Genomic DNA, 122,320 nt, shown 5'->3' with positions numbered 1-122,320 from the left:
GACACATGGCTTGTTCTCAAGCAGTTGAAAAGTCATCCTGAGTTAACTAAGAAGTGAGCAACTCTGTTCCATGGGCTACCAGCTCATTTCCCACCCACCGACCCCCGCTCTCAGACTTCGCCAGCAGAAATAAATGATTTACTTATCGTAGATGTTCCAGCGGCCATTTTAAATACCCTAGTCATTTTTGTCAAAAAGGGTGAATATTCTAATTATTTTGGATGTCTTTTAAAAAAAAATCTAATCCTCCCCCCCCCCAAGAAAAAAATAAAGTAGAGTATTCTGTCTCTACCTTTGGGGTAACAATACACCTGCACTGTTCTTCCTATGGGAACAAGCAAAAGAGCGGTTGAAAAAAGCACCCGGTTGGTCAAATCTGTGTGTTGGGTTTTTTTTCTTTAACCAGTAGGACTGTCTCATCTCTGAATAGACAACTCAGTGTTTTTTAATAGACAACCATTGTTTTGCATTCACACCTTGCAGAGAATGTCTAAAAATGCCTTGATCCTGACCGGGTCAATGTGGCCCCTGCAAACTGCAATTAACCATGGCTCCCATTGTGATCAGCTGCCTTGCTCTTGCACACCGGTACCTCTGACTCCAGTTGAGGTTCCCATGCTCCTCTGCCCACAGTAATTGCACCCTGAAAGAACCGCCATGCTGATCACAAAGCTTTGATGGCTTTTGTTCCTGATGCAATAGGTAACTCATAAGTACTTGCTGCCTTTTGAAAAGGAGAACACACACACACAGAGAGAGAGAGAGAGAGACACAGAGAGAGAGAGAGACAGAGACACAGACAATCTTGTCCCAGCAAAGTCTTAAGAACTCTCACAACATCTGTTTTAATGTGATTGGAAAGCGTCCCTGAAACTTCTTCTAGCGTTTGCTCAGTGCAATAAGCAGGAAATAGGCAACTTCTAACTCGCTCACTTAGTAGAGGCATTTTCATCATCATCATCATCATTATTCAAATGACTATCATAGTCTAATCAACTGGATGTTGATTCCAACAAGTCATGGAAGTCTAAAAGTCATGGAAGTCTTGCTGTAAAATATATGCTGTGCCATATACTTTGACTTTTACAAAATCAAATTTTAAAATTTCTACATATTGTATTTTTCTTTTTCTTTTGAGGGACATTGCACCAAAGACTGGGTGTGTGTGTGTTTTTTTCTCTTGATAATCTCAATTTGTAAATCATAATATTTGGCTTTTTTCTCTAGTTATTCTTCATCAACTTGGCTCTCTCTAGATATTGACATGTCAATGAACCCCATCTTATTTTTGGTAATAGTTATGCTTATATAAAATTATTATTGTTTTAATTGTTATTGGTTTTTATTCATCAAGAGAATAACACAGTACAAAGAAAAAACAAAAAAGAATCAGATCTTTCATTGGTGTTGTTTAATATAAGTCTCTTCTCTTTTGGCACCCTGCAGAGTTCTGCATGTTCCAACACATCTGGAGAAGGTTCTTCTAAAGAATTCTCATATTCTTTCATAAGCACACACAAAAAAAGAGTCAATAAAAACAAAGAAAAAGAAATATGGAAGAAACCAATGTGGACACTTCTTCTAGGGCTCCTAGGATGAAGCTTTATCAGAATAGTAAAAAAAAAATCCTGCTTGATCAGGCCCACAGTCCAAGTCATCAAGCATTCTGTGTCCCACATAGCAGATTTAAAAAGGAAGTTCACAAATATGGAAGGACATTGATTGATGGACTGAGTGAATGATCAATTACCTGGATGTTAATTCTTAATAACCATAGACAACTTTTCGATGCTCTGTCCCAATCTGGCCTTCAGTCTTCCACCACTGCTCTAATCAAGTCCATCCTTGTTGCAGCTAATCATCATCTTTCTTCCCTTCCATTTTCCCAGCATTGTGGGTTTCTTCAGGGACCTGGAACTTGCATGATGAGTCCAAAACAGGATAATTTGAGCCTATTCATTTATGCCTCAGGTGAGAACTCTGATTGATTTCCTCTTTTATCTCCTCCAACACAGCTTTCAGAAGCTTCAATAATACTCTTCCTAACCTGCTTCTTTCGGATCCAGGTGCAAGGTCCTGCCATCTTCAGCTGCTTCCAAGCTTCTCTGATTTAAGGATGGTTCTATCTTCTTCAGAGGGCAGGAAAAATCAGAGATGAATAGAAAAGGAATGGAAGTTATTTCAGAGAGAGAGATTTTAATCAGGAAAATCTGAGCATTGAACAGACCACTTTAGAACTTAGCAGATGGTCTTTCATGGGAGAAATTTTAAGTTATTGGATGATCATCTGTCAGAGCTACTGAATGATCGTCTGCGCAGTTGCAAGATTTCTGCACAGTGGCTGAGGGTAGATTAATGTGTTGGGATATTTTATATTTATATTTATATTTATTAAATTTTTATACCGCCCTTCTCCCGAAGGACTCAGGGCGGTGTACAGGGCAATAAATACTAAAAGACAAAGTACAAAAGTTAAAAAAACAATTAAATATTATGCCCGATATATACAATAATTAAAAAGCATGTTAAAACCCCAACCCCCAAACCCATCAAACCAGGCCGGATTGCTCAAATAAGTAAGTTTTTAGATCCCGCCGGAAAGAGCGAAGGTCGGGGGCCATCCGGAGCTCGACCGGCAAGCGGTTCCACAGGTCTGGCGCGCCCACAGAGAACGCCCTCCCCCTGGGGGCCACCAGTCGACATTCTTTGATCGGAGGCACCCTGAGGAGGCCCTCTCTTTTACTTGTGAAGCTGACCGGAGTGACCTAGAAATTAATGAAATAATAAATAAGTAGATCAATAAAGGCCCCTGAGACCTTTTTCTTCTTCAAAAATTATGATTTGATATAATTGAAAAGAAAATGTCTTGCATGCAGAGGGCAATTTTTCCTTTGTTCCTGTGCCCAAGATGGATGATATGGAAAGGCTGGTCTGCCAAGGAGCATGGATCAACCTTACAGTTGAGTCCCTCCGTCTCCAGGCTGGGAGACACTCTATCCATAAATCTACGGGCAGTGATTCCACCCTGACTGTGTCTACGCTTTTGATTTACTCAGCAATTAAAGGGAAGAAAAGGCATAATTGGGTGGTGACATGATCTTGCCTTTGACCCACAGCAGAATGACACAATGGGGGCTAATGAATCTGATCAGAGAAAGACAAATAAATCAAGTCAGCCTCCAACTGGTGGGGAAAACAAAATTATTACTTCTAGCACAGGCACGGACAAGCCCTTCATCCCTGGGGGATTTTAGTTCACAATAAAGATCAAGTGAGGAAGGCATGTTTGCAGTGGCCAAAGCTCTAAGTGGGTAAAGCTAGTGTTTTATTTATTTCTTGTTCCTCTTTCCTGTGGAGGGAACACCTAACCATTAAAAAAAAATCTGAATGGTTAACTTGAAGGACCAAGGATGCGGGACCCCTACTCCTCTCTTTGTGTGTGTGTGTTTTTTTAAAAAAAAGCTGAGTAATATGGTGTGATTCCAGGGAAAGAAGACCATCTCCATCCATAACCTTCAGATATATTGGACAGATAGTCCCACCATTTTCCAGCTGGTGGCTATTAGCTTCTTGTCTTGGAGAGCAGCAGGCATGCCAGGGTAGGAAATATTTCTGTTGAGCAATTGCTCTTGAGTAATCTGCTTAAAGTATTTGATAGTCTTCTGTTCTTGCAAATGCAAACATTGGCTGGGAGAAGGAGAATGGGTGAAGGCGTGAAAGTGAAGGAGATGGAGAAAGAGAATTGAGAAGGAAGTTATTTCCATGATTGTTGGATGTGTTGGTTCAGTAATATCTGGAGGGCTGTGAGTTTTGCACCGCTGACCTCAACAGTGCTCACTTTCAGCCTTCCATAAACACTTCACAAAACAGGGAAGTCCAAATTTGCAGTTTCAAAAACAATCATTGTTGACATGAAAAGCCATGTGTTGTGCATTCTCCCTCCTGTTTTTGAAGTTCTTCAAACAGAAAATTATCTGTGTATGTATGTATGTGACTTATATTCTGCCTTTCATTCAGGAGCTTAAGGTGGCATATGTAGCTTTCCTTCTTCCTATGTTCTCCCACAATGATCCTAACTGGCAAGTTGAGCTGAGAGAAAATCACTAGCTTAAAATTGCCCAGTAAGCTAATGTGGCTGAAGGTAGATTGAATCTGAGTCTCCTAATTCTTAACCCAACATCTTAACCCCTGGCTCACACAGACTCCACAAAATCCAAGGGTTTTTATAGAGAGGAATCCCCACATGGTTTGACTTTTAGGGCTGCCCCCATGTGGCAACCTGACTTTATTACTAGATTGACATCACCATCAGCTCCCGCTTTCTTTTCTGTGAAGCAACCAATCAGAAATAAATTCTGGTTTCCATGTATCCCATTTACATTATTATTATCATCAGCACATAGCCTTTCTGAAGTCAAGGAGTGTCCCTTATCTCATTGGCTGGACTCTGGTCACGAAGCCTAGAAAACTGAGACGTTGACTCCCAAGGTCTCACCTAGGAGCCAGGAATGAGGTAGATCAAGATCAAGACTGGGAAGATCAAGTCAACCAAGGTAGGAGGGAATACATATTATATGTAAGAGAAGGAGGCCGACTTTGCCCAGGAATGTAGGCAACAGATTCCCCTAACCAACATCTCTGTCCATGGAAGGTCAAGGTCCAAAAGTTATATTCTTCTGCTCCATGCTTGCAGCTTATTTAATTGGAAGGACTTCTTGGAGTTGTAAGGTGATAAAAATAATGATGAGTGCCCTGTAAAAGTGATTGAAGCAGAACCAGCCTTGGGGCTGGAATCACTGGGCATATACCCTGGTCATATTTCTCCAGGAATGTCAAATTCTAATAATCAAAGCCTCCTAATCTTAATTGCAGATCCTTGCTTCTCCTATTTGTTCACTCTTGACTTGAACTTTGTCTGTGGTTTGTTGTGTATCAAGTCTGGAAGAAAAGGGCAGTTGAGAAAGCTAGGACATGGACAAGAAAAAAAAATCAAATAAAGGAGAATATTTTTAACTTGTGGTTGAAATGAGGGGTCCTTAATGCTCTCTGAGCTTGCTTGTTTTTCTTGCAGACAAGAAAAAAACATGTAATTTTGTCAAAAGATTATGAGAGTTATTATTCAACTCAGCTGGGAGAAACAAGGCTGGATATACTAAATGAATAGCTGATGGAACCAACCATAACCGGCAAGCAAGTCATCACTTTCATTGTCCTAATCTGTTATGCTTCTAATGCTCCCTTTTCATTAGGACATTGCACTTTTTTTTAATGAAAGGTGACCTAACAATGAGTTGGAACTTATCAATTATTCACATAAAATTGTTTTACCCTTCCTTCACTATTTCAAAGAACCACTCCTATTGAGAAGTCATTGATAGATATCTGAATGAACTGCATCCGTTCTTCACTAACCAGTTTTTTTAAAAGAAAAAAAAAAGAAAAAAAAGGCAAATAGCACTCAAATAGCATTAACGGAGAAGTGCGACTAAAGAATTTGCAACTGATTGTAAAACCCATGTTCTTTTGTTCTCTCTTCTATGTTGGTCAAAACTCTGCTGGATCCTACTTAAGTCATCGCCCATTTCTCTCGCACAGACACTATGCTGAGAGCATTTTGAAACGCTTTTTAATGTAAAAACTGCTTTTTTAACACGGTAAAGGATTTATGCAAATTCGCATACCTTTAAGAGAATCCTTGTAGCCTTTCAAATATTCATTGTAGGGCTCCACATTAGATCTTTTTTTTTTTGTAGAGATATTAGATAAAATGTACCCTCTCTTTCCCGCCTATCCTGAAATTGAAAAGGTTCTTTCCCGCCTATCCTGAAATTGAAAAGATCAGAAGCCGCACTTAGTTAAGGAAAGTAGGGGAGGGCTGATGGGTGTTTTCTTTACACCCACTTTTTTTTTTGTTGTTGCACGAATTTAGCTAGCAATCTTTGTGCAGGATTAATGCCACTGTAATGAAAAGAGCGAAATCACTCCTATTATTGTACGGAAATGAATATCAATTGGGCTGTTGTTGTTTTTTCGACTTACCAACTGTAAATTATCAACCTACTATTTATGCAGAAAAATGCACAACAAATATTTACATGTGTCGCTGTGCACACATTTCAAATATAAGAATTTTTGTATTCTGTTTTCATAGCATGCCATTTGGGACATTTTTCCCTGCAGGAAAAAAAAATGCTGATATCTTTGGGTCTGTAATTCTTGAAAACCTGCAACTTTTTCCTTAAGAATGACTGGGATGGGATACTTGCAAGGTCATGCAACAATACCATAAGTTTATTAAGGTGCCTTAATAGGTGACTATTGCTTTGGCTGAAATAAATTAACTTAGCAAATATTTTTTTGCATGTGCAGATCTAGCAATGCATCCAGTTTTGGTTACCACAATACTGATAAAGAGTGCAGAGAAGAGCAACAAAGATGATTAGGGGACTGGAGGCTAAAATATATGAAGAAAGGTTGCAGGAATTTGGCATGTGTAGTTTAATGAAAGAAGGACTAGACATGACACAATAGCAGTGTTCCAATATTTGAGGGGGTCCACTTATTCTCCAAAGCACCTGAAGGCAGGACAAGAAGCAACGGATGAAAACTAATCAAGGGGAGAAGCAACCTAGAACTAAGGAGAAATTTCCTGGCAGTAAAAAAATTAATCAGTGGAACAACCTGCCTCCAGAAGTTGTGGGTCCTCCAACACTGGAGGTTTTTAAGAAGAGATTGGATAGTCCCTTTTCTGGAATGGTATAGGGTTTCCTGCTTGAGCAGGAGGTTGGACTAGATGACCTCTAAGGTCCCTTCCAACTCTTCAATGTGAACAAAAGTGTGCATTTGCAACTCTCATCCCAAAATGTTTAAAAAGCAATGTCATTCAGGTGCATTTATATTCTGCATATATTTTGGCAGGTTTGAAATTGGTATGTTGTTCTAAAATTTCCTGATAAACCAGATTTCTTATCCAGCACTAACCTGTATGCACTCAAAGATGGATTCTGCTATATATGCTCTGTTTGCTAGAAACTGGTCATTTTTTCCTTGTTTAAAATGATCAGAGGGGAAGGTAACCATGCTTTTTTAAAAAGAGATTTCTAATGCCCTTTATTCTTGCTTTACTTTCCAGATTGCAAGATGTCCCGAATGTGGCTTCTGGAGATACTGCTTGTCATGTTCTGTAAGTACAGTCTTCACGGATGATAAATATTTTTGAGGAAAAAGTAAGCTAGTTCCTCAAAATCATGGCTGATTTATGTACAGGTGATCCAAACTTAATGACCACTTGTTCAACCATCGTTCAAACTCGTGACAGTGCTGAATGAGTGATACTTCCAAAGGGTTTTTAGAGTTCCAGCTGTCACAGCATTCCCATGAGCCCAAGAGCTGTGGGGGCACAGTGGTTAGAATGCAGTATTGCAGGCTAACTCTGCCCACTGTCAGGAGTTTGATCCTCACCGGCTTGAGGTTGACTCAGCCTTCCATCCTTCCAAGGTCGGTAAAATGAGGACCCAGATTGTTGGGGACAAGAGGCTGACTCTGTAAACTGCTTAGAGAGGGCTGTAAAGCACTGCAAACTGGTATATAAGTCTAAGTGCTATTGCTGTTGCTATCATGTAGTCATCCTTAGCTGGAAATCCATGGGGAAGCCAGCAGGATGTCACAAAAGATAACCATATAACATCCTCGCTTAATGACAGCGTGGGATTTGCTTAACAGCAGCAACTGAGAGTGTCTGAATTGCTGCTGCTAAGCAGTATGTTTAGGTAAGATCATGCTTTTTGACCGTGTCACTTACTGATAGAAATTCCACTCCCAACTGCTGTTGTTAACTGAGGACTACTACTAAGTATTCATGGAAAACAAGGCAGGCAAGATGCGTGGTTTGTACAACAGACCATGGGTAAGCAAACCATAGTATATTATGGGTCACATACAACTATTCATTTAGTGTTACAATGGTCCTGAAAAAAGTGACTTATGACCGTTTTTCACTCTTACAACCCTTGCAGCTACCCCGATGGTCTCGTGTTCAAAACTCAGACGCTTGGCAACTGGCGTGTATTTAGGACCGTTGCAGTGTCTCGGGTTCATATGATCACCTTCTGACAAGCAGAGTTGGTTTGTACATTGGGGGAAGCCAGATTCACTTAACCATGTCACTAATTTAAAAAATGGAAGTGATTCACTTAACAACTCTGGCAAGAAAGGTCATACAACGGGGGTAAGGCCCACTTTATACCTTGCTTAGCAATGGAAATTTTAGGCTCAGTCGTGGCCATGAATCAAGAACCCCCTGCGTTCTGCCCAAGATTGCATCCCACAATCACAACCAATCACTGTTTGTTTAAATGCCCATCAACTATTGACAGCATTTGATGCCATTAGCCATGTTATCCTTCTGGATGACCTGCAAAGGTAGGATATTGAGCACGTCAATTGGCATTGATTCTATTCCTCCCTAAGCAAGCAGTCAACGTGTGTTTATACATATCCATGGATGATCCAATGCAGGACATCACATCAATTTGGGATGATATATGCCAATAATACTCACCCGTATAGTGCCAGAACAGGCTGGATCAGGAATGCTGTTGAATTCCACACCCAGTGGCTGAAGGCTGTCAGTCTCTAGATCAGGAGTATCCAACCTTGAATGGGATGCAAAAGTTGATTGGTAATCAGTGTAGCCACTGTAGCCGGCATGCCCAACCTTGGCAATTCCCAGAATTCCCCAGCCAACATGGACATCCCTGCTAGAGTGGCTACACTGATCAACTTCTGCATCCCATTCAAAATGCTATCCCAAAGGTGGTTTCTCAGGAGGCAACTGGACTTCCTTGTTTTTTCTTTGAAGATGTTTCACTTCTCATCCAAGAAGCTTCTTCAGCTCTGACTAGATGGTGGGGAGTGGAAGGATGGAGACCATCTACTCAGAGCTGAAGAAGCTTCTTGGATGAGAAGCGAAACGTCTTCAAAGGAAAAAAAAACAAGAAAGTCCAGTTTCCTCCTGAAAAAGCACCTTTGGGACCACCCTGGTCTGGATGACTGAGAATCTCCATAGACATTCAAAGTAGCCTTCAGACCACTGGTTCAGGGGTTTCCAACCTTGACCATTTCCAGGTAGATGGACTTCAGCTCCCAAAATCCAATAGCCAGTATAGCCATTGCTGAGAATTCTGGGAATGGAAGTCCACTCACCTTCCATTTGCCAAGGTTGGGAAACCCTGCTGCACTTGGTATGAGGGAGGAGGGAAAATGAAGACATGGACATTTACCAACTTAAGGCACCCAGCAACCAGAGGTTTATTTTATGGAGTCCATGCAAATAGCATGGAAAGCACCAAATATTTGTTCCTTAATGTATTCCAGCAATTCAGTAAATCAAAAAATTGCAGCTCTATCCAGAATGCAAATAGGTTTTGTCCTGGTGATGAATATTGTTTTTTCTTATAAGGTTGCCTGCTCCACCACCTGGCAGAGCAGATCCTTTTTTCCACCGCTCCGTATAATGGAGGCCGTATAAGGGGAATGAAATAACATGTTAATTCAGAATTATTTAATTCAGAATCATTTTAATTTGCTTTTCAGTCTGAATTAGATATAAACAGGGTTCACTCTCCTCCTCGCCATCCCTTTTTTTTTTTAACATCACACAAATTACATCCGTACTGATTTCTGCCGAGGGCATTAGCATTTTAATCAGCCATGCCGTACTGTATCAGGCAGGCCAACTACAACTCAAGGTGTATTGATTTTTTTTAAAAAAAAAAAATCACGTCCTCCATGAACGTAAACGATGAATGTTTTTCTGAAAATTGCAGTTCTGTGTAGCAGCCCGATGACATCTCTTTACACGTTGAAACTTCCAGAGTATTTCTATCCTGGCAGCGTGGAGTTTCTTCCCCCCCCCATATATCATCTGTAATTTGTTTCTTTTCTAGCCATGCTGCCCCAGATGAGGTCTCTTCCTGATCCGTGCCATGAGGTCAATTGTGAGAAAGGATATGTTTGCCGAGCTATTCACAATCAGGCAGAGTGTTTTCCAGAACCCCAATCCTGCAATTCTGTCCAATGCCAAGAAGGGACCCTCTGTGCAATAGTCGATGGCTTTCCCAGATGTGTTCCTTACCCGCCCTCTTGTCATCAGGTCCAATGTAAAGAAGGGACAGTCTGCAGCCTGACAGATGGCTTTCCCAAATGCGTTCCCGTGCCGCAATCCTGTGCCTCCGTTCAGTGCAAAGAAGGCACCATCTGTGCCATTGTTAACAGTTGGCCTCAGTGCATTTCAAGGCCCGCGTCCTGCCAAAACATCCCGTGCAACCCAGGAATGGTGTGTGAACTCATTAATGGCTGGCCGCAGTGTGTGCCTCACCCGCCTTCCTGTCACAGCGTCCGTTGCAAAGATGGGACCGAATGTCAGATCGTTCACGGGCAGGCTCAGTGCGTTCCAACCACTGCCTCATGCAGTGAGGTCCTGTGTGAGAAAGGAACCACGTGTGAGATGGTCCATGGCCGAGCCAGGTGCGTTCGATTGCCACCGTCCTGCCTCCATATTGAATGCAGGCAAGGGACCATGTGTGATTTGGTTGATGGGTGGCCAAAATGTGTCCCAAGTCCAACTTGCAAAGATTTAAATTGCGAAGCTGGTACTGAATGCAAGATGATGAACCACCTGCCCAGATGCTTGCCCAGTGCACTCTCCTGTGACCAAATTCACTGCAGGCCTGGGTCTGTATGTCAGCTGACAGATGGTCAGCCCTTATGTGTGCCCATCCCACCCTCTTGCAACAGGATCCATTGTGAAGAAGGAACAATTTGTGAGATCCTTGACGGTGTCCCCAGATGTGTGCCTGCCGTCACCTCCTGTAACAATGTACAGTGCCCGATAGGAACCATCTGTGAAATGATCGACAATTGGCCCACCTGTAGGCCTCACCCACACTCCTGTGAGAGCATTGTGTGCAAGAATGGAACGGTCTGTGACATCACCAATGGTTGGCCAACTTGTATTCCGGTTATGCCAACAACTTGTGCAGCCATTGTTTGCAGAGAGCAATCTGTGTGTGAAATGGTGAACGGCGCACCAACCTGCACACCCATCCCACTGTCTTGTGACAGATATAAGTGCAGACAGGGAACTGTTTGTGAAGTTGTGCATGGATGGCCCAGGTGCATACCTTTGGCATCTTCATGTGAGAAAATAGAGTGTGCACAGGGCTCCGTTTGTAACATAATTGATGGCTGGCCTAAATGTGTCACTGCCCCACTCACTTGTGGCCAGCTTCGATGTAAAGTAGGAACCATCTGTGAAAAAGTAAATGGCCAGCTTGCGTGTGTTCCAGTGCCTCCCTCTTGTGAGCACATCTATTGTCAACAAGGGACAGTTTGTGAAATCGTGGAAGGATGGCCGAGATGTGTTCCAATCCCCGCATCCTGTGACAAAATCCACTGCAAACCAGGGACCACTTGCAAAATAATTGATCACTGGCCTCAGTGTGTCCCCATCCCACCTACCTGTGACAAACTACGTTGCAAAGATGGCAGCATTTGTGAAATTGTTGATGATTGGCCCATGTGCATACCTACTCCAGCTTCCTGTGATAAAATCGAGTGCGAAGAAGGAACTATTTGTGAAATGGTTGATGATTGGCCCAGATGTAGCCGAATCTTGAACTCTTGTGAAAAAGTCCACTGCCAGGCAGGGACCAAATGTGAAATATATGATGGGTTGCCAAAATGCATTTCTGTATCTCTTTCCTGCAACAATTACCGTTGCCAAGAAGGGTTTGTTTGTCAGATCCATAATGACTGGCCAACATGTGTTCCTGGTCTTTCTCCTTGTGAAAAACTCAACTGCAGTGCAGGAATGATATGTCAGACACTTCACGGGCAGCCCAGATGTGTCCCCATCACCACCTCCTGTTCTAATGTCATCTGCAAGGAAGGAACCATTTGTGAAATCAACCACGGTTGGCCCAAATGTGTTCACATCTCTTGTGCAAACTTCAAATGCAGAGAAGGGACTGTGTGTGAAATATATGATGGGCATCCGAAATGTCTCCCCATCGCACCTTCTTGTAACCATTTTCAGTGCAGCGCTGGAACAGTTTGTCTAATCAGCCATGGTTGGCCCAAATGTGTTCCTAACTCAATCTCTTGTGAGAACGTCAAATGCAATGAAGGAACTGTGTGCAAGATATACGAAGGAGAGCCAAAATGCCTTCCTAGATCCACCTCTTGCCATCAATTCCACTGTAAGAGTGGAATGGTGTGTCAAATAAACAATGGCTGGCCACAGTGTGTTCTGATTCCCCCTTCTTGTGGAAATGCCAGTTGCAGCATTGGGACCACATGCCAAATGGTTTCTGGCTTGCCCCAGTGTGTTCCTACATCACTGTCATGCGATCAATTCACCTGCCATGAAGGAAGTGTTTGTAAAATGGTTGATAACTGGCCAAGATGCCTTCCTATCCCATCCTCATGTGATAGGTCAAACTGCCAGGAAGGTACCGTTTGTGAGCTTGTTAATGGATTGCCAACTTGCATCCCAATTCCATCTTCCTGTGACAAAACCATCTGTAAGCAAGGGATGATATGCCAGATCGTGAACGGTTGGCCAACATGTGTTCCAGCATCGTCGACGCTGTGTGCTTCTATGCATTGTCAAGCAGGAACTGTGTGTCAGCTCATTGGTGGAAGCCCACAATGCGTGTCCAGCACACCTTCCTGTAGCCAGTTTCAGTGTCCTGCTGGGACTATCTGTGACATGGCCAGTGGATGGCCCAAATGCATTCCTATACCAACCTCCTGTGAAAACACCCATTGCCAAAGTGGGACTATTTGTCAAGTTATAAATGGTTGGCCCAAATGTGTGGCCCCTGCACATTCATGCCAGACAACTCAATGCTGGGAAGGGACTGTTTGTAGAATGGTGGAAGGTTCACCTAGATGTTTTCCTGCTGTATCTTCCTATGCAATGTGTTGGGCCTCTGGTCAGCCCCATTATCACACGTTTGATGGACGCAGCTTTGATTTCCAAGGAAGTTGCACTTATACGGTGCTTAAGACCTGCAGAACCAGCTCCAAGCTTCCAGTCTTCCATATCTTCACCAAGAGTCAGATGAGTTCCCCTTTTTCTTTCATCAATCATGTCACCGTCACCATCTACAACTCCAGCATCACCATGGTCAAGCACGAGTATGGCCTTGTCAGAGTAAGAACCATCTTTGTACCATTTCATTATTTATTTTTTACTTATTTACATTTCACATTTCTTAACCACACATCTCCTTCATTTAAACATTGAGAAAGTACTGATGGCTTAACCTCAGCTGCACCAAGTAAAATTCAGCTTATGAGAGACGAAAGAAAGCAGGCAAAAAACATTTCTTCTGGTAAGCCAGCATTGAAAGTTGATAATCTAATAGTTATAGAGGCTTATGAATCTTCCTTATGCCAGAACAGACAACAGGCCATTACACTAAGCCATTAAGAAGTGCATGACTTATAAGGAGGATGTCCCATCTAAAGTTGTCACTGGCAACTTTAAGACTTATGGACTTCAACTCCCAGAATTCCTCAGCCAGCCATTCTGGGAATTGAAGTCCACAGGTTTTAAAGTTGCCAAGATTGGACACACCTGGTTGGCTTTCTTCTGTTTTAGTAGGGACGCAGTGGCTCAGTGGGTTAGGACACTGAGCTTGTCGATCAGATGGTTGGCAGTTTGACGGGTCGAATCCCAAGTGCCGCATAACAGAGTGAGCACCTGTTACTCATCCCAGTTTCTGCCAACCTAGCAGTTCGAAAGCATGTAAAAATGCAAGTAGAAAAATAGGGCCACTACGGTGGGAAGATAACAGCGTTCCGTGCGCCTTTGGTGTCTAGTCATGCCGGCCACATGACCACGGAGATGTCCTTGGACAAGCGCTGGCTCTTCGGCTTTGAAACAGAGATGAGCACCGGCCCCTGGAGTCGGAAACGACTAGCACGCATGTGTGGGGGAACCTTTACCTTTACCTTTTACTCTGTTTTAGTATTTAGGCAACTATATCTTCTTGTATTGCCTTCCTATCCTATGTGTCCCTTGCTGTACTTTTTTTGCTACCATGTGATACAGAATGAACACTGGATTATATGGCTCTTTAGTTACTCTTAATGTTCTTAAATTATAACTAAAACAAACCATGGGAGCACATTCACATACTGGCTCAGTAGAGTAGGTTTTGACCAGTTCTAGCCCTCCAGGCACCTAATGAGAAGGAAGGACTCACTGGAGAAGAGCCTAATGCTGGGAAAGATTGAGGGCAAGAGAAGAAGGGGACGACAGAGAATGAGGTGGCTGGATGGAGTCACTGAAGCAGGAGGCATGAGCTTAAATGGACTCCAGAAGATGGTAGAGGACAGGAAGGCCTGGAGGAATGTTGTCCATGGGGTTGTGATGGGTCGGACATGACTTCGCAACTAACAACAAGAAGCCCTCCAGGATCTCACCCATTGATTAGTAACTTGAGCTCCCTTTTAACCTGAAGATAGTAGAATTGGGAAAATGTTCTGCTTCCATAGCATGGCAGACTTAACTACCTATGTAAGTTATCTGCTTTCATAGGACTGGAAGGAGGAGTATGTTCATAAATAAACCTACCTTACTGATTAAAAAAAATGGGTCAGCCTATTACAGAAGATGTTTTTCTGGGATGCCTATAGGCATCTAGTGTTTCTCTATGGGAACAAGAAGTTAGGCAAGAAGGACCATTTTGAGGTTTAACTCTCAAAATGCCCATCTTCTCTTCCATTTTAAAATTTCTATTAATGCAATCCAATCCATTATCTTTTTTAATTTAATGCTTCTGAAAATGAAATTGCAATGCACTAGCTGCTTTGGCGTCTTGTTGAAATCCAATTCATCTGTCAAATATGTAATCTTAAAAACAAACGATAATCACTGGCCTCTGTCTCTTCTAGATCAACCAGATACGCTCTCGTCTGCCTGTAAGTTTATACAATGGGATGGTCTCCATATACCATCGAGGAAGCCAACTAGTTATCGAAACACAGTTTGGCCTGAAGGTTTACTATGACTGGAACTATTACCTAGTGGTGAAGGTCACTGCAGCTTTTCAGAGTCAGATCTGTGGCCTTTGTGGCAACTATAATGGAGATCCCAATGATGACTTTGCTACCCCTTCGGGAAGCCTGGCTGCCAACGCTGTGGAATTGGGCAAGAGCTGGAAAGTAGAAGATGGAGATCTGGCTTGCAGACACAGCTGCCATGACAGATGCCTGCGGTGTTCTGAAGAGTTAGCAGCCAGATACAACACAGAAAGTTTGTGTGGCATGATTGTTCAACACAGGAGTGGTCCTTTCCATCGCTGCCATTCCTTGATTGATCCCAAGCCATATTTGAATGACTGCGTAATTGATTTATGTGCTTTTGAGGGCTACAAGCAGATTTTGTGTCAAGCCCTGAAGACTTATGCTGATGCTTGTCAGAGAGAAGGGATGGTAATATCTGCCTGGAGGAAGCACGCCGGCTGCCGTGAGTAAAGCCTGGGATTTATGGCGATAGGGCTCCCACTAGTTTATAGTGACAGGCAGTCGTAGAAGGGGACTGTCATTCCAGAATGGAATGGGTGTGATAAATCAGTGTTGCATATATGTATAGCCAGACAGATGTTGCAGGTAAATGGGATAGAGATTGACTACAACATTACATTTAAAAGGAAACAGTTCTCAGAAGAGGTGAGTTGATGGGCTGCTGAAAATAATCAGAAAATAAGAACACTGATTTTATTAAGATGGATGGAGAAGAGGAGTGATGGAAAGAGAGCCAAAGAGCCAGCCAATCTATATAAGAATGGGTGACTTGGCCAATAAAAAGCCCTTTCTTTGGTTGCTTAGTTAAGTGTTCATAAACAGATAGAGGCATGGTACTCCACAATTGCCTTACCTGCATTACAGCCACTGTATTCCACACCAAATGTAATTTCTGAATGTTCAAGAGTAGCTGCATGCAGAGGAGAGCACTCATACAAGGTGAGTGACTGGGAAAAGGAATTTCTGGTTTGGAAAGGATGCATTTGGGGCAACTGATAAATTTGTGTAAGAGCTTTGCTGGTCACGGCTGCCACGGCTCCCAAGGCCCTCCACAAACCTGAAATCTTATCAGTTTCATTGCATTTTATTATATAGCAAAGATGAGATCTCGTACAAGAACATCTATAACTAACTATGTTTGTTCCTCCTTCTACAGCCTTGATCTGCCCTGACCACAGCCAGCACATGGCCTGTGGCACAGCGTGTCCTGCCACTTGTAGCAATCCTGATGCGCCAAAGAAATGCCACCTGCCCTGCATGGAGATCTGTCAGTGCAAGCCAGGTTATGTGCTTGATGGTGGCAAATGCATTCCCAAAGAGCAATGTGGCTGCATCTATCATGGTCAGATCTATGCTCCCAATGAGCAGTTCTGGGGTGATCAGCAGTGTCATCAGCAGTGTGTATGCAACCCACAAGACAGGAAAGTGGTCTGCCACAGCTCGGCTTGCAGGGAAGGAGAAGGGTGCCATGTGATTAATGGCATAAGAAAGTGTCACCCAACTTTCTATGGGACCTGCACTACTCTGGGCCAGCTGCATTATATCACCTTTGATGGACTGCAGTTTGACTTCCACGGAACTTGCATTTATCGTTTGGCTGAGCTCTGCTACAAGATAGCAAACCTCACTCAATTCCAAATCCTGGTTCAGCACCAAGGACAGGGATCTGAGACGCCAGCTGCCACCAAAGTACTTGAGGTCCACGTTTATGGGATGGCAATCCTTATCAGCCATAGCAAAGTCTTGGTGAGTACAGTGCAGGCTGTTAATCAACCTATGACCACAATTGAGCAAGGTAGTTGTTAAGCGAGCTTTCTCACGTTTCATGACCTTTCCTGACACTGTTGTTTAAGGGAGTCCCTGCAAGTCAGTCAGTTCAGGCAGACCTCGACTTATGAAATGTTGAGCCCAAAATTGATGTTGCTAGGCGAAACACTTGTTAAGCGGGCTTTTCTCCATTTTACAACGTTTCTTGCCACAGTTGTTAAGTGAATCACTCCAGTTAGGTTAGCAACATGGTTTGTTAAATGAACCTGGTTTCCCCGTTGAGTTTGCTTGTCAGAGAGTTTCAAAAGGGGATCACATGATCCCCCCAGGACTCTGCAACCGTCATAAATATGAGTCATGTGCCAAGCATCTGAATTTTGATAACGTCACCGCAGGGATAGTCCCAGATGCCGTAAGTGTGAAAAAACAGTCATAAGTCACTTTCTTCATTGCTGTTGTCACTTTGAATGGTCACTAAATGAATGGTTGAAAGTCGAGGACTACCTGTAACATAGTTGTTACGAGCACCTGGCTTCTCCACTGACTTTTTTTGCCAGAGGTTTCCAAAAACTGGTCACATGACGCCAGCACGCTGCAACTGTCATAAATACGAGCCAGTTGCCAAGCATTTGAACTTTGACCACTTGACCATGGGGGTGCCGTGTAACAGTTGTAAGTGTGAAAAAGTGCCATAGGTCACTTTTCTCAATGTCATTGCAACTTCAGACGGTCACCAGGCCAATGGTTATAAATGGAGGACTACCTAGCATCTTCTACCCTTCTCCTGTTTATACTTGTGTGATTATTTGAGTTGATTTGAGTTGATTCATTGATTTCTGGAGGGTTTATTATCCTCCTCCGAAGAGAACGAGCAATCAAAATAGGATGATTGGGAAATTGTTAATAATTGATCAGAAATTACACACCTCTTTCATCTGCACATCACTCTTTTAGGCAAAGGCAAATAACCTGCTATTCTCCGGATGTTACCTAAAGTACCCCTTCCAACATTCCTCATTTTTGGCTGTAATTCCCAGGGATGTTGGGAATTATAGCATATCAGCAGCTGGGGTGTCCTATTCCTGTTCTAAGGAAAAATCAACCATGCAAATTTGCAGCAGTAGAGATAACAAATGCCTGCCCCCACTGCTCAAATTAAAAAAAGGAAATCGAGGGACCCCCGGCCTCCAATTAAGGAACTCTTTCCCAAGAAAAGAACAGCTCCCCCCCCCTGCAATCTTGTTTTAAACAATAATTGAAGGCATGCTTGTTCACTCAGGCATATTTAAGATAATTGGCTCGAGCGAGAAGGTTTTGATTTATTTCAATGAGGTACTTTATGCTGTAAAAGCAACTTGAGTGGCCTTATCAGGGTGAAGAGGCAACGTGATTTAACTCAATGAGCTGCTTTTCATCACTTTGCACTCCCCTCTTAGCCTCCTCTTAGTTGCAAAATCCAGAAGAGAGGTTTGTAAAGGTACTTGGCATACCCAGAAACCTGTCTACTACACCAGAGGTCCCCAACCGGTTCTGTGGAGAGAGGTTTTTTTTGCTGCGGACCGGAAGGGGTGTGGTTTTGTGTGCTGGCTTGTGTGGGGCTTTGCTTGTTTGTGCGGACCAGTTGCTGGCATGCTGCAGCCTGGTACTGGTCCACGGACTGGGGGTTGGGGACCCCTGTACTACACAACTGTGCAGCTGTTACTGAGGCAGGAAAAGTAAAAAGGCAGTCAGCTCTTGGGAAACCACCCAACCCTGTTAACTTATGAAGCAGCTTCAGGTGCTTATTTTGCTCCGTCATCAAAGTGGAATCCCCTTCTGAAGTTCCATGTGGTTCTTGAGCAAAGGTGGGCCATTATGGCCCCTTTATGACCTATTATTAACTTTAAAGTGTTCCATTTTACTGTCACTTGTCTTTCCCCACGGGGCTCTGGGAAAGCATTCAGTAACAGTCCACTTTCTATCACACTTGTTCACAGAGCTATAAATAAGCTTTTTAGCAGAGCTGCAAGGGGCTGGGCCAAATTCTAGCAATCCACATTTTGAGTCAGGGTTCAAGAGATGAAACCATAGGTAAAGGTAAAGGTTCCCCCGCACATGCGTGCTAGTCGTTTCCAACTCTAGGGGCCGGTGCTCATCTCCGTTTCATAGCCGAAGAGCCAGCGTTTGTCCGAGGACATCTCCGTGGTCATGTGGCCGGCATGACTAGACGCCAAAGGCGCACGGAACGCTGTTACCTTCCCACCGTAGTGGTCCCTATTTTTCTACTTGCATTTTTATGTGCTTTCGAACTGCTAGGTTGGCAGAAGCTGGGACGAGTAACAGGCGCTCACTCTGTTACGCGGCAACCTTCAGATAGACAAGCTCAGCGTCCTAACCCACTGAGCCACCGCGTCACTGATGAAACCATAGCATAGAGTAAAAAAAAACCCTGATTAATTACAATAAACAGAGAATGCCACAAGGCTGAACTGTTGCGTTCTTACTGCCTTGAGAGTTTGCTACTCTTGCTGCAGATGTTTTGCTACCAGGCTAAGTAGCAGCATTAGTCCATGGTGGAATGTCATTTTCTGGCTGTTTATATATACTGTACTGACGTGTCCTTTTAGCCTTGCTTCCTTTGTCACTCTTTGAATATTTTCTTTCTTTCTTGATTGTTCCTGTTTATCTGGTGCTAATCCTGTTCTCTTAAGTCCTAGGTAAAGGAATTCACCCTGGCAGATATAAAGATATGCTGCTTCAAAGTAAAACTGACCCCAAAGTGATTCTAGCTAGAAACCTGCTTTCTGAGTGAATTTTTAATACTCAAGCCTTCTGCACTCCCCAGCCAAGCAGAGATGAAGCTAAGAAGCTTTGAGTTGGCTAGAATTTGATTACACAGAGCTTTTAAGTTTCCCCTGCCCATGGTCATTCTTTCACCTTCTGCTTCTCCAGCTTTTTTTTCTCAACCTATATTTTCAATGCTGTGGGTAGTCTTGTCTCCTGATCAGAGTCTTTGGGAATAAGTGCAAGTACTGGGGCTTCTTCTGGTACATCTGCAAAATTGGGTATCAATAAAAGAGAATAGCTCAGGGTTGAAATAATGGCTCCTTGGTGCTCTCTGGACTTGGTTGTTTTCTTGCAGACGTTTCATGACTCATACTAGGTAGCTACCAGACAAGCCCAGCCAAAGAACCCCCAAGGCCAGCCTCCACCAACAGCGAAGGGCAAGCCAGGAGAATATAAACGGAGAGCAAACCTCACTCCTTGCTAGCCTTGATGATGTTAGCTAGTTTGGGTAATGAACTTTTCTGCAAGAAAACAACCAGGCTCAGAGATCACCGAGGACCCCTCAAAATTGGGTATATCAGCTCAGTCTTCCTCTAGGGAAGAAAACACATCTGGCTGAGCCCTAATCACATCTGTATTTACTGGTGGGAAATTGCATGAATGGAGAATGCCAGGAAAGAAAAAAAAGAGGTATCAAGCAAAAGAGGAAATAGCCCCTTTAAAGTGTAGGCTGAAAGAAACCTCTGAAAAGGCCTGATGTATTTTCAAGGTGGGTATCTTTATGCTTTTCCAAGATCGAGACCTGAATGCTTCTTCCATCTGGATTTAGCCTATGTATATTGTTTAATAGAGGGACGCGGTGGCTCAGTGGGTTAGGACGCTGAGCTTGTCGATCAGAAGGTCGGCAGTTTGGCGGGTCGAATCCTGAGTGCCGCGTAGCAGAGTGAGCGCCTGTTACTCCTCCCAGCTTCTGCCAACCTAGCAGTTCGAAAGCACGTAAAAATGCAAGTAGAAAAATAGGGACCACTCCGGTGGGAAGGTAACAGCGTTCCATGCGCCTTTGGCGTCTAGTCATGCCGGCCACATGACCACGGAGACGTCCTCGGACAAGTGCTGGCTCTTCGGCTTTGAAACGGAAATGAGCACCGGCCCCTAGAGTTGGAATCGGGGGAACCTTTACCTTTACCACCCATGTGCGGGGGAACCTTTACCTTTACCTTTTATATTGTTTAATGTTTAATATATATTGTGAAATGTTCTCTCTATCCCCCCGTCCTTGCTTTTCAGCTGAACGGCTTACTGATCAACCTGCCTTACAATGTTGACTATAACAAAATTTCCCTCTACCGCCTGGGATGGGATATTGAGATGAGGACCGATTTTGGTTTAATGATCACCTTTGACATGAAGAATAATATTCGTATCTCAGTGCCAGGAAGCTACAGGGGAAGAACGTGCGGTCTCTGTGGCAATTTCAATGGGAAAGTAGAAGATGACATGATACAACAAAGTGGAATGCCAACAACAGATCCTGCAGAGCTGGCCAGAAGCTGGAAGATCCGGGATATCCCAGGATGCCATGAGAAGGAAAGAGAGTCCTGTGTGGACATGGCGCATTTGGAGTACACGCAGAGAATGAGTAAGGAGTGTGGTCTCCTACTAGACGTACATGGCCCATTCAAGAGCTGCCATAGCAAGGTGCCACCTCACTCGTACTTCCAAAACTGTGTCTTTGATTACTGTTCCAATAAGGGCAACAAGAATGTCATCTGTCACATTATCTCCTCCTATGCTGCGGCTTGCCAAACATTAGGGATCAAGATTTCCAAGTGGAGGTCTGTCCACTTTTGCAGTAAGTAAGGATGGGCAAACATATATTGCTTTCTACAGGAAGTTCTCAACTTATGAGCACAGTTGGGGCCAGAACTTCTATTGCTAAGCAAGGCAGGTTTTATCTGAGTCATGCCTGATTTTACAACCTTGGTTATTAAGTCTATCACTGCAATGTTGTGAATCACATGGTCATTAAATGAATCCAGCTTCCCCCATTAATTTTGCTTGTTGGAAATACAGTGTTTCCCTCAAAATAAGACCAGGCTTTATATTAATTTTTGCTCCAAAAGATACATTAGGGCTTATTTTCAAGTTAGGGCTTATATTCGGGGAAATACGGTACTAAATGCCTCCGTCTGGCTGACCATCTTAACTGGAGCTTATTTTGGGAGTGGGGTTTATATTATGAGCATCCTGAAAAATCATGCTAGGACTTATCTTCTGCTTGGGTCTTATTTTTGGGGAAACAAGGTAGGCTGGCAGGGAGCTTGCAAATGGTGATCACGTGCCCCTGGGACCCTGCAATTGTTGTAAATAAATGCTGGTTGCCAAGCACCCAAATTTTGATTATGGGGGCGCTGCCACGGTCATAAGTGAGAGGGCTGATTGCAAGTCACTTTTTTCAAGGCTATTATAATTCTGCATGGTCGCTAAATGGAGGGTTGCAAGTTGAGGATTGCCTGTATCGTGTTCCCAGTTTGTCTGTGCAAGTTTTATATCCACCCACTTCTGTAACTTTGACAAATGTTTTCATGCAAGCGAAACAATTTTGTACAAATTGGGCAAAATGTATAGTTTTGGGTCAAAGCCACTCTACATAGAGATCTGATTAGTTTTATACATTTCCTTAATGTCCATAATTTTATGTACTGGGGAACAGCATCAGATGAGGTAAGGAAAGGATACATGCTTCAGTCTTATGGAAACAGATCAGAAATATGAATTAGGTCAGTTCCTACTGAAATTGGTGATGAACGAATTATATTCACATCCATAGCAGACTATTTATGGATAAGAAGCTTGTAGAAATTTCCTACCAAGAATGATGAGCAAAGCCACAAGCAAGCCACTTTTTTCTGAGTGAAAAAGATATGAATTATTCATTTTAATGAGAAAGTGGCTAGGGAGATAACATTCTTGCTCACCCAGACTAGAAGCTGGGTCAGCCAAAAACGCTGTGCTTAATCATTATGAAAAACTGAATGTTAAACTAGATCAAGGTAGGGAAACGTACAGTCATCCAGATGTTCTTCTAACTACAGATCCCAGCAACACTAGCTTTCATGTCCAATGGCAACGGTTTGGGGGAATAGTAATTTATTGATATTTGGATGGGCAACCCTTGGATCGACTTTTGTTCTAATAAGCAGATCTACCTTCATATCTTTGTCTTCCTAGCTTCAGACTCAGAAGTACTATCTTGGTCTTCCTGGTTACCCAGCGAAAAACAATCTGGCTTAACATGGTACCATCAGGTGTCCTTGATTTAAACATTCCTAACTCAGATATTGAAAGGGCACCACCACATCTAGAGGGTACCTGGAGCAGTGCATTGAAACAATGTCTAAGATACTGTTTTGTAACCCTAAGATATTTGGACTTCAAGTCCCAGAATTCCCCAGCCAGCATTTCTTGGCTGAGAAATTCTGGGAGTTGAAGTCCACACATCTTAAAGTTGCCAAGGTTGAGAAACAATGATCTAAAAAGTCAGAAACTAATATTATCTTCTTTCTTTGATGATAAAATGAATCAGAAATTAAGAAAACTAAACCTAAAGCCATGATAAACAATCTGGGACTCTTCTGATGATCTAAATTTCAAATCCTCAATCTTTCATCATCAGCCATGCCATTCGCAACTTATTTCAGTTGTGAAGCCAAATCTTGGTGTGTGTGTATGTGTGTGTGTGTGTGTGTGTGTGTAGTTTCCAATCAAGATTCAAAGGGAAATTTAAGAAAATGTGATATAGCATGTCTTCTTGTGTTCCCCAGAACCTGACTGCCCCGCACATAGTAATTATAAAGTCTGTGCCAGCCACTGCCCTGTGACCTGTCACAGCCTCTTTAATCCAGTCCTCTGCACTGCTAATTGTCGAGAAGGATGTGAATGCAACCAAGGCTTTGTTCTGAGCGGAGATCAATGTGTCCCCATCTCACAATGTGGCTGTGTCCGCCAAGGTCTCTACTACAAGGCGGGTGAGTCTTTCTTTGTCAATGGATTTTGCAAGGAGCGATGCACTTGCCATGTCGGTGGTATCATGGAGTGCCACCTTTCCTCCTGTGCACCCCACGAAGAGTGCCGTGTGGTGGAAGGTATCCAGAAGTGCCACTCCGAGGCTCCCAAGAAGAGTGGGACCTGTCATGTAGCTGGAGACCCCCACTACATCACCTTTGATGGCTCCACCTTTGACCTTCAGAGCAACTGCACTTATACGCTGGCAAGGAGCTGTACACGCCAGCATTCCCTTCCATCTTTCTCAGTCAACGTACAGAATGAAAGGCGATCCAGGGGAAAAATCTCCGTAACAAAAGTTGTATCTGTCACAGCCTACCAAAACACCATTTCTCTCTTGCGAGAAAGGAGAGGCATTATCCTGGTAAGGAGATACAAATGGAAATATTATGAGTAGGGATGGGTGAGATTCCTTTTGTTGGGAGTTTCAATAGCAGATAAGTTAAAGAAGTCAATGGTTGTACCAGCCACAAGGCAATGCGAATGCTGAAGGTGTGCATGTTGAGGTGGCCATGTGAGTGTGGGTGGCGAATGGTTCTAGTTATATCAGCCATCAAAAGTCTAGAGGGAAAGTAGAATATGTTGTGGGTCCCATCAATTAGAGATATAAAGGAGGAGCCATGCTGGCATAGTGGTTAAAACCCGGTATTGAGGGCTAATTCGGAGAAGGGCGGGATATAAATGGAATTAAAATAAATAAATAAAATAAATAATTCAGCTCACTGCCAGGAGTTCAATCCTGACTGGCTCAAGTTGACTCAGCCTTCCGTCCTTCTGAGGTTGAAAAAAAGAGGACTCAGATGGTTGGGGGCAGTATGTGACTCTATAAACCACTTAGAGAGGATGAACCTGTATATAAGTCTAAGTGCTATTGTTATATCCGGTGGGATCATGAGAAAGACCCTTCTCAGTGGTGGCCTACTCTCCATGAAACATCATTCTCCCCCAAAGTATGGTTGGTCCCCATTCTGTTGCTTTTCCAAAAGGCCCTAAAAACGTGGTTTTTTTCAATGGGCCTGTGAACTCTGAATGGAGATGAAGCCAACCAAGTGGTTGTTTTAATTGTGCTGCTGCCATCATGTGTGTGGTTGTGTGTGTGTGTGTGTGTGTGTGTGTGTGTGTGTGTGTGTGTGTGTGTAGGTATGGGTTTTTATGTGGTGGATTTTTAAATAGAGCAGCTTCCCAGAGTCACTTATGTGTGAGTTGGGTGGCTGCATAAATTTGTTTAATAAATAAATTGACAAAGATGATATGGGTTTTTTAGACAAATCAGAGGTAACTGGTCTTCTTCAATTGTCTTCTTGTTTCACTCTCATCTCCTTACTGCCCACCACAGGTGAATGGTGCCCTGACCTACTTACCTTTCCGCCTTGAAAGCGATAATATGTGGGTCTTCTATCATGGAGACAACATTGTGCTTCGGACGGACTTTGGCTTGTTTGTCTCTTTTGACCAACTCTACCACCTGCTTGTCCAGGTGCCTGAGGCTTATCAGAGCCAGATGTGTGGTTTGTGTGGCAATTACAATGGGCACCCCCTTGATGACATCACTCTGCCCACTGGCCAGCCAGCCCTAAGCGTGCAAACCTTTTCAGCTGCATGGAAAGTAGCTGCTCTTTCTGCCACTTGTGCCGAAGATTGTGCCTCCGTTGTGTGTGGTGCATGTCAAGAGAGCCAGAAGGCCAGCTACATACACAGCACCCAGTGTGGCATTCTGCAGTCCCCCTATGGACCTTTCAGTGCTTGCTATTCCGTGATCAACCCTACAGACTTCTACAACAATTGTGTGCATGACCTCTGCAAGGCAAAGGGGAACCCAGTGATTCTCTGCCGAGCTATCCACAGCTATGTGGCTGCTTGTCAAGCAGCTGGTGTCCAGATCAAACCCTGGAGGACAGCAGACTTCTGTCGTAAGTGCGTCTAGGAAGGCAGTTTCTGTGAAGAGCAACTCCTATGGCAGAGTAGGGAGAATGGGAGGTGCAGGGCATAAAATGGGCAGAGCCAGACTGGGCACATCAGTTGTCTGTCTCTCTCAGAGTTGGAAGAAGTTTCTTTGATAGTAATTCAGCTTCAGGTGTACCAATTTCCCTCCCCTTCCATCACCCATCTGTTCTCCCTCTATTGTCACTGTTATTGTTTGTGGCAGCCAGATGTTTAGACTGGATTTGGCATTTTCATTCAGCTATCAAGTTCTTCCAAGGACCTGAGATAGGCAGATGTCATTTGATGGTAGTAAAGAGTATTTTATAATCACCCATTTGAGAAGCCCTGATCTAAGCACATTAGTTGACCTCATTCTAACATCCACAAGAAGAGAACTCACTCTGGCAGTAACGTTTTCTCCTCGCAGGAGGAAATCCATTGCGCATTATTTGAAGAAGAGCTGTGACTCAAATGGGGAAAAGTACATGCTTTGCCTGCAGGAGGTTATTAGTTCAAGCCCAAGCAGTGTCAGAAGAGGCTTCATTTTGGCTATCAAACTAGTCAATACAGAATTCTTGAGCAATCTTTGTTCTAGCACAGGGCTTTTCAACCTTTTCACCCATTGTACCACTTTTAGGATATGGCAACATCCGAGTACCACCAGTCGCCGAGCAAGGTGTCAAAAACGTGATGACCTCCCCCCACCAAAAAAAGAAAAAAAGAAAAAAGTGATGAAGTACAGGTTGTCCTCGACTTACAACAGTTCACTTAGTGACTGTTCAAAGTTACAATGGCACTGAAAAAAGTGCCCCCCCCAAGCCACAGCCGAGCAAGACACCTGCCTGTCCGCCCGGCGGCGCTCTTCCTCCTGTCCGAGGTTTTCATTGTTGTGAGCATTTCTGTTGAGGATTGACAGCGAGGGTGGGGTGGGGGGGTGTTTAGTTTTTATTTTCCCCCCCCGTCTCCTGGGTGGTTTCAGCAAGGTTTGTTCACTTCACATGACCCTGGGACAGTGTGACCGTTATAAATATGAATCAGTTGCCAAGCATCTGAATGTAAATCACAAGACCCTGAAGATGCTGCAACATTCCAGCTGATCGGCGCTTCTTCTGGGCTCAGCAAATGTGCCGGGATCAGCGCTGAGCTCCAGATGGAGCCCGGCACTGATCCTGGTGCTTCCGCTGAGCCGTGACAGCCCTGCAGCTCCAGCCATCTCTTGCTCAGGCTTGTGCGGTGCTGCCACCAGTTCAGCTCATTCCCCTCCTCTGCTACCACGTTTCTAGGATGGTCACCTACCACCTGCCAGGTGCCAATGTACCTCAGGTGGTACCCGTACCACTGGTTGGAAAGCCCTGTTCTAACATACAGCTTCTCGTATTGTTATGTGTCTACTGCCTACTTTCTCTTTTCTGGATAACCTAATCTTCTTTGTTTCTTCCAGCTATGAAGTGCCCAGTCAACAGTCACTATGAACTCTGCTCCCGGGCTTGTCCCAGCAGATGCAAAGAGGCAACTGCCATCACGAAGTGCCCCAACCACTGTGCTGAAGGCTGCCAGTGTAAAAGGGGCTTCTTTATGGCAGGGTACCACTGTGCCCCCATCAGTCAATGTCACTGCTTCCACAAAGGCATGTGGCTTAAGGCAAGTGAGAGCAGAAATTCTTATGCTGGTGAAGTTTTGCTTTTGTTTTTATTTAGCAGATTTTTCTATCCAGCTTTTCTTCTTCAGAGAGCAAAGGTAGGTCAGGTAGTTCTCGAATTACAACCGGTTGCTTAACAATCGTTTAAAAGTTACGACGGACCTGCCTAGAGATCCTTATGACCCAGTTCTTAACTATGGTTGTAAATCAAGGACTTCTTGTAGACATAACCTTCTATCTTCCTCCAGTTTTTCTCCTAACAACCCATGGAGTAGGCTGAGCTGAAAGGAAATAACTGATTGACTCAATAAAAGGACAGAGCAGGAGACATCTAGTCACTATTCAATTTTGGCTTTCTGCCTTTTCCGTTTCAATGATGCATGTTGAATGCTTCTGCAGGGTTGATGATTTAGGGAGTGGAATAGCCTCTGCTTAATGGCACTGTTGGTTCTCCAAAGTAGAAGAACTATAGCTGTACGAAAGGGATCTTATGGATGAACTGGTGTTGCCATCAAACAGAAACGTGTTGGCGTTCTCATTGCTGCATCCCAAAAGAGTAAAATATTAAAGGATAAGGTGGAATAAAACTTGGCTCAATAGCAGTAACTGTGAGAGGGATCTTGGAGTCCTAGTGGACAAACACTTAAATATGAGCCAGCAGTGTGCTGCAGCCGCTGAAAAAACCAATGCAATCCTAGGTTGCATTAACAGAGAGATAGACTCAAGATCACATGAAGTGTTCATACCACTTTATAATGCCTTGGTAAGACCACACTTAGAATACTGCATCTAGGTTTGGTCACCACAATATAAAAAAAGATGTTGAGACTCTGGAAAGAGTGCAGAGAAGAGCAAGGAAGATGATTAGGGGGCTGGAGACTAAAAGATATGAAGAAAGGTTGAAGGAATTGGGGATGTCTACTCTAGTGAAAAGAAGGACTAGGAATGATAGGGTAGCAATGTTCCAATATTTGAGAGGTTGCCACAAACAAGAAGGGGTCAACCTGTTTCACAAAGTGCCGGAAGACAAACAAGAAGCAATAGATGGAAACTAATCAAGGAGAGAAGCTACCAGGAACTAAGGAGAAAGTTCCTGGCAGAACAATTAACCAGTGGAATGACTTACCTTCAGAATTTGTGGGTGCTCCATCACTTGAGATTTTTAAGAAGAGATTGGACAATAGTAAAGGGCCTTCTGCTTGAGCAGGGAGCTGGACTAGAAGATCTCCAAGGTCCCTTCCAACTCTGTTATTCTGTATCCTATTCTGAATGAAAAGAAGAATGAAAATAAAAATGGGAATAACGATGGTGCCAGAGAGACAGTGGAGAAAGAGGGACAATCCAGATTAATAGAAATTAAGGAATCCATCTATCAATTCCAATAGAAGTATTGGAAGGTTGATAATTAGATATCAGATAAGAAGGTTCTGCAAATATGCCATTATCCCACAATAATTGTGACTATTATCTTATTAATGTAAGGTATAAGTACATCCTGCCATGGATGCTGGCCATTTTTTAGCTGTCACCTCTAAACCTGCCATATTTTTATTGCAGCCTGGAACTCCAATGATCACAGCCAATTGCATGGAGAGATGTACTTGTGAACGTCAAGGTCAACTGACATGCACTCCATTCCCATGTGCAGCTGGAGAAACTTGTGCACTGAATAATAACAAATGGGCCTGTGTCAGGAAGGAGGGACACTGCACCATTGCCCATGAACACATCTTCACCTCTTTTGATGGAGTATCTGGAAAGCTTCCAAGTGAGGGGTCCTTTGAGATCACAGCCCTTGTCAATGTTAAGTCAACATCTTGGTTCCGGGTGGTGGTGCAGGTGAAGAAATGTCCCCAGTGTGCGACACCCAGCGTGGTCTCTGTCACTGTCTATTTCCACAAGCTGATTGTGCTGGTGAATAAGGATAGCTCAGTTTCGGTAAGAAGCAACTGCTGGCAGATGATAACTCTCATGTTTTATTCACCTACTTTACTTATAGTACTTTATCTCTTTCTTTCTTCTTTCTTCTCCTTCTACATGCAAAATGTACAGGATTTCTAATCGCCTAATTGCCTTCCCTTCTCCCTTCCCTTTTCACCTAGTTGTCTCTGTCTGACCTAGACTGCCACAACTAATGAACAAATCAATGAGGTGTAAATTTTGTAATGAAAGGTACCAGTAGCAACTGAGATCCGGCTGCAATGAAGTTAGAGTCTTACAAGACTAGAAGGTAACACAGAAATCAAATGGAGGAAGGCGAATGTACGTGTCACAGGATAATGTTGCAGGATCCAATCTGGGTCAGTCACCGGGATCAGAGGTTTAGTCTTCTGAGCTTTTGGACTTGTATGGTAGCCCATCCTCAGGGAGCTTCTTTCGGGCAGAATGTGTGCTTTGGGTTATTCTGTGTGTAGTATTTATATGTTGCCTGTTGTGTGTGGTTTTTTAGTGGTTGATTGGGGTGTTGATGGCTGGCCATTAAGTTGTTGGCTGATGTTTCCTTGTGCTGCCTCACCTCCTAAGTACTTGATAAGCTGGTGTTAAATCAGCACTCCTGTTGACTGATGAGGGACCCAGGCTTCAAACATTTCCCTTGCTGTTTTTGTACCCACTCTTCCAACAATCCTAGTAGCTGCAAAATTTAATGTATACATCAGAGACCAAATGTGTATGAGTTGGTATGGCAATTCAGGGTGGAATAATTAGGTGCAGATTGATAAACTAGGAGGCTGAAACTGGTGAGACTTAGGAAGCAAATTCTGAAAGAATGTGAAGCAGAATCAAGAAGAGAGAGAAGTAGATTAATACATAGAAAAACTCAAGGATAGAGACACAGACTTCAGGAAAAATGCCAACGGTTCGTAGATTTATAACTAACTCTTGAAATTCAGGGTGAGTGGGCATCTAACTGTACATTACCACCCAACTGATCCATTTGATCTATGGGATCTCATTCTAGTTTTTTCTTATTCACTTTGTTTTTCTCACGTATCTTCCACAATTCAGTACACAATGTCTCCAGGCAATTTATGGATTTGCATTTTCTAGGTGAATGGACATCCCGTTCATCTCCCAGCTCAGCCTTCCAAGGAGGTATCAATAACCTTGATCCAAGATACGGTGATAGTGGCACATGAACCAGGTGTACGGGTTCTCTTTAGTTCTGGTGGTGACTTAACAGTGACAATCAGCGCAACCCTGGCCAACAAAGTGTCCAGATCCTGTGGGAACTTCAATGGTAATGGTGCAGATGACCTGAGACTTCCCCATGGTAAGAGGGCCCACACCATTACTGAGGTCATCAACTACTGGAGAGTCAGAACAGGAATACAACAGGGTATGTAAAGATGGAAACTTCTTTCTTTCTTTTTCTTAATATTTTTCTAGTTTTGCTCTCTAATTTAACTCCATATTTAAGACAAATACGAATGGAAACTAATCAAGGAGAGAAGCAACCTAGAACTAAGGAGAAATTTCCTGATAGAACAATTAATCAATGGAATGACTTGGCTCCAGGAGTTTTGGGTGCTCCATCACTAGAAAAGATTGGACAGCCATTTATCTGAAATGGTATAGGCTTTCCTACTTGAGCAGGGGGATGGACTAGAAGATCTCCAAAGTCCCTTCCAACTCTGTTATTCTGTTAAATTATGAAGTGAATATCATGTTCCCATCAGTGACTACAGATGCAAACATCTAAGTGTACCATAGCCTGGCACTTGACCCTTCACGTTTAAGGAAACATGTTGGTCTACTTAATGTTTGCTCCTCTTAACGTTGAAGTCTTTTCAAGCTCCATATGGAAGTGCTACACACACATTTATTGCTCTGAAGGGGGTGCATACCATTGTTTGAAATTCAAAATACTAAACACTTTTTTCCTTCCTTTTTTTTTTTAAGCTCATTTCAAAATCCACTCCTATACGGCACCTTGATTGAAAGACCAGTTTTCGTAACACCAACATTCACAGGAATGCAGTCTGGACTGTATCATGGATGGAGGGAAGAGAAAGTTCTTTTCTTATATGAACTCATTCAATCTGCATCTCTGAAAATCTGCATTTGACCATGTTTGGCAGCAGAATCTAAACTAAAATGGTAAAATTATACATATTAAAAATCCATAGAAGAATATTTGGAGAACAGAATCCACAAAGGTGTTGCATTAAGAAAAAGGGATGAGAAAGGGATTCCCCAATGTGTGCAAATTTTGTGTGAATTTTCATGTATTTTTTTTAAATGTATATTAAATACTGAATGCTGGGAAATTCAGCAAATTTGATAGATTCACCTTTTCCTACAAGCCAGAATATCTTCTAGTACAGGGTTTCCCAAATCTTAGTGACTTTAAGCCAACATCACTGGTTGGGGAATTCTGGGAATTGAAGTCCCTATGTCTTAAAATTGCCAAGGCCAGCTGTAGAATTCTAGGAATTGAAATCCCTGTGTCTTAAACTATCCAAGGTTCGGAAATCCTGTTCTAGAGTCCCAGATAGCCGGCAAATGGTCTTGTAAACAGAACATACAGCATCTTTTGTTCTATTGCCAACAGCTACCTCCCACCAACTGGATTCACATATCCTACAAACATAATTATTGGCTGAGATCACCCATCATAAGCCCTGGTTTGTTTCTAACACTGAGCAAAGCCAACATCAAACAAGCAACACTATAGCTTATGCTGATGTGTGAATGTAGGCATTGATTCACAAATGCTGAAGCCTCAGCAGTTGAGGAGATTATACTTAATTCAGATTCTAGCTAGGATTTACATTTTTTTAAAAAAAATCTACTTTGATATTTTAATATTAGTTTACCTACTAAACACACATTTCAAATGCAAAATCTGCTGAATTGGTATGGTTACCATATTTGAAGTGCAAAAGTTCAGTTAACCACAAGGTGACACTAGAGATTTGCACCTCTTTGCTGCTGTCTAGTGGTTATCCAGATACTTGCAATCTAGATGTGGTAGCTCTAAATATAAAATAGTAGCTGTTCACTGCAACATAAGGTTTAGATATATAGCTTTTTTGGGGGAGAGGGAGGTTGAATGTTTTGAATCATTTTGAACTAACGCTGTTGAAACTGTTAGAATCAATTAAAGCTTTTGATAAAAAGATTTTGCAGTTTTGTATGCTGTTCACATTGAACCTGTTACAGCTTTAACGGAAACATTTACACTGTATTCATACAGTTTTATACATACACCATTCCTAGAAGGAAGAATTTAGCAGGCTCTGTAGCCTAGTGAAAATAGGGAAAGGTGGACTTTAATTGGTCATGATGTCTTTGGATTTTAAATCTTTCTTGTACGCAGAAGCAACCAAATGCAGGCACACACACACAAATCCACCTAGAACTTTGCTAAAAGCTGTAGCCGTTTCATTGATTCAGCCCCGAAGATAAGTCAGAAGAATTCCGTAAGCATGTTCTCTCGTACAAATCTCATATCCATCACTTGTCTTTCATTCGAAGAACCCACTAGCCCACTTTAATAAACAATGATTCCCTCATTGCAGTCAAAGCTTCATGCTAGAAGCAAGAGGAGGGGGTTAAACTAAGATCTATCTGCCACGGGGAAAAATAGTAATCCAAACAATGAAGTTTTGAAGCCAGATCCTTTATTAAAATACCCTATAACAATGATCTCTGGACTGCCAGCCAAACTGACAGAGATATAGTGAGAAAGAAAATAGATTGAGAAAAGATTTTATAGGAGATGGAAAAGGTGCATTGGCAATCATTAAGTACACAAACAGAAAAAGCACCCAAATCTATATGGGCAGTGAGGTAGTTAGATTTGGCCTTGAAAATAGCACCCCAGTTTCCCTGTTCCTCCTTATTCTGCTTTTTTTTTTATTATGATGATGATCGGATGAGCCTTTTTCATCCTTCTCCACAAAATACAAGCCTGTGTCTCGTTATCCTCTTCTTGCTCCTTTCCACAGGATCAGTCTAAACTAAATTATTATGGCAAAGGGTCCTCATAGAGCGAATCAATTTTTAATTAAGAGAATCTACTTTTACAGAGTTTTAAATTCCGCATCGCTTAACTTCATTTGAGCAATGCCTATGGAAACTCAGACCTCCGAAATGTTGTGTTTCCCACGTCAACTTCCTTTGATGGTGAGGCTTGCTGAAGACTTTCTTCTTGATTTCAATCCGGTTAGCATCGTCCGATCAGCCTGTTCACTCTTATCCCTAGGCACACTAAGGAGTAAAAGAGAGATGAAGTCTTAGAGGAAGGGAGGGAGTTTGAGAACTTGTTGTGACTCAGGGCCAGCCTGTGGGTCCGACAGCCGGCTCCGACGTATCGGAGGACTCAGATGAGGGGGAGGAGGGAGACGAACCGGCTGATGATGGTTTGGAGGCTTTGCAGAGTCCTCAGCCGGGGACCTCTTCTCAGCTGCGTGAGCCCGAGAGTGCGGAGGATGATGACCCACAGCTGGCCCTGTTCAAGGACGCCCGACGCAGGAGGCAGTCGAGCAGGAACAAACAAAGAAAGGCTATGGGACTCCTCGGGAGGAGGCACAGGGAGACCACGCCCTGAGCTCTCTATAAAAGGAGTGTTTGGGGAGGGGCTGGTTGCTGAAAGCAACTTTTCCGCTTGAGAAGACAAGCTCTAGTGTTTTTGTTAACTGCGTAATTAAATCTTGGCAGAAGCCTTTTAGCCTTGGACGCTCTCCAGTCTCTTCTTTCTGATAAGGGGTTTGTTAGAAGAGGGCTGGTTCAGAACAGAACTAGCATCCACCAATGAACACAAAGCAGATAGGAGTTTTTAAAGGGCAACACTGCTCAACCCAAGAAAACTTAAGAGCGCTAATCCCCCATCAAACCAACCTCACTCCTGAGATCTTGGTGCTCTTTTTGATTAATGTACCTGGCTTGGTTAGCTTCACTGTCTCATCTTGAGCTGTTCCTACATACAATGTGGGTTTTCCTTTATCTGTATGTTGATTGCTGGGTGTGTGATAGGGAAGTTACTGAGCCAAGTAGATCAATGAGAAAGAGGAAGACAAACTTTACAACATAGGGTCAAGAGCAGCCATGCATAAGAGGTCAACCCTCACTACCTTGCATCAAAGCACTGATGACGATGTGTAGTTTGGTGACATAATGTTTACAAGAAGAAATACAACCGTTCATTTCGTGACCATTCAAAGTTACAATGGCACTGGGGGAAAAAGAGACTTATGACCGTTTTTCCCACACACAACTGTTGCAGCCCACGGTCGTGGGGTCATCGGATCAAAATTCCAGCACTTGGCAAATGACTCATATTTATGACGGTTGCAGTGTCCCAGGGTCATGTGATCATCTTTTATGACCTTGAGACAAGCAAAGTTAAAGGGGAAGCCATACTCACTTAACCTTGTTACTAAATTAACAACTGCAATGATTCAGTTAACAAATGTGGCAAGAAACGTCGTAAAATGGGGCAAAAGTTTCTTAACAAGAGTCTTGCTTAAAAACAAAAAAAAATGGGGCTCGGTTGTGGTTGTAAGTAGAGAACACAATAACAAACATTGTGTTCCCGACATTTCAACTTTGAGCTACACAACTGCCAACTAGGAGAGCCTTTGCACAACTCTGTCAGGAGCTGGATGTGTCTTGGTCTGGATTAGAAGGCCCTCTTCATTGTCATGGGTATTCTAGTCACTTCCAACTGGACTACTGTAACACATTATCCATGGGCTGCCCTTGAAGCCCTCTCAAAAATTACAAGTGATCCAAAATACATTAGCACAAGTAGTAAATGTATGTTTAGGTATGCCCAGGTAACACCACTCATTTCCAAACTACAATGGCTTCCTATATTTTCCAGGTGCAATTCAAGGTCAGTGGGGTCCATAGTGCTCTCTGAGCTTGGTTGTTGCTAGTACTGATGATGTTACCTAGTTTGGATAATGAAATGTCTGCAAGAAAGCAACCAAGCACAGACATTCCATTACCCTAGTAGATAACATTATCAGTGCAAGTGATGTGTAGTTTGCTCTAGTTCTCCTGCTTAAGCAGGGGGCTGCACTAGAAGACCTGGAAGTCTCTTTCAGCTCTATGCTATCCTATCCTATCCTATCCTATCCTATCCTATCCTATCCTATCCTATCCTATCCTATCCTATCCTATCCTATTCCACTCCATTCTTTCATAATTCTATTCTATTCTATTCTATTCTATTCTATTCTATTCTATTCTATTCTATTCTATTCTATTCTATTCTATTCTATTCTATTCTACATACAGTAGCTTGTCCTACCAGTGTTGAGCATATGTGGTTTCCTCCTTAGAGAGCATCAAGGATACCTCAGTTCAACCTTGAGCTACAAATATTCTCCTTTATTGGTAATTCAAAGTCTGTTTACCACCTAGAAAGCCCTGCATCGTGCAGGACTAGGTTATTTGCAGATATTACTATTGATACTCACCCTATACCCTTCAAAAGACTGAACACGCTTCATATTCCTTCCCTGACACAATGCCATTTGATGGGACCAGGAGACATGCGTCTCAGTTGTGACACCTGCTTTCTGGAATGATCTTCCCCCTACAAACTCCCACCTATGCCGCCCAGAACTTTGATGCATGCAGGGGTGGGTTTCCCCCCATTCATGTCAACAGAAGGAGACCCTTCAGGAACCCTGATACTTCCTCTGAAATGGATGGAGCAGCTGGGAGACTTAAAGTACACATCAAAGCTGTTTCACTGCAAGGGAATGCGTATAAATCTGAACTCTGTTAAATATGTCCAGGAGGTCAGACTCCAGTATTTCCAGCCATTCGCTCTGGTACATTTACAGTTTCATGATTTACAACAGAATAAAATGTTGTTATCTATTTCAGAGGGGAAACATCCTGGTGAGTGACAAATGGTTCCCAGATGAAAGCATCGCCTTCTCCTGCATCGAGGGCAGCAGAAGCTTTAGCTCTGTCCGTCAAACACTAACGGCCCCTCATTCTCCGCTTCCAGATACCACTAGGTAATGATGCTAGATCAGAGCATCATTTTTTGGGGAGAAACCCTTGGAGGCAATAGCGAAGAGCCAGAGAAGGGCGTCAACACGTTAAGTGGGAAAAGGATCACCACAAACTCCTTCACTGCATTTCAAGGTCATAAGAAGCCACTGAAATGTCAATGGATGTTCTTCCCTCAGCCCAGCTCTCTGGTTTCAGGTCAACGGTTCTTTTAGGAAGATGATGGCTCAGCTGGCTGTTTTAGTTCAAGGAAAGGTAAAGCTGTCTCTTATCCAGTTAGGTCTGACTCCAGCAGGCAACGCTCATCTCCATTTCTTAGCTGAGGGAGCCAGCATTGTCCGAAGATGCTTCTGTGGTCATGCGGTCAGCATGACTATATACCTGTGGTGGCAAACCTATGGCACATGTGCCCCAGGTGGCACGCAGAGCCCTCTCTGTGGGCATGTGCAACGTCACCCCAGTCCTAGGCCTTCAGCTGGGTTTTATAAAAACTTTTCGCTTTAGGCCTCCACCACCGTGTGCAAAAAAAAAAAAGGTTCAATCAATCAATTTCAACTTTTCATGGAAAAAAAAGATCTTGCAAAGTTGGAATTGATTGACTGCACTTTTTAGTCCCACCCAGTCTGCTGTTACCACTGCAGCCACGCCCACCCAATGGGCCAAGCCCACCCAGCACTCGATGATACATAAGTGGGTTTTGGGTTGCAGTTTGGGCACTCGATCTCTAAAAGGTTCGCCATCACTGCTATATACCAAGGCCAGAGATGGGATTCAAATATGTGAACAACCGGTTCTTTGTGTGGATGCCACTTCCGGAAGTCCTTTCTGGGCCTGGGCAACCAAAAATTAGCTACCAGTTCTGCCAAACTGGTGCGAACTAGCTGAATCCCACCACCAACCGAGGTTCATGGAATGCTGTTCGTCCTACCAAAGCGGTACTTATTTATCTACTTAGATTTGTATGCTTTCCAACTGCTTGGTGGGCAGGAGCAGAGTCAAGAACTCACCCCATCACGTGCCGTTTGGGTCTCAAAGCTGGCCTGTCAGCTTCCCAGCTAACTAGCTCAGCATCCTTAACCACTGAGCCATTGTGCCTCCCCTTAATTCAAGCAAAGCCTTATTATTAGTAAACTAGCCTGGGAGACAGGGCGGGAAGAATCCGTAGGGAGGAATAATCAAAAACTCATTTACCAGCGAAGCAAAATCTCTGGCCGTCCAGGACAACAAGAGCTCTGGAAGGTTGCTGACATCCACTCCGCCTGGCCCCTTCAAGTCATCCACCGGTGTGTCGTTGAAGTTTCCACACGCTCCACACATCTTCCCTGCCAAAGCTGGGATGGCAGATACAGCTACTCTGCGATTTGGACCAAATGTTATTTGAACCTGAGGTGTCTGCAGGACAATCACATCACCGGTCAAGTCAAACTTCACTGAGTTTGTGATCTGGAGTGGGACTTTCACCGGCAACCCATTCACCTGGAACACAAGAGCAGAGACCAGCAAAGTTAGATGGAGAGGCAGGGAAAATATCTAGTGGTGCAAAATTCTCCTCCAAAGGCTTAAGTTAAGAATGGAAACTATGCAAGCTTGATGGGATTTTATCTGCAGAACAGGAGCAGGCTACTTGGCAGCTTGTAGTTGGTTTCGGATCATAATTGCTATAATTCTCTATCAACTGCAATGTGTAGCACTAAGGATCTTCTCAAACCCAGGTACCAGTAGAGAAAACAGTGAAAAACAACAACAGAGACCTAATTGTTAAGAGCCATAGATCCGAGTTGGTCAATCTTTGGAAATTAAGTCACCCAGACTCACTTAGTTGAGTTGGCAGCTATAGAAATGGAATGAATAAATAAAATTAAGGGGGCACATTTGGGATTTTTAGCACATGCTACACCAGGGGTGTCAAACCACCAGTTGCATCATACAGAGGCCATGCCCACCCAGCAATGTGAAAAAAGCCACGATATGTCAGGACACATCACGTGACGAGTTTGACACCCATGTGCTACACCACCAAGCCTTGCCTGGTCACCCAACAGTCTCCCTCCACTGCTCATTACATTATGTCCAGGCAAAAGGGAGAACAAGGCATTTAGCTACACCTCCCTATCCTCTTATCCTACTCTATCTACCAGGAACTGTGATGGCACAGTGGTTAGAATGCAATATTGCAGGCAAACTCTGCACAGAGCCAGAAGTTCAATCCTGATGGGGCTCAAGGTTGACTCAGCCTTCCATCCTTCTGAGGTCAGTAAAATGAGGACCCAGATTGTTGGGGGCAATGTGCTGACTCTGTAAACAGTCCAGAGAGTGTTGTAAAGTGCTGTGGGGTGTGTATAAAAGTCTAAGTGGTATTGCTAGTGCTATTTTCTGAACCCAGTACACAAACATTAGAATCATCTTACCTGACCCCCAGACTACGATGATTTCTGTGGTAGCAAACCATCCCCGCCCCTTCCCCACAATGCAATGTGGGTTTGAGTTGCACAGTAGAGAACAACTCGGTTGTGTTTCGAGATAAGGTAAACTGTGATAATGTCTTAGATTACACAACTACCCTTGCAGGAGTCCCCATGAAGGGCTAAAGTACAGGGGATCCTTGACTTACAACAACGGCATTGATAAAAGTAACTTAGGACTGTTTCTCAAACTTATGACCGTTGTAGCATTCCCCCATGGTCACATGATCAAAATTCAGACACTTGGCAACTGACTCATATTTATGACGGCTGCAGTGCCCTAGGATCACGTGATCATCTTTTGCATCCTTCTGACAAGCAAAGTCAATGGGGAAGCCACGTTCACTTCACAACCGTGTTACCAACTTAACAACTGCAGTGATTCACTTAACAGCCGTGATGAGTAAAGTCGTAAAATGAGCAAAACTCACTTGTCCTGCTTAGCAACATAAATTTTGGGTTGAACTGTGGTCATAAGTTGAGGACTACCTAAAACAGGTAATTGTTAGTAGGTCATTAAGAGAGACCCTTCCTTGGTTTGGTTTCCACTTACCCAAACTTCTTTCTGGTCATTCATCGTAATGAATAAATTTTTGAAGAAGATGTACAAGGTGGCCGTGGTCGTTTGGAGAGGCGGACATGACGTGACTCTAACTATGATGCGGAACCAATCGTCGGAGAGGGTGTCACAAAGGGAGGCCAGCTGGTAGGCTCCAGGAGCAACTACATCTCCAGACAGGCCATCGAAGGAAGAGAAATGTTGACCTGGTATCATTATGCAGCGGCCTTCAGTGGGGAAGCAACCATGTTGCCCATCTCTCACTCCGCAAGCTTCACCAGTTTCACAGCCGTAGAGGAGACAGCCCACCTCACCAGGGCCTTGGCACGTGCAGCGCATCTTACAGTCCGGAGTGATGTATGTCTCCCCTTGCTGGGGAAAGAGAAGAAGACACCCCATGAAAACAGCATCCCATTATTTAGAAACTGGAGCTTCATATTCTCCAGCGAGGAGAATATATGCAGACTTCTATCACATGGGTTGAGTTGTTTTTTGTTTTATGAGCTTTTATTATTTTATTTTATTTTTTTAAAAAAGCAAGGATTAGTTTTGTTTTCTACAATTCAAGAAAGAGCATTGCCAAAAGAATAATAAGATTATGAGCAACAATAAATGGAGGGGGGTGAAGTTCAAGATGTTACCAAATTACATGGTTGACATCAACCAGAAGCAATTGCAAACATCAAACACCATCTGCAATATGTAATTTAATAAAAGCGAGGCAATCGGGGCAGCATTATTATTTCGTGCATTACTCAAAATTATGAGTTCAGCCAATTTGGAAAGAGACCGAAAGAAAGAAAAATGAAGATATAACGGCAATGCAGAAAAATCATCAGGGTTGGATATGCAGATGGCTGCAAAGCACCAATGTTTTGGGTTGAATACTCCTATCCAGGGAACTGAATTTTCCATTAAATTTTAAGCAAAACGTACGTGCATCTCTCTCTCTCTCTCTCTCTCTCTCTCTCTCTCTCTCTCTCTCTCTCTCTCTCTCTCTCTCTCTCTCTCTCTCTCTCTCTCTCTCTCTCTCTCTGTGTATGTGTGTGTGTGTGTGTGTGCATGCCACCATTCACACATTTGTAGCTTTTATTCTGCACATGAGGGATGAAAAATGTGCTTCAGGTTGAAAGGCGGCTCTTGAAATCAGAGCAAAAAGACTGAATTCCATTTATGGAGTCCATATACTTTGGCTGTTGTACAGCATGATCACCGCCATCATTCATAAGAGTTGTTTGTGGCTCAGTTCTTTTATTGCTCTGCTATGAAACTGCTCCAAGGGCAATATAACCAGCAGAGTGTGGTATCATTTCCTAAAATAGCAAATTCAGGTGGTGAGTTACGAGAGGAATCAAGCCAAAATGAGTCTGCTGTGGTGGTTACATGCATGGAGAAATTTCAGAGCTGAAAAAGCTTAAGAATGGAATAAAACCCTTGGCCCTTCCCCCAACCCCCATCTGAATGAATAAATGAATGAATAAACAAAGAAAGAAAGAAAGAAATCTGAATTAACTCAAGCATGCTTAGTAGCGAGAGAAGAAGATGGGTTGCCCACCAATCAGTTAACCAAGATGGACAGAGGATTCATTAAATACAGTTTCCTTTCTTAATCCAGATGTGGAAATTTTTAGATTGCTATGTGGTTTAACTCCGGGGACAGTTTAACAAAAGTCAAAGTTGGGTCTTATATTGGTCATACCATGCTGGCCACTATTTGATCTTTTTTTGTTTTTTTAAACTATACCTTCCAGACACTTTTGGCCAGGATTGGGCACAGGATATGGGCAAAAGTGTCCAGTTAGGTCACCGTGGTGTGAAACGATCTTCATCCATTTTGAAAATACATATTGCATGTGCATTTCAAATATCTCACAGGCTGCCACAAAGATGAGAGGGGTCAACCTATTGTCCAAGGCACCTGAAGGCTGGACAAGAAGCAATGGATGGAAACTAATCAAGGAAAGAGCCAACCTTAAGGAGAAGTTAAGGAGAAATTTTGTGACAGTGAAGACAATTAACCAGTGGAACGGCTTGCCTTCAGAAATTGTGGGTGTTCCATCACTGGAGGTTTTCAAAAAGAGACTGGAAAATCATTTATCTGAAATGGTATAGGGCAGGGGTGTCAAACTCGCAACATCACATGACATGTCGTGACATATCGTGACTTTTTTTGCCATTGCCGGCAATGGGGTGGGCACGGTTTTGCTATGATGCATCCAGCCTGCGGGCCGGCAGTTTGACACTCCTGCTTGAGCAGGGGGTTGGACTAGAAGACCTCCAAGGTCCCTTACAGCTCTGTTATTCTGTTATTGCCCATAAAAAAAACAGTCAAAGCTTCAATCACCCCACCATGATTGACACTTTAATATTTTCCACCATATCCCTGGAACTCTCCATTTAAGGACAGTAGTTGATTTCTGGGAGAGAGGGGTAGTCCAAACTTTTTTGTTTTGTTTTGTTTTTGTTTTTTTTAAAAAAAAAGCTTTCTCACCAGGATGAGTCTCCCATCAAACCAGCATCCACACTGTTCTGTGTTCACACAGGCTGCTCCGTTTGCCCATGTTCCCACGTTGCAGACGCAGCCTTCGACGCACGGATCCACGCACACGAGATTTCCTGCACAGGTTCTCTTGCAGTTCCGCACACAAGGCTCATAATGGGTGCCAGGCAGGCAGTTCAGAGCAGCTGTGGAGTAAAGTTCAATTATATGAGGAAGCTAGTAGAAGGGACTTGAGACCTGAAGCCTTTTTTTCTATGGAGAGTTAGTGTTAGGGTCAGAGCAGAAACCAAAAATGAGGAATGAATTTTTCCAGCTAACATCTCGTAATTTACTGTGGCATGCCATCAGCATTATCATCATTTTAATACGTCTTAATTTATTGTTTTAATACGTCTTAATTTATTGTTTATTTAATCGTTTTTAACTTTTGTATCCTGTTTTTGTATTTATTGCCCTGTACACCGCCCTGAGTCCTTCGGGAGAAGGGCGGTATAAAAATATAATAATAATAAATCATCATCATCATCATCCAACTATATAGGCTTCTCGTTCCTTATTTTCTTCCAGAATCCCACTTAGGAGACATTAGAGTACGTGCCTTTTGGACAGTTCCATAATAGCAATAGCACTTAGACTTATATACCGCTTCATACTGCTTTACAGCCCTCTCTAAGCTGTTTACAGAGTCAGTCTATTATGGCCCCCAACAATCTGGGTCCTCATTTTACCGACCTCGGAAGGATGGAAGGCTGAGCCAACCTTGAGCCGGTCAGGATCGAACTGCCAAACTGCAGTCAGCCGGCAGTCAGCAGCAATAGCCTGCAGTGCTGCACTCTAACCACTGCGCCACCACAGCTCTTGGAGAAAATAATGCCTGCTTAGTGCAAATCAATATTTTTAAACTTGGCAACTTGAAGATGGACTTCCAAGCAGCATGACTGGTTGGGGAATCTTGGGAGTGGAAGTCCGCACATCCTCAAGTTGCCACAGTTCAGAAACACTGACCTAAATGTTGACACCGTTCGTGCAGAATGAATTGTTTGATCATTTCCTTGTAGTCTCCCTCTGCATACTTTACATACTGTAGCTAACTTTAGTTTGTTGAATAAGCCCTAGAATCATCCACCAACCATGACTTACATGCCGTAATAGTTCAATTCGCCATCCATAGTAGTAGGGTTCCCGTGGCAGGTAAGACCAGTGTGAACTTACCATGGTCCAGAAAAGAAAGTGTCCTTTTGTTTTGGGTATGCAGTCCTAAAACAGCAACTTAAAATATGGCTATGCCTATTTTAAGAACTTTAAAGCGCAGGTATACATGTACCTGTGTGTCCAAGCTTAGGACTGTGGCATGCAGAGTTGTCTCTTTATGCTTGGATGGATAGGATCATTACCTCCCCCCAAGGAAATTAGCCTGACAAAAGGTCTCTCTTTGGTATGAGCAGAAGCTGCCCTTTGGAAGCTATTAGCGAAATGCTTCTGGAGAGCCGTTTGCAGCATTGCAAGCTGCTTTTTACACTTTTCCCCATAATCTCACAGCTAGTTATAGAGAGTCAGTTTGGTGCAGTATTTAACACATAAGGCTAGAAACCAGGAGACTGTGAATTTCAGTTTTGCCTTCAGCACAAAGCCAGCGAGATGACCTTGGGCCAGTCATACCTTCCCAGCCCCGAGAAGCAGGCAATGGGAAGCCACTTCTGAAAAACCCTCCCAAGAAAACTGCAGGGCTTCGTCAGGCAGCTGCCAGAAGTCAGCACTGATCTGAAGGCACACACAAACACACCCAGGCATACTGGTTTGCTTCTTCACATGTTTTATGGCCATTTCTCAGCCCTGGGATCCACAGATGGCTCTCAGATTTCCCCCACACAAACACACACACACACACACTTTTTATTATCCCCACTCCACTCTCTCAAACCACCTTGCCAAATTTCAGCGATCAACTACCAGGAAATGGAGGTTAAAAAGTCCTCTCTTTGTAGCAAAACAAAAAAAAAACACCCCAATATTAGCATGGTATACAAAACCTCTACAATCACTGGAACCATAGTCTCATCTATTCAATGACATCACCATGTTTTAAAAGAGGGGGCCACCTCTCTACCTCCATTTTACAGCTCTCCAAGGCTGGTTACTGTATTGACTCATTTACTGGACTTAGGCCAAATAAAATCATGAATAAATCAATGGGGAGGGTTCCTATTACATGCTAAGCCTTTTTTTAAAAAAAAATCCTACTAAGTTGGAAAGTACTAGATTATCATGCTGGGCAAACGAAGCCTCTGGCTCTTTAGCAGATTGGATTAAACATTAGGGGTAGGTAAGCACCACATGAAAACCCTCCATCTTGACTTACAGCAATGGGTAAAAGGTCTCCATTCATCAATGGTGGCCCCAGCCACTTGACAAGCTGTTGCATAGGCCTGCAAACTTTGGCAGAGAGATTCTGTCGCTCCATAACTGGAACACATCCTGGCCACACAGTACTTTAAGAAGGGCTCTGGGTTCACGATGGCATGACATCTACTGAATGGACCTGGAGCCACTTGGATCAAGCCACAGTACTCGTTGCCTTGGAATGCTGCTTCAAGACTGCTGTCACAAGGAGAGCATTTATCCTTGCAGCCTTCCAAGCATTGGCCACCTTCAATTTTCCAAAAGTTTGCAAACTCAATCAAATCCTGGGCTGGCCTCCCACTGGGCAAGATGAATTCGTCATTCTTGTCCTTGTTGAAGTTGCCACAAAGCCCTTTCAGGAGGCCCTGGTAGGTACCAGGTACAGATACTGCCACCAAATCGTTGTGGTCGTAATAAACCCGCAGACCGTAATTGCTACGAACTAGCACAGCTTTTCCCTCTTGTCTCACCGAGACATCTCCAAAGTCAGCTGGCAAGCGAAGACGCTCTCCGTTGACCTGGGCAACAAGATGCAAGAAACAAGACTGAGTCCAGTGTATATATTTGCATTATGTCTCTATTCAGGGTAGAGTTGGTGTGATTGGATAGAGCTAAGAATTTACCAGCCAGATGCCCTTCCAGATGCCTATTGCAGAGTTTGCAGCAGATATTTTTTTCTTTGCGCCCAAGCAGGGAAACATCTGTCTGTACCTAGGATTAAACTCTGAATCTTCCATGTGGAAGGTGAGCATCTTCACCACTAGGCCACCACACCACTGGAATGAATGAACTACAGGTAATCCTCAACATACAGCCACAACGGAGCCCCAAAGTTCAGTTGCTAAATGAGAAACTTGTTAAGTGGCTTTAGCCCCATTTTACAACCTTTATTACTTCTTACTTGTTAAGTGAATCACTGCAACCTGGTTTGTTAAGTGAATCTGGTTTCCCCACTGACCTTGCTTGTCAGAAGGTTGCAAACTTATAAACTTCCTGACAGTTAGAATAATTAACCAGCGGAACAACCTGCCTCCAGAAGCGGTGAATGCTCCAACATTGGAAGTTTTTAAGAAGAGACTAAACAGCCATTTTTCTGAAATGGTATAGGGCTTCCTGCCTAAGCAGGGGGTTGGACTAGATGGCCTCCAAGGTCCCTTCCAACTTATTATTATTATTATTATTATTATTATTATTATTATTATTGTTGTTGTTGTTGTTGTTGTTGTTGTTATTTGCATAGTCAGCCAGATGTTCAGACTGGATTTGGCATTTTTGTCTACCTATCGAGTCCTTACCAAGGACCTGCGATAGGCAGATGTGGATGTTTGATGGTATTACAGATATTGTCACAAAATAGAAGCAGTTCCTAGTAAGGCCGCCTTTTGCAATTGACTAATGGCGAATTTGTCAATGTCAATGGTGTTCAAGTGGTGGTCCAGTTGTTTTGGGATTGCACCCAAGGCACCTATTGCTATTGGCACCACCCTTGCTTACCTTTGCCACAGTCTTTCTATTTCTATCTGTAGATCTCCGTATTTTGTTATCTATTTGTTCTATCTATTGTTCTATTTGTAGGTCTTTGTATTATTATTATTATTATTATTATTATTATTATTATTATTATTATTATTATTCATGACCGCTCATCCTTTTTTCCTTTAGGGGTCAAGCCAACATGGGTAAAACAAATCTGCATTTAGAATAAAGATGTGCTAACTTCTGAAAGGTGTGTGGAGTGCTTTGCTTGAAAGAAAGTTTGCACAAAGTACCCACTGAAAGACACTTTGTGATACAATGTGCTATTCCCCCCTCCCTCCCACGCACATGCTCCTAAAATGGGAGGCACGTTGGCAGGTCACTTTGCTCCAGATTGTTCCAAGGACTCATCCAGCATGCCAGGAGCCAGAAGAAGTCCCAGAAGCACAAGAAGCAGCTTGTTGAAGCGAATGCAACCATCTCCACAACAAGGAGCTCAATGTCTCCATGAGAAGCACCTTGTTGAGGTAAAGGATGGCAGGGTTAATCTACAGTATGTCAAGCACCCAGTTAGAAAGAGATAGAGGAGTTTGTTTTTATAAGATAAATAATAATAATAATAAGTTGGAAGGGACCTTGGAGGTCATCTAGTCCAACCCCCTGCTCAGGCAGGAAACCCTATACCATTTCAGACAAATGGCTGGCCAGTCTCTTCTTAAAAACTTCCAGTGTTGGAGCATTCACCGCTTCTGGAGGCAGGTTGCTCCACTGGTTAGTTGTTCTAACTGTCAGGAAGTTTCTCCTTAGTTCTAGGTTGCTTCTCTCCTTGACTAGTTTCCATCCGTTGCTTGTTGTCCTGACTTCAGGTGCTTTGGAGAAGAGCTTGACTCCCTCTTCTTTGTGGCAGCCCCTGAGATATTGGAACACTGCTATCATGTCACCCTCACCCTTCTCTTCATTAAACTACACATACCCAATTCCAGCAACCGTTCCCTATATGTTTTAGCCTCCAGTCCCCCAATCATCTTTGTTGCTCTTCTCTGTACTCTTTCTAGAGTCTCGACATCTTTTTTACATCGTGGTGACCAAAACTGGATGCAGTATTCCAGGTGTGGCCTTACCAAGGCATTGTAAAGTGGTATTAGTACTTCACGTGATCTTGATTCTATCCCTCTGTTAATGCAGCCTAGCACTGTGTTGGCTTTTTTAGCAGCTGCAGCACACGGCTGGCTCATATTTAAGTGATTGTCCACTAGGACTCCGAGATCTCTCTCACAGTTGCTACTATTGAGCAAGGTACCACCTATACTATACCTCTGCATTTGATTTTTCCTGCCTAAATGTAGAACCTTACTTTTTTCACCGTTGAATTTCATTTTGTTAGATAGTGCCCAGTGTTAGAGTCTGTCCAGATCCTCCTGTATCTTAAGCCTATCTTCTGGAGTATTGGCTATTTCTGTCGTCTGCAAATTTGATGAGTTCCCCAAGTTATCCAAGTTTGTTTCATTCCATAAAAACCCTATGGGAGAAATCATCTGGGATCCTTCCTCCCCACGATCAGGAAAATCGATGGGGACCCATTTTGGGTTTTGTCGATTTGATAGATATGTTGTTATGAGAAATGGCTAGTATATATTATTAGTTGTTTGTTATTACATTATTCTACTGAGGCAAAAAACGGGTCAAAATCAGTGATTTTGCCTTTCCTTTCGCCCCTTTCCGTACACTTTTTCCATCTTTACCTTCTCCTCCCCTCTTTCCCCACTGTTTTCATTTTTTTCTTTGTATTTCTGTATTTTTTACTTTGATAAACTAATTAAAAAAATTGAACCTCAAAGGAAGATTGACTGGGGTCCTTTCCTGTATATTTGGCACGGAAAAGACTCACCAGAATTTCCCAGGCCTTGAGTCTTCGAAGAACTCCATCATAGCCAGAAACCTGGATCTTGACTTCCTCGATGCCGTTAGTTCCAGCTGACAGGACGATGGAGAATTTGTGCCGCTCGTCACTTTGGGCAAGTATGTAGGAGCAAAGAGCGGGCAGCAAATATTGCACACCATCAAAGGTGACATAATTCCAGCCATCCAGGACATAACAGGTGCCCGGTTCTCTGGGGAAACAAACTGGGACATCGTTCACCACTTTGCAGAAGTCCTCATCGTAGCAGAAGTCGTCACACTGAACCGTTCCATCTTCCATACATCGGCAGCGTTTCCGGCAGAAAACATTGGAGAAGAATTCCTCTCCTTTTTTGTAGAAGACGCCCTCAAATTCACAGACACATTCCCAGAGTGGGACACACTGGCTCCCGCTCAAGATGAACCCCGGATTACAGATGCAACCTTCACCACAAGGTGCCTTGCACATCAGGGGAAGCTGTGGGTTTTCACAGGTAGCAGCGCAACGGGTCCCACAAAGTTCATACTGAGAGTTAACTGGGCAGGGTTGAGCTAGATCAGGAAAAATAAGGAGATGATCAAGCAAAGGATCAGAGCGTTTGAGCAAACTATGCTGTCCACAGCGGAACTGAACAGATAGTCCTCAACCTATGACAGGGGTGTCAAACTCAATTTCATTGAGGGCCGCATCAGCATTGCGGTTGCCCTCAGGGGGCCGGGTGGGTGTGGCCTGGGTGGGCGTGGCCTACTGGGTGGGCGTGGCTAGAGTGCGTATGGCCTACTGGGTGGGCGTGGCCAGCTCTACATCATTGGCATCAAGGGTGCCTATGGGGGCCTGGGCAGGAGTGGGACAGATCTGAGGGTCTCTGGCAGGAGGAGGGTCTCTGGGCCAGGGCCAAGGCAGTGGGGGCCGTTCCCTCACTGTTTCCAGGATGGCTTCGTGGGCCACATGAAACCACTTCACGGGCCGGATTTGGCCCCCGGGCCTTGTCTTTGACATGTCTGACCTATGACCACAACTGAGCCCAAAATTTCTGTCGCTGAGCAAAACATTTGTGAATTGAACTTTGCCCCATTTTAGGAGCTTTCTTGACATGGTTGTTAAGTGGATCACTGCACTTCTTAAATTAGTGCCACGGTTGTTAAGTGAATCTGGCTTCCCCATTGACTCTGCTTGTGGGAAGGTCTCAAAAGCGGATCTCCTGACACACACCCCTCCCCCGGGACGCTGCAACCCTCATAAACATGAGTCAGTTGTCGAGCATAGGAATTTTGATCACGTAACCATGGGGATGCTGCAGTGGCTGGTAAGGGTGAAAAATGGTCATATTTACTGGTCAAAATTACTTTTTTTCAGCGCCGTTGTAACCTTGAACAGTCACTACATGGACTGTTATAAGTTCAAGGACTACCTATATTAGGTGAACCTAGTCCTTACAACCAATGTCCCTCGGGAGAAGGGCGGTTTATAAAAACAAACAAACAAATAAATAAACAAATAAATAAATGTCAACAGCAAAAGTTTAAATGGATTATGCTCAACGGGCACAGAGAAATGAAGCTGAAATATTCTTCATTTTGTGACAAGGAATTCAATGTGAAGTCTGGAAACTACAGCCCTATGCAGCTCCTGGATCAACATTTAATCCAGCATAGATGAGGTGGTTAGATTAAAAAGAGAGAAGACTCTTCCATCAAGCACTATGGGAGAGATTAATGTTGGCAGAAGATTAATTAATCATATTCATTGCCTCTGTGAGATAGTTTTGTATTATAATTTCTCATAAATACGTTTAAAGAACAAGAAGATCACCTGCAGCTTTAGCCACTCAGCTTGCAGTTTACTGATGAACAGAAATATTACAAAAATAGTCTTTGGCATAACTGTAGTTATCATAACCTCTAGGTCAGGTGATCAGCATAGATAGCAGCTCCAATCCAATTCAGCTGAAATACCCGAGTTGCATTAACTATTGAAATTTCTCAAGGCACTTTAGCTCAACAGCAGTAACTGTGAGAGGCATCTTGGAGTCCTAGTGGACAATCATTTAAATTTGAGCCAGCGGTGTGCAGAGAAATAGATTACACAAAGAGTTAATACCACTTTATCACACTTTAGTAAGACCATGCTTGGAATTTTGCATCCACTTTTGGTCGCCATGATATAAAAAAGATGTTGAGATTCTAGAAAGATTGGAGAGAAGAGCAACAAAGATGATTAAGGGACTAGACTAGAGGCTAAAACATAGGAAGAACGGTTGCTGGAATTGGGTAGGTCTAGTTTAACGAAGAGAAGGACGAGGGGTGACATGATAGCAGTGTTCCAATATCTCAGGGGCTGCCACAAAGAAGAGGGAGCCGAGCTATTCTCCAAAGCGCCTGAAGGCAGGACAAGAAAAAATGGATGGAAACCAATCAAGGAGAGAAGCAGCCTAGAACTAAGAAATTTCCTGACAGTTAGAACAATTAATCAACGGAACAACTTGCCTCCAGAAGTGGTGGATGCTCCAACACTGGAAGTTTTTAAGAAGAGACTGGACAACCAATTGTCTGAAATGGTAATAGGGTTTCCTGTCTGAGCCGGGGGTTGGACTAGAAGACCTCCAAGGTCCCTTCCAACTCTGTTATTCAGTTGCTCTCTTTGACTCACCTCCTTCAGCCAAACCCTCTAATGCTTCGAGTTGAAACTTACGGCAGAAGCTTTCAGTCCTCCAATTCTTCAAAGGGAAACTTCTGGATTGACAGGCAGCTACATAAGAAGTAATAACGTCACACCAAACGTTCTTCTGTCCCTGAACTTCACAGGTCTTTCTGACACACTCATCAAAGAAGGGTGCAGGTGGAATGGCCCCATAACAGGAAGCGAAGGGTCCATCGGGCCAGCTCAACAACCCACAGAATGAATCTGTTTGGTATCTTTCTAGTTCAGCGGATGAGCAGGGAGGACAATTTGGGGAACAGCCTGGAGAGCAGCTTACAAACCAATTTTCCCCGTATTCTTGCAATGTGTCATCAGCAAGGTTTCCATTGGCGTTTCCACACATCCCGCTCAGTTGTCCTGCATAGTTCACGGGCACAGTTGTTTCAATGTTCAGGTTTCCCCTGATGAATCTGACCACTATGTCAAAATCCGTCATGATGACAAATTGGACCTCGTCAGAATTAACCTTAATATTCTCCTCATAGTTGAAAGGCAGATTTACCGGGTTGCCATCCACCTGAATAAAAGAGAGAATTTAATTTTGTTTCTCTTCAAATTAAACTAAACAAAACCCCAATTTCCCAGCTATTGTAGTGCTGGAAAAAAAAGAAATGTTTGGAAATAGAATCTAAACCAGGGGGTCTTCAAACTTGGCCCTTTTATGACTTGTGGACTTCAACTCCCAGAATTCCTCAGCCAGGCACGCTGGCTGAGGAATTCTGGGAGTTGAAGTCCACAAATCATAAAAGGGCCAAGTTTGAAGAGCCCTAATCTAAACAAAGAAAGGTATGTAGGAAGCAGGAGATACAGGTATTTGAATGTTGACCTTTAAGATTTTCTGCTTTCCCCAGAATGAATTAGATCGGGGTCAGCAACCTGAAACAGTGGAAGAGCCACTCGGAACCGGTTCCCTCAGAAAAGGAAAAACTGGGAGCCGCAAAAATTGTGTGCGCATGCGCGTACATGCACACATGCGCAGAACAGGGTTTGACTGAAGAGTGGAGCCAAAGCGAGATATTTATTTATTTTATTTATTTTAATTCCATTTATATCCCGCCCTTCTCCGAAGACTCGGGGCGGCTTACAAGCTTAGCAGTAGCCTTCATTCTATGTATATGCCTGCTTATTAGGGCTTTCACACACACACCCCAAGCGGCATTATTACAAAGTCAGCTTAATTGCCCCCAACAATCTGGGTCCTACCCTGCATATTTGAATTGATTGGTTGAACTTTTTTAGTCCCACTTTTTTTTTTGGACTACACATAGCAGAAGACTGGGAGCCGCAGGAGATGGCTCCGGAGCCATGGATTGCAGACCTGTGAACTAGATTAATCAATGTAATTCAGTCTACGAAATACAGAGTAAATTACACAGGTTGAAAAATCCAGCCTTTCTTGCTACAGAACCAGAACACTTTTAAACTTAAGATTGCATATATTTCTAAACAACGCTTAAACACACACTGCCATTAAATATGGGTAGATATGTAATTGCCTGAAGATCACATGTGCCTCCTCAGATTAAGTGTTGTAGTCCCCAGTGGGCCCGTTAGGATCATATTGCTGAAATTCAATTCTATAAAATAGTAATTTTCAGCAACATAATATATGACCCATTTGTAAAGAATGAAACCCCAAATAAGCATGTTAATATTCTGGGAGGATCAATAAACCACTTTTCCGTTATTAAAAAAAACCAACTACACTCAAACCCCAGTATAAAATATCAGCTGTGCCTATCTGGCAATATAATCATATCATAAGCCATGCTAACCCAAGCCAAAAAATTATAATAATAGTAATAATTAACACCTACTGCAAAATTTGCAAACCCTACAAGGGCAGTAAATGTTATGTTTAATAAGTATTTTAAAATTTTACCCTGCCCTTTTTTTTATCGACAGTCAATCTGATTACTGAATTAACCACTTTTCCTAGTTCTATGCGATATGTTGATCTGGAAATTAACCCAATAGTCTGGTTTCACAGAAAGCCCGAATGGAAACATTAAATCGGAAACCCCCCCCCCAAAAAAGACAACACTATCCAAAGTTAAAACAAACCTAGATTAGCATGTCATGCAAATGCAGAAGTTAGATCTTAAATTGGCCTGGTTCAACATATTGAGTGAAAAAGTCTTACCTGCACTTGATCGTTATGTACAGTAATGTTTTTTCCATACACTTTTAATGTAACCGCACGGCCTTCAGGAGCTGGGCTGTTTTGAGCTGAGAGGTCAAACGGTGTGAGACCAAGCTTTGGAAGGATGACTTTAGACAATTGGTAGACGCACTTGCCCTCAAACCTATAGTTGTGCCCGTCAAAGGTGATGTATTCATAGTTTCCCGTGGAGATGCAGGTAGAAGAGCTAGCGTAGCATCCGCGGATTCCATTGACCACTTTGCACTGCTGCCCAGTTTGGCAGGAAGCTGGGGTGCACACCACAACACCAAACCTGGAATCACACTTACAGCGCAAAGCGCAGTCCTTGTCCCAGAATTCTTCATCTGGCTTGTAGTAGACGCCATTGTGAGAGCAACCACAGCTTTCTATGGGCACACATTTGTCAATGCTAAGGACGTAGCCCTCGTTACACTGGCAGGTTTCCACACATTCCAGTGTGCAAACCACGGGTGAGTTGAGGGAGGAACAAGTCGCTGGACATCTACTTCCACAAGACACATGGTGGCTATTTTCAGGACAAGGGACAGCTGTGAAAGGAAGTGAAAGGAAGTAAGTATGATTTTCTCATTGTCTAAATTCCACGTAGCCAACCACCTTTTCTATACATGTTCCACACTTTGGACAGTTATCTTCATGAGTCTCTATGCTCTTCTACATTGATACATACCCACCTGTGCCCCTGAAACCTAAGATTTCCTGCTTCAGAAAGCAAGGCCGCCAACTATTGATCTCCTCAGCCTTGTTAAGACCTCCTATTTAAGAAGATACAGTAGTCCTTGACTTACAATACTTCATTTAGTGACCGTTCAAATTGAAAAAAGTGACTTGTGACCATTTTTCACATGACTGTTGCAGCATCCCCATGGTCATGGGATCAAAATTCAGATGCTTGGCAACTGACTCATATTTATGGCGGTTTCAGTGTCCTGGGGGGGGGTGTCATGTGATTCCCTTTTGCAAACTTCTGACAAGCCAAGTCAAGGGGGAAGCCAGATTCACTTAACAATTGCAGTGTTTCCCTTAACAACTGTGGCAAGAAGTGTTGTAAAATGGGGGCAAACTCGCTTAACAAATGCCTCACTTAACAACAAAAATATTGGGCTCCGTTGTCATCATTTTTTTTTTATTATTACATTTATATCCCGCCCTTCTCCGAAGACTCAGGGCGGCTTACAAGCTTACAAGCTTAGCAGTAGCCTTCATTCTATGTATATGCCTGCTTATACACCAAGCGGCATTATTACAAAGTCAGCTTAATTGCCCCCAACAATCTGGGTCCTCATTTTACCTACCTTGGAAGGATGGAAGGCTGAGTCAACCTTGAGCCTGGTGGGACTCGAACCTGCACTAATTGCAGGCAGCTGGTGTTACTTAAGGAGGCATTAGCCCACTGCTCCACCAAGGCTCTATAATTAAGTCATTAAGTCGAGAACTGCCCATATTCCTTCCAGAAGGAGAACAAAAGTTGCTTAAATGTGTTATCCACCATTTGTCTGAAATGGTATATGGTTTCCTGCTTGAGCAGGGGGCTGGACTAGAAGACCTTCAAGGTCCCTTCCAACTCTGCTATGTTATTTATTTATTTAACTCAATTTGATTTTTTAAAAAAATATATATATTTTGGTTTTTGCTCCTCACTCACATCATGTTGGTCTTGAACTAGCTTTCATTGTTGTTCATATGGATATTAAGCTAGAACACTGTACAGACGACCAAATGTTCAGCACTTACGGCAATTGATGGGGGTTCTCCAATCCCCAACCCGGCGGCCTTTCTGATGACACGCTTGAGCATAAGAGTTCACAGCTTGGCACAGAACGGCATGGTCTCCTCCATTCATACAAACATCCAAAGCACAGTTGTCTAAGATAATGTTAGGATCTAAAACAGCGTGACAATCCTGGAAGGGTCCGTTTGAGACAGAGACGATCCCACAATAGCTATCTGTTTTGTATTTTGCGAGCTGTTGCGGGTCACATACGGGGCAGTCTCCTTTGCACTCATGGAAACAAAGTGGATCCCCGTCCTCCACTGTCCAGGAAGTAGCCCAGCTGATCACATCGGGCAACAGAAAACCAAGGGGGCTCCTTAGGTCATCCCCTGGCAGCTGGTTGAAGTTCCCACAAAGTCCCTGGGTGTTTCCATAATAGCTGCTAGACAGGTGGAGGTCTACTTGCCAATTCCAGTCAAAGGTCGTCAGTAGGCCAAAGTCGGTCTGCACATTGGCAAGGTTGCCACTTGAGAAGATCCGGATTTGACCTCCCAGAAGGGTTACTGGCAGGTTGAAGATCACACCGTTAACCTGTGTCGGAAAGATTGGAAAAGAAATTTGCAAATAACTGTGCTTTGGGGAAGCAAGAAGAGAGAGACAGATCAATCTGAGTTGGATTTTCCCATCAGCAAAGCAAGGAAGGACAGACTGCAAGAGAGAAACGCCATCTAGATACAGCCCTCCATTACTCCCTCCTGAAGTGAAAAGCACTATAGTTCTTACATTTCTGTTGCTAAGTGAGACCCTTGTTAAGTGAACTCTGCCCCAATTTAGGACCTTTCTTGCCACAGTTCTATGAATCACTGCACTTCTTAAATTACGTAGTACCACAGTTGTTAAGTGGATCTGGCTTGATTTTGTTTGTCAGAAGGTTGCAAAAGGGAATCACATGACCCCTGGACACTGCAGCTGTCGTAGATATGAGTCAGTTTCCCAGCATCTGAATTTTGATCGCTGGACCATGGGGATGCTGCAACGGCCGTTAAGCGCGGAAAACGGTCATAAGTCATTTTTTCCCAGTGCCATTGTAAATTTGAATGGTTACTAAATGAGCTATTGTAAGTCAAGGACTATCTGTACTTTAAAATGACAGTGAAAAAGCTGGAAACATTTTCCTCCTATCAATTTGATTGAGAACTGCCCAGAGGTGGCTAAAAGATGGCTAGCTACTGTATATAAATGTTTTAAATAAATAAGGTAGGGGCAGAAGTATAAAGTGAATTTTCAACATAGCAATTGATAAAACTGCTCTTACCCAGACTCTGCCATTTTCTTGTTTATAGATGGTTATCTCTTGCTCATACACACGGATGTGGACATGTCGCACGTAAGAGACAGCTTTGTTACCCCTTCGGTTTTCATTCTTTATCACCACTGAGAAGGGTACAAGGCTTTGATCGATGCCGGTTGACTGACTGAGCACATAGGAACAAGTGCCTTGGAAGTCATAGCTGTAGCCATCAAAGGTATGAAAATGTGGGTCCCCCCAGCACCAACAGTGTCCCTGATAGTCCGGGACACAAACAGCCTGTCCATCCTTGACCTTACATGTCTCTTTGGGACGGCAAGTCTTAACTTTGCAAGGATCTGGGGGGGGAAAAAAGACAGAACATAGAATCATAGATCTGAAAGGGCCCAGAGGTCTTCTAGTCCAAGGAAGAGACCTTATACAGTCAAATGGCTGTCCAGTCTACTTTTGAAAACTTCCAGTGATTGAGCACTTACAACTCTGCTAGGCAAACTATTCCATAGTTTAACTGTTCTTGCTGTCAGAAAATTTCTCCTAGGGTGGCTCTCTGTTTAACAAGGTTTCACCCATTACTTCTGGTGCTTTGGGGAATATGTTAATGCCCTCTTCTCTGTGATAGCCCTTCAAGTACGGGAAGACAGTTATCATGTTCCCCCCCCCAGACACACACACAACATTCTTCTCTTTGATAGGCTGCAAAAAGTAGAAACTAAGTCTAGAAGAGGATCAGTATGTCTTGAAATGTATATATCTGCAGCTGGGATAATCCTGTGGTTGTCCTCACACAACATGCTTAATCTGATTTCAAAGATAGCCCGTTTTCTAGGTGGCAGAATATACTGAAGCATAAAATAGCCTGGGTTCAAATAACCAAGACTTGCACCCAGGTGAAACCACACACACACACAAATCTACCACAGATTAAAACTAACCAGGTTTAGCAAGTTGAGCAAATATAGCCATTACGTTGGTTAGTGACTTGGTTAAGCATGTTGAACAAATGTAGATTAAGTAGATTAGACCTATGTATAAAATCCTCCCAGGTATATAAATGCTCAGAAAGGCATTCTGGGAAATAGAATCAGTGTCCCTCCCACAGTAGAATGTCTGTGGAGATTCTCAGTCATCTGGGTCGTAATTATTCCAAAGGTGCCTTTTCACGAGGTAACAGGACTTTCTTGTTTTTCCTTTGAAGACGTTTCGCTTCTTATCCAAGAAGCTTCTTCAGCTATGACTGGATGGTGGACTTATACTGCTTGCAGACAGCTTGTCATTTGCATTCTTCTAGAGAGTCGTTGAGGCCACCTGGAGGTTTATCATCAGGGTCACCTGTGTAGTGCAAATGGGTGTGGAGCCTTCTTGGAACTGCTGAAAGGACTGTGTTGTAGGCTGGAGATAGATGACGTCGTATCCCTCCCCCTCTGTTGAGAGAGGGCTGTTCAGTTTTGACACAGATGGCCTCTTTGAGATCCCTCTTTCAAAAAGAATGCAAATGACCATTCCCCTCCATCCAGTCAGAGCTGAAGAAACTTCTTGGATGAGAAGCGAAACGTCTTCAAAGAAAAACAAGGAATCCAGTTGCCTCGTGAAAAAGCCCTTTTGGGACTCCCATAGTAGCTACTGAAATTGAAACACATGCATTTCACACAACACCTACATGCAGCTTTAATCTATGCCCACAGGATCATTGTCCAGCATGGCTGAACTACTGGTTACTCTCAAGACACCCTGATGGATATAAAATCATATCCTTCTTTCTCCATCCATCAAGTGCTGACAACTGAGCTGGCATCATCCATTACCTATGTTCTGGCACTGCATAATCCCATCCTTCACCACACAGGCTTCACTGGCCGTGCAAGCATGGTCTTCGCAGAAGAATCCTCCAGCTGGACTGCAGACACACTTCTCCTTGCAATTGTTTTGCAAGATGGGCACGTTAGGCTGAATGTTAGGAAAAACAACCACAGGTAAGAGAGAAGGATCCCAAATCACATATATATATATATTTTTAACAATCGTATTGGGAGAAAGTTATCTACAGCGAGGCAAATCTCCTTCAGGAGCCAGGTTCATGTACTTCTGCAATGCTTCCACCAGCTTTGTGGAAGGAACGAAACTTATTTAGAAAATGCCTTGCAGCTACATGGAAGGCTCCTAGAGTAGAAGATCCTCATTGGTTCCTGGAAATGCTAATTGTCTTGAAACTGTAATTCCTTACTGGGTTGAGGGAGAGGAATGGAATCCTAGATATGTCTTAGATACGTATTAAGAATCCATAGAGGGATGGGATTAGAACTCAGAACATAGAATTGGAAGGGACCTTAGAGGTCTTCTAATTCAAACCGCCGCTTGAGCAGGCAGATTTATATCATTTCAGACAAGTGGCTGTCCTTTCTCTTCTTAAAGGCCTCTAGACTGGATGGGATTGGATCTAAGCAATTAGGGCCACTTGTTTCATGATCTTCCAGGGCTTTATGAAATGTTATCATACTGAGTTTTTCATTCCACTGCATTAATTTACAATGGAGCCATTCATAAAAGGACAGCAATCACTGAAGACACTTTGAATGGTTTGCTTTTGCTGTGAGGTTCTTTTGTACCATCTAAAACAATAGAGCAATTTACCAGTTCCTGGATTAATTCATCCATCTGACCATCGCACAGCGAGTGACAACATCAAGAGATTAATAAAACACCCTGCAGGGAACAGGAACTGACTAATTAAGGAGTACAGCCATCCTCCTATAAAACTGAGCTGCACTTAACACGAAAGCTATTATAAGCAGTTAACAAATGAAATTAGTTTCTGATTACAAGCACAGTAACAGTCTAGCAAAGATAGGCTACCAATGCATCAGATTGGGGTGGATGGGAGGGAAACCTCCAAAAATTGGTCTCAAAAATAAATAAATAAATAAATAAATAAATAAATAAATAAATAAATAAATAAATAAATAAATAAATAAATAAATAAATAAATAAATGAATAAATAAATAAATAGATAGATAGATAGAGAAAGAAAGAAAGAAAGAAAGAAAGAAAGAAAGAAAGAAAGAAAGAAAGAAAGAAAGAAAGAAAGAAAGAAAGAAAGAAAGAAAGAAAGAAAGAAAGAAAGACTCAGGGCCTGCAGCAAATTAACAATGTCATCTTGACTCCAGCTGAAAAAGTAAATAACAAACATGATAATGCTAGATTAAATGTTTAATACCGATGTGATTTTCGCAGGCTAATCCAAGAAACAAACTGAGGTCCACCACTGCCTTCCTTTTCAACCTACCGGATAGTATGTGTTGTCTTCAAAGCAGCCACACTCATCCATGGAGAGGCATTTGAGGCCGTCCCAGAAGAAGCCGTCATCACACTGACAACCTTCAACACAAGTCTTTGGGCATTCAAGGTGATCCGTAAGCCCAGCACAGGTGACTTCACAGATATTAGAACACATCTTATATTGGCTATTGGCTGGACAGGTTATCGCTGCAGAAGGACAGGCAAGAGGAACTAATCAGCTAAAGCAATGTTTCTCAACCTCAGCAACTTTAAGGTGTGTGGGAGAAGTCTCCAGCAGGCAGGAGTTGCCAAGGGAGAGCTGAAGTGCAACAAGTAGTAGGTGGCAACAGTTAGTATTGCTTGTATTTTCTTACAAACATCTAGGGCAGGGGTCTTCAACCTTGGCAACTTTAAGACTTGTGGACTTCAACTCCCAGAATTCCTTAGCCAGCAACAGACACATTAGGGGCTTATTTTACAGTTAGGGCTTATATTTGGGGAAATACGGTACTAAATGCGTCTGGCTGGCTAACAATCTTAATTGGGGATTGTTTTGGAGGTGGGGCTTATATTACCAGCATTCTGAAAAATCATGCTAGGGCTTATTTTCCGGTTGGGTCTTATTTTCAGGGAAACACAGATAGGAATGGACAGAAGGTGCCCTGGGCTGGACACCCCAAGCTGGCTTCCTCCTCTATCTTCTTTACATTTACCACAATGATTATTGTAGAGATAGTAAAGGTAAAGGTAAAGGTTCCCCCGCACATGCGTGCTAGTCGTTTCCAACTCTAGGGGCCGGTGCTCATCTCCGTTTCAAAGCCGAAGAGCCAGCGCTTGTCCAAGGACGTCTCCATGGTCAGGTGGCCGGCATGACTAGACGCCAAAGGCTCACGGAACACTGTTACCTTCCCACCGGAGTGGTCCCTATTTTTCTACTTGCATTTTTACGTGCTTTTGAGCTGCTAGGTTGGCAGAAGCTGGGATGAGTGACAGGCACTCACTCTGTTATGCGGCACTCAAGATTCGACCCGCCAAACTGCCGACCTTCTGATCAACAAGCTCAGCGTCCTAACCCAGTGAGCCACCGCGTCTCTTGTAGAGATAGTAGGCAGCAATATTTCCTATTTGGGAATGCAAGGTGTGATACCAGCCAAAGCAATGAACTTTCTTGGGCTGTGGCCAAGTGAAAAGAAAGGAGTGTTAAGTGCTGATCACCTTCCAATTATCTACTTAATTCTCTTTCTCTCTTCGGGGTTCTTAATTAAGGCTGTGCGAAGCATCAATGATTCTATTTATAGCCAAGGTGGTCAAATCATCATTTGAACTGAATCTTCACACCAAATCTTCTAACCATTCAATGCAGCAAACAGAATTGGGCACCTCTGAAGATTTGATGGATTTTTTTTTATCTATGTGCGCATGTACTTTGTCAGATCAACTCTTCAGATTGCACTGATTTTTTAATTTTGCATCAACTTTTGGAACCAAATTACAGAATCCTAGCTGGTTCACACAGCCCCTTAGTCTTTATATCAGGGACATCCCGCTTTTCCATCTGCATTCCAATGAGTAATGCTTCTTGATCGCTACTCACAACAGAAATCTGGTCTCCTCCAAGGCTGGATGGTAACCTTGGCTTCGTGGCAGGCTGCCACATAGCTCTGGATGCTACGACACAAGATTTGATTGTCCCCACCACCGATGCACAAATCGAGGACACAATGGTTTAGGTAGGAAGTGGGATCCACAACACCATGGCAAGAGGTGAAAGGCCCATCAGAAGCTGTGAGGAGACCACAGAAGGAGCGTTGCTTAAAAAATTCTATCTTTGCCTCTGTGCATATTGGACAATTCTTCCCGGAGCACCCATCCGAGCAGGGGATTCCAGGGGTCGGGATTTTCCAGGCAGCAGTAAACACAAACACATCTGAGGTCACCGTGCCATCTGGTAGCTGAAGGTCATCTTTTGGCTGTCCATTGTAGTTTCCACATAAGCCACCCAGCTGACCCTGGTAGTTGTTGGGAACAGTGATTCTCACATGGTAGAAGAGATCAAAGGTCAGCGTGAAACCAAAGGAACCCTCGATCCTCTGATATAAGCCGTGCTGGTAGATTCGGAGTTTTCCATCCAAAAGGTTTATAGGGAGGCGATGGAGTCTACCATTTACCTGTCAGAATAAAATAATATCTTCCTGAAAAACTGTAATGAGGAGGAGGAGGAGGAGATTTTTTTTTCATTTCCCTTGACCAGGGGGATGTGAAAGTAGAAGCAGTCCTAGAAATGGAAGACTAAGTGATGATTTTGCTCCAGTTTGGGGAGAGGTAAGAGTTGGTTAGCTGGTTGAGGGTCGGTGCTGTCTCTGGTTGGCTCTGTAATTTGGAAAAGCACCTTTGGGGACCTGGATATTTGAAAATCACCATCTACATTTTGAGACCTTTCATTCAGATGGAGCGGGACACTGGACACTTACTGTCATCACTGTAATTGCATCTACTATTATTCTACATGGGATGGATTTTCTCCAGTGGAGCGAGGAGACCACCACCATCACTACTCCACATGCACATCCAGTGAACAGGGTTAAGAAACTCACCTGGACATATCCCCATTTGTCTTTCAACAGAGAAAGCACTAAGTCGGAGACCTCCACCGTGACCACCTTGGGCACTGCGATGTTGCCATTCCCCGAGGCCTCATTCTGTACCACTACAGTGAAAGGGTCCAGGTTCACATTCTTTGTGGTCAGCTTGCTTAGGATATAGGAGCAGGTGCCCTGGAAGTCATAGGGCAGCCCATCAAAAGTAAGATAGAGACCTCCAACAAGAGAACAAGTGGCACTTCCAGTTGGGTAGCATTTCTGGTGTCCATCTTGTAGTTGGCATTGTTCGTTGGGACCACAAGGGGTGTCTTGACACGCCACGCTCCCACCAGCCTGGCAGACGCAACGTTCTTGGCAACTTGGATAGAAAACTTCAGAAACGGGATAGTACCGCCCTTGATGGAGGCAGCCACACTTCGCCAAAGGTACACAAGCATCGTTACTCCGAACAAAGCCCTCATTGCAGGCACAATTCTCTTGACACTTGGTGGGGCAAGGGGTTGGGAAATAAAGGCTGCTACATGCCTGGTCACATTCTTTAGCACACAGTTCATAGTGGCTATTGGCAGAACAACGCGGAGCTGAAAAGGGAAACAGAATGGATGAGCTATTCTCCAAAGCCCCTGAAGGCAGGACAAGAAGCAACAGATGGAAACTAATCAAGGAGAGAAGCAACCTAGAACTAAGGAGAAATTTCTTGAAAGTGAGAACAATTAACCTGTGGAACAACCTGCCTCCAGAAGTTGTGGGTGCTCCAATATTGGAGGTTTTTAAGAAAAGACTGGACAGCCACTTGTCTGAAATAGTATAGGGTCTCCTGCTTGAGCTGGGGGCTGGACTAGAAGACCTCCAAGGTGCCTTCTAGCTCTATTCTGATTGATTGAAAGATAAGCTGTCCTAGTACAATTGCAACCTTCTGATGACTAAAGTGCTTGGATTATTTGAAAGCTAAACCTGAAGCATCGCTGCCATTTCTTCTCTTATCTACACTGACTCCTCTCTCTGCGTCTGGTGTTCCCGATCCTACTAGAAATGGACTTGTCTTCTTCCCCAAGTCAGAACCCCCAGTTTACATCCCAGACACTCACGGCAAAAAGTTGAAGTTCTCCAGGGGTAGATGGTGATGCCAGCAGCTTGACAGGCCTTCGCATAATTGGCAACCGCTGCACAGACAAAGGCATAGCGTCCCTTGAGGAAGCAGGAGTCATAAATGCAGTCCTGAAAGGAGGCTTCTTGGTCCACGTGGCCATGGCATTCTCTGAAAGGCCCATTTGCGGCTACGATGAGTCCACAATCCTGTCCGGAAGCCCGCTGCTGATTTGCTAAGACGTCAACCCCTGGGCAGGTGGGATCGATGATCTTTTTGCAGCTGGGGTCATATGCCATTGTGCCTTTAGCACCAAACACGGGGATTTGGGGAACAAGGATCCCTCCAGGCACGAGAGCATCATCCGCACGTTGGTTGTTGAAATTCCCACATAGGCCACAGAGTGTATTTCTATATGTGCTGGGTACAGTGACCGTGACTTGGTGGTCCCAGTTAAAGCTGACCGAGAGACCAAAGTCTGCTTCAACCACCCCACTTGAGCCTCTCCGATAGATCTTGACTCTTTTTCCAACAGTGTTATAAGGCAGGAAGGTCAATATACCCCCAACCTATGAAGGAGAAATAGGATGCTTCCGTTAAGCAAATGAAAAGAAGCAATGGTGGGGGGGGGACCCAAAACCCAATCATATCCAAGCTACCTCTCATTTCTTCAGTCCATCTCAGGGTCTGCCTACCTGAGACCAATAGCAGAAATAGGGAACTTTTTTTTTGACCAGATATCATAAAATGTTTGACATTATTCTACAGTAGTTGAAGGAGACAATGGTTGGAGCAAAAACTAGGTGAGATCATGGGACTGATTTTTTTCCCCATTGTTAAATGCCAGGAACATCTGGAGATCCAGACCATTGAAAGGGGTATAAAGATCTATTGTAAGCCTGAGCTCTCTGCAAGAATCTGAACTACTAACAGCCAAGGAGAATTAGCAGGCAATAAGAGGAGAAGGAATTCAAGTTGGGCTGGACATAGATCTCTTCTGGGCATGAAGGGACTCATGATTGATGATTGATCCCTCCCTCCATCTCAGCCTGGTCATCTCCTACAGGCACATCTTTATGTACATCTGTGCACATTAATGTATGTATGTTTGCCTCTATTGCCTGGCAATGGGGCCTTCAAAAAAAGGACATGGAATCTCCTTGTAGCCAGTCTTAGGATACCCACTAACAGGAAGACACACCTATAGCTTAGAAGCCAAGTATCCATCTTGGGATCCTATTTAAATACTCAAATGATATATACAATCAGCTGGCCTGAAAAAAATAATAATGGCATTCTAATATTATTAATAGGAAAACAGCAACCAGCTGGATTCCTATCTGGAGCTGTTATGTTACAGGAGTATATTGTGACAAGAAATCAGAAACGAATTATTCACCAAAAGAGGTTTGGGATGTGTAGATGTGAGGAGAGGTGTAAGTATGAAATGCTTGTATAGAGATGTACCTTTGTAGAGGTACATATAAATATGCATCATTTTCTATTGGTCCCCCAATGTGGCAATGTATAAGGTGCTCAAGGCCAAAAATGTTGCTTGTCTCCAGCAGACCTGGATTAGATGTGTCCAATGAAACCCAGCAGTTTATAAGCAGCTTTGTATGGCATCCAGTAGTTATATTTTGGTTTGATTGAAAAAGAGAAATGGCAAGCTGTCCCATTTTAGAGACCTCATGCATTATCAGTCTATAGTAGGATTCTGTTTATCAAATGAGCATCAAAGAGGGATCAGGATTGGAATAGCCAGATACTACCCAAACTTACCAAGACTTTCCCAGGATATTTTCTGCTGAGTATGATCTCTATACCATAGACGTTGACCTGTACACTCCGGGTCCAAGACACAGCACGGTTTCCCCGATACTCATTCTGGACGTAGACACCAAACCAAATCAGATCCATGGGTTTATCACACACTTCAGTGAGGACATAGGCACAGGGCCCTTGGAAATCAAATTTATACTTGTCAAAGGAAAGATAGTGGGGATCGCCATGAACTTTGCAGTCAACAAAGTCAATAGGGTAGCACTGCCTCACACCCTTTACGACTAGGCATTTTTCTGTGGATTTGCAAGCTTGTTGGGTGCACTCAACCTGATTGGTGGCTGGGTTGCACACACATCGCTTTGTGCACTTATCATCGGCCCAGAAACCCTCATTGGGGGCAAAGAGGTAGCCTTCGTGCCAACATCCACAACTGCTCTTGGGGATGCATTTCCCCTGGCTCAGCACATAACCGGGCAGGCACTGACAACCTGCTACGCACACCGCTGGGCAGAGGAGTTGCTGCTGAGTTTGGTCATCCAGGCAAGTGGCTGGGCAGGCTGTTCCACATTGCTGGTACACGCTGTTGGGAGGACATTCCGGTACTGTGTGAAGAAAAGAAAGAAAATGGTCAATATTTTCTTCTTTCCTCTGCACCCGAAAGGGCAAGAATGGACGGCGTCTCTTTAGAGATGCGCTAATATGCAGTGACATGACTATATTTATCTCAGATTGATAAGTGGCTGCTGTCTGGAGAGCACATTACTGTAATAAGATCCTCACCTGTCGAAACCATTTAAAAAATCAAATTAATCCTGATTCCCCGTAATTAGACATAACACACTCCCAAACGGCCAGCTGCAAAAAAGGGCTGGTAAATTTCGGAAACCCCTTCATGTTAGCTCTGACTTCAGCTCTTTGAAAACGCATCACATTTTATGTGTTTGAATACGTCTAAATATATTGTCACTCAATCCATTCGTATTGATGTTGGGCGGGGGGGGGGTAATTTCATATTTTTGCCACCTCGGTGCCAATCTGCTTCATGCAAATTCATCACCCGTTCCATTAGCAAGAGCATTTGTTCCACAAGTTTATCGAGAATTCGGTGGGGAATCACAATGTAAAACAAACATCATTCCTAAAAAAGGATGGCACAATTTGAGGCCACCAGGGTGGCATCTGTCCATCTCAAGACTTAATTCGTCTTCCAGGACTCCTTTCAAAGGTGGCTGCCAAACCACAGGTTTTTTTTAATATGGAAATAATGGGGAAATGTTTATGAATCCATTCTAAATTCATTGCAGTTTAGAATTTGCCTTCCTTGGAAGACAGATCCAAATCCAACTCAAGTGATCCTCAACCTTCATGGAAAACATTTTGAGTTTTCCTGATCAAAATGATGGGCATGTAGCACATGGCCAAGGAACAGCATAAAATCCTCGCTGTGGTTTTTATATTGCTCCTAAATCCATTCTCAGCTGTTTACCAAGCTTTAGTAAATTAAAGGGATATTTAAAACTGGGTAGAATAAGAAAGATACAGGCAGAGGAACTGATATGAAAAAAAAAGGATAGCTGGATTTTAAGAAATACAATTTGTTCAGAATACACTCATAGAAATCTAATTCTCCAGATATCAGTATTTATATACAAAAAAGGCTCCTCTGGCTTATACATGCCCTGAAATTTGCAGAAGTACACTTATTCTTTAGAGAAAAGAACCAAAGGAGGAAAGAAAAGGAAGACAACTCATGAGAGATGAACATGATTATAAACACAAAGTGCTGACTGACCGACTTTTAAGAATAGCATGGAATCCAGCGGAGAATTAAGACATGCAGAGTGTCTCTCAAAGCGAGTTCAAATTGAAAGTAATTAGTTCAATTCAAGACTGTCAAGCAAACTCCTTTAACGAGATTTATTGAGGTGAAGGGGGGGGGCATTGGTTTACAAGAATTTCAGCCCCTCAACTAGTTCCTATTTATGGCCGTTTTACTCATAATACAGGCAGTCCTCAACTTATGGCCACAACTGAGCCCGAAATTTCTGTTACCAAGCGAGACACTAGTTAAGCGAATTTTGCCCCATTCGGGACCTTCCTTGCCACACTTGATAAGTGAAGCACTGCAGTTGTTAAGTGGTTAAGTTACACGGTTGTTAACTGGCTTCCCCATTGACTTGGCTTGTCAGAAGGCCTCAAAAAGGGATCACGTGACCCTAGAGACACGGCAAACCATCATAAATATGAGTCAGTTGCCAACCAAGCATCTGAATTTTGATCACGTCACCGTGAGGGTGCTGCAACGGTCGTTAAGTGTGGAAAAATGTTCATAAGTCGCTTTTAGTGTTGTTGTAACTAAACAAATTGCTGTACTTTGGTATTTTCTTAGTTTCTTTCTAACAGGTTTTGCGGCAAGGTTCTTTTCACTGATAATGGAGGAGCTTGCAGCTAGCACTTTGCAAAATTAGCTCCTGACTCCTCATCAGTCTGTGTCTGAGCACTCTAAACAGCCTCAAGGCAGCATTTTACGCTGTGCCTTTGAACCCCTCACTTGGCATCCAGGTCTAATTCACTTAGGGCAGGGGTAGGCAACCTCAGCTCTTTTAGGACTCGTGGACTTCAACTCCCAGAATTCCTGAGTCAGCCATTTCTGAGGGGAAAGGGAGAGGTTTCCATGATGAGCCATGCTGGCTCAGGAATTCTGGGAGTTGAAGTCCATGAGTCATAAAAGAGCCGAGGTTGCCTACCCCTGGGCTAGGAGATGGCATTCCCACATTCCTTGCATACTTACAGCATCCGGCCAATTTTCTCCATTCGCCAATCTCAACCCCTTCTTTCTGGCAGGCATCTGCATAGGACTCCAGGGCATCACATACAGATTGTCTGTGCCCTTCATTGGCACAAACGTCGTAAACACAACCTTCAAAGTAGAACTGGGGGTCCACTTTAGAATGGCAAGAAGAGAAGGGACCACCGGAAGCTTTGATTATTAGACCACAATATTGCTCAGCCTGGTATTTCTGGGCCTGGTCAGGCTGGCAAGGCACACAAGGCCCATGGCAATCATCCCAGCAGGTGTCTTGGTCACCAACATCCACCTTCCAACTCTTTCCAAAGGCATTGGCATCTGGGGCCTTCGTTCCTGCTGGGGTTTGAAAGTCATCACCAGGATCCTTATTATAGTTCCCGCAGAGGCCACAGAGACTTCCATAAAAAACACTGCTGGTGGTGACACGCAGGAGATGATTCCAGTCATAAAACACCCGGAGATGAAAGTCATTAACCAGTAAGGCAGACCCTCCACTTTGCAAGATCTGGAGAGAGCCACCATTTAGGTAGATGGGGAGGTGTGCCTTAATGCCATTTACCTGCATTGCAAAAAAACAAAAAAAAGAACAATTACAAGGGTTGCAGCGTTGCAACAATATACAGAAGCAGTTGCAGTCTGGATCCCCAGACTGGAAAGGAAACCATTGCTAATATATTTTCCCTGCTCCTGGCCCAGCGTTGGAGGCAGGTAAAAAAATAAAAAATGAAATAAGAGACTGTCAGACGAATAAGGAGGGGGGATCTCAGAATCCGAGTTTTATGTTTATATTTAATTTTTATTAAATAGCTTTTATGATATAAAAATTGAAAAGGAAGTAAAGACGTAAAAGAAAAGAGAGAAATTTTTTTAATTTTAATTAATTTTATTAAATTTATATACCGCTCTTTCCCGAAGGACTCAGGGTGGTTTACAGGGTATTTAAAATCAAACAGTACAAAATACAAAAGTTAAAAAACAATTTAAAAAGATTAAATTATCCCTTAACTAAAAACCTCAGTTAAAAATTCTCAGCCTGGGCCGGAGAGCTCAAAGAGCCAGGTCTTCAGGTCCCGGCGGAATGAACGAAGGTCAGGGGCGGTCCTAAGCTCCACGGGCAGCTGGTTCCAGAGGGCAGGCGCACCCACAGAGAAGGCCCTCCCCCTGGGTGTTATCCGCCGGCAATCTTTTACCGGCGGCACCCTGAGAAGACCCTCCCTGTGGGAGCGCACTGGACGAAGGGATCTTGATGCTGGCAGGAGGTGTTCCCTCAAATATCCCGGACCCAAGCCATTTAGGGCTTTATAGGTCATCACCAGCACCTTGAAAGAAAAAAGGAGAAAAAAGATGCAAAGAAACAGCTTTTGATCTTCACAGCAGTTACAAGTTCATTTATATTTTACCCTCTTGCTAAGGTTACAACCTACAGTGGGAAGGGAACAGCGTTCCGTGCGCCTCTGGCATCTAGTCATGCCGCCCACATGACCACGGAGACGTCCTCGGACAAGTGCTGGCTCTTCGGCTTTGAAACGGAGATGAGCACCGGCCCCTAGAGTTGGAAACGACTAGCACGCATGTGCGGGGGAACCTTTACCTTTACCTTAAGGTTACAACATAATTTCCTTCTTTCCATACTCTGCCTTTTCTAATCATCAAACCCATAAATCACAAGGTCATTTTTTTTTCTTTTTTTTTTTTGGTTAAAAAAAAGTCCATAAAGGGTTTCCAATCACAAATAAATTAATCTACTTTCCCTAATGGGACAAGTCAATTTTGTTATCTCTGCTAATTCATCACCAACTCTTCCTCCATGATAGATATTTCAAAATCTTTCCATGTTTGTCCATTGTAACAATCTCATAGCAGTTATCATAGATAAAGATAAACTTCCGTGGCTCTTTTCCAATTGGTTGTCAATTAATCACAGCAAGAAAAGTTCTAATTTCAGTTGAATATTACTCTCTAAGATTGGAAGGAATTATTTTCCAGGGAAGCCTGAAGTATACTGGGCACTCAGCTATGAGAAATCTTTTGTTCTAGGAAAACCTAGGTTGAGTTTGCATAAGATGCTACTCTAAAAAAGGGTTTGGTAGTTGATATTTCAGCACATTGAAAGACCCCCAACTATTCTGTGATGTAGACACAAGGTTGAGCCATGTTCTGATTTATTTTTCTGTATTAGTATTTTTGTGAAGGCAGCCATTGCATTTTGTTAAAGCAGCATATTGTGTGAAATCAACTTAAAAAGAGCTTCATTATGACTAATTTAAACCTGTGTTGTACTGTTAAATGAATCTTTTATGACACATTATATGCAAAATAGCATTCCACCAACAATGAAAAGCTTTTTTGTTTTGATACGGAGGAGGTTTTGCCTTGAAAGTCAGTCTAACAACATTTTAAATAAATAAATATGAGCTTTGATTCTTGTTCTGCTTGCTTTGCTCATTCTGATTTTCCTTTAAAGTTATTTCTAGGTATGTATTTAATTGCTATATTTAATGAGATGCTGTTGTCCTTTTTTTAGCTTCTTTTCTTAACTCCTACTCCGAAAATTAAACCAGCATCTGTAGCCATTAAGTTAAATCTACAAAAATAGGCCAGTTGTCATTGTTCTAACAAGGGCTTAGGGCAAGTAATAAAAACTATTTTTGAATTCACCTTCGCCAGGTTTCCTTTGAATCCGAAATAAGTCTTGGAAAACAGGTAGCGTTTTCCCAGGACCACCTTAACCCTGCAGTTGTCTTGGACTCCATCTCTAGATTTTATGTTAGCTGACAAAATGTTCATGCTCTGATTTTTTTGAGAAACAGTACAAATAAATACAGCATTGCCCCCCCCCCGTATCACTACAGTCATTTCATTTAGGCCATCTAAATCAGTATTTCCCAATCTTAGCATTTTAAGATAGAATCAAGATCACGTGAAGTACTAATACCACTTTACAATGCCTTGGTAAGGCCACAACTGGAATACTGCATCCAGTTTTGGTCACCACGATGTAAAAAAGATGTCAGGACTCTAGAAAGAGTACAGAGAAGAGCAACAAAGATGACTGGGGGACTGGAGGCTAAAACATATAGGGAACGGTTGCTGGAATTGGGTATGTGTCGTTTAATGAAGAGAAGGGTGAGGGGGTGACATGATAGCAGTGTTCCAATCTCTCAGGGCCTGCCCCAAAGAAGAGGGAGCCAAGCTATTCTCCAAAGCACCTGAAAGCAAGACAAGAAGCAATGGATGGAAACTAGTCAAGGAGAGAAGCAACCTAGAACTAAGGAGAAACTTCCTGACAGTGAGAACAATTAATCAGTGGAACAACCTGCCTCCAGAAGTGGTGAATGCTCCAACACTGGAAGTTTTTAAGAAGAGACTGGACAGCCATTTGCCTGAAATGGTATAGGGTTTCCTGCCTGAGCAGGGGGTTGGACTAGATGACCTCCAAGGTCCCTTCCAAATTATAATATTGCTGTTGTTATTGTTGTTGTTATTGTTATTGTTATTGTTGTTGTTGTTGTTGTTATTATTATTAATATTAATATTAATATTAATATTATTATTATTATGACTTAGAGAATATAGAATAACAGAGTTGGGAGGGACCTTGGAGATCTTCTAGTCCAACCCCTGCTCAAGCAGGAGACCCTGTACCATTCCAGACAAAAGGCTGTCCAATCCTTTCTTTAAAAACCTGTAGGGATGGAAGGTTTTCCACCCATAACTTTTGAAGCAAGCCATTTCACTTTTTAACTGTTCTCTCTCTTAAGAAATTTCTCCTTAGTTCTAGGTTGCTTCTCTCCTTGATGAGTTTCTATCCATTGCTTCTTGTTCTGCCCTCAGGTGGTTTGGAGAATAGCTTGACTCCCTCTTCTTTGTGGCAGCCCCTGAGATATTGGAACACTGCTACCATGTCACCACTAGTCCTTCTCTTCATTAGACTAGATATACCCAGTTCCGTCAACCATACAGTACAGGATATGTCTTAGTCTCCAGCTGCCTAATCATCTTTATTGCTCTTCTCTGCACCCTTTCTAGAGTCTCAACATCTTTTTTGTATTGTGGTGACCAAAACTGAACACAGTATTCCAAATGTGGTCTTACCAAAGCAGCATAAAGCATTATCATCATTTCACATGACCTTGATACTATCCCTGTGTTGACTGCATTGGTTTTTTGGTCAGCTGCAGCACACTGCTGGGTCATACTACAATGGTTGTCCACTAGGACTCCTAGGACTCACACTTACGGCTTTTGAGTCACGTGCCACCTACTCTGCACTTGGTTTTTCTTGCTTAAGCTGGAGTATTCTGGGAGTTGAAGTCCATGTATCTTAAAGCAGTTAAGTGAAACACTGATCTAAATGGTGTTGGGAAGCAATTCTTCAAGCAGCTGAGATGAATTCTGAATCATCTCTTACCTTCACAAAACCATTTTCTGATCTGGATATTGTGATAGTGTATCCATAAACCTCAACGGTCACCATCCCGACATAGGAGACACGTTTGCTCCCCCTGTTTTCATTCTTGGCATAGATGTGGAAAGACGGGAGTCCAACAATATTGCCGCATGTCTTGGCAATTGTGTAGGTGCAGGTCCCTTGGAAATCGTACTTAAACCTATCAAATGTAATGTAGTGAGGGTCACCCCATATCTCGCAGGTAGCGTTTGAAGTTGGCACACAATGCGGTTGACCGTTGATCGTCTTGCATTCAAGGCCTTTTTGGCACAGGACATGGCTGCAACTGAGAGGACCTAAGGACCGGATATGCAATTTTAATCATTAGTCCTGTGTTAAGGGAAGAATCAGACTCAAAGCAAAAATATTTTATTTTCAGCAGTGATCAAACCTGACTTTGGATTTCAGAAGTTTCAGAGAATCATGGGACACTCCTCTTGATAGGCTTCCTTCTTCCTTCAGCCCACACTTGTCCCCAAGCAAACGCACCTGACGATAATAGTCATAGTGCCCTAGGTCAAAGACTTGTTGCTTTGGGTGCTATTTTAATGTGTCACAATGCCTTGGGGTGATGCTACATATAGTCCTTGGCTTAGAACAATTCATTTAGTGACCATACTGAAAAAAGTGACTTATGAGCATTTTTCACACTTTATGACCATTGCAGCATCTCCATGGTCACATGATCCAAATGCAGATGCTTGGCAACTGACTTGTATTTATGACAGTTGCAGTGTCCTACAGTTATGGGATCCCCTTTTGCAACCTTCTGACCAGCAAAGTCAATGGGGAAGCCAGATCCACTTAACAACCAGGTTACTAAATTAACCGCTGGAGTGATTCACCTCACAAATGTGGCAAGAAAGATTGTACTGTAAAATGGGGCAAAATTCACTTTACAAATTGTCTCACTTAGCAACAGACTTGGGCTCAATTGTTGTCATAAGTCGAGGACTACCTGTATCTTGATGGCAATTTAGAAAGCTCCAAAGTTCACCCTTGGGAACCCAGAGTAGGCATAAACTATCATCTGGGTTCAGTAAACACTTAGCTTGTTTAGGGATGTCTACCAGTTCTCTAGAGGTCATCCATTCTGATGACGCGTCCCATCCATCTCATCTCAAGACCGTGTCTCCAACTTGGGAGCTCTTGGTCACAAGGAGAACAAGGGAATATAGGGGGAAATAATAATGGGACATCAAATCATCCCATGAAGTTGAATGGTGGGCTATTAAGGCAGAATAACAGAACAACAGAAGGGGCCTTGAAAGTCTCCTAGTCCAACCCCCTACCCTTTTCAGACAAATGGTTGTCCAATCTCTTCTTTAAAACTTCCAGTCTGGAGACTGGAACGTCTGAAGACACAATGCACGTTTAGAGAGTAGAAAGTGCAGTCACTAACCTCATGACAGCCATCCTTCGAAGGCTTTAAAAGAGGATTGCACCAACAATCAGACAAGAATTTTAATGGCTGTTACTAACTGTGGCACTATAGGGCATGCACTTCATCTTAAATGCCACTCAATGCCATTTGAAGGGAGATGACTGTTCTGAGATCTTGGCCTTTTGTTAGACATCATGGGAAGACAATTCAGAACTAAGACCATTGCAAAGAAGTGCCCCACCCCCACGATGTTGCATATTGGGTCCAGAAGTAAAGGGCAAATGAATTGGCCATTAGGATACTATTCAGAAGGAGTGCAAGCTCCCCTTATCCAAACCCATAGCTGAATGGCTGAAATCAGCACTAGTATTACTACAATATTCTTTGCCCTTTCATTTAAAAAAAAAAGCTTGGAAGACACAATGCTCCCTTCCAACAGCACCTAGCACTTGCACTTAGACTTGATATACCTCTTCATACTGTTTTACAGCTCTCTCTGAGTGGTTCTACAGGGTCAGCATACTGTCCCCAACAATCTGGGTCCTCATTTTACTGACTTCAGAAGGATAGAAGGCTGAATCAACCTTGAGCCTGTCAGGATCAAGAGAATCAAACTGCTGGCAGAGTGAGCAGAGTTAGCCTGCAATACTGTATTCTTACCACTGCGCCACCATGGCTCTTAAATATTCCCCAATACCCTCCCATTCCCCAAAACTTGAGTATAAGTCAGAGGACATTCTACTCACCTTGCAAACTACCACCAAAAGTCCCATAGCTGTTCATGCTTGCCACACCCACAACGAGGAGGCCAAATGGTGAATTCGGATGTTCCAGTCTATAGGGGGAAAGCACCACCTGCAACTGATACAAGGCCCAAGAGAAAACTGTGCCAGGAATGGGATTCCATTCCAACTTAGGTAGGGCTTGGCCTCCCACTAGGAGACCATTGATCTGCAAAGTCTCTACCACCAAAATGGCAAAGTTCTGGAAATTAGCTTGCCCAGCCACACTGTAGGTCTGGCTGTATGAGTCTGTATCTGGAATCCCCATCAAAAATGTGTCGTACAAAAAGGATTGGTAAGTAGAGCCTGTGCTATAGAAAAGTAGTTGCACGGGCATATCGGCTTCCACAAATAAGGGTGTTTTAGACAAGACATTAATTCTCAAGACTTGCCCACCATTCAGATTTACTGCCTGCTTTTGTGCACCCATTTGGTATCGTACGGCTGTGGCTTGGGAGGCTGAAATAAACACTATGTCACTCTTTGTCTGCCAAGGTATGGGTGGGACTATGTAGTTCTTCCTCCATGCTTTCACTGGCCGGAGCTGCTCAAAGACAAAGTTGCATTTGGTGTATTTCCATGAACAGATATGTCCCGCTAGGACTACCACTGCCTTCTGGGAGACAATTCTGGTGCCAGAAAGGTCCCCTGTCGCTTGCAACTGGATTCCTTGAAAAGCAGCCAGTGTTACCTTAAGTTTACTTCCAGCAGGGTATATTTTGCCTTCGAAGACCACCTGGGCTGTCAGAGAGATGTCTATCACATTAGACTCTTCGTAAGATAAGACTGCAAACTCTGGGAAAGCCCCACTAGGACCTCCCGTTGGGGTGACAACATAATACTCAGTTCCTGAGGCACTTCTAGGAAAGAGTTGTGAAATTTCAGTACTCCGAGGTTTGGAGCTGAAAGATACCACCGAGATATCTTTGTCTGCAGAGATGCGGACCACATTGGGGAACACTTTGCTACCCTTGATTTCAATAGTGGCGGGGAGGACGACAGACTCCAGCGTTCCTTTATGCACAATAATGGTCTTCGTAAATTCCTTTCCACAGACGTCGCACGGGACAGAAATGGTGACAGTAGTCTGGTCAAAGACACCAGTAATTTGAAGCTCTAAACGGGGGGCCTGTGTCCCAAAATTTTGCATGTAAGAGGTGATAAAATCTCTTCCTATGCTCTGACTCAGGCAGGTCGCTGGGAGTGGAAGATGAAAAGAATAGATGGGGAGAGATGGTTACATTGGATCTGCTCAAATTCCAACTTCTGTTTTAGTTGCAGCTTTAACCCCCTTTTAGCTTCCGTTCAAAAGGAAGAATTGTCCCAAAGGTGCTTTTTCAAGGGAATTTCTTTGTTTTTCCTTGAAGACATTTCATTTCTCGTCCAAGAAGCTTCTTCAGTTCTGACTGAATGGGGACTGACCATTCAATGAGAACTGAAGAAGTTTCTTGGATGAGAAGCGAAATGTCTTCAAGGAAAAACAAAGAAAGTCTAGTTGCCTCTTGAAAAAGCAACTTTGGGACAATCATGACCTGGATGACTGTTCTCCACAGAGAAAAGGAAGAATTAGGAACTGATCCCTCATCTCCCATTATTAATCCCCCTCATCAAAGGAACTAATGTAATTTCATTATGTGTTCCCAAGTCCTGATCTGAATTATGGCCATTCCTGGGCTCAGAGGCTGAAAGAAGGATAGAAATAAAATCCAGAAATTAGGATAAAGATGGGAAAACATTAGTTGAAGAAGCCAGTAATGCTGGCTTTCATAAAATTATTGTTGATAGTCTTTATGCCTTTTTGAAGCCATATGAGGGTGTATATGGGGAGACACCACAGAAGAGCATCATAATGCAATATTTTTTGAAAAAAACGAAAATAGGATATGGATTAAATAAGTGGAAATTGAGTGCAAAGGCAATTAATATATGCGTTGGCTAGAAAAGATATTTTAAGCTGATATTATTGATATTATTAGAAAAATGTAAACAAACGTTGATATGCAATCGTATGTTTACTAACAATAATAAGGAGTTGCTTAATGCGGAAAAACGGTTATTACCAGAAGAAGAGAGAAATGTACTGGCGGGTGTAATATTGGACTTTAGTTGGAAGAAGCTTATATGTACCACAGAATTACTAATGGACTCAGTCATCACGTTGTCTATGGAGCACTTGTTTGTGAAAATAGAAAATTAATAAAACATTTATATAAAAAAATAATGCAATATTTTTCTGCAGGCATCTCAAGGAAATACAAGGAGGAGAAAGGAGAGGGGAGGGGAGGGGAGGGGACAGGAGGGGGAGAGGGGAGGGGACAGGAGGGCATTTTTAAAGCCTTAGTGTTACTCACCCCAGAAGGCTGAACTGCAGAGGCAGAAGCAGAGGAGGAGGTCTTTCATCCTCCCCATGGCTGCTCAAAAAGAAGAATGAGAAAGCCTTCAGATCAGCAGTTCTTGGATGCAGATATCTGAAATGCCAACAAGCTTAAAGCAGACATGAGTATCTGTCAAGTTTCCATTGTTGCTGTCTTCCAAAGCATCCCAGAGAACTTAGTTTGGAAGAATCCACTGTACCATGACAGAAAACAAAACAGTCCTATGACTCCTTAAAAATTAACTAGATTATCACAATGGTTATAAAACAAACTTATGGGAAAGGAGAAAGTATGCATAATAATAAAAAAGGCACAGATTTGTATATTTTATGGATACACACACATACACATTTTGAAATAATTTAAATAGCAATCATTTAAACAGGAAGACCATTTTTCTCTACAAACAGGAAAAGAGGAATCAGGTGACGTTTAAGTCCCTGCTGTCAAAATCTTGTCCAAGGGATGGATAATTTTAAGCCATCTGCTTTTCTTTGTGTGGCTCAAAACTGGCCTGGAAAAGACATCTTTATCTTAAGCTCAGGATCTTACTTTATGTATGCAGCATATTGAAGGAACAGAAGGAGCTGCGTTTATGTTATGCTCCTTGTAAGAATACAGCCTTTAAATAAGCAACTTGCAAACAGCACTCATCACCATCTCAGCAAAGGAAGATTTGAATCTTCACCTCCATTTACGCATTCATTGCACTCTGGCTTTGTAGTGTGAATCAGAATAATAGACACATTAAGTTATTGTGCCCAGCCATAGTTTAGCACACGAGCAGAGTTCATGCACTTTATACAAGCCACAAGTTCCCCTTTTGCATCCTTCAGTAGACCTTTTCATAGGATGCCAAAGAGACCAAATGGGTGTTTGAGTCTTACAGAGGTTTCAGGCAACCATCTCCATTCAATCATTGGACCAGTCTTGAATCCTGGCCATACACAATTTAATACAGTAATGCAACCTTCAGCATGACGTGCAAAGCATAATGCTGCTTGCAAACTAATGGAAGTTGCACACTCCTCAGGATAACAGTTGTACACTGTTAGCTTGAGGAGCAGGCTAGCGCCCCCTCTTCTCTCCTCTCTCTGCCAGTGACTTTAAAGAAGAGTTAGCAATTCTACTTTCATTTGCATTAGCACCATTTGCATTCAGCATTTCATCGGCATCCTTGATTTGGCTCAAGCCGACAGTGGTGCATTCCAAGAAACCCGTTTCATTGGAAATGCCAAGAAATCAAAGTTAGCACTGGCCAAGATAATGTGACAAAACTAGGCTAAGTAAAACTAGCAGCTTCTAAACTCCTTGAGATTACACAATTTGAGAGAAGGAAAACTGTAGGCTCATGGCAGCTCGTGGCAGCTTGCTCCTGATCTACTCATTATGATCAAACGTGAGTTCCAGCTTGTTGCCAAAAGCATTCCTCAACCCATCTAGAAACATGACAATCCCACCCAATGGAACAAGGTATGATGTCCTCTTCCATTATACCTTCACTCGTCTGTCCTCTCGCTTGCAGATAGGTTCTGTGGATCCCAGTGCTGAGTTCATGCCACCCGTTTATATAGTCTGAGTAGTGCAGCCTAGCTTCTCCTTATCCTCCATCTGAAATTATTTGTATTCCCCCCTACTTGGAGGAAACAGCCGGTTCAACCTGCTATCCTATCTTTATTTTACAAATGCTCACGTCAGTTGTCATATAAACAAGTTAATGTGTTCCTAGTAGAATTTGGGTGGAATGTTATCTGCCATGTGATGAAAAATATCCAAATCCCCTAGACTTTAGATTTTAATTATAATTATTTTAATACATGAGATTCAAAAAAAAAGTCCTGCCTTTTCTTTTATCAGTACCCAGCTAGATCGTGTGCAATTAATTTGTGCACCTCTTGCATTCTACAGATGTACTAGTCATTTCTCAGGCTTTCCGCAACTGAATTCTGATGTCCTATTACCCAAAATTAATGGGACAGAAAGTACCATCAACCCTTTTAGAGCAGGCATAGAAGCACAATGATCAGCCTGAGGTTCTGTGGAATCTTCAAAGGAACCAAGTAAAGTCTGGGTGTTTTGGTTTGAATGGGGGGCAGACATCCTGGAGCAGAGATTGACCTATATTATCTTGAGACTTGGCACAATCAAAGCTGATTTAACTAGTCATTCAGAATTTCCCCCCTACACGGAGCTGCAGTTTTAATTTCTGAGAAAGACGTAGCCTTCAGATAGGATCAATCTCACTTTTGCACCAAAATGGCTGAACTAGAAGGCAACTCCTTTGGACACGGAAAAATGGAAATCTAGTCCCCGGGGAAAAGATTATTGTAGCCTCCAACTCCCCAACCCATCCATATGCATTAAGGCTATCTTGTCATCAAACTAACTGAGTTTTTACATGAATTCTGGCAACAGGAGTGTTTTCCAAATTGTTGGGTCTGCAAATGGAACATGTAAGCAGATCTACATATGCCTGAGTCCCACCTACGGGACCGGTTTCCTGGAGGTATTCTGAAAATATCCTTTTTTAAAAAATTCCATTTATATCCCGCCCTTCTCCGAAGACTCAGGGCGGCTTACAAGCTTAGCAGTAGCAGTATTTCCGCCCCCACCCCAAAAAAACTAAAAAAAAATGTCAGAAGGTCTTATTCAGAGAACAAGTTGCCATCTTTGATAGAGCAGTTACCCAAATTAGGATAGGCAACTTGCATGAAGACTAAGAACTGCAGATCAGTATAATTTTGGTCTATGAGGGTGAAGATTTGTTCTCTGAGCTTCTTGGTTGGTTTCTGAATGTTTCATTACCAAGTGAGATAACCTCTTCAGTGGAGTTTAGGGGATGTTCAGCGTCAGTGTTCTTCTGTTTCAGGGCTTCACAAGTCCCTCACTTGACACACCTACATCTGAAGCACTTAGGAACAGAAGGACATTGAGACTGATATCTCTTAAACTCTACTGAAGATGTTACCTAGCCTGGTAATGAGACATTTGGAAATCAACCCACAATCTTGGGGAACAAACCTTCATTCCCACACCTGAGCTATAGACATTCATCACTATTGCAATTCTAGTCTATTTCTTGTTTATGCAATAAGGCAGTATCCATAGTCTGTTTTGAAACAAATCCCTAGGGGGAAAAAGTATAACCAAACCACTTATGCATACAACTTCATCGTACCCATGGAGCTCTTGTGCAATCTTCTCCATGTTCATAACTACTTGTGTAAATAACTCAGGGCCCTTTTTCTTTATGCGTATTTTTCCAGCATCACTTTGTATGAATATCCCTAAGGCAGTTTTTTAAACATTCATGTTCCGGATGTAAACTGTTTTTTTTTTAATAATGTATTGGTTTACTGGTTGCTGTTGTTTGTAGGCACACAACTTCCAAAAGCATTTTCAGATGTTTATTTTAAGGGACCTTTGGCCCAAACAGCATTTAAAGTAAGCATTTAAACGAGACCCCACTTCCTTCTAGCCTTGAAGATGTTACCTAATCTGGTAACGAAATGTCTGCAAGCAGACAACCAAGTTAGAGAGCACCAAAGTTTCCATCAAAGTCAGATGAGACTCAACGTTGCAGCTACAGACAAATACGTTGGTGCACCCAATCCTCCAGTCTTTTCTGTCTCTAATAGCCAGTGAGTTCTCGCAGAGCCATCTGTGCAAATCCCTTTGCTTAGCTTCTACGACACTCTCCTTCACCACTAGAGGGCACCTTAAGCAAAACCCTCCTGCAAAGTGAAATGCTGCAATTAAACTCACATTTGATTATCTAAACTGGGGGATCCTGGGAGTTGAAGTCCATACCTCTTCAAGTTGCCAAGGCTGAGAAACAATGGTCTCTAAAAACTTTAAAGACTTAACTGGCAAGTAATATGATTTCATTCATACATTCATTCATTCATTTATCAATGTCATATAGCCACCCATCCTCCCTAAAGGGAACTCTTTGATGGCCCTGCCTAAGGACCCAGCTGACTTCACATTGTCACTACACCTGGGTTGTAATAATTAGGAGGTCCGCTAGATGGCGGCAAAGAGATAAAGAAAAAGCCAACTGGTCATCTGGCAGGAGTCTGGATGTTTAAATCTCAATTTACTACAGTAGTATCATCTTTATGTCCACTTCAGTTCAGGAGTGGCATGCTAAAATCTTCTATGCCTCCTTTAGAGTCAACTTCACCACCTCATTCAAAACAATTCCACTGGGTTAGATAAAGGGGTTGTAAAATCCAAAAGAGACAGTTTGATCTAGTAGTTAAGGCAGGGGTCTTCAAACTTGGCCCTTTTATGTCTTGTGGACTTGAAGAACAACTTCAAGGCTAACTGGCTGAGGAATTCTGGGAGTTGAAGTCTACAAGTCATAAAAGGGCCACATCTGAAGACCCCTGAGTTAAGGCATCAGGCTAGAAACCAGGAAGGCATGAGTTTTAGGCACAAAGCAACTGGGTGGCCTTAGGCCAGTCATTCTCCCTGAGCCCCAGGAAGAAGGCAATGGCAAACAACTTCTGAAAATCCTTACCAACAAAAGTCCAGGCTGTTGTCAGGAGTCAAGAGTGACTCAATGGCACCAAAACATACAATATAATCCAGGAAAAAATGGGTAGCCAACTCATATTGACTTGATAAAAGTCTATGAATGCATTTGAATGATTTTCTACAGGGTCGCTTTGCAGGTTATCACAACTCTTAAGCGGCAACATGCCATCTGTGGCTTAAAGTAACTGGTTTTCACCTCTGAAACCAGTTTGGCTAGTTAATAAATCACCTTGATTATTGAGCAAGGAAGTAAAAAAAATCAGGGACTTCCCCAAATTGAGAAGATGACTCAAACATCTAGAGAATGGCTGCCTTGGCAATAGCAGAAGTGCACGCTGGATTGGGATATATGAAATAAACTCTTGCAACACTTCTTGCTTCATAGCTTGAAGATAAGATGCTTCTTTTAATTTTATCCACCTCACAGAAATGAATGTTAGCAAAGAGTAAACTTGTCCATTTGAATTTATTTCATTTTTTTCATTACTGCAAAGATGTCAGTATGTCATTGTAACTTCGAGAATGTCTTAACTTGTTTCTATTGGGTTTTATGAATATTGAAGTAGAAAAGCAATATAGGAAATTAATTTTATACATAGAAACTGCAGCAAGATCACTGTATGTACAAAGACAGAAGAATAATGAAATACCCACAGTGGAAGATTAGATTATAAACTTTACAGAACTTGCAGAAATGGTGAAGCTGACCAGTTTAGTCACGGAAAAAAATGATAAACACTTTTTCTGAAAGACTGGAAACCTTATACATACTTTTTGCTGAAACAAGAAAAGACTGAATTGATGGTTTATAGATTTGGGGATTAAAAAGAATTAAAAGGGGGGAATTTATAAAGTAAGATGAAGAAGAAAAAGTCCAGAGTCACTTTGCAGAGTGAGATGAGTGGCATATAAATTTAATTGATTAATTGATAAATGAAAAGAGAAGGAGAGGAAAGAGTAAGATGATCACTGCTCAATGGAAAGGACAAAAATCATGTACTTTTTCTTATGTTTCCTTTGATTCTTCATATTTGCGTTGTATTTAAACATTCTAATAAATAAATAGAATGCTTGTCTTAACATTCACACTATCCCACATGTAAGTTTTGCATGAATTTTGTCCAAGGTGCAGAGCTTTTGAAAACACCTTTCCCTAGTTTCATGTTTTAGGGTACATTAATTTTAGGCATATGTAGCTTTTTCTGCGACCCTTTAAATATTATTATCACCAACATCATCATCAAACTGCACTACAGAGTTCAGATGCCTACACCCCCATGTTTCAAATCATGAATAAATACATTTAGTTTGGGATTGATTGAAAACTACAAAATAAGCTTATCGATGGGAATCATTTTTTTTTCATTCGTAGTTTCCAGACTCAAGTCCTATAGTCCCACCAAGAAGACCTTATCATATAAAAAGTGAATATGCATTTGCAATAGTAGCTCTTACCTTGTTGCCTAAGAATGTACTTTCAATTGCTTGTTGTCTTGATGTTCTTAATTTGCCTAGGAGCAAAGCTTTAATAATTATTTATTGAGTTTTTTCCTGCTGCCTACTTTCCAACCCATCTTTAAAATACTGGCCTTCTTTAATACCTTCCATAGCCCTTCCTTCCTTCCTTCCTTCCTTCCTTCCTTCCTTCCTTCCTTCCTTCCTTCCTTCCTTCCTTCCTTCCTTCTTCTCCAATTCTAATTCTAAACTAATCAAGGAGTGAAGCAGCCTAGAACTAAGAAGAAATTTCCTGACAGTTGGAAAAATTAACCAGTGGAACTCCTTGCCTCCAGAAGTTGTGAATGCTCCAACACTGGAAGTTTTTAAGAGGAGACTGGACAACCATTTGTCTGAAATGGTATACGGTTTCCTGCCTGAGCAGGGGGTTGGACTAGATGACTTCCAAGGTCCCTTCCAATTCTTCTATTCTATTCTATTCTATTCTGTTCTGTTCTGTTCTATTCTATTCTATTCTATTCTATTCTATTCTATTCTATTCTATTCTATTCTATTCTATTCTATTCTATTCTTATTAAGCAAGATCACTAATTCTTACATTCTACCTTTGGAAACTGTGGTTATCAACTGGACCTCAATATACTGTGCTCTCCTTTCTATGTCCCCTTGGTTTGCAGAGCTTTTGTGCTAGGAACTCCAGGCATAATCCTTACAGAGGTTCCAACTATTAAGATTATGAGTCAGCAAACCGGTTCCTGCCTACTATATTGGACATCATTTCCTTCCAGCTTGGTTGGACTAGAAGACCTCCAAGGTCCCTTCCCACTTTGTTGTTCTCAGTTCTATGTTCAATGTGGGTCATTGGAAAGGATTGTAGAACATCAGAAATCAAAACACTGGGAAGGGATGCTACACTTATATCCGTCCTTTCATATCCATCTCTTTCCATTTCTGAGGTGAAAAACTGTCCAGGGTTGCCCGATGATAGGATAGGCAGCATATAAATGGGAGAGAGAGATGGATAGGTAGGTAGGTAGGTAGATGGGTAGATGGGTAGATGGGTAGATAGATGATAGATAGATAGATAGATAGATAGATAGATAGATAGATAGATAGATAGATATCAGGGCATACTTTTATATTTCTATTATTTCTATGCCACTCAATTCCAAAAAGAGTCTGGGTGGCATACAATAACTCAGAAGTGAAATCTGAAGAATTAAAAAGGGAAAACAAAAAACCCAGAACTAAGCAAAAACCCCAAAGGCCAAAGGAGAAGAGGAAAAGAAGAAAAGCGAGGATAAACATACAGGCAACATGACTGAAGCTGCTTCAGGTCAGAAGCAATGCTGTGATCTCGGCCTCTTCTTTTTAAGTTGGAGTTACTTCCGGAGGAGGGAGGGCGAGCAGCAGGGATCGTGTTGACTTGATCCCACCGCAATGACAGCTTCTTCCCTTTTTCGAGGTTTCCTGCCTAGAGCTACTTCTCTTCCTGTTCTCTCACTCTTCAGACAGATGTCACCACTGCCCCTCCAGTCCCAACGCCCTGAGTCTTGGACACTGACTCCCGACCAGAAAGTCTTCAGTGTCAACGTCATCCGCCAACTTGGGAACATCTAATATGGCACAGTTAGGATTCCCAGTCCTCCCCATTCTCCTGGGTTTGACCTGGCCTCAGTTGGGTGAGTTGGATCAACCATTTTTAGTCACCTTCTCTATCTTGGCCTCCTTTGGATCTTGGGGTCCCATTTTTATCTCCTTTGACTTTCTGGCTTAGAAAGAATTCACCTTTTATTGACTACCCCTTGATGAATATAACATCTAGGCATTTTCTCAGACTGTATTTTAAGAGGAAAAATGTGTTAAAGCACGTAGATCCCTTTCACTAATTTTCTGGGGATGGTGGTGGCTTCTCAAAGCCATATCAGGAGATGGATTTAAGAATTCTTCTTCTTCTTCTTCTTCTTCTTCTTCTTCTTCTTCTTCTTCTTCTTCTTCTTCTTCTTCTTCTTCTTCTTCTTCTTCTCCTCCTCCTCCTCCTCCTCCTCCTCCTCCTCCTCCTCTTCCTCCTCTTCCTCCTTCTTCTGTTGGCCCTTTTCTAGCTACAGCCTCTCAGATCGGCTTTTTAAACCACAGTTTGTTATATCTCTGAAGGGGTGATGGCTTCTCTAAAGCCTGTAATCTTATAGAACACCTTAGAAAACATTTTTTTTTGGGGGGGGGGGGAAATATCTGAAAATCTGACCAAGGAAATACAACATGAGAATATGAGTACAAAATGGTTTCTTGGGTCTTCTATTCTGTTCCGCTCTCAGTAGTGGACTTTGCATTCCTGTTCCATTATGTCAAAAATGTACAATCCTTCATATCGGTTGCAAAGAATCTGATCTGGGGGGAAAAGGAGGGCAGGGCCAGCCCAGAAGTTGAGGCTTCTGCATGATATAATAGTCCTGTGATACATTCTCGGAGGAAATGCGTTATGCCTTATTCTGTACCACGCTACAGCTACAATCAGCTCAGCAAGTTATAAATCCACCTCCCCTACATCTTTCATTTTAAAGGTTTAAAATGCCATGTTTTTCTCTTACCCTTTCTCTTCTAAAACATGAGAGAACTGGGGGGAAGAGACATAAAATGGGAGGTGGATACCCCCCAGCCCCAAGACATTCTACCCAGCATCTTTGGGCCTGAAAGTATCACTGACGGCAGGGTGTTCCCTCACAAAATACCACATTAAGCAATAGCTCTGTTTATACAACTGGCAAAGGTTGCATAATTTTAATCTTGGTTAAGTTTTTGTGGCCTAGTGTGCCAGCCACTCACTTGGCTAATGTATAACATTGCGCAATCTCAGAAAATGTATTGATTTGGTAACTGAGCTAATTATGCCGAGTGAAACGGAAGATTTATACTCACAAGAGCAGCCAGCTCCAATGCTGATCGACACAGCACAATCGCCTCTCGACACTTCTGGAGGGAGGGTTTCTTTTTCCCCTTCTTGAAAAAAAAAAAGCTTGGAAAAATTAAACATTGTGGTCCTGCTCCTTTTCACGAATGTAGAATCTTTACTCGGTTGACTTCTGTAGGTTAACGTGAGCCAATTGTTTTTTGCCTCTCTGATGGCTTTACAAACCTAAAATTCACCCATAAATATTAATGTAATGTAGCGGGTCCAACGCAAGGAAGAGACGCCAGCCGGAGTATGAGTTCAGCTCTTTATTGTGTGGGGGGGGGGTTCATACTACTGAACAAGGGCTACCTGGTCTCCTTATATACCCGGCCAGGTAGGCGGCTAGCCAATGGGGTTGGCCCTAGGTTTCCCGCCAAAACTGGGTTTCCCGCCAAAACCATCCAGGCCAACGCCCCTTGGTGGCTGTTGCTATGCAGGTGCCTGCACTTGGATACATAACAATTAACCCTCCATTATGGTCCCTTTCTGGATAATTGATGGTGGCAAAAAAAAGAAAAAAAGGGGGGAAAAATAGGCGGAGTGTGGCAGAATCTTTCCTGACTAATAAATGGCAGGTGCTTCCATGAGCTACAGCTCACATCATCCAAGTGGCTAGATTGACGTAGGATTCAATTGGGGTGAAGTGAGAGCCATTGCTGAACTCGCACACCTCCCAAAAACGTCAGCCTCAGAAGGCCTCCAACCCAATGATGTTTTAGCACATGACATTTGTTAATTGATTAGGTACTTGTACTTTGTCTCACATGTAACTTCCATCTGCATAACCAGCGTGTCGCCCTTTCCTTTCTCCCAGCTTCACCACTGAAATCCTACGTTGGTTAAACTCACCGTTTTTCAACCTTTAAGATGTGTGAACCTCAACTTCCAGAATTCCCCAGCTTGTTTTATGTATAACATGCTGGCTGTGGAGGAGTCCTGGGAGTTGAAACCCACACATCTTAAAGTTGCTGAGGCTGAGAAACACTCATCTAGTTTATGCATCAGATGAAGTGAGCTGCAACTCACAAAAGCTGATGCCTTTGAATAAAATTTGCTTTCTGGTAGAAAAGTTGCTACAAGATGGCTGGAAGATCTGGAATCTTTTCCTATCAAAGTCGTCTCTGAAATGAATTGGGGAGGGGGCTTCTTAAAATGGTGCTGCAAACTAGATAACAGACCCAGCCTCCCCTTTATCTCTTCCACAGGAGCTGCTCAAGTTGCAAACGGTAAGAGCCATTTCACATCCCTGTACATAAATAGTTGCCTAGCCTGTCAATGACGCAGAGTGAAAACAGGGAAGTGCCACAAAAATAAATGCGTCTTGGGAACACACTTTGCAAGTCTGGTGCTGTACAAAGGTTTTGAACTACGCGTCCCCTCCAAGTGTTTGTTGGAATATTTATGCTGCCTGGGAGTTTATTTATCAGATTTCTTTTTCATGGAGAAAAATCTATGTGGTCACTAGAAGTCAAACGTTGACTTGATGGCACATAATAAATCAATCAGATTTATATCATACTGTTGTTTCAATCGCTGAAGATGGCACTGGCTGCTCTCATTTTTGACCCACAAGAGCAAATTTTGTGAAGTGGGTTGGGAGAGAGAGAGGGGGGGGGGAGAGACTGGCCACAAATCCTTGTCTAGCATTTGTCACGGCTATACCATACTAGATCTGGAATTAAAATCCAGTCATATCCATAAGGAATTATATTGCAGAAAGATGATTTAGGCAATGCAACTTGTCCTCTGGTATACAAATAGGAGAACCGTTGCTGTTTAAAATTTTAGTGCTGCACCAATTTTTCCTCCACACTGCTTCTCTGCTGGAGAACTACTGATTTGTAATTAATATGGTCCGTAGGTGTGCATTTCTTAAGTGCACACTCTATTCTCATGCAGATTTCTCTATAGCAGGGATGGCAAACCTTTTGGACTTAGCATATCAAAAATTTTGAAAATGCCTAACTTGATTCTGTTTGCATGTCAGATACACATGCACACACACTGAAGAAAATAGAAACAATTCTCAACTCCCCGGGCCTCAACCTCAACCCTAGTGCCCACACTGCCCCTCAGAAAGGCCACCTTGTGCCATTCTTCAAGGCATGTGAACTTTGGGGAATGCTATCCCCCTAATCTTCTTGAAGCAGCTTCAAAGAATGCTCTTCCACAGCCTCCAAGAACTGCACAAAAGCACACCCCATTCTCACGAGAGTTTTATAAGCTCTGGAGGGCTCAGAAGCTCCATGAGAACACACCTCATACTCATATGGCCTTTGAAAATCGTGTGAGAAAGGGATTGTGCTTTCAAGAAAAGTTGTAGTCGAGGGTTGATGAATACCGGTGCATCCCCCAAAACATTTTGGTGTGTCACCTTTGACATGCATATTATATGACTGTTCTAGTGACTTCTCCAGATTGTTGAACAAACCCAACATCTGCTTACTGACAGCAATGGCACAGCATCTGGTGTTTTCTATTTAGTCTCCAAGTTCTGCATTATAGATTCAGTCTAGTCCTTATTAAAGGCAGAATATGCAATTTGCAATTTCTTCATTGCTTGCTCTTAAACTGATAGGCCAATTGAAATGTATGGGTACAATGAAATTCACTCATTTTTGAATTTTTGCCGTGCTGCTGTCCTATTAATGGGGAAGTGCACCTAATGATGAAACTCGCATAGAAGAAAAATGCATTGTGTGGGAGAAAATAGCTTGCTGAAATGAAAACCTGAAAACCTGAAAAAGATAGCAAGATGTGGAGAATTGTGCACAAAGGTGCTTGTTTTACATGCAGCCAGTGTTATACTTTACCGATGCTTTATAATTCTATAAAAGTGAAAGAATGCTCTTCCCTACATCTAATCTCTGGAAATATAAATAAAAATTACAAGCTGAAGGAAACAAGCTGAATTTTTAAAACTCCAATTTAGCAATAGGCAAAGCAGCCGCAACTTGCTTTTCCCTTTTTTTTATTCCCGATCTTTGATTATAATAAATTAAAACTGAAAACTGTTTCTTCCCTGATCCGATTGTCTGTCCCTTTCCCCAAACATGCTCCAACTATTCCAAGCTGCAAATGCAGGCAAAAAACAGAGTGAGTAGCAGGGTGTGATAGAAAATGTGAATATTGCTGCCATTCTTCTACCATTCCTGGAGCTGCACTAAAAATCCAAGGAGACTCCCTAACTTTGCATCTGCCCTAAATTGGGGATGCTTCTGCAGAGAAAGTTACTTTGGCTTAATGGGAGGACCAGCCCAATGGAAGAGAATATCTGTAGCTCAAGACTGAACTATGGAATCCTTGGTGCTCTCTGAGCTTGGTTGTTTGGCTGCAGACATTTCATTACCTGACTAGGTAACATCATCAGTGCACTAACAATGTTAATGGATCAGGTAATAAAACATCTGCAAGCAAACAACTAAGCTCAGAGAACACTTAGGACCATGGGTAGGACCAGATTCTAATTGCCAAGAAATTAGGTTATGTGAAGCCCCAGAAAGTATATCTGTATGCTTCTCACAATTCTATCCTTTTTAATCCCCAGATTGTGGTCATTGCTATAAGATTGATCCCGGCACCATTGCAGGAGTTGTGCTGGGAGACTTGTTCCTGACTTTGCTCATTGCTCTGGGCGTCTACTACGTGGTCAGTTGTATCTATAAACAGCAAGCAACCAGCAGAGGTGAGGAGGCAGATCCCATGTCCCCAGTGCACACTTTCCCCTTGAAGAAATGTCAGTGCTTGATGGTGCATGGACCTAAGTCAAAGAGACTGGATGCCTGTGTGCCCACAGCAAATGGCCGTGTTGCTGAATGTGCACTTGGCAGAAAAGACGGCATTTGATGGCCTTCGCCCTGACTGTTTAGCATACCATCTGTGCCAAGTACAATCTGCACACCCTCTCTAAGACAAGGTCATAGAACCAGTGTTTTTCAAACTTGGCAACTTTAAGATGGGTGAACTTCAACTCCCAGAATTCCCCAGCTAGCATGGTTGGGTGGGGAATTCTAGGAGTTGGCCCACTCATCTTAAAGTTGCCAAGTTTGAAAAACACTATTCTAGATTGTAATGCAAGCCTGGTGCATTTGAAAAAGAAAAGAAAAGCTTATGCTTTCTTTTTCTGATTTTTAGCAGACAAAAAGGAAGATAACAGGTTAAAAAGCTTTCCCAAAATCTGTCAATATACAGAGATCTATATCTATCTATTTATATATACCTATCTCTCTCTATCATCTGTCTATCTATCTATCTATCTGTCTGTCTGTCTGTCTGTCTGTCTAGCTAAAGTATTATAAAAGAAGCTTTAAAATGGAGGAAGGTAGCAGAGGAACAAGCTAGAATTCTTCAGAAAACCACCTTTGTAAGGAAGTAAGTATATACTGAAACATGTGGTCATAAGAACCTTTTTTTATTTCTAAGCTGAAAGAAGGTCAGGTAGCTTGGTCTGAAGATTCAAGCTGGGCAGTCCTAGCTTGCAGCCGCAGCCTTTCAGTAAACCATTAACCACAGTTTCTGTGTCACATCCCTTCAGCATGAGAGAACACAACCTCCACTCTGTCCTCCTAACTCTCTTCAGATGGAATCCAAAAATGATCTTTCATACACTCATAGTCTTCTCTTTCTTCTTAATAGACAAGGTTCAGCATGAATCTCCCTATGAGGTAAGTATAACGTATAAATACTATATTTACTTTTCTTCCTGAGCTCTTTCCTGTTGGGTGTAGAGCGACAGTTGCAGCGTTAGTACTAGCCTGATAGGGGAAACAAGGAGAAGTTGACATCTAACATTGTACGCACACACACAATGTTGGCCTTGCTATAAGAGGCCAGCTGCATTCACCTGGTTTGTGGGACAGCTTGTTGTGATACACCATCCATGATTATTTTGAACACAGCAATTGGGCTTTGTTAAGCCAGGTTTAGAATTTAGTTGTAGGAACCGAGTCAGAGAGAGTACTATGTGATTTGTTGGGTTTTGACTTGATGTGAACCCAGTCATGATGGTTTGTTAAATGTGCACTATGGATTCCGTGCTATCAAGTTGGTGTCAACCAGGCATTCCCAATAAATAGGAATTTTATCATAAATTTGCTGAAAATTTAGTTCCAGTATCTGTAAATGTTACCAAAAAAGGGGAACGCAGCTAATTCGTAAATAGGTCTTTTATCATCTTTTGGCTAAATAGAACCTTTATACATTCCCAAATAATCTATATTCTGAAGAGTAAAGATTTTGGAGCAATATAACAGGAAAGTAAGTGGTTGAAGTTATACCTGATTTGCAGATTTCCTGAAGACATCTGGTCAGGCTCAAAAGAAAATTTTGGACTAGTTCAGGGGTAGGCAACCTCGGCTCTTTTATGACTCATGGACTTCAACTCCCAGAATTCTGGGAGTTGAAGTCCATGAGTCATAAAAGAGCCGAGGTTGCCTACCCCTGGACTAGTTACTAATTTATCAGAGCTTAAGATTCTTTGGGAAAAGCCAATGATAATGTACATCTATCCTCTTTCTGACCCCACAGGAACTTCAAGTGCAGCGAATGGATGTATACAGTGACTTGAAAAATCCAGGCTCCCGAATTTCTTACAGATAACCTTCCTCCACTTCCTTGACCTTCCAACATTAAATGAGAAATTCTGAGATTGAAGTCAGCAGATCAGCTGCAGTACTCTGTGCAAGCTTTCCACTGTGAACTTCTACCTGATGGCTTTCCCTATATAACATCTTGCATTTCAATCAACCTTTAGTCTATTCTCAAAACTATTTGTGTCCCCCACTGCCCGTATTTGCTATCGTTTTAATACGTGGGTCATCTAGGGTGGCTTGGGCAATGGAAGTGGCTTATAAATTGAACAGATAAGTGAATTAAAATAGACACATTCACATGAATCGCCATCCGTTCCACTCATTGGTGGTCATACCGTTGAAAGAGTTCTTCAGGAAGTGTGAAATCGCTGTTCTCCAAACAGAGACATTATTTCTGCCCAGAGTCGTCTTATAGGGGAGAAGAACGGCATAAAAAAATTAATAAATAAATAATAAAAAATTTCACAAGTAGAGAGATTCTGGTATAGCAATCCAGCTCACGTGTCCTCAGACTCACAGACCTAACTGAATCTAAGTTGCCCCCATAACCATATATACAAAGAAGGCTGCCTGGAAGATTATGGGAATCTATTTATTAGATTTTTTTTTCATGGAGGTCCTCTTAGTACCCCCCCTTTTTTTTTCTCAAAAACAAAAGGTTCGAATTCAGACACAGTTGCCTTTAAATCAATGGAAATTACATGAATTGAAATTAATAGTGTCTTAAAACCTGATGAATAGTGTCTTAAAACCTGATTTCAATGAAGTTCGTTCCATTCACTTCCAATCCAATAATTTGCACTCTTTTTTCAAGGTGCGGTTCTAGCCCATTTCAACCTTAAAGGCACAGTAGTTATGGAAGATGTGTAAATTGCTTTTACTAGAGCTATTTCTTTATTAACTTCTTCAAGTAGACACTGAGTTCCAGGGAGAGGCGTTTCCCATAACCTTCTTTTAATCAGAAAGGCTAACGAGACAACCTTGGACTGCCAGCATGCAAGCAGTTGTTCTATCACTGTCTTCTAACTAGGGAAAGAGAACATCTAAAACAAGGGTGTCCAACCTTGGCAACTTTAGGACTTGTGGACTTCAGCTCCTAGAATTCCCCAGCCAGGTAGCTGGCTGAGGAATTCTGGAAGATAAAGTCCACAATTCTTAACACTGCCAAGGTTGGACATCCCTGATGTAAGAGATCCTCATTTCCTTTGTTTCCTGTTTATAATTTGATATAACAATTTTATTACCTTTGTTGGATATAATTTGTGTACATTTTTTTCATTGAGGTTTTTTTATTATTCAATAAAGTTTGCTTTGCTATAATAGAGAGAAAACTCCATGTCTCTGATTGCTGTAAAGAGAATGGCTGGATTCCCATCTCAAGCTAAACCAGGGCTAGGCAACCTTGGCTCTTTTATGACTCGTGGACTTCAACTCCCAGAATTCCTGAGCCAGCATGGGGGAACTATGACCCTCTCATGACTTGTAGACTTCAACTCCCAGAATTCCTGAGGCAGCATGGCTCAGCATGGAAACCTCTCCCTTTCCCCTCAGCATGGCTGGCCCAGGAATTCTGGGAGTTGAAGTCCATGAGTCGTAAAAGAACCAAGGTTGAGCTAAACTAAGGATTACCACACAGGGCCACTCGACCTGTGAGAGCCTCCTAGAGGGCACAGCTTGGTTTCCTAAATGCAAAATGCAAAATAAAAGTAAAGAAATAGGTGGCATCTCAGGAACTCTCTGATCTTGTGAGACCATTCAACAATTATGGAGATATTTTGCATCCTGGCTGCCTTCAGTGACCTTTAAATAGCCAGGCTTCTAATGACCTTCAGTGTGGAAAAACATTAAAAAGTTAAGAAGCTCTAAGCAGGTTTAAGGGTGACCAGGCTCTATTGTGCCTAGGAAGAGATTTCTTCATCATTTCTGGAATTAATCTATCTCAAAACCCCAGTTCAAGCATTGATGGTGTTACCTAGTTTGGGTAATGAAATGTCTGCAAGAAAACAACTAAGCTCAGAGAGCACCAAGGGCCCCTCGTTTCAATCCTGAGCTGTAAATATTTGCCTTTATTGGAACCCCAGTTCATTTTGGGTACAAGCTTGAAATTCCTTTTAGCCTTAGTGAGCTCAATCAAGACCACTGCAGCAGTGGAAAAACTATTAATCAAGATCACTTAGAGGTATTGGCTATAACTTTGCCCCACCATTGAGAAGATCAGATTCATGAACTGTGCAGGGACACACACAAAAAAATGGGCAGGGCATGCAAACCACAGTGAAATTCATGTGCCGTCTGCATGGTCTTAGCCACCTCATTCATTACAAAATGGAGCAATCTCCACTCAGGAGTTGGGCAGCTCTTTGCTGTGTGCTTGTGTTCTTTCTAATTACCGGTAGCTGCTTTTCACCATCGCCATTGTCAGGTTCCCAAATCCTTATTGTCTCCCTTCCACATATATTCTTGTGCTTTGCTTTGGGGCCTACCATTTTGTTGGGGAGAGGGGGAATGTTTGCTTTTGCCTGAGATAACTTTCGCTTTCTGATTTCCTTCTTCCACCTCTATCCACTCGAGAAAGGAATGTGTCTCCCTTATCAGAGAAACAAAAGCCAGAGAAGACCTTAAGATGCGCACCAACTGTGCCAGTTACCCGCTCATTGTGCCACCTGTAGATTGGCTGGATTTCAAGTGGACATTATGACTTTGGGGCAGTCACCAGGAGATGATGTTCTAGTTCCAACGTAGGCATGACAGCCAGCTGGGTGACTTTGCAACAATCACCAGGAGATGATGAGTTTTTAGACAATGAGATGAAGGCTGGCTAGGTGACTTTGGGACAATCACCAGCAGACTAGATGCTAAAACAAATGAAGAATGGTGGAAAGAATTGGGCATGTCTGGTCCAGGGGTAGGCAACCTTGGCTCTTTTATGACTCGTGGACTTCAACTCCTAGAATTCCTGAGGCAGCTGGCTCGGGAATTCTGGGAGTTAAAGTCCACGAGTCATAAAAGAGCCAAGGTTGCCCACCCGTGGTCTAGTTTAACGAAGAGAAGGACAAGGGGTGACATGATAGCAGTGTTCCAATATCTCAGGGGCTGCCACAAAGAAGAGGGAGTCAAGCTATTCTCCAAAGCACCTGAAGGCAAGACAAGAAGCAACGGATGGAAACTAGTCAAGGAGAGAAGCAACCTAGAACTAAGGAGAAATTTTCTGACAGTTAGAACAATTAATCAGTGGAACAACTTGCCTTCAGAAGTTGTGGGTGCTCCAACACCGAAGGTTTTAAAGAAGAGATTGGATAACCATTTGTTATGGTGTATGTTTTCCTGCCTAAGGAGTGGGTTGGACTAGAAGACCTCCAAGGTCCCTTCCAACTCTGTTATTCTGTTATTTTTTTCACCTCAGCATTTCACCCCACCATAGGCTTGTGGAATCAATTTTCAAAACCCTAGTTCAGTTGGGGTACAAACTTAAAATCTCTTCTAGCTTTCATGAGCTCAATCAAGGCCACTGTAGCAGTGGGAAAACTACTAATCACAATCACTTAGGTGAATGGCATTAATTTTGCCCCTCCCCAGAGATCAGAGATCAGTTCCCGTCAGGGGTTCAGCCTGGTTTTCTAGAAAAGACCAGATTGGGTCTGGACTCTTATTTGTAGCGAAAAGGTTACTTTTACTAAAAGCCAAGTGGTTAGAGTGAGCGCCTGTTACTCGTCTCAGCTTTTGCCAACCTAGCAGTTCGAAAGCATGTAAAAATGCAAGTAGAAAAATAGGGACCACTCCGGTGGCAAGGTAACAGCATTCCGTGTGCCTTTGGCGTCTAGTCATGCCGGCCACATGACCACGGAGACGTCCTCGGACAAGCGCTGGCTCTTCGGCTTTGAAACGGAGATGAGCACCGGCCCCTCGAGTTGGAAACGACTAGCTTGCATGTGCGGGGGAACCTTTACCTTTAGAGTAGTGAAGCCAGATCTAAAGGATTGCACACAAAGAATCTAAGAATCCTAATTAACTTCCCCTTCTCTGTTCCACCGCCCCATTGTCCAGTGACATTCAAAGAAGATGTTTTGATAGCTATCCTTGCAATGGTTGGGTAGATAGATAGATGTTACATTCCATTTCCAGGTCTGCTGCCTTGGGATGTCTCCAGATGGTACAAAGATCACTTTCGGTTTCTCCCTCATCTTCCCCCATGGCGCATTGCATTTAGCGAAGCATACAGTAAGTATGAGCGAAGGATGGCAGCTCTGACATCTGGACTGTCCAGTTATTCATCAACCAGGCCGGGGCAAAAACTGGGCATGGCAATGCAAAGGATAGTGCCATCTGCATGATCTTAGCCAACTAGTTAATTACAAAATGGACCATTCTGTATTACAGCATTGGGCAACGATTGGGTACATCCTCACAATTTTTGTTTTTAATTAGTGGCCTTACAACATAGCCACACACACAGTGCAAAGCCACAAGCTACTTCCTCCTGGCTTGCTGCAGAGAGATGGGTATCTGAAGACAGAACATCTTTTTTTTGTTGTTGTTCCTCCTGTGTTGCAGAACACAGGTACACAAACTTAAGCAAAGGTTTTAAATTTGGGGAATCGCTGAACGACTGGCGGAGCACACACCACACACATGCAATTGGCTAGTCTGTGGAGCAGTGTATCATGTGCACACAAAAATACACGGAGCATATATGGAAACGTGAAGTAACTAAAAGAGACCATTTCACAGGCTTCTTAACATCATCCCATTAGTGGATGCTATAAAAGCCACTTTGAAAAGAGTACTGTATTTATTCAAGCACTCTTTAAAAAAAAGAAGTATTAGAATCAATTCATAAAGAATCTGGATCAAGGGCAAAATATAAAAATGGATACCAAAGAAAAGAAAAGAAAAATCTTGAAGACCAATTTAATTTATACAAAGCAGGCATTTTTACGAACATGGGAATAAAAGCTCAATACAATAGCAAACGGATTTTAAAAAAAAGTAAACAGAGAGCCATGTATGTAGGTAAAGGTGCTAATGGTATTAGAATAATTTAGCGACAAGAATTCTGTAACCCTTTTGTTGGTTTTCTTCTGCTTTATATATCCCTTATTCTGAATATTTAAGAAATTAGACATCATTTATATTGTTCTGATACTTCGCCTTTACAATCATTATACTTTCTCCAACATAGAGAAGAGAATTACTCATTATAAATGTATGTATTCATTACAAATCTATTCCTTCTTTTAATCATTTAAATCAGAGTTTCTCAGTCCTCGACGTTAAGACATGTGGACTTCAGCACCCAGAATTCCCCAGAGAGCAATTAGATGAGGAATTCTCGAAGTTGAAGTCCACAAGTTTGAAAGCTCTGATTTAAATGTATTGCCCACCGAACTCCAATGGACTCTAGAACTAAACATAGAAGCAGCAAAAACATTAAATCAGATGGACAATCCGGAGTAAAATGAACTAATAAACAACAAAATCAACAAAACAAAACAGGTACCTTGGTCAATTAATAAATTTCAGATCCATGCCTAGGAGACAGCCATATCTTAATGGGGGGGGGGGTCTGAAGGGGGGGCACAACAAAAAAAGTCATGCTTCCTTGATCTCGCAAAACGACAACATTTAACAGAGAGAAACAAGAGTAAACCCACTCTGCTGGAACATACTGGGTGGGTGAAATTATTGGAGACAGCAGCCTCCAGATTAATTAAACTCTCCCTTTATGAAAGATGAAGTATACTGCAAGAAGTTATCTCAAATTTAAAAAGTCATAAATCACATTCACACACACACATACACACACCCTCCACCCAGGTGGCTGCACAACCAAGAAATTCAGAGACTTACTACTTTCCTAAATCGGTGATTCTTTTAAACTCTGTCTTAAGAGTAAGAATAATGGATCTCACCTTGAGATCAACCATGCTTCTTAAATTCAGCACTAGTAGAATCGTATTGTCTGTTTGCCCAGCTTGTTTGGTAAGAAGGCTAAAAACTCTTTCATAAAGGATTATATAAATCTTGACCAAACAGGTTATTCTTAAAGACAGGCAGATTGCAGATCCAATTCGTCACAATCTGAATGTCCTGTATTAGAGCAGAAACACTGAAACGCCATTTGCTATCTACACTTTAGATTTTTTTTTTAAGGCTTGGGATCAGCTGCAATGGAGCTGCGCATGTGTGTGTGTTTGCCCACCATTCGCATGGAACAATACCCTCTCCCTCCCTCCGCCAGTCCTCAAAGCCAGAAAGGTTGCTTTAGACTTAGAGCAGGGGTCCCCAACCCCCGGTCTGTGGACCAGTACCAGGCCCAGCATGCCAGCAACTGGTCTGCACAAACCAGCAAAGCCCCATCCGTGGGATGCAGGCAGCACACAAAACCACGCACCCTCCGGTCCACAGGAAAACCTCTCTCCACGAAACCAGTCCCTGGTGCCCAAAAGGTAGGGGACCTCTGACTTAGAGGACCAGCTCTAAGTTCCCTCCTATGCTGAAATGCAGCAAGGGGCTACTCTATGGAGATTCTCAGTTATCCAAGTCATGGTTGTCCCAAAGGTGCTTTTCCAAATGGCAACTTGACTTTATTTTTTTTCTTTGAAAACTCGCTTCTCACCCAAGGAAGAGGGGGTCAGGTTGTTCACCAGAGCACCAGAGGGAAGGGCGAGAAACAATGGTTGGAAACTGATCAAGGAGAGAAGCAACCTGGAATTAAGGAGAAACTTCCTGGCAATGAGGACAATCAACCAGTGGAACAGCTTGCCACCAGCTTACCCCCAGAAATCGTGGGCGCTCCATCACTGGAAGAGACTGGACAATCGCCTGTCTGAGATGGTATGGGTCAGGGGTAGGCAACCTTGGCTCTTTTATGACTCGTGGACTTCAACTCCCAGAATTCCTGAGCCAGCCATGCTGAGAGGAAAGGGAGAGGTTTCCAAGCTGAGCCATGCTGGCTCAGGAATTCTGGGAGTTGAAGTCCAGGAGTCATGAGGAGGCCAAAGTTTCCCCATGCTGGCTCAGGAATTCTGGGAGTTGAAGTCCACAAGTCATAAAGTGGCCTAGGCCTAAACCAGGGCTAGGCTACCTTGGCTCTTTTATGACTCGTGGAGTTCAACTCCCAGAATTCCTGAGCCAGCCATGCTGAGGGCAAAGGGAGAGGTTTCCAAGCTGAGCCATGCTGGCTCAGGAATTCTGGGAGTTGAAGTCCACGAGTCATAAAAGAGCCAAGGTTGCCTACCCCTAGTATAGGTTCTCCTGCTTGAGCAGGGGCTGGACTAGAAGACCTCCAAGGTCCCTTCCAGCTCTATTCTGTTCCATTCTCTATTCTGTTCTAAGGATTTCCCACTAGTCAGTTAGAACTAAATCTTGGATGAGAAGTGAAATGTTTACAAAGAAAGAAGAAGAAATTGCAGTTGCCTTTTAGAAAAGCACCTTTTGGATGACTCAGAAGTAGGCTTTTTCAGTCGTAACTCCCTGATTTAGAAATTATATCCGAACTGATATGCCACTAGCATCCTTATTGTCTGTCCTTTGCCAAATAAAGACGGGCATTGGAGCTGGGGGGGGAGGGGGGTTTAATAAATTTAAATCAGGGTTTCTCAGCTTTGCAACTTTAAGACCTGAGGGCTTAAAAGACTTTATTTCTCCTAATGGGCTCATTCCTCTGCGCTTTTTTCTGTTTTGACAGGGTTCTTTCTTATGTATTTTGTTGCTTATTGTATTTTGCATATTTTGAACAATGGAATAACTAACAGTTTTTAAGCAACCCTTTGCAGGGTCTGAATCAGGCTGTAAACCACTTCAGAATGAAAATGCATTTCAAAAAGATGGCAAAGCAACTGAGACGGAACCTTCCAGAGGTCTGCTAACATCAGCTGTTCCTTGGCTGACCGTGTTCCATCCTGCGGTTGAACATGCACACCAGTGGCCAAGGACGTATGCCATAAGACTGATCTTTTTCCCAAGACGGGTCAATGGATTTCTAGCTCAGCAGTTGCACTAAAGAAAAAGGAGGGCATTTGAGCAAAATTTCACCTGGAACTGGGTGGTGGACAGTTTCTCCTTCATGAAAACGCTTGCCTCATCCTAGCACTGTGTTCCTTGCGGTTTCTTCCTTCTTTCCTTCCTCTTATAAGTTTTTTTTGCAATTTTGAATAATTCTGAAAAATGCTTTTGGCAATTGAGTGGCTATTTGCGTTTGTTTTTTTTTTCTGCAGAAAGCATACTCAACAAGGAAACAGTCAGGAGCTCTTGACCACCATCTTTGTTTCCTTCTGCCTCTGCCCGTTGCCCAGAGGAAAATGGGAAAAATCAAAGGGAACGTGGTGCATGGAGTAAATCACATCGCTGAGGACAGTCACACTAACTTATAAAAATCCTGAGGGGTTGTGGGGCTGCACCAAAGCCAATGATCGTGTGAAAAGGTCTTAGAGTAAACTTCCCTGATTTGCTAAGTCAGGCTTCAATACTTCATGCAACTGCAGCAAACTCCTTTAACTGTATAAGCCATAGTTAAATTGGCAAGTCTATAACCAGAGCTATAGACAACTTTAGAATACAGTAACAGAGTTGAAAGGGACCTTGGAAGTCTTCTAGTCTAACCCTCTGCTTAGGCAAGAAACCCTATACCATTTCAGACAAATGGCTGTCCAGTCTCTTCTTAAAAACTTCCAGTGCTGGTGCATCCACAAATTCTGGAGGCAGGTTGTTCCACTGGTTAATTGTTCTAACTGTCAGGAAGTTTCTCCTTAGTTCTAGGTAAGTTTTCATCTGTTGCTTCTTGTCCTGCCTTTCAGGTGCTTTGGAGAATAGCTTGACTCCCTCTTCTTTGGGGCAGCCCCTGAGATATTGGAACACTGCTATCATGTCACCTCTCACCATTCTCTTCATTAAACTACACATACCCAATTCCAGCAACCGTTCCCTATATGTTTTAGCCTCCAGTCCCCCAATCATCTTTGTTGCTCTTCTCTGTACTCTTTCTAGAGTCTCAGAATCTTTTTTCCCCTCTCAGTTGCATACAAAAAATCAGACCGTTTCGTCTCTTATTACAAGCAGCCCAAAATTTGCTCAGCAAGATGTTAAGTGAATTTTGGCCAATTTTACGTCCTTTCCAACCATAGTTGTTCATTGAATCACTGCAGTTGCCAAGTTAGTAAGACAGTTTATTGACTTACTATACAGTTTATTAAAGACACTATGTTGTGTCCCGAAGCTGCAATATTGCCACATTTCCGGTGTCATCTTGAAATGCAGTGTCATTGGTTCTGCCCTACTTGCAAAAAGCTCGGCCTGCGATAGGCACATGAGAGGAGTCAGGAGGACTATCTGATTTTCAATTTTCTTCTTCTTCTTCTAAAGTTGCCATTCTCCCTCTTACAACAACATCACCATCCGATAAGAATAAAAGAAAGGCAGTTATCCAGTTCAGCTGTTCAAAGAAAGAGAGAGAGAGAGATGTAAATGTCTACTGGCTACATTCTATAGCTAATGTTCCTTTTATTTTTCTGCTGAACTCAGCAGTCAGCTAAACGAATTCCATTACTTAATATTCAGTCTCTTTTAAGATCATGTTTGATTCAAAATTTGCTTTGTTTTTCCCACTGAAAACTGAAGGGGGGGCTGGACCGTTTTAGATAAAATGGGTCAGAGCAGTGGATTCTGCTTTCTTAAGCATTCGTGAGCACACCACAATTTTTGTTAGGAAAGCAGGATGTCGGTGGTTCGTAGAAACCCAAGGCTACTCAGAAATATTAGGGGATCTCAATGGAGTCAGAACTTTTTCTCCATCTGACCTTCTCCCATTAGGTAGGTGCAGACCCTTTTTTGTCATAGAATGCCCAGAACAGAGTTCCGGTACCTTTTTTTGGATGGAACCTTGTAAGGTAGGCAAGGCGGGTTGTATGACATGTGTGAGTTCCGGCACCTTTTTCTTTTACAAAAAAAGCACTGGGTAGGTGCATCTATCACCCTTATGAAGAAGCAACATAATTTCCCACTGCAGTTTGAATGCCATGCTTTACATGTCACGTGACTGTAAAGTTATAAATCTAGCAACTACATTCACAAATTGGCACAGCCAACTGCAAAGAACTTTAACCAAACATTGATTTATTCTGTCAACGCTGCAAACATTGGATGTTTTTGCTTTGACAATATAAAGAGGCAGCCTTTCCCTTTAAATTGTTTTGCTCTTAGAATTAGATGAAGCTGGGGGGAGGAGGAAGAATGTTTCCCCCGGTTGTTTTTAATAAGATAAGAAATGGCAGCGTTACAGAACGGAAGGGAAGCTTTGCCCTTCGAACTGATTGGAGAATGTAACTTATGACTGCTAATTGGAGGAGGGAATTGTGGCAGATATTAGGTGCTGAAGGGAGGGGAATTCAGATCTTGGCATTTCACCATGCTGTGCCCATGCTTTGTTTTTACTATTGAAGACTTTTTAGGATAAACAATGCCTGAAAGCTCTTTGAAGTGTTTCATTAGTTGGAACCATGACATACTCATTTATCACTTGTATCCTGCCTTTATGATTTTTGCAAATAATTGAAGGCGTAATTAATGTATCCAAAGGTGCTTTTTTTTCCAAAGGGCAACTGGACTTTGCTTTTCTTTGAAGATGTTTCGCTTCTCATCCAAGAAGCTTTTTCAGTTACTGAAAGAAAAGCACGTTTGGCACAACCATGACCTGGATGACTGAGAATCCCCACAGACAATTGATATCCAAACATATCCAGCACACTTTCTGCCTCCTATTGTCCCTACAACATCAGCCTTCTGAGTTGGACGAAGTGATCAGGACTGGCCCAAAGTCACCCAGCTGGGTTCCTGCCTAAATTGGCTCTCCGGTTATTTCTCTAGAACCACACTAATAGAGTCTATCAGTGTTGCAACAATATAATCTGCAATTTAGTTGCATTGCTGCAAAAGGTTTAGCATAAATGTGATTATGAACTGGTTAAGAATGAACGTGCATGCAAGCACTAGGGTGGGTTATAAATTAGAGCCTCTTTATGATTTGCTGCATTATGCAATCTCGTAAAACGAGAAAAGAAAGAGTAAAGCCAAAGAATGAAAGGCCTGGGGGGGGTGGGGGGTGGAGAGAGATTCATTGACTCTCTAAGCCCAGACCAAGAAAGCAACTTGAGAAAATACCTGATATAAGCCCTTCTCTAGTTCACACAAAGAGAGGGAGGAGGGAAGCACATTCAGCCTTGCAAAGTTCTGTTACCAGAGCCCTTCCAGTAAAAAAATAGTCCTGACCTCTATGGCATTCCTTTCTTAGTCTGGACTACCTTTTCGGGCTGACCTTTTCTCAGCTCTTCCCATCAAGCACAGGACTCGCCCCAGTTTATCCTCAACAGAACATGACTTTGGAAAGTAAAGGAAACCCTCCTAACATTCCCATATGGGGGGGGGGAGCTTTAATTATAATTCACTGGTTGTCACCTGTGCAAAGACCCAAGGCCACGAAATCACAGGCTGTGGATTTAGAGCCGAATGGTTGCGATGTGTAAAGGAAAAGAAAACGAGGAGGGACCAAAAAAAAATTTTTAAAAAAATGCACAGATCATTCATGATTGCACAAGTAATTGGGATGGGTACCCAAAAGACAACTTAAGAGAGGAAGTCAACTCCCACACAGATGTGGCATTGGTACATACCCTTAGCTCCAAAAACAGAGGTTCTTCTAACTCAATACTCCGCCTGCTGGAGTTAAAGGGAAGGGCAAGTGCGGTCGGTTCTTTCCTCTTGAATATTTCTGCACTTACTCCTCCATTAAGGGGGACAAAAGGCATGGAAATGTATCACAGATCCAATAAAAGAGCCTTTTGTTTAAACAGCCTGCCTTAACAAAATGTGACCATCGGTGATGCAGCTTTTTTTTCCGTTGGGGTTAGAAGCAGGGATAGATAGCCTTGACGATGAGGGGCATAAACAATATTTTATACCGTTATCATTTATATTACTCAATGATAAGAGCAACAAAGATGATTAGGGGGCTGGAGGAGAAACATATGAAGAACGGTTGCAGTAATTGAGCATGTCCAGTCTTGTGTAGAGAAGGACTAGGCTGGGTAACATGGTAGCAATCTGCCAACATCTAAGGGGCTGCCTTAGAGAAGAGGGGGGGGGGATCAACCTGTTTTCCAAAGCACTGAGGGCCGGATAAGAAGCAATGGATGGAAATTAATCAAGGAGAGAACCAACCTAGAACTGAGAGATTTCCTGACAGTCAGAGATTTATTCAGTGAACAGCTTCTCTCCAGAAGGTGTGGATGCTCCATCACAAGAGATTTTAAAGAAGAGATTAGACAGATATTTGTCTGAAATGGTAAAGGATCTCCTGCTTGATCAGGGGGTTGGAATAGAAGATCACTAAGGTCCCTTCCAGCTCTGTTACTCTAGCTATAACTCAACCTTCCAGTCTCTTGGCTGGGCACACTATCAGGAGAGAACTAATTTTTTTCCCCATCTCCCTTTTACTTTTTAGGCTTCTAAGAAGAACAGCAAGGGAGGGCATATGGCCATTATGCTACCAAATTTTCTACCAAATATGCTACCAGGGTGGTGCTTTAGATATTTTAATGGGATGTGGGGTTGCGGGTTGTTTGCCCTGGGACTATCTGTATCCAAAGTTCTGCTTTCATTGCAAAACAAGAATGTCACTATTCACACATGACTCACAAAAATCTGGCCTTTGTATGGGCTACCCATGCTTTGCCCTGAAAGTAGCTTTTATTTTATTACAGATAATTAACATTTCCATGGCCCTCTATTCTCAATGTTCAGAGCAGTATATGCAGGGTGGGGTGGGGGATAGAATATTAAAAGCAGGATGCTAATAATGTATAAGGGCACTGATCAACAGGGATAGAAATCAAATTTTAATAACTTCCCCAAATCCAGAGCTTTACCAGAGATAACCTTTTTCTTGCTAGTGAAAACAGATTGGAGAAGAGTTAGTACTTATCGAAAAGGGCAATGTGCTTCAAATAAAAGTCAGGGAGACATCAGCGAGACAATGTGCTATGACATCTCTGTGCATGGAGCTCTTCCAGAGATGGAAGTTGTAAATCACTTTGTTTAGTGCCGTTGTAGCATTGAACAGTTGCTAAACAAGTGGTTGTAAGTTGAGGGCTAATTGTAAGCAGTCTTGAAGATCACTAAGGCCCTCAGCTTTAAAGGTGATAACCAACATATTGAATTGCCCCATAAGTTGGTACTTACTGTATATTGTGAACACAACTGCACCCTCATTGTTGATTAGGCTGAGCAATACAGTTATATTCTAGTATAGAGATCTAGGCTAGGAGATCTGAAAAGCCAGTCAACTTCAACTGATTTAGAGAAGTATTTTTTATTAACCCCATAATCAAATTGATACAGGTCAGGCTTCTCTTCTGACAGGCTAGACAGGAACCTATGAAACAAGAATAGGTAAAGGTGCTCATCTCCGTTTCATAGCCGAAGAGCCAGCGCTTGTCCGAGGATGTCTCCGTGGTCATGTGGCCGGCATGACTAGACGCCAAAGGCGCACGGAGCGCTGTTACCTTCCCACCGTAGTGGTCCCTATTTTTCCACTTGCATTTTTACGTGCTTTCGAACTGCTAGGTTGGCAGAAGCTGGGATGAGTAATAGGCGCTCACTCTGTTACACGGCACTCGGGATTCGACCCGCCAAACTGCCGACCTTCTGATCGACCAGCTCAGCATCCTAACCCACTGAGCCACCGCGTCCCTTCTATGAAACAAGAATACAAGTATACAAATATCCAGGAACTTCTGATGAGTAATATTTTTTTTACTGTAGAAAGTCTAAAATGCCATTACAGAAAAATTCCAACTAGTCCTATGTATTTAATTCAAGATACAGAGTTCAGAGTTCAGATCTATATGCCATATGGAGGATGCAGCAAGCCAGATGGTCCATTCTTTGGGGCAGAATTTCCACCTGTTGCTTGATTTGATATACACATATCTAGCAATAAAGTAAGAATTCCCACAGCCCATTTTCCCAGAATCCTCCCTTAGACCTTTTCTGTCTAACCTAAAACTAAGGATAAATTTCCTAACAGTTGGAACAATTAGTGAAACGACTTGCCTCCAGACATTGTGAGTGCTCCAACACTGGAGGTTTTTAAGAAGAGATTGGACAACCATTTGTCTGAAATGGTATTAGGGTTTCCTGCCTAGTTGGAAGGGACCTTGGGCAATCTTCTAGTCCAACCCCCCGCTTGGACTAGAAGACGTCCCAAGTTCCCTTCCAACTCTATTCATTCTGTTTTCCTCCCAAGCAACATCCAGGAGCCCCATTTTAAAATGGAAATCACACTTTCTAACCACCCAGATCCATCGGTCATCCCCAGTTCAGAAACAGAGATGGAAATGTCCCATTGTTCAGATGTCAAAATAGCCGATTCCAAATCTTCCAGAAGTGATCCACAGATATGGACAAGTACAACGAACTGTAGAACTCATTCATACAAAATACAGCAAGTTAAAAAGAATGATAGTTATTGTTGTGTAGTGGGTTTGAAGAGTAGGAATGATACCAGGCAGATGAGTACAGTCAAACAGCTCTTTATTTGGTGACCATAACTGTACTACTGGCTAGGGTTATATACCTTGCCAGGTATGCAGTCAGCCAATCAGATTGAACCTCTACTTCCCACCAAACCATTTCCCGCCAGAACGGTTACAGTTCAACGCCTCCTAGTGGTGACTGTTATACAAGTGTTTCTTTAACCCTAATACATAATAGTTATCTAAGAAATTTAATCTATAAGCACTTGAATAATATTTACATTAGATATACATATAGAGAGAATTTTAACAGTTCGTGGTTATAACAGTATATTACACTTCCTTTTTTTTCTCTTCTATATTTTTTAAGACACTTTTTATGTGTTGTTGTTTTTTTCCCTTGGTTTGCACATACAGGAAGTATTTACAATGGTTCATTTAGCGACCGTTCAAAATTACAACGGCGCTGGAAAAAAGTGATTTAGGATTGTTTTTCATGCTTATGACCACTGCAGCCTTGGTCACATGATCAAAATCCAGAGGCTTGGCAACTGACTCGTTTTTATGACGGTCACAGCCTCCCGGGGTCGTGTGATCCCCTTTTGCAACCTTCTGATAAGCAAAGTCAGTGGGGAAACCAGATTCATTTTACAACTGTGTCACTAACTTAACACCTGCAGTGATTTACTTAACACCTGTGGCAAGAAAGTTCATAAAACTTTCAACTTGACAAACGTCTTGCTTTGCAATCTAAATTTTGAGCTCAGTTGTGACGGCAAGTCGAGGGCTACCTGTATTTGCACTACAACGATCTTTGTGTTTTGCTTCGCTGATTCTCCTTTTTCTCTTATTACTTTAAAGGCAATTTTAAAAAAAAAAATTTTTAAAAAAACAAAGAAACAAAAAAGCAATGCTGTACCAAAAGCCAATCAGTATTGAAGGTTTAATGGCCAGCCGGATCTGTAATCTAATGAGAGGTCTCTTCCTCTCTGGCTTTGGAATTCGCGATGGACGGTTCTGTCAAGAGAAAAGAAGGCAAAAAAGGAAGAAAATGTCGTGCTAGAGAATTTGCAAACTATTTCCGAGGGGCAAAGCGAGCAAGAGATTTAGAAGACTCAGAGAGTTTGTTATGGAGGCATTTGCAGATTTCATCCTTGATCCTGGGGGCCAGTTTTGGACTTCCTGATGTTTAATTCTGCAGAAGCACGGATCTGATCGTATCTGACGCAGCTCCAACCGGAAGGCTTATTATTTCTGTACTCCAATCATGTTCACATAATTCCTTGGTTCATCTGTAGAGAGAACAAAGGGTGGTCAATTAGGTTTGATAGGGGCTTTTTATTTTTAATATCCTGCCTTTAATTAGGAAAAAAAAACACCTCAATGCAAAGGACAGCGTCGTAATGGCCTGCCCTTAAATGAATTGAAAATAATTTTGAACAAAACAACAAGGGTTGGCATTTTCTCACCAAAGAACACGTAACTGTATGATGGGCAGGGGTTAAGAGATTAGGAGAGGAATTATAATAAAAACTTGCAAGCTCACTCATATTCGCGGTAAAAGCAATAGCTGCTAGGCCAATTTCACAGATAGAGAGTTAAGGTCAGGGGCTCTGGAAATGCCCACATATGCTCACTGAATATGCAACGAAAGAGAGAACATTTTTCAGTGGGACAAAAATAATGTTCAAATAGTGGCTCCAATGCAGTGGAAGGACCGCCCTTTTCCCCACATACCTAAAAAGAGGCGGGGCTTCTATCAGGTGACCACAGCCAACATCTTGATCTCCCTTGAACACTCCTGACTTTACACCTGTTATTAGTAACTGGGATAATTAGGATATGACTTGCCCTTATTACACTTTAGGTGAACTAACTTGGAATTAAGAATTTATGGGCCACTGGAATATCAACTGAGAGCAAGGCCTACTCCTTACTAGCACCGATGATGTTGCCTAGTTTGGGTAATGAAACGTCTGCAAGAAAACAACGAAGCTCAGAGAGCACCAAGGGCCCCTCATTTACGTGAGTTATCAAATAATGGGTGTTCTTTAAGATCACTGAGAAGAGGAGATGTTGTGACTTATAATCTCACACATTTGGTGGGCTCCAGGTTGAGGAAGACTGGGTCAGGCAAACAGAAATAGTACTTCAGTCCAGTTGGCCATTCTCCCCATTCCTTCTTCTTCATTTCCCTTTTTTGCTGGCCCCATAAGAAACTCGTTCTCAGGCGTGGTTCACTTACCCATTTTCTTCTTCTTCTTCAAACCCTTTCGATGGATGCAGCAATAAACAGGGAGGAGGAGGAGGAGGGTGAGAAGAAGATCTCCAAACGCAATCCCAACCATGATGCCTATATTAATATGGTAACAGTCGCCATAACTCCCTGAATAAGAGAAGCAAGGGCAGTTGGTCTCCTTGGTGTGATACAAGTATGAAATATACAGAGGGCACCTTTTTATCATCGCTTGTCAAAGGGACAGGGGCAGTGGTGGCATTCAAATAGGTGAACAACCGGTTCTCTGGGTGGATGCCACTTCCGGAAGTCCGTTCTGTGCCCTGGCAACAAAAAATTAGCTACCAGTTCTGCCGAAGTGGTGTGAACTGGCTGAATCCCACCACTGGACAGGGGCCTTCAGTAGGGGAAGTGCAACCTAGGGCTAATTCCACGTGACCTGCCATAATTACAACACAGTTTTGCAGAATATCAGTCCAGGTCCCTATTCCTTTCCTGCGTCGCTCTGCTTGGAGCAGGGAGTAGAAGGCGTCTAAAGAAAATCCATACCCTTATCCATATTCAGTTTTAGTCCAGGTGCAGCTTGGCTCATCCCTCAGAATACATTCAGTTGCTGAATTGATCTGAATCCCTGATGTGATCCTCTCTGACAATCTGAATCCGTTTCCAAAATTTTGCAAACCTGAAAAAGTTCTTCCAATTTCGAGGCTTCTGATCTGATCACTGGGTTCAGAAAGTGAAACTGATTTAATACGAAACTGTAAACTGAAGCTTTACACTGCCTCTCACAGATGGGTTTTAAATGTATATTCCCACACTCCCAGTAGATCAGCTTTCTCTGAATTGATACCCTCTAAGGGCCTTTAGATTGCAATTCCAGAATTTCTAACTAACCGGATGACTTAGATTAGGGTCCCTTAAGAGTAGCAATAAGGAAAAAAAGGTTGCTTACTCCTGGGCCGATATATTAGCTAAGAATAGTTGGATGAACATTTTTAAAGGCTTTTTTTTCCTGTATGGAGCAGGGGTAGGCAACCTTGGCTCTTTTATGACTCATGGACTTCAACTCCCAGAATTCCTGAGCCAGCCATGCTGAGGGGAAAGGGAGAGGTTTCCAAGCTGAGCCATGCTGGCTCAGGAATTCTGGGAGTTGAAGTCCATGAGTCATAAAAGAGCCAAGGTTGCCTACCCCTGGCCTAGGCCTAGGCCGCTTTATGACTCGTGGACTTCAACTCCCAGAATTCCTGAGCCAGCCATGCTGAGGGGAAAGGGAGAGGTTTCCAAGCTGAGCCATGCTGGCTCAGGAATTCTGGGAGTTGAAGTCCATGAGTCATAAAAGAGCCAAGGTTGCCTACCCCTGGCCTAGGCCTAGGCCGCTTTATGACTCGTGGACTTCAACTCCCAGAATTCCTGACCCAGCCATGCTGAGGGGAAAGGGAGAGGTTTCCAAGCTGAGCCATGCTGGCTCAGGAATTCTGGGAGTTGAAGTCCATGAGTCATAAAAGAGCCAAGGTTGCCTACCCCTGGCCTAGGCCTAGGCCGCTTTATGACTCGTGGACTTCAACTCCCAGAATTCCTGAGCCAGCCATGCTGAGGGGAAAGGGAGAGGTTTCCAAGCTGAGCCATGCTGGCTCAGGAATTCTGGGAGTTGAAGTCCATGAGTCATAAAAGAGCCAAGGTTGCCTACCCCTGGCCTAGGCCTAGGCCGCTTTATGACTCGTGGACTTCAACTCCCAGAATTCCTGACCCAGCCATGCTGAGGGGAAAGGGAGAGGTTTCCAAGCTGAGCCATGCTGGCTCAGGAATTCTGGGAGTTGAAGTCCACGCGTCGTAAAAGAGCCAAGGTTGCCTACCCCTGACCTAGTGTAAGGTTCTCCTTTTTAACCTCGCAATCTTTTCTGGGCCACTCAGGAATTTTAGAAAGCCAAAGAAACTCCTGAGCCAAGGTTTCAGCAAGCAAAAGACTTTTATTTTGATCGAAACAGAGCTGGGTGTCCTCCTCCCCTTTGGTGGCTGCTTAAAAGGGATGAAGGCACACACAGAAAAGATTTCTTCCACTTTCTGTACCCTTTCAGAACAAAAAGGCTCAGGTCTCAGTATCAGGAGCAAGAAGGTACAGAAAAAACAAATTCCAAGCTGGTGACACATATACATCACTCCAGGCTAGCTCACCTTTCCCCTCCCTCTTTCCTGGACCATTGAATTTTATTTTGCTCCTTTTATGCAAGCAATCACCTGTATATAGTGTGTGAAACATTCGCTTTTATGTAAATAATTTCCCAGTATAAGGCACCTGCAAAGCTGCTTACACATGAACAAAGTTATATATAAAACGATTACCAAGTATCACTACTAATGTCAATATAAAGTGGTTACAAAATAACACTACTAATATCAAGCTTAAGCATAATAAAACCATAAACGCAATAAAATCCCTTCAATAGCTACGTGAAGGTGGCCAGTGTACTAATCCATTCACCTTTAGCAGTGAACATGTGGCCGGATTCATTCATTGTCATAAGCGGGAGCGTTCTCAGGTTGTGCAATGCCAGGACCGTCTAAAGCAGTGGTGGCGAACCTTTTGGAGACCGAGTGCCCAAACTGCAACCCAAAACCCACTTATGTATCATCGGGTGCCAGGTGGGCATGGCCCATTGGGTGGGCGTGGCCCATTGGGTGGACGTGGCTGCGCTGGTAATGGCAGACTGGGTGGGACTAAAAAGTTCAATCAATCAATTCCAAGTTTGCGAGATTTTTTTTTTTCCGTGAGAAGTTGAAATTGATTGATTGATTGAACCTTTTTTTTGCCCACAGCCGCAGAGGCCTAAAACAAAAAGCTTTTATAAAACCCACCTGAAGGCCTAGGGCTGGGGTGATGGCGCGTGCCCACAGAGAGGGCTTTGTGTGCCACCTGTGGCACGCGTGCCATAGATTCGTCACCACGGGTCTAAAGTAATTAATGGGTTGGTGTGGGTCCGCGCCTCCAAATAGATAAAATTATCAGGCTGCCCTGACAGAGGATTTCTGTTCTGCCTGGACAAACAACCACAGCTTAGCCAGGCAAACTGGAGTGTGCTTTGGCACCGAGCTGAGTGCATGCAAGCCAGGTCCCCATGCTCCAAACTGGATCCACATCATCCTTTGCTTCCATGGAGGCTGGAGAAGATGTGGTGCGGAGCTTGCTTTCTATAATTGGGCATTTCCAATAGCCAGGCCTATCATGGCAAATATTTTCCATATGTACCCATCAGGCCCAAAAGCATTTATTTATTTATTTATTTATTTGTATACCGCCCTTCTCCCTAAGGACTCAGGGCGGTGAGGCTTAGCCTGCCATGCAAAGCCATCCAACTGAAGATTCAGCAAAAAACACTTGAAATAACATTTAATTTTTAACTGAAAGAGGGTCCCATCCAGAACTGGAGTGAGCCATTTCATTGGTTTTCTATATCTATATCTATCTATATCTATATCTATATCTATATCTATATCTATATCTATATCTATATCTATATCTATATCTATATCTATATCTATATCTATATCATCTATATCTATATCTATATCTATCTATACCTATACCCAGTGCTTTTTTTGTAAAAGAAAAAGGTGCCGGAACTCACACATGTCATACAACCTGCCTTGCCTACCCTACAAGGTTCCATCCAAAAAAGGTGCCGGAACTCCGTTCTGAGCGTTCTATGAGAAAAAAAGCCCTGCCTATACCTATACCTATACCTATACTCCTCTCTTTCTCTCTCTCTCTCTCTCTCTCTCTCTCTCTCTCTCTCTCTCTCTCTCTCTCTCTCTCTCTCTCTGTGTGTGTGTGTGTGTGTGTGTATATAATGTCGATAGATAGATAGATAGATAGATAGATAGATAGATAGATAGATAGATAGATAGATAGATAGATAGATAGCTTTGCTCGCAAGCTTGACTGAGTCTTGCTGCAGATTTAAATATTTGAAAATGAAAACGAAAGCTGGCACTCTTGTAAAATCCAAAGACTCATTGTGCAGAGTGATAAATGATCCTGGAATATTTGCTTAAATGCAAATTGGAATGACTCTTCCCAATTCTGAAGTGTAGACACAAATGCGTATTTGCTGGTGGGCCTTGCGTGTTACTGAATGGAAAAATACATGGGCTTTGGTGAGCAAATTCAGAAATAAATGGGGCTGTTTCGTATGCATGGTTAAACAGGCAGATACTTCAATACTCATGAATCATTTGCTAAAAAAAACATTTTTTTAAAAAAACAATCAGTTCAATTTGCATGCCTCACCTGGTCCCTCAGCAACAGCGAATCCTGCAAAGAAAGGAAACAACAGCTCAGTTACAAACAGGGCTCTCTATAAGTCTGCGTTTAAAAAAAAATAGTTTTCTTCAATCTTGCTCCCTTGCAATATTTCCGGATGCATGACTGAACAGGCTACGAGTGATGGGAATTGTAGTCCTACCTACCGTATTTGGAGGGCAAATGTTAGAGGGTTGAAATCTCTGAAGTTAATAATAAGTTTGCAGTTGGGGAAGCGGTCCCCCCAAGTTGAAGTCAACTAATTGAATCAGCACACTCTCTGCTTTTGAGTGTTAACTCTGGACTTCCTGCTGTGCTGCATTTTGTAATATGTAACATAAGTGATCTTGTGAGACTTTTTACTCTCTGGAAAATTGGGGAGGGTGGGAGGCTCAGCTTCTGAAAAGCTCCCACACCCTCCCTCTTTCTGTGGGCTGAGATGTCCCTTGCAGGATAGCAGTCTAATCTGCAGCCTTCCTCCTTGGCTAATGCCTCCTTAAGTAACACCAGCTGCCTGCAATTAGTGCAGGTTTGCATCCCACCAGGCTCAAAGTTGATTCAGCCTTCCATCCTTCCGAGGTAGGTAAAATGAGGACCCAGATTGTTGGGGGCAATTAGGCTGACTTTGTAATAATGCCGCTTGGGGTGTGTGTGTGAAAGCCCTAATAAGCAGGCATATACATAGAATGAAGGCTACTGCTAAGCTTGTAAGCCGCCCTGAGTCTTCGGAGAAGGGCGGGATATAAATGGAATTAAAATAAAAAAATTAAAAAAAAATTCCCACCGACTCTCACTTAGTCAGGCTTAAGTTAGATTGGGAAATTAAAATAAATAAATAAATCTCAGGAAAGGTTATTCCAAACCCAATTTCATGCAGTGGTTAAGAGAAACACATGGATGCATCCATGCAGTCACCGAGAGCTCAGCTTGACTTGCCATTTGATGAACGGGAAAGCTTTAATGTGAATTACCAAGATGAGGCCTTACGGCTGAAAAGGCATGAAATAAGAGGAGTTGCCTGTGTCTCTGTTGAACTTTGTTAAGACTTTTTTTTGGGGTGGGGATTGTGGTTACAGTATACACCCCTGCAGATAAGTTCATCCTACTAGTTCCTCTTGCACGCGCCCCCCACCCCAGCTTTTCCTGCCCCCCCCACACACGCACTTGGCCGCCAGCATTTTCAGTTCCTCTGAGCCTCATTCAAGCCCTCTCATGTGCCAGAGAAAACAGAAAACTTTCTGTCCTCTAAAATAACAGAAGACTCCTTCCCCTCCCTCTTCTTTGAAGCCCCATCAGGGGTTTGCACAAGCCGTGCCCACAATCACGTCAACAATCACTGCCATTATAGAATAGCATGCCAGAGAGTTCAGAGGGTTTTGGCATTCGTTGGCTGGAGAAAATTAGCAGTAATTAGGAGCAAAGGAATTAAGAGTAAGTGAAATACTCAGAAAAGGGCCAATCAGGTTTTGAATACCCACTTACTCCCTCATGTAAAGCCCACCATCTGGGCACCATGATCTGGCCAGGCTCCCTCTGCTGAGCCTCCCACACTAGGTTGGCATTTTGGATAAATGCGGAAGCATTGTGGGGGTCCCTGAAGACCACACAAAATGCAATTATCAATAATACTTCCAGATTACAGAGAGCTAAAGGGCAGAAAGGGACATGAAGAAAGCTGAAAGAATAGCAAATTGGTTGGGGTCAGCTCAGAAGATAACGGTCCACCTGGGACTTGCTAACCCAGATGATGTGTGAACTTGAAGTCCCAGGATTCCCCAGCTAGTGTGGCTATTACTACGAATTCTGCAAGGTGATATCTACACATCTGGGGAGCATCAAGTGGAAAGCTGACTTAGGCGATTATAAAATTGATCATTCTAGATCTTAGGATGCATGACTTTGTTCAGAATAGAATAGAATAGAATAGAATAGAATAGAATAGAATAGAATAGAATAGAATAGAATAGAATAGAATAGAATAGAATAGAATAGAATAGAATAGAATAGAATGGAATGGAATGGAATGGAATGGAATGGAATGGAATGGAATGGAATGGAATGGAATGGAATGGAATGGAATAGAATAGAATAGGAGCTGAAAGGGACTTTGAAGGTCTTCTAGTCCAACCAAGCTGGAAAGAAATGATGTCCAATATAGTAGGCAGGAACCGGTTTGCTGACTCATAATCTTAATAGTTGGAACCTCTGTAAGGATTATGCCTGGAGTTCCTAGCACAAAAGCTCTGCAAACCAAGGGGACATAGAAAGGAGAGCACAGTATATTGAGGTCCAGTTGATAACCACAGTTTCCAAAGGTAGAATGTAAGAATTAGTGATCTTGCTTAATAAGAATAGAATAGAATAGAATAGAATAGAATAGAATAGAATAGAATAGAATAGAATAGAATAGAATAGAATAGAATAGAATAGAATAGAATAGAATAGAATAGAATAGAATAGAATAGGAGCTGAAAGGGACTTTGAAGGTCTTCTAGTCCCACTCCCTGCTCAGGGAGGTAACCCCATACCATTTCAGACAAAGGGCTGTCCAATCTTTTCTTTAAAACCTCCAGTGTTGGAGCACCCACAACTTCTGGAGGCAAGTCGTTCCACTGATTAATTGTTCTGTCAGGAAATTTCTCCTTGCTTTCAAGTTGCTTCTCTCTTTTGTTAGTTTCCATCCGTTGCTTCTTGTCCTGCCTTCAGGTGCTTTGGAGAATACATTGACTCCCTCTTCTTTGTGGCAGCCCCTTAGATATTGGAACAAATCTCCTATTTTCCTTTACTGGATTGTGATCCTCTGCCTAGAAGCCCTCTCCTGATGGTGCCACATCACAAGCAATAAAAGGTAGGATTGAGATTTGAGCAAGTGGATTTTCTTATGTTTTCAGCTACCTCACCTCTCAGATCCCAGGTAAGCGTACCGATCAAGCAGCTTCCCCTTCATCTCACCGATATCCTAAATAGATGGGAAGCAGCCCTTCACTTAACATCAGAGCTAACTCTTTTGCTGAATATTGATATATTACATTGAATATACAAGAATTAAGAGCTCAGTATTATACTGAGAAGTTAATAGCGTACATAAATAGAAACATGCATACATTTATTAGGTTGACCATATCCCAGGCATTTGCTGCAGTGTTTCAAAGGAGCATATGGCTGAAGATTATTCTGTCTTTTATCATTCCAGATTATAACAAAAAATGCTCATTTTGAAGACAGGTTGGCTATACTATCATCAAAAGCAGCTCTCTTACATTACACCGAACCAGATTGTACTCATTACTCAAAGGGGTCCTATTGAAAAGATATAAATTGTTCTATGATCAGCAGCAGGAAGACATAAATAATATCAGGAATTCTGGGTGATTGCTGGAAGCTCAGCTTTTATAACTATGGCCACCAACATCCCCCTCCATATGGACATCTATATATACCTCTCTCTTTTTTTTCTTTGAAAAAACACTTTACTAAGGATCTTTTCAGAAGACAGACCCAGTGGTTAAGAATTGCATATGAAGTCCATAATGTCTGTTCCTCTTTTATTTGATTGTAACTCTAAAGCAGCTCAGGCTTAAGTCTTAAGAGTGGTCTTCCAGAGCTACCGTATTTTCCGGCGTATAAGACGACTTTTTAACCCATGAAAATCATCTCAAAAGTTGGGGGGTCGTCTTATACGCCCAGTCGTCTTATACGCCGGAAAATACGGTAGTAAACCAAGATATCCTAAGGTTCATGCATCAGAATGGATACACTGAAATGATAGTTCCTCAATGTTGTGGTGTTCAGGCCATCATATGAAGCCAAGTGTTCTGAAATTATGGGTTAAAACCCCCCAAAGGGTCATGACCAAATTCGAGGAGGGGGAGTCAATTGTATTATTATTATTATTATTATTATTATTATTATTATTATTATTATTATTATTATTATTATTATTATTATTATTAAAAAAGTGTCTGCATCAGTTTTGCACAGGCAGAATGAGAACACTATCAAAACTGCCTCCTCCTTTTGTCTTTCAAAGTCCCAGCGGACACTTGGGATAGTGAAACATTTCTGATACAGATAAAAAAAATATGATTAATAGGCAGTGGTTATATTTAGCTTTTGTCTGAACAGAATCCCAGGAAAAGGACTTGTTTTATTGATGAAGGGTCACACAAATTCATTTATCATTTTAGGGGACTGATGTTCTGCATGGAAACATACAATGGTTGAGTTATTCTGTATATACATATATATATAGTCTGTGATGATGTGAACATGGCCATTATCTGCTAGAAGCATTAGCAACTCTATATCAGTGAAGACAATGCGTGCCAGGAATTTCACAACTAATCACATGTGATCTTCAGATGGAGATCAACATATGACTTGGACTAACCTCAATGTAGCACTCTAAATAGATTTCCGCTGAATCTTCTTTGGCGTAAAAGTTGGCTTCACATCCATGCACTTCAGCTAGTTACTACTGAGCCCATGCATTGGGTTTGCACAAATCATAGCCCTTATACATTCAACACAACCCCACATAAGAGCTAACCAAGCTTGGTATATTATGTTTGCAACTGATCTGGTTGAGCACTTTGTGTAAGCACAGGGACTGTAACTAACAAAGGGTCACCAAAAGAAACTGCATTACTACAGCAAGTAGGATTTAGCCTCCATAGACTAGACAGACCAATCTCTAAAGCACTAATTAAAGTCTTTTCAGATTCTGTTCCCCCAGAGCCTCCTAAGTCATTGGATGGGATGCCCAGAGTTTGCTAGATTACATTCTATGATCAGCAACTGGTTTCAATATTAGCCATAAGTGATAAGATTTGTAGTCCAGCATTTGGAGACTGAAATATGGAGAGCCAACACAGAGCAGCTTGTGATCCAATGTGAAATATTTGGAATAAAAAGATACAGTTAAATGAGTCCCTCGATTTCACATTATGTGCTAGAGGCTGACACTGGGGAACCAGTCCTTCCACCCCACCCCTCAAACAAAGCCCATAAAAGAAGATTCTACAATACCTTCCCTCCAATCTGGAGGGAGAGACATTGGAAATGCAAGTCCACCATTGTCTGGAAAGGGTGAAAGTGGTTCCAACTCATCTAGAAGACCCCTCTTCTATAGCCATGTGGGTGGCACTCTAGACTGAAGAGAAAGCCATTCGGTCTACTGGAGAAGACACCAGGCTAGAAACCAGGATTTTGTGACTTTTAGTCCCATCTTAGGCATAGAAGCTGGTTGGGTGACTAGGCCAATCACCAGGAGACCTTGAGTTTTAGTCCCACCTTAGGCAAGAAAACCAGTTGGGTGATTTTGGACCAGTCCCCCCCTCCCTCCCTCCCTCCCTCCCTCCCTCCCTCCCTCCCTCCCTCCCTCTCTCTCTCTCTCTCTCTCTCTCTCTCTCTCTGCCAAAACTACCTAACGGGTTATTGTCATAGAGACAAATAGGAGGAGGAAGGAATATTAGCTGTTTGCTGCCTTGAGGTAGCTATCAAAACAATAACTCTAAAAATCTAAATCTAGAACATCAGAATCCCCAGATTTATTCACCAGCTCTTGAGAAAACCTCTAAAAATACACTTACCAGTCAAGAGGCAGAATATGGACACGGCAAAGCTCCACATGGTTTTTTTCCCCTAGCCAGGCTTCTCAACTAAGCAAACCAATATAAGAAACTTCAAAAAAACTTGCTTCCTCCAACTCCGTCAGCAGGATGTGAGATGGTATCTGGAGTCATATGCCATCGTCTCTGGGCCAAATTGAGAAGGCTAGGCTCTGAAGCACATCCCGTTAACTTCCCCAAAACCCTGGAACTCTAGTTCTTGCTAGTTTCCATGAATTTGAATGGCAGTGCCCAAAGAAGAGCGTCCACTCCTACAATAAACTTAGAAAACATTGCAAAGAGGGCAGTGCGCCCACTGGGGTCCACCATTTCAGGGTCTGTGTTTTTCACTGCAGCTAGATTTGCACACATCGGCAAGCTTAGGCCCGGGATATTTGCAAGACCGTCTGCTGCCAGGAACGATTTCCCATCGCCCTGTGCGCTCGCACAGAGAGGGTCTCCTCAGGGTGCCGTCGGCCAGACAATGTCGGCCGGCGACCCCCAGGGGGAGGGCCTTCTCTGTGGGGGCACCTGCCCTGTGGAATCAGCTCCCCTTGGAGCTCCGGATGGCCCCAGACCTTCGGTCCTTTCGCCGTGACCTTAAGACATATCTTTTCCAACAGGCCAACCTGGACTGATGATAATGGGGTTTTTAATTATGATTTTAAATGTTTTTATTGGTTTTAGTGGGACTTTGCCACAATTTAATTCTTTTTTAATATTTGTATTCATTTGTATTTTATTGTTGTTAGCCGCCCTGAGTCCTTTGGGAGATAGGGCGGCATACAAGTCTCATTATAAATAAATAAATAAAATAAAGTTGTGGTATTTTTTTCTGTGCTGCAAAGGGGTTTGCCTTCTGCTTTGTGAGTTTTTTTAAGTTGGTGGAGAAGGCAAAGAAGCAAGGCAAGCTGATTTTATTTCTGTTACAACTGGCAGCTCTTCCTGTGAATAAAGAAGATGTATTAGCAGTCCAGGACTGTCTTGGATAACTGCACCATCTTATTTCTATAGGGCAGAACTAAAGTTTTGGTCCAGAGATTCTAAATGAAGGATTTTATTTTTATTTTTTCCAAAGTATCTGTGATGAGATCTGGAGCTGGATTAATTAAGAGCAGCCACTCCTGGGCCAGATACAATATGTAGTTCACTGGTTAGAGGGGGGAAAACAAATCAGAAATTCAAACAGTCCAGTAACATAAACTGTAAGAGAGTTGCAATCAATAAGAGTGCAAAAGAGGGTGAACAAATTTATCTCAGCAGACCCTCTAGAGTGCTGCTTACACATTATCCATGAAATGGTTCACAGAAGTTGGAGTAAACAGGCGAAGTTTACTGCTCAGGCCAACTTGAAACTTCAGTCAAACTGACCAGCCCCAGACAGTTAGACCACACTTAGAATACAGCATCCAATTTTGACCACCATATTTTAAAATAGATGTTGAGACTCTGGAAAGAAGGCAGAAAAGAATCTAGTGAAAAGAAGGACCAGGGGAGACATGATAGCAGTGTTCCAATGTCTGAGGGGCTGCCACAAAGGTGAGGGGGGTCAACCTGTTCTCTGAAGCACCAGACGGCAAGACAAGAAGCAATGTATGGAAACCAATCAAGGAGAGAAGCAACCTTAAGGAGAAATTAAGGAGAAATTTCCTGACAAGAGAACAATTAACCAGTGGAATGGCTTGCCCCATCACTGGAGGCTTTCAAGAAGAGATTGGTCAGCCATTTCTCTGAAATGGTATAGGGTTTCCTGCTTAAGCAGAGGGTTGGACCAGAAGACCTCCATGGTCCCTTCCAACTCTGCTATTCTGTTAGTCATCTCATTTTAAACCCAAGCAAGCTACCTTAGAGTAGATACAAACTGGAGGAGCTTTATGGGCCAATTCACTGCGTGGAAGTTACATCATTTGGATTGCACCTCTTTGGGTGCAAGGCAGCAGTAGGAAGGATCTGTTCACTTCTCTGCTTCAAAAAATCTGGAGGCCAGGAAAGTCCACTCTGATGATCCATTCTACACCGAGAGCAAGATTCACTGAAGCAAAAAAAAAAATAGAATCATTTCTTCCCCGAATTTGGGAGGTCAAAGAGGTGAAAGAAAAAAATGACTAGCAAGTTTCTGTTTCCAAATCTAATAGCCCGTTCCTGCTTTCATGTTCCCTCTGCCCAACCTCTTTGCAACACTTTGGTGACTGTGCGGCCCTTCCTACATTTGACATTGCGTCATTCTCCTCCACCCCCACCTCCCGCTCTGTGCCCCCACAATCACAATGTGAGAGACCACCAGATGCACTCACCACTCCCATTTCCTATTCATCTCGCCACTGACACATCACTTCCCTCTGTTTTCAGCCTGTGCTATAATTATCCCTCGCATAAAATTTGGCTGATGTAGTTAGGGGACAGTCACTCCGTCCAAAGCTGTTTGCACAGCAGGCAATGATAATCCAGGGCACTTTGCTGTGTGAGGCAGAGAGAGAAACTCTACTGCTGTTCCTCCTTACAAAAATGCATGCTCTTCTAAGGCTAATCACATTTTCTCAGAACCAAGTTAAGTAATCTCAACCTTATCCGGTCTATACAAATGCATCACTGGAATAATGAAATACTTCCCATTCGCGGTGCTCTCATCATATTCAGCCTCCACCTCGTGAGATAACACCGCAACCTGCCTCACAGTATGGACAGCCATTAAAAAGCCTGAGTCTGTCCAATTGGCCATTGTTAAAACCATATATAGAGGAGAATCAGAGCCAGCGTGAACAGTCAGAGCCACACAGCCCAGATGGAACCAGTAGCCAATTCAGCTTTCCAAAACTGAGTAGAAGTTAGCACTGCTATCAATTTGGGTTTTCTGCAAACACCTCAGGGCATACATATGCAGAGACAATTATGGTTAATTAAAATGGCATGAAGCTCACAATTCCCCGGCATATATAACAGCACGGCTGTTTTCCACCCTTGCCAAGAGAGAAGACAGTGGCAGGAGTCTTCTTCAACCTTCAACCAACGGTGGTCCTCAACATTTTGAATGTGGCCACGAGAGATCTCCCACACTTGTTACCAAATTGAAATGTCAAACGTGACAGTGGAGAAAAATTCTTCAGGGCATGACCAGAAAAGGATCAGGTTCATATATTTAATTTCAATTAACTGCCAACATTATTGAAATGAAACTGATCCAAGTCTTAGCTTTTGTCCTTGTCTCGCTCACTACTTTTTTGGAGGGCAGGTTTTCTCTGGCCCTCTTCGCCAAGGCCAAATATGGCTCTCAGCCCAGAAAAAAAAAGTTGTGCATCCATGTTCTAGAGAAATCCATCAGGAATCCAAGAATATTGTTTGGAAGAGCTGTGCAGACTGTCTGCCCTCTGTCTCAATGAGGTACTTTGCTCTGGCAGACGTGTCTTCTCCCTCCCACCAAGAAACGAATCTAATCTACTTCAACTGGATGCTCAACTTTTCGCTAGCACAGGATTTCCCAACCTTGGCCACTGGAAGATATGTGGACTTCCACTCCCAGAATTCCCCAGCCAGCTCTGGGGAATTGAGTTGGAGTCCACATATCTTCCAGTGGCCAAGGTTGGGAACCCCTGTGCTATCAGGAACTTCTGGGAGTGGAAGTCCACGTATTTTCCAGTGGCCAACGTTGGGAAATCCTGTGCTATTAAAAAGCTTCTGTGCAGGCTTTGTTTGATCCAAAAGCCACTCTTCACAAGGAGCCTTTTCCCCCTCTGAACCTCATCATAACACAAACAGACCTTGGCCACCATTTGCCTCAGTTATGTTTCCAGATTGCCTCCATCTCACCCCTCATCTTTAATTGGGGCATGAGATCTCGTTTGATGATGAAGGTACCGACCTAAAAACCGGGAGATTGTGAATTCTAGTCCTCACATAGTTATGAAAGTTGGCTGGGGGACTTTGTGCCAGCCACTTTCCCTCAACCCAATCCACTGCACAATGAAAAAACAGGGAGCAGGAGCACTATGTACAATGCTTTGAGTTGTACAAAAGAAATCCTATAATAAAGAGGCTCAGATACAGTCCTTTAACAGCACCCCATGTCCTGTTTGCAAGGCCTAATAACTATGTCAGTGATGATTTTGTCCCCATTCCTTGCTAGGTACTGCAGCTGAGACGAGTCAACAACTAAGGGATCCTTACTAGCAGATATTCCCATAAAAGCTTCTAAAGAAATTCACTAGATTCTACTTCACTGCAATCAGAGACAACTAAGGCAGTGGGGAGCATATAATAATTCAAGATGGTGAGTCAACCCCAAGTTCCATTTCATGTTTTGCACGTGACACAGAATATATGATTTTCTTCATACGGGATTAGGACAATTTCTAGAGGGAAATTTTCTAATTAAAGACATGGGGCTTTTATTGTAATAATAATAATAGAAAAGCAACCAGTCATATTAAAATTGGAGTTGGAGATTTAGGAGATGGGGGAATTAGGGGATAGGGGAGGAAACAATTTAGGGGGAAGGAAGAAAAACTCTGGAATAGAGCAAAAAAATATATAAAAAGACAACCTCAAACTCTTTAAGTATTACAGGTTTCATGGCATGCTTTCCATGATCAGAATCTTTTGGCGACAAGCTGCACATGTGTTCATACGTGCCTTTACCTATGGGAAAGATGGCACAGTATTTACATCTCCTTGGGACCTAAAGCTTTGTATGTGTGGTAGTTCTAAAGAATATTTTCATTTAAAGGTCACGAAAAACAGTAGTAAAGTCTCAGATGCTTATGTGGAAATCCAAAATTGTTCAAGAAAACAAGAGTGATTAATTCACCACGGCTGTCACTGGGGATTGTTCTGTCTTTCTTGATATGATAATGCAACACTTCAGAAGTTACTTTCCCTCGTGCAAAATAATGGGTAGGAAAAGTCCCAGCTTTCCAAGAAATGGAGAAGACAAGTCCTTTTTTCTTTACCACACGCTCAACAGCATGATAAATTCTTAATGCATTAATAGCAAGTTTCAGAAATAGTGTAAGTAGCACTTTTCTAGTCTCTAAGGCAGTCTTTCGTAACCTCAGCAACTTTAAGCTGTGTGGACTTCAACTCCCAGAATCCCCTAGCCGCTATGGCTGGGGAATTCTGGGAGCTGAAGTCCACATATT

At 42.7% G+C, this 122,320-nt stretch overlaps 3 protein-coding genes across 5 annotated transcripts; 2 read left to right on the top strand and 1 right to left on the bottom strand.

The window, feature by feature from the left end:
• Positions 1–9,949: 9,949 nt before the first annotated feature.
• Positions 9,950–33,221, top strand: LOC310644805 (IgGFc-binding protein-like; the record flags this gene model as incomplete). The annotated part of the gene is made up of 10 exons (XM_083370113.1): positions 9,950–13,219; positions 14,968–15,541; positions 16,256–16,845; positions 20,920–21,484; positions 23,457–24,061; positions 25,034–25,607; positions 27,062–27,261; positions 28,817–29,197; positions 30,308–30,596; positions 33,211–33,221. 10 exons carry the CDS (start codon positions 9,950–9,952, stop codon positions 33,219–33,221), a joined length of 7,059 nt encoding a protein of 2,352 aa, XP_083226239.1.
• FCGBP (Fc gamma binding protein) lies at positions 32,862–96,456 on the bottom strand. 3 transcript variants are annotated; one of them, XM_083369463.1, is made up of 22 exons: positions 96,431–96,456; positions 81,981–82,036; positions 75,960–76,019; positions 73,573–74,805; positions 71,404–71,738; positions 66,975–67,551; positions 64,181–64,785; positions 62,400–62,967; positions 61,306–61,892; positions 60,306–60,879; positions 58,719–58,918; positions 57,240–57,381; positions 55,444–55,775; positions 54,149–54,719; positions 52,376–52,944; positions 50,224–50,749; positions 47,521–48,083; positions 44,116–44,674; positions 41,748–41,941; positions 39,251–39,628; positions 37,427–37,711; positions 32,862–33,472 (listed from the first exon to the last, which is right to left on the bottom strand). In XM_083369463.1, exons 3-22 carry the CDS (start codon positions 76,015–76,017, stop codon positions 33,464–33,466), a joined length of 8,865 nt encoding a protein of 2,954 aa, XP_083225589.1. In that variant the 5' UTR covers positions 76,018–76,019; positions 81,981–82,036; positions 96,431–96,456; the 3' UTR covers positions 32,862–33,463. The 3 variants fall into 3 exon arrangements, with proteins under 3 accessions (XP_083225589.1, XP_083225591.1, XP_083225590.1); XM_083369465.1 differs by lacking the exon at positions 96,431–96,456 and having other exon boundaries at positions 73,573–73,687; positions 81,981–82,006; XM_083369464.1 differs by lacking the exons at positions 73,573–74,805; positions 96,431–96,456.
• TYROBP (transmembrane immune signaling adaptor TYROBP) lies at positions 83,496–91,837 on the top strand (the record flags this gene model as incomplete). The annotated part of the gene is given in 6 exon segments (XM_083368950.1): positions 83,496–83,572; positions 83,574–83,662; positions 86,136–86,156; positions 88,478–88,615; positions 89,566–89,594; positions 90,457–91,837. Coding segments are annotated over 6 exon segments (426 nt in total). The 3' UTR covers positions 90,529–91,837.
• Positions 96,457–122,320: the final 25,864 nt, after the last annotated feature.

Source organism: Vipera ursinii (assembly GCF_947247035.1).
Source record: "Vipera ursinii genome assembly, chromosome: 9".
In the NCBI taxonomy this organism is placed as follows: domain Eukaryota; kingdom Metazoa; phylum Chordata; class Lepidosauria; order Squamata; family Viperidae; genus Vipera; species Vipera ursinii.
Note: the sequence above shows the minus strand (reverse complement) of the source record. Positions and strands in the feature narration are given on the sequence as shown.

Coding starts and splice junctions, on each gene's coding strand:
- FCGBP (XM_083369463.1), bottom strand. CDS start 76,017: ATGGGGAGGATGAAAGACCTCCTCCTCTGCTTCTGCCTCTGCAGTTCA. Junction 62,968..64,180: donor AATATCCTGGGAAAGTCTTG/GTAAGTTTGGGT, acceptor TCTCCTTCATAG/GTTGGGGGTATATTGACCTT. Junction 52,945..54,148: donor GAGAACCCCCATCAATTGCC/GTAAGTGCTGAA, acceptor TTCCTTTCACAG/CTGTCCCTTGTCCTGAAAAT.